Genomic DNA, 144,179 nt, shown 5'->3' with positions numbered 1-144,179 from the left:
TACTTATTTACAGGCGTTTTTGGACTTTACCTAAACTAACATCACAGCAGAAAGAGATTATAGATACCCCTATCTAACTCCCTGAAATCACGCTAGCTGTAAAAGACCTCAAAAAGGGAAAAACTCCAGGTCCTGATGGCTTTTCCGCCAAATACTATCAAATATTCGCCCCAATCCTTATTCCACATCTGCTTACGATATTTAACGATGTCTCCTCATTAAACCCTTTTCCTGCCTCCATGCTAGAAGCAAACATAGTGGTCCTGCCCAAACCGGGCAAAACACCTGATACCCCTCAAAACTTTCGTCCCATCTCATTGTTGAATATCAACACTAAAATTTACGCAAAAATACTGGCCACTAGACTAAACCAAATACTCCCCCATCTGATTCATCCTAACCAAGTTGGCTTTACCCCCTACAGAGAGGCCCGCGACAACACCCAAAAAATCATTAATCTAATAGAACACACCATAAATCAAAAGACACCAGCGGTCTTTGCATCAATGGACGCAGAGAAGGCTTTTGATCCGCTAGATTGGAGCTTTCTCATGCAGACGTTAGCCAACTTCGACTTCCCAGAGTTCTTTATTTCAAAAATTGCAGCCCTTTATAGGGCCCCAAATGCTAAAATTAAACTAAATGATTCCTTTTCCACTCCCTTAATGATACACAATGGCACGAGACAGGGGTGTCCCCTGTCCCCTCTGCCATTTGCACTAGCTATGGAAACCCTAGCAGCCAGAATTAGAAACAATAAAAAGATTTCAGGTATCACAATAAATGGGAAGGAATATAAAGCCTCCTTGTACGCCGACAACATCTTTTATCGATCACCAACCCATTAGATTCTATAAAAGAACTCAACAAGGAGTTTCATATATACGGCCAATTTTCCAACTTCAAAATAAATTATTCAAAATCAGAATTCATGAGCGTGGCAGTGCCAGATGCCACTAATACCCTGATAAACCAGACTTACTCATACACTCATCGAAAGACCTCTCTAAAATATTTGGGGATTCAGATTACCATTGATCCACAAAAACTATTTGATAGTAATTATTTACCCCTTTTGAAAAACATACAACAAGAATTAAATTGTTGGTACCACAAGTCTCTATCCTGGTTGGGCAGACTATATGCGATAAAAATAACTGTGCTACCTAGAATCCTATATTATTTTCAAACAGTACCCATTGACCTACCTGGCTTCTATCTTAATAAACTTCAAGGCATATTAAACAATTTTCTCTGGCACAACAAACACCCAAAATTGCTAAACCCATAACATACAGGCCAAGGCTAGCGGGGGCTTGGGTATGCGAAACCTTCGCTTTTACCACACGGCATGCATCCTCTCACGTATCATTGATTGGTGCAAACATGCCTCACATAAAGAATGGATACACCTGGAACTAGCTCAGAATAAGCAATTGGGATCCAGTTGCTGGATCCCACACCTGCATAGATCGCTAGGACCCCACACCTCTCAGCTCACTAAATTGACTCTCACTACATGGGATAAATACATTGTTAAATCACCTAATATTTCTTCTATCCCCTCCCCGCTGACACCCTTGCGGAACAATCCCGAACTTCGGATATCACCCAATACAATATACACCAGCATGATCTCTTTTCAGGACACAATTCCATGCCATGCTGTTTTACTAAACGGCAAACTTAAACCCAAAACAGAACTACAAGAAACCTATGGAGAATTCTGGGCCCATTATATTTCCACTCATACCAAAACAGCTAGTTTTAACAGACCACTAACACTGTTTGAAGCACAGTGTTACGCCAACACTTATTCTAGCAGCTCACTCTCATTTATATATAAAATACTCCTTGCCCACCACTCTAGAAATCTTCCGCCCTACACAGCTAAATGGATGGAGGATTTTAAAGTATGGATCTCTCTGAAAGAGTGGAGCAAAATCTTTCTCAAAATGAGCATTTTTACGTCACCTAATACCCACTTGGAAACTAATTTGAAATTGCTATACCGATAGTACTACACACCTGCTAGATTAACACATATATTTAAACACATGAGCCTTGCGTGCTGGAGAAACTGTAATGAATCAGGGGACTTTCTGCATAGATGATGGTCATGTCCAAACATTTCCCAATACTGGTTGCACATAAAAACAGCCGTTGACCAAGTTGTAGGCATCCCTATCCCATTAAACCCTACTGTATTTTTGTTCAATAATCTCCCTAAAATCAAATGCAAAATCAGATTCAAGTTGATACTTATTTTGTTAAATTGTGCCAGAAGGCTTATTCCGAGTCACTGGAAGTCTACTGATACTCCTACTGTTTCTGAATGGTCATCCTTAGTTACTCACACCCTAATACTGAAGAAAGCCAGATATGTTAACACTGCAAGATTAGATGATTTCCTAGCTATGACCTTTCTGTGGGAGGAGTACTGTAATGAGATTGTGTAGGATGATGTATATATACGCATGTCACCCCTGAATAATTCTACATTACTTGCACTTTTATTTAATTTTTTCGCAGTCAGACGGAGTTGGGCCATTTGCTTGTCATTTAAGCAAACTATCCGCTAGATTTAGAGTTTTGTCGGTAAAGACCTGCGGTGCTAACGAGCCTTGTTTTTCCAGTGCACCCTTAAGACAATGCTGGTATTACGAGTTGTCTGAATGGCTGCATTAGCCTCAGAAAAGTGAGCGTTGAGCATAATTTAGCTCCACTTCAACCCTCAATACCAGCGTTGCTTACGGTAGCGGTAAGATGGCAAAACGTGCTCGTGCACGATATCCCCATAGGAAACAATGGGGCTGAGCTGGCTGAAAAAAAAACCTAACACCTGCAAAAAAGCAGCGTTCAGCTCCTAACGCAGCCCCATTGTTTCCTATGGGGAAACACTTTCTAAGTCTACACCTAACACCCTAACATGAACCCCCGAGTCTAAACACCCCTAACCTTACACTTATTAACCCCTAATCTGCCGCCCCCGCTATCGCTGACACCTGCATTTTATTATTAACCCCTAATCTGCCGCTCCGGACACCGCCGCAACCTACATTATAGCTATGAACCACTAATCTGCTGTCCCTAACATCGCCGACACCTATATTATATTTATTAACCCCTAATCTGCCCCCCCAATGTCACCACCACCTACCTACACTTATTAACCCCTAATCTGCCGACTGGACATCACCGCCACTATAATAAATATATTAACCCCTAAACCGCTGCACTCCCACCTCGCAAACACTATAATAAATTTTATTATCCCCTAATCTGCCCTCCCTAACATCACCGCCACCTACCTACAATTATTAACCCCTAAACTCCCGCCCCCAACGTCGCCGCTATTATAATAAAGTTATTAACCCCTAAATCTAAGTCTAACCCTAACACCCCCCTAACTTAAATATAATTTAAATAAAACAAAATAAATTTACTATCATTAAATAAATTATTCCTATTTAAAACTAAATACTTACCTATAAAATAAACCCTAATATAGCTACAATATAACTAATAGTTACATTGTAGCTATTTTAGGATTTATATTTATTTTACAGGCAACTTTGTATTTATTTTAACTAGGTATAATAGCTATTAAATAGTTATGAACTTTTTAATAGCTACCTAGTTAAAATAATTACAAAATTACCTGTAAAATAAATCCTAAAATAAGTTACAAATACACCTAACACTACACTATCATTAAACTAATTAAATAAATTACCTACAATTATCTAAACTAAAATACAATTAAATAAACTAAACTATAATGCAAAAACAAACAAACACTAAATTACAGAAAATAAAAAAATTACAAGAAGTTTAAACTAATTACACCTAATCTAAGCCCCCTAATAAAATAAAAAAGCCCCCCAAAATAATAAAATGCCCTATCCTAAATTACAAAGTAATCAGCTCAGCTCTTTTACCAGCCCTTAAAATGGCTTTTTGTGGGGCATTGTGCCAAAGTAATCAGCTCTTTTACCTGTAAATAAAAATACAATACCCCCCCCCCAACATTACAAACCACCACCCACATACCCCTACTCTAAAACCCACCCAAACCACCCTTAAAAAAACCTAACACTAACCCCCTGAAGATCTCCCTACCTTGAGTCGTCTTCACTCAGCCGAGCCGAATTCTTCATCCAAGTGGGGCAGAAGAGGTCCTCCATCCGGTTGAAGTCTTCATCCAAGCGGGGCAGAAGAGGTCTTCCATCCGATTGAAGTCTTCATCCAAGCGGAATCTTCTATCTTCATCCATCCGGAGCGGAGCAGCAGCATCCTGAAGACCTCCGACGCGGAACTTCCATCCTGGCCGACGACTTCCCGACAAATGACGGTTCCTTTAAATGACGCCATCCAAGATGGCGTCGCTCAAATTCCAATTTGCTGATAGGATTCTATCAGTCAATCGGAATTAAGGTAGGAAAAATCTGATTGGCTGATCCAATCAGCCAATCGGATTGACCTTGCATTTTATTGGCTGATCGGAACGGCCAATAGAATGCAAGGTCAATCCGATTGGCTGATTGAATCAGCCAATCAGATTTTTCCTACCTTAATTCCGATTGGCTGATAGAATCCTATCAGCCAATTGGAATTCGAGGGACGCCATCTTGGATGACATCATTTAAAGGAACCGTCATTCGTCGGGAAGTCGTCGGCCAGGATGCATGTTCCGCGTCGGAGGTCTTCAGGATGCTGCTGCTCCGCTCCGGATGGATGAAGATAGAAGATTTCGCTTGGATGAAGACTTCAATCGGATGGAAGACCTCTTCTGCACCGCTTGGATGAAGACTTCACCCGGATGGAGGACCTCTTCTGCCCCGCTTGGATGAAGAATTCGGCTCGGCTGAGTGAAGACGGCTCAAGGTAGGGAGATCTTCAGGGGGTTAGTGTTAGGTTTTTTTAAGGGGGGTTTGGGTGGGTTTTAGAGTAGGGGTATGTGGGTGGTGGATTGTAATGTTGGGGGGGTATTGTATTTTTATTTAAAGGTAAAAGAGCTGATTACTTTGGTGCAATGCCCCGCAAGAAGCCCTTTTAAGGGCTGGTAAAAGAGCTGATTACTTTGTAATTTAGGATAGGGTAGGGCATTTTATTATTTAGGGGGCTTTTTTATTTTATTAGGGGGCTTAGATTAGGTGTAATTAGTTTAAACTTCTTGTAAAAATTTTTTATTTTCTGTAATTTAGTGTTTGGTTTTTTTGTATTATAGTTTAGTTTATTTAATTGTATTTTAGTTTAGATAATTGTAGGTAATGATTTAATTAGTTTAATGATAGTGTAGTGTTAGGTGTATTTGTAACTTAGGTTAGGATTTATTTTACAGGTAATTTTGTAATTATTTTAACTAGGTAGCTATTAAATAGTTAATAACTATTTAATAGCTATTGTACCTAGTTAAAATAAATACAAAGTTGCCTGTAAAATAAATATAAATCCTAAAATAGCTACAATGTAACTATTAGTTATATTGTAGCTATATTAGGGTTTATTTTATAGGTAAGTATTTTGTTTTTAATAGGAATAATTTATTTAATGATAGTAAATTTATTTCGTTTTATTTAAATTATATTTAAGTTAGGAGGGTGTTAGGGTTAGGGTTAGACTTAGGTTTAGGGGTTAATAACTTTATTATAGTAGCGGCGACGTTGGGAGCAGGAGTTTAGGGGTTAATAATTGTAGGTAGGTGGTGGCGATGTTAGGGAGGGCAGATTAGGGGTTAATACAATTTATTATAATGTTTGCGAGGCGGGAGTGTGGCGGTTTAGGGGTTAATACATTTATTATAGTGGCGGCGATGTCGGGTCGGCAGATTAGGGGTTAATAAGTGTAGGTAGGTGGCGGGGAGGTTGGGGGGGGCAGATTAGGGGTTAATAAATGTAATATAGGTGTCGGCGATGTTAGGGGAAGCAGATTAGGGGTTCATAGGGATAATGTAGGTGGCGGCGGTGTCCGGAGCGGCAGATTAGGGGTTAAATAATTTTACTATAGGGTTTGTGATGGGGGGGGCTCGGTTTAGGGGTTCATAGGTAGTTTATGGGTGTTAGTGTACTTTATAGCACTGTAGTTAAGAGCTTCATGTTCCGGCGTTAGCCCATAAAACTCTTAACTACTGACTTTTTTTTGCTGTTGGAGTCTTGGCGGTATAGGCTGTACCGCTCACTTCTTCCAAGACTTGTAATACCAGTGTTAGGCAAATCCCATAGAAAAGATAGGATACCCAATTGACGTAAGGGGATTTGCGGTAGCCTCGAGTCGTGGAAAGAAAGTGAGCGGTAGACTCTTTCCTGCCTGACTTTAAATACCAGCGGGCGCTAAAAAGCAGCGTTAGGACCCCTTAACGCTGCTTTTTAACCCTAACGCAGAACTCTAAATCTAGGCGTATATATTTCTGCACAATACAACTTGTATTATAACTCAATACCTGAAAATGATTTTGTATGATTTTCCTGTTTTTGCATTGCAATTTGATGTACTGTATCAAAAGTTTGTAATGTCAAGTTTTGTTTACTTAAAAATCTTTAAAAAAAAAAAAAAAAAAAATCTGGGATCCATGTTAATTTGCTTCAACAAACCACAGTTGCTTTTGCCCCAATTAAATGTTTCCTCTTTTAAACTTAACCAGTTACTTTGAACAGATTTTTTTTTTTTTGTTCTTTATAGGTTTCAACTTGCTAGGAGCCAAAAGATTTTTAAGGTTCTTGCCCTTCTTAAACGTTATCAGGGGTTTTTCTGTTAATGTAGGTGTTAATAAGATATCTGTATAGAAATAGAGTGCAACCAGAATCAAGTGTAGTATAACAAAAATTGACATACAACACTTCAATGTTGCACTTACCATATTACAGGTCTTTATTACAGGTAAATTCAAACATTCACAACGAGCAAGTTAAAAAGCTGTGGAAAGTTTAAAATCCTGTGTACTGTTTCACAATTCACAGTCCTCCTTCAGCATCTCGTATCACTTTGCTTTACAGCTTTGGCGTCCCCACACGTGACTGGAGTTGGTAGCGTAATTGCATAATCCCGATCGATAGAGCTGAAAGGTGAATACTCTGTGTAGATTCTACAGGTCTTCATTTCTACCACCACCGTGCGGTCTTTATCAAGAGGTAGTGTATTCCACTTTATTATCGGTCTTTATCAAGAGGTAGTGTATCCTTCAAAGTTCAATGTACCATTGACACATGTTGTAACATATCAATCTACATAAAAAATAACATGGAAAAGTATATATGTGAAGTAAATCACAATACATCCGGCACTAATGATAAAAGGCATAATTCTCATTGTATGTTATACGCAATCCCAGAACTATCATAATCATAATAAAACTTCTAAATGATAAAATCAATAAATTCTCTAGATCATATTTACATTTTCATACAATAATGTGTTTCAAAATTATTGCTTAATTCATATCTAATGCTTGCGATCTCTATACTATAATGAACCCTCATTTTACATAAAAGATTGTTCATACAACACATAAAAAGACATGAAAAAACATTAGCCCTATCCTATCGGTTAAAAAATGATCCTTCCTCCTCTCCTGCTGGGGCTGGATTGTTTTTTGTCAATAAAAAGGACAGTGGTTTACGACCCTGTATTGACTACAGAGGCTTGAACAAGATCACAATAAAGAACCAATACCCTATCCCTTTGATCACTGAGTTATATAATTCTCTCCAAGATGCTTGCTACTTCATGAAACTCGATATTCGTGGGGCATACACTCTCATTCGAATCTTCCCAGGCCATGAGTGGAAGATTGCCTTCAATACAAGATTGGGGCATTATGCATACTTAGTAATGCCTTTTGGGCTGTGCAATGCCCCTGCTGTCTTTCAAGCCTTTGTTAATGAAGTCTTCTTTGACCTCGTTAATCGTACTGTCATTGGCTATATAAATGAAATCCTAATTTTTTCTAAAAACCATTCTCTGGTAGCTAAGCTGGAGAAATGTGAATTTGAACAAGTCTAGATCCAGTTTCTTGGATACGTTATCTCTAAGGAGGGTTTTGCCACGGACCCCGCAAAGCTAACTGCAGTCCTGGAACCGCCTTAACCCACTACATTAAAAGAATTACAGAGGTTCATGGGTTTCTCCAATTATTATCACAAGTTTATAAAAAACAACTCCAAAATTGTTGCACCGCTCACTGATCTAACTAAACGAAACAGAGACTGCAAGAATTGGCCTCCAGTGGCCATAGACACCTTCTCTATCTTGTAAAAGTGCTTTTGAATTGCCCCTGTACTACACCATCCTGATCCCAACCTGCAGTTTACCCTAGAAGTTGATGCCTCTAAGATAGGAGCCAGTGCAGTCTTGACCCAAAGTGACCCTTCAACCTCCAAGTTACATCCTATAGCTTTCTTCTCCAAACGGTTTTCCCCTGCATAGAGGAACTACGATGTGGGAAATCCTGAACTCTTAGCCATTAAGATGGCTCTTACTGAATGACGACATTGGCTAGAGGGTACTGCCAACCCCATTCAGATTCTCACTGATCGTACTTAGAAACGGCTCATTAGCTCAATCCTAGACAGGCCAGGTGGGCCTTATTCTTTTCCCATTTTAATTTCATTGTCTCCTATCTCTTCCGGGTACCAAGAACAAAAAGGCTGATGCGCTTTCCCGTCAATTTTCTCAGTCCCATGGTTCTTCTGAAACTCCTGATGAGCACATAATTGCACCTTCCTGTGTAGTTGCTCAACTCAACACGTCTCTTCTCAAAAAACTGCAACTTGCTCAGTTTAGAAGACCTCCCGAAGCCCCTGTGAACCCTGAGATTTTGTTTGTACCTCCTAGTCTACGCACTCCTGTGCTGTCCTGGGAACATGATAGCAAATTGTCAAACCATCCTGGGTCTATAAGGACCTTCAAACTCCTTTCTCAACACGTCTGGTGGTCCACCATGAAGTCTGACTCTCAAGAGTATGTCAAAGCTTGCCAGACCTGTGCTGCTAATAAGACACCTTGATCTTTACCTCATGGTTTACTTCAACCCTTGTCCACACCCAAGCAACCTTGGACACACATTGCCATGGATTTTGTTGTATATCTCCCTGCTTCTGACCATAATACAGTTATCTCGGTTGTGGTGGATTGGTTTTCCAAACTCGCTCACTTTATACCCTTAGCTACTGCTCAAGATTTGTCTAGTCTGTTTCTTTTGCATGTTGTTCGACTGCATGGTATAACCGTAAACCTTGTCTCTGACAGAGGACCTCAATTTATCTCGGTCTTTTGGAGAGGATTTTGCAAATTGAACGGGACAACAGTTTCTTTGTCTTCTGGCTATCATCCCCAGACAAATGGGCAGACGGAGAGAGTAAACCAGGATCTCGAAACCTATATTAGAACCTATATCAATTCTCAACACTCTAATTGGTCTAGATTGTTGCCCCTAGCTGAACTGGCAAAGAACAGTCATTGGCACTCTTCTCTACGATGTTCTCCATTTCAAGCAGCAGCTGGCTATCAACCTTGTGTATTTCCCCTTTCTGCTCAGCCTGTAGGGCAGTGCTTTCCAAACTGTGTGTCGGGACACACTAGTGTGTCGGCAGCAGTGTGTAGGTGTGTCCCTGCTTCAGCACAATTTTTTTTAATTTTTTTTTGGTTTCTGACTTTCCGCCTGCCTGCTATGCATATCACATGGTTGACACGTGATTGATACCTAGTGGGTCACAGATCATCTTAACCAATTGACGCAGCTCAGTGGGAACTGAAACTATTCCCATTGGCTCCTGACTGCACGTGTAGTCTCCTTAATTGGCTTGTGACTGCATGTGTAGTCAGTGAGTGGGACAGCAGTGTGTTTGCAGTGCTGGCAGTAGTCAGTAGGGCTCGCGGAGCTCTAAAGGGCGGCAGCTTAAACGCTGAGCTGAAGTCAGAGGGTTTTTTTTGCAGCTAGCTCCCAGTAGTGCATTGCTGCTCCTGCTCTTGATATATGGAAAGGAAGCGGAAGCTTAAAAATGCTTGATGATGAAATGCGAGTGTCTTTATCTAATATTCCACCAAATATTCAGAAACTGTGTTCATCCCATCAACCTCATACATCCCATTAAAATAGTAAGAAGCTATTGGTGTTAGTAAACTTTTTTTAATTCTTGCACATACATACTTACTGTTACTTGTAAATACATTGTGTTATTATATAATTTATGTATGTGTCCATATATTTTAAAACAAGTTAGTTTAACCTTCTGTTTGCTAGTACAACTGAATTAATTACCGTGTCGCAAAATGATGTAGGTCTAAAAAGTGTGTCACCAACATGAAAAGTTTGGAAAGCTCTGCTGTAGGGGTTCCTGCCACAGAACGATCCTTTTCTGATCTCTATACTCATTGGCAACATATACTCTCTCAGTTGCGCTCAACTGTCTCCAGATACAAGAGATTTGCTGATCATCATCATGCTGCCATTCGTGCCTTTTCAATAGGCAATCAGGTCTGGGTCTCTACCCGACACGTGTGTTTACGCCAACACTGTCACAAACTAGGACCTCGCTATATTGGTCCTTATAGAGTTCTCAAAATACTTTCTCCTGTTGCTTACAAATTGGACTTGCCCAGAGATTTGCACATCCACCCAGTCTTTCACATCTCACTCCTGAAGCACTACATCAAGAATAGATATACTCGACTGAGACCTCCTCCTCCTCTACTCTCCATTCATGGTGAGACAGAATATGAAATGGCTAAGATCCTGGACTCCAGGATTAAACTGAAGCATCTTTAATATTTGGTACACTGGAAAGGTTAGTCTGTTGCAGATTGTTCCTGGGTTCCTGCCCATAATGTGCATGCTCCATCCTTGGTCTCCAGGTTTCACGTTGCTCACCCCTTGAAGCCGACTATGGTCCCCGGTGGTAACCCTTGAGAGGGGGGCTATGTCACGCTCCGGTCTCCCTTCCGGCCGCTGGTCCGTTGTCATGGCTGTTGCCATGGACACGGCGGCCGCTTCAGGCGCACAGCGATTATGTCATTGTTGCACACAATGCTAGTTCCTGATGCCGGTCCGGATCTCCCTTGTGCCCTCCTTGGCGCGAATCTGCGCTTATGTAAGTACCTTTCTCACTTGCTTCTGTACTCAAATATAGATTTGACTAGCTCTTTCCTGGGTGCTGTTAACTCTTGAACTGCTGAGACTTATTTGGATTGCCTGTTTGTTGCCAGAACTCTGCTTAGCACTGACTAATCTTTTGCTTAACCCCTGAAATGCTGAGATATATTTGGAGTGCCTGCTTGTTGCCAGAACTCTGCTTGCCACTGACTACTCTCTTGTTTAACCCCTGAATTGGTGAGATTCATCTGATTGGATTGTCTGCCTGATATTTGACCTCTGCTTGTCTCTGGCCATTCTCTGACTTGTTGTGAGTACTGCTAAACTCTTTTCTGTTTTACTTTGTTCTGGGATATTTCCTTATCTTTCCACTTGATGCCGGGCTAAGAAGGCTACTGGCCATGATTGGTCTGATAGGGAAATATCCCATGAGCATTACACCATCATGTTTGACTGTAGGGACTGTTTTCTTTTCTTTAAAAGCCTCATTTCATTTTCTGATAACAGTAGAATGATGGACTTTACCAAAAGGCTGTAATTTAGTTTCATCTGTCCACAGCACATTCTACCAAAAGGATTTTGGGTTCCTCAGGTAAGTTTTGGCAAACTCCCATCTGGCCTTTTTATGTTTCTGTGTCAGTAGTAGGGTGCTCCTGGGTCTCCTAATATAGTGTCCCTTTTCATTCAGATGGTGACGTATAGTGCGAGCTGACACATTTGTACCCTGTGACTGAAGGTCAGCTTGAATTTGTCTGGAAATTGATCAAGGTTCTTTATCCGCCATTTGAACAATTGTTCGTGCAAACTTTGATCAATTTTTCTCTTTTGTCCACGTCCAGGGAGATTAGCTACATTGCCATGGGCTGTAAACTTCTTGACAATGTTGCGCACAGTGGACACAGGAACATTAAGATCTCTGAAGATGGACTTGTAAGCTTGAGACGGTCCATGCTTTTCCACAATTTTTCTTCTCAAAACCTCAGAAAATTCTTTGCTGCTCAGTTGCACGCAGAGACACACAACAGAAAGGTTGAGTCAATTTTTCACTAGTTTAACTGGTTGCCAGTGTGATTTCTATATTGTCAGCGCCTGTTAATTTATACAGGTGAGTTTAATTACAAATTACAGGAGCATCACAAGCTTGGAATGCAATTATTAAAATTTTGAGAAGGTGCCAATAAATTTGTCTCGTCCATTTTTGGAGTTTTGCATGGAATGTGTCAGATTTGCCTTTTTTTCTCCAATTTTTTTTTTCATTCCAATACAAACAAAAGAAATAAACATGAGAATGCCTAAACATTTGTAATTGCAACATTTTTCTCTGCAAAGTTATGTATTATCTGACAGAAATGCAGGGGTCACAATATTTGTGGCCATGACTGTATATATAAATTTTATATATATATATATATATATTTATATATAAAATCAAGAATGATACAAAACTCTGCATCTTGCTTGATGGTTCTATATCTGAGCTATGCATGAATGAAACAATGTTGCTTTACCAAATAACGGATGTAACACTTCAGTACTAGTAACCTTTTGTACGCTTGTCTTGCTATGTACATATTTAGAGGGTCCACTTGCCTGTCTACTTAGATCCCTATACGCACCTGCCCAGCGATATACCCCCATACTAAGGGGTGCTGTGTGCAGCCAGGTGTAGTCAGACTAGAAGTGGTCTCCCTTGATATAACGAATATCTTTGTATTTATAACCATATACTGCATTTATAAGTATAAGATTATCAGTCTAAATTTACTCACAGATTTTGCATCTTTAGCCTCTTAGATCCCATTCACTACCTGCCCAGTATATACCTCCTAGTCTTGTTAACAAGGGGTTCTGTATGCAGCAGGGTGTAGTAGGCTAATATACGTTTGTGATCTCTGTGACACTTTTGAGGTACTTAGACTTTTCACTAATGTTGTACTTGCATGTACCCCTGACCGGTCAGGTTCAACTTTATCATCAATAGGTTTCAATTCTATATATTTATATCTATTCATATGTATATGAATACTATTACTAAGAATTCCGGCATGGCCATGCTCTTTTGGTGTAAAGGAACTACTTTTCACGATTAAAATCATATATTAATATTGAAAACTGTTTGTGAGCTTTTTTGCAAAAAGAGTGCTGAATTACCTTTTTTTTTTTTTTTACCAGGATTTCATTCCTGGAATCTCTCTCTGTTTTTCCATGACATATATATATATATATATATATATATATATATATATATATATATATATATATATACTATTATTTATAGGGTCATCAATGGGTTACCTAGGATAAAGTTTTTTATTCTGTCTCTTTGACAATGATTATATAATCTGTAGGCATTGTACACCAATACAGTATTCTGCTATTAAACTGGTCTCCCGTCTGCCTATATTAATGGATAACGATAACTTTATCCAAAACTGTAGTAACATTATACCAATGTTGTTTTTAACCAATAAAAAATATCTTTAAATATCCATGTCTATGAGTACAGCGTAATGCTAAAACTCGTTAGACAAGTCACCCAAAGCAATTAAAAAAATAGGTGTTAAAAACCAACCATCAGGGTAATAAAAGCTGTTTTACTCACGGTTGAGCCTGCCAATTTTTTTTGCAGCATCATTTGAAAAAACATGGTATTCTGAAAGAAAGAAATTGATGTGGGGTTTCTCATTAGACAAAGTAAATAATTGTCAGAGAGAAACGCCTTGTTTATAAGTGAGAACTTTATAATGATACTTTGTAGCACACATTCTGATCTCTTAAAGTTATGTACACTGGACTCCCTGAAACAGCAAATGTAGTAGGAAATTTAAAGGGGTTTGTTGGTTGCTATAGTGAGTAAATATGTTTGTAATGATATCAGCGGTACAAGCGAGTTAAAAAAAGTCAACAGAGAGTGTAATTTATCTCATAATGTAAATCTGTACCAGAAAACAACATATGATTTGTATGGGCAGCTCACGGAGAAAACACTGAAATTGATGCTTCAGCACAGAGAGTACAAATATCTGTTTCAGAACAGGGGTGATGAAGTGCCCTGCAGTAAAGGGTTGAAACAAATAAAAATTACCCTGGTTAAGCCATATGCAGAAAAGATAATGAGATCATGTCCAGTATTTAGGGACTACAAACAGGAAGTAGGATGTCTTGCACAATAGTATACTTTAGCCTCACACAAATATTCAGGATCAGATGTTGCTAGATGTAAAATGCAGTCCCAAGCACAATTACAAGAGGAAGGCCATGCATGAACTCAGATAGAGGAAGTATAGAATAGATCGGTGATGCTATCGATGCAGATTGAATGTGTGTGCCTGAAGCTAATTAATTACAGAGAAACATTCTAATTATCATGCTTGTAGCTGCTAAGTAAGTCAGAGAAATCATAGGAGAGAATGAGAGAGACAGAGCCTTGGAGGCCAGACATAACCAGTAATTACAGCATAGCAGACATTGTGAATTTATTACTGCATTAAATCTTTATAAAGGGACAAGGCAGCTTAACCCCTTCATACCATCTATAAATGGTGTTGAATTCTTCAAATTATTTTAGCTTTAAGGGGACATAAAACCTATTTTTTTTTTCTTTTAGGATTCAATTTTAAACAGCTTTCAATTGGCTTCTATTATAAACTGTGCTGCATTTTCTTGGTAATCTTTGCAGCAGTCCATTACTGGGAGCTAGCTGAATACATCTGGTGAGCCAATGAGAAGAGGAATACATGTGCAGCCACCAATCAGAAGCTAGCTCCCAAAAGTGCTTTGCTGCTCCTGAGCCTACCTGGGTATGTTTTCAACAAATGATTTAAAGAGAACAAAGCAAATTAGATAATAAAAGTAAATTGGAAATTTGTTTAAAGGGACAGTCTACCCCAGAATTGTTATTGTTTAAAAAGATAAATAATCCCTTTATTACCCATTCCCTAGTTTTGCACAACCAACACAGTTATATAAATACACTTTTTACCTCTGTGATTACCTTGTATCTAAGCCTCTGCAAATTGCCCCCTTATTTCAGTTCTTTTGACAGACATCCATTTAAGCCTATCAGAGCTGGCTCACCTGAACTCCACGTGCATGATCATAGTGTTATCTATATGACACACATGAACTAACACCCTCTAGTGGTGAAAAACTGTCAAAATGCCCTTAGAAGTTAGCATATGAACCTCCTAGGTTTTAGCTTTCAACTAAGAATACCAAGAAAACAAAGTAACATTGGTGATAAAAGAAAATTGGAAAATTGTTTAAAATTACATTCTCTATCTGATTCATGAAAGTTTATTTTGGACTAGACTGTCCCTTTGAGATTGCCTGCTCTGTCTGAATCAGAAATTTTGAGTTTTATGTCCCTTTAAAGGGACACTCAATCAAAATTAACATTTCATTATTCAGATAGAGCATGCAATGTTAAACAACTTTCCAATTTACTTCCATTAACAAAATGTGCACAGTTTTTTTATATTTAAACTTTTTGAGTCACCAGCTCCTGCTGAGCATGTGCAAGAATAAGCGTGTATGCATTTGTGAATGGCTGACTGCTGTCACATGGTATGTGCATGCATTTGTGAATGGCTGATGGCTGTCACATGGTACGTGTATGCATTTGTTATTGGCTGATGGCTGTCACATGGTACAGGGGGAGTGGAAAAAGAAATAACTTTTAAAATTGTCAGAAAAAAAATCTACTACTCATTTGAAGTTCAGACTAAGTGATATTGCATTGTCTTGTTATCTTGCATTTGTTGATTATGCAAATCTACTGTGTTGACTGGTCCTTTAAGCAGAAACGCAGTCATTCTGTTTAAAAGCAATAAAAAGGGCTTTTTAAAATGCAGTCAAGTCAAATGATATAAGCATGTGAGAAACAGCGTTGAACATTTTAACTTTTTTAACCTTAAAGGGATATAAAAGTCCACAAAGAAAATTCTGTTATCTGTTACAATATTTTTTTAATGATCTGTTGCTTGTTTATAATTACGGGGTCAATCACAATCTATTGGCTGATTTGTTTTCGTTGGGTTTTCAGATAACGGCAATTTTAATTTTGATGCAATCACAACTGTTCTTTTAAAATCAATAATTACAAAAATTGGAAAAAAAACTATTTTAATGTCAAAATAATTATTGAGCAAAAATGCTAAGTATACCCATCATATCTAGAGTGCACGGGCTTTAGGACTAGTATATATATTTCGCCACATATATTTTGTGTTAATTAAAAATAGCTGTACTGTAACTTTAAGAAGTGTGAAAGGGCCTGATAGCAAGTGCTTAAAGGACCAGTAAATCCCAGAATATTTGCATAATTAACAAATACACAAAAAAAGACAATGCAATAACACTTAGGGCTCCATTTATTAAACAGTGGACGCTGCTTCGGAGCTCCATCATTTCAGGCTTGCCTGAAACGGAAGTTAAGAAAAAGTTGAGAAGAAGTTAAGAAGCAGCAGTCGCCACCTTTTAGGTGGTGGGTTGAAATCAACCTGATCCGATAGGGATGAATGACAGCCCCTGCTAGCGGCCGTAGCATTGCACAAGAATTTCACTAAAAATGTGTGTGCAATGTTGAATGCCCACAGCATATGTTACAGCGAAACATGTTTGCTCGACCATTAATAAATCTACAATCTATAAGTCTAAACTTTTAATGAGTAGAAGATTTTTTTCTGACAAATTTCAAAGTTATGTCTATTTCCACTCCTCCTGTATCATGTGACAGCCATCAGCCAATCACAAATGCATACACGTATAACCTGTGAATTCTTGCACATGTTGAGTTAAGCTGAAAATATGTTTTTTGGAACTTTTCTATTGAAAACACATTCACGGCTGTGAGCTTTTAGCAGACAAACTCATTTTGGATTGTGATCAACCGAAAAAGTGCTTCTCATATTGGTAGAAGCTGAAACTGTGCTATCAGAAGCCAATAGTGGAAAGATTGTGATCAGCAGCTATACTTTTCAAGGAAGGTTACCAATAGAATGAAGTACATTTGATGATAGAAGTAAATTGAAAAAAAACAATCAGCTACATTATGAGTTTTGAGCGCTATAGGTATTTTAACAACTGCCACAAAAGCGGTGTTATTTCACTCCCTATAGCGCTGCCATTACAAGTTTAAAAAAAGTAGGCTTGTGCGGGCAATATGGTTGCGTTGAGCTCCATACTGCACCGAAAACAAACGCTGCTTTGACGTTCTCGTGCACGATTTCCCCATAGACATCAATGGGGAGAACCGGCAAAAAAAAAGCCTAACACCTGCGATCGCGGAATGAAAAGTTCCGTAATGCAGCCCTATTGATGTCTATGGGGAAATAAAAAGTTATGTTTAAACCTAACACCCTAACATAAACCCAGAGTCTAAACACCCCTAATCTGTTGCCCCCGACATCGCCGCCACCTACATACAGTTATTAACCCCTAATCTGCTGCCCCCAACATCGCCGCCACCTAATACAGTTATTAACCCCTAATCTGCCGCCCCCAACATCGCCGCCACCTACATAGTTATTAACCCCTAATCTGCCACCCCCAACATCGCCGCCACCTACATAAAACTATTAACACCTAATCTGCCTAATCTACTAAAGTTATTAACCCCTAAACCTCTGGCCTCCCACATCACTACCACTAAATAAATCCATTAACCCCTAAACCTAACCCTAACATAACCCTAACCCCCCCTAACTTAATTAAAATAGAGCTAAAATAAAGTTACAATTATTAACTAAATAATACCTATTTAAAACTAAATATATACTTACCTGTAAAAATACCTAAGTTAGCTACAATATAACTAATAGTTATATTGTAGCTAGCTTAGGTTTTATTTTTATTTCACAGGTAAAATTGTATTTATTTTAACTAGGTAGACTAGTTAGTAAATAGTTATTAAATATTTAATAACTACCTAGTTAAAATAAATACAAACTTACCTGTGAAATAAAACCTAACCTGCTGTCAGGGTTTTTCCCTGTTGTGTTTGCCATGTGCTGCTGGCAGCCATTTTACTCACCTCTCTTCCTGACTTGGTGCATTGTGGGGGATGCTGCTCACTTCCTGCACTTCCTTTTATGGCCAGATTGGTGTGCATCATCCATGTGAGACAGGATGCAGTCTCAGAATTGTGATGTCATCACTTATTATTTAAAGGGCCTCTGTTCAGTATGCTTTGCCTTTGCGTTGTCTCAGACCTGTTTGTGAGAGTTCCTGTGTATTACCTGGCTGCCTGATGTCCTTCCTGGTTCCTGATCCCTGATCCCTGGCTTGTTCCTGACGCTGTTGTTTTCCTTGTTCCTGATTCCGGCTCGTCTGTCTATTCGCTTTGGCTCCTAACTCGGCTCGTCTGACTACCAGCTCTGGTTTTGACTCCTGGCTTGTCATTTGACTTGTGGACTTTTTATTATTTTTTGCCATTAATAAAGGTGTGATTATTTTTGCACTTCTCGTCCCAGTCTGATTCCTGGCACCCTGACATTACGCAAAGGCCATGAATCCTGATCGTGCTAATAATCCACTTTTACCTGCCATCATTTCCAGGATGGATGTACAGGATCACCGCTTGAATCAATTTGCACTAGCCCTGCAAACCCTGCTGACTCGCACTGCAAATTTGGACCAAAGTGTCCCGCAAGTTATGGCTGCTCCTGTTTCCGCTGCTGCACCTATGCCTACCAGGAGCATGTTCGGTTCTGCACCTCTACCTCAGCGATATGGAGGCAATCCTAATCAGTGCAGAGGGTTTTTGAACCAGGTGGGCATTTACTTTGAGTTGTTACCTCAGGGGTTTCCCTCTGACAGAGCTAAGGTGGGATTTCTCATCTCATTACTCTCTGACACAGCTCTTGCCTGGGCTAATCCCTTGTGGGAGACTAATAAACCTGTGATTTCAAATTACCCTGAATTTGTGGCCTCCTTTCGAAGGGTATTTGATGTTCCAGCTCGCTCCTCCTCTGCTGCTAAATGACTCATGTCCATCCAGCAAGGTACAAGATCTGTTGCTCAGTATGCTATTGAGTTCCGTACGCTTGCCGCAGAGGCAGGTTGGAACAATGAAGCCCTTGTTGCCGCCTTCTTTCATGGGCTCTCTGATGCGATTAAAGACGAAGTTGCTGCCAGAGAATTACCAGAGGATCTCGAGGCATTGGTGTCTTTTTTTATCCTAATTGACATCAGACTCAAAGAGAGGCCCTCTTTCAAAGAGCGCTTGCGGAAGCCTCCTGTTCCGTTGTCTCCTACATGTTCGTTCCCACCCATGTCTCCCTCTCCTCCCATGCCTCCTGGTCCTGAGTCACCAGGTACTGCTGAGCCGATGCAGTTGGGATTCACGCGTCTCTCCGCAGCGGAGAGGGCCTTTAGGAGGAGGGAGGGGCTCTGCCTCTATTGTGGGTTACAGGGCCACCTTTTGAAGTCTTGTCCTACACGGCCGGGAAATGCTCACACCTTAGGTCCTGTCGAGGGCAGACCTTGGGTGGTTAATCCTCGTCCCCGGAACCACTTAAGGAGAGACCTTTGGTCACGGTTGTCCTTTCCTGGGTGGACTCCTCCATAGTCACTCAGGTTCTTATTGACTCCGGTGCTGCGGGCTATTTCATTGACAGTGCTTTTGTATCAAAGCACTCCATTCCTGTTATGCCTTGGTCCATTTCGCTTGCTATTGAGGCCATTGATGGCAGGCCCCTTCAGCCCGCACTCGTTACTCACGAAACTGCTCCGTTGTCCATGGCTGTTGGGGCTCTCCCTTTTAAAAACCCTCCAGTTCCAGGTGATAAACTCTCCGCATTTTCCGGTTGTTCTGGGTTATCCCTGGCTCCAAAAGCACAATCCCAGTCTCAACTGGCGCAGGTCCGAAATTCTGTCATGGTCCCCGCAATGTATTTCCACTTGTCTTCGGAAACCAGTTAAAGTCTTGTGCACTTCTTCGGTATCTCAATTGCCAGAGGAGTACCGAGAGTTCCTAGACGTGTTTGACAAGGCGCGTGTCATCAGGTTTCAAACAGCTGCAGTATAGCTCTCTGACAAACCTTTCTGCAGAGAACGGAATTTCTTCCTGTACACCTCAGGAGTAAGATTATATCTCCTCTGTAGTGCAGCTTTGATGGAATCATAGTCCTGATCAAATTCTGGGGGTAGTTCAGCAAAAGCCTCCAGTGCAGGACCTTTCAGGCCAGGGGTAAGGCACTTGGCCCACTGCTCCCTTGGAAGCTGTAACTGTCTGCAAACTTTCTCAAAGCTACGCAGGAATACATCCACATTGCCATCTTTCTCCAGAGTGGGAAAATTCTCTGCACGCACTCTGGAAACAGGTGGGTCTCTAGGTTCACTAGCAACAGGTGAGACCATCCCTCTCTCCAACCGTACAAGTTGTAGCTGATACTCTCTCTCAGCCTGTCATTCAGCAGCCTATCTCTCAGCTGCCAGAGACTCTCTCTCAGCTTCCCTAGCCGCCTGTTTCTCAGCCACAGTAGCTTGTCTCTCATAAAATTTTGTAATCAGTTCCATGCGCAAACTTGCATCCAATGAGCCCATATGTTTCAGAACAGTTTGTAAATAACAGTCCAATTAGTCCCCAGATCCTGATGAATCACTGCCCACAGCTGCAGACACCTCTCCTGATGCTTCAACTGGTGTGGCCTGGCTGTTATCATATTCAATAAGAAGTTGTATTAGTCCATCTTTGTTTTTTCCACGGGATGGGATATCTCGCTCCTGGCATAACAGTGCCAACATTTCCTTCATTTTTTGCCGATATAACTCCATATTAAAAATAGAAAAGAAAAACAGAGAATAGGGAAGGGAACTGTTTGCAATGTGTGACTATATAATGCACTGAGTTTTAGCCTTTGGAAATTGTGAGAGTCACAATTTCTTTTTAGTACCGGGATTTTCACACTAGCAAATCCACGAGCACTAAAATCTAATAAAAAAAATTATCTACACCGCTGCCCACCAATTTGTGACGACCAGGGTTATTTAACCCTGCGCCAGTCACTTGTTTGGCACAACAAGGGTTATCAGACCCCTTCTACTGTCACTAATATATCATAATCTAGCCACACCAGGCCAGCTTGTGATTTAGTTCAGTGGGTGTAAGGGTTAACAACACTCTCTAGTCTGTACTAGACTTAAAAGAAATGCCCAAAACTCCCCTTTAATGCCACCCACACTAAACTAACTATGCTGCCACCACATATGAATTATTAAAGGGAAAATCCTAAGGAAAAACCCAGACTTACACATTTACTCTCAGAATACAATTTAGCAGAGAATAACCTAAATTATACAGTTCTAATAATCCAGTGCTTTCAGTAACGTGGTTCAATTATTAGACAAAGGCCAACACTTAATAAAGGAATTATTTATTATGCCAAAAATATTATGCACAATGCATTGTTAATAAAAAGTTGTTACAAATACAATTACACACAACAAACAGTTTTTAAAATAAAAAAGGAGAAAACCAGATTGAATACTTTACTAGTCTTTGGAATCTGTTACCAGAGAGATGGCATGAAGCAATTGGGTCCTTACTCTGTGTTGTCACAGCCTCCCTTGTAAGAATGACAATCTTATAGTTAAAAACAAAATTCTTATACCTATTTTCCAGGGATCAAGTTGCCTGACCACACCCCCCTGGGCAGGGGCTAAGAAACGCCTTATCTTTTATGACCTTCAATAAACTAAGTCTTTGCCTGAAATTATAGAACCCATTATAACTTCTGCTAGGTAAATCTATTTTCACATATACATACAGGCACTCTCTTAGTTTCATTGGGAGAATCAATTTAATATCAAATATCCAAAACACAAAGTCATTAATCCAGCACACAGCGACCCTTTTGCAAGCCACTCCAGAGCTCCACTCCAGTCTCTGTATCTTCAATAAAAAATCCACAGTGAGTAGCAGCAAACCAAATAATGTTTATTGTTTAACACAACAACAAAAGGAGCAACGTTTCGGTATTGCTACCTTAATCATGCTAAAGTTCATAATGACTTTGATTCTATTTATACCAATCTATCACTAGGTGGCACTAAAGGGCCAATTATAAATTAACCCTAATTTACCACAGTACAATTTCTCAACAATACAGATTATATCCAAAAAATACAAAGTAAATTTATCAGAACACAGACATATCCAAATCTCTGTTTAACCCTTTAGGCTCCATTGTGTCTAATTTCCAAATCCAGAAACATTCACGTTGTTTCAGTAAGAGCTCCCTATCACCTAACCTACGTGGCATTAACACTTTTTCAATTATTTGGAACCTTAAAGGGACACTGTAACCAAAATATTTCTTTCGTGATTCAGATTGAGCATGAAATTTTAAGCAACTTTCTAATTTACTCCTATTATCAAATTGTCTTCATTCTCTTGGTATCTTTATTTGAAATGCAAAAATGTAAGTTTAGATGCCGGCCCATTTTTGGTGAACAAACTGGGTTGTCCTTGCCGATTGGTGGATAAATTCATCCACCAATAAAAAAAAGTGCTGTCCAGAAAAAAAGCTTAGATGCCTTCTTTTTCAAATAGTGATAGCAAGAGAACGAAGAAAAATTGAAAATAGGAGTAAATTAGAAAGTTGCTTAAAATGGCATGCTCTTTCTGAACTACAAAAGAAAAAAATTTGGGTTCAGTGTCCCTTTAACCCCTTAATGACAACTGACGTACCAGGTACGTCATGCATTAACTAACAGTTTGGACGTACCTGGTACGTCAGTTGTCTAAGAGAGTGCTGGAAGCGATCGCAATCGCAATCGCTTCCAGCAGCTCTCAGGGTATTGCAGTGATGCCTCCATATGGAGGCATCCTGCAATACCATTTGTGGCCCTCTCTGCACCGGTAGCGATGGTGCCGGTTCGTTGGTGGGTGGGAGCGTAACAGGGAGGCGGGTGGGCGGCCCATCGCTACCCGGCATCCGGTCCCTAGAAGTGCAATGTGCACGCCGGCTGCCGGGAGCGTGCGGGGCGCGCGCGTGCGCGACCGCGCATTAGCTGGCACTGACACTGACACCAATGAGGAGGGAAGAGGGGGGGGGGAAATATTTTTTTGAAAAATGATATAAAAGGATCTGGGAGGGGGAGGGGGGTAGGGGTATTGTGGGGGGCTGCTACACTACAGAAAACAAAAAAAAATCCAAAAGAGGAAAAAATACTTTTGTTTTTGGGGCAAATTGGGTACTGGCAGACAGCTGCCAGTACCCAAGATGGCCGCAATTAGATAGGGGAGAGGGTTAGAGAGCTGGGGGGGGGGGGGTCATGGAGGTTGGGGCTAAGGCAGGAGTCCATCACAGCTAAAATATTTTATTTTTTTTATAAAAAAAAAAACAAACTCCTTTTATTTAGTACTGGCAGACTTTCTGCCAGTACTTAAGATGGCGGGGACATTTGTGGGGTGGGGGAGGGAAGAGAGCTGTTTGGGAGGGATCAGGGGGTGGGATGTGTCAGGTGGGAGGCTGATCTCTACCCTAAAGCTAAAATTAACCCTGCAAGCTCCCTACAACCTACCTAATTAACCCCTTCACTGCTGGGCATAATTTACGTGTGGTGCGCAGCAGCATTTAGCGGCCTTCTAATTACCAAAAATCAGTGCCAAAGCCATATAAGTCTGCTATTTCTGAACAAAGGGGATCCCAAAGAAGCTTTTACAACAATTTGTGCCATAATAGCACAAGCTGTTTGTAAATAATTTCAGTGAGAAACCTAAAATTGTGAAAAATGTAAAGTTTTTTTTTTATTTGCTCGCATTTGGCGGTGAAATAGTGGCATAAAATATACCAAAATGTGCCTACATCAATACTTTGGGTTGTCTTCTAACAAAAAATATATACATGTCAAGGGATATTCAGGTATTCCTGACAGATATCAGGGTTCCAATGTAACTAGCGCTAATTTTGAAAAAAAGTGGTTTGGAAATAGCGAAGTGCTACTTGTATTTATGGCCCTATAACTTACAAAAAAAGCAAAGAACATGTAAACATTGGGTATTTCTAAACTCAGGACAAAATTTAGAAACTATTTAGCATGGGTGTTTTTTGGTGATTGTAGATGTGTAACAGATTTTGGGGGTCAAAGTTAGAAAAAGTGTGTTTTTTTCCATTTTTTCCTCATATTTTTTTTTTTTTTTTGTAGTAAATTATAAGACATGATGAAAATAATGGTATCTTTAGAAAGTCCATTTAATGGCGAGAAAAACGGTATATAATATGTGTGGGTACAGTAAATGAGTAAGAGGAAAATTACAGCTAAACACAAACACCGCAGAAATGTAAAAATAGCCATTGTCATTAAGGGTAAGAAAATTGAAAAATGGTCCGGTCATTAAGGGGTTAACTGTCCTATTGAATGTCCCTTCTCGATGAAATGATGGGCTACAGGGGCTTTAATATTTTTAGTTTGAATATTACTTTTGTGCTCTATTATCCTCTCCTTAACCATTCTAGTTGTTTCTGCAACGTAACTCCGCCCACAGGAACACTTAATTAAGTATATTACAAAAGCTTACTTACATGTATGATATCCCTTAACTTTAAATGCCTTCCCCGTAATTGGATGGAGAAAATTTGGGCCTTTGATCATGTAATTACAGCACGAACAATTTAGACATGGATAGCACCCTTCAGTCTTACAAGAAATGTATTGTTGTTTAATTTTAATACTTGAGCCTACATCAGCTTTCACCACTTGCTGTCTAAGATTTAAACCTTGCTTATAGGCAGGCATCGGGTAGTTCTTAAACTCTTTTATTTCTGGGTTACAGTCTGCTAAAACAGACCAATGTTTTTTTACAATGCACTGGATTTGGTCAGATTGAGAGTTAAATTCTGACACAAAAATTAAACGCTCATCTTTTTTATTCTCCTTTTTCTTAGGACTCAACAGGGTCTCTCTAGGGATAGATGAAGCATGTTTGATTTCTGCGTCAATTACTTCAGAGGGATAGCCTCTCTTTAAAAATCTAGATTCCATTTCTTTGAACCTCAATTTTAATAAATCATCATCAGTGATAATTCTACGTGCTCTTAAAAATTGGCTTTGTGGAAGGGCCTTCAAAAGAGACATTGGATGGGCACTCTCAAAGTGTAGCAAACTATTTCTATCTGTTTCCTTTCTAAACAGATCCATTCTTAGCTTTTTACCATCTTTAATTACTCTAGTGTCTAAAAATGTAATGTCACTCTCGCTCCAGGTTAATTTAAATTTAATATTCTCCAAGGCCTCATTTAAATCTGTTACAAATGCAAGTAGGGATCCAACGTCGCCCCACCATATCCCAAAGATGTCATCGATATAGCGCCACCAACAGGCGCCATATCGATGAAACCTAGGGTTGGTAAAAACAAACCTTTCTTCAAAAACATTCATAAAAATGTTAGCATAGTTAGGGGCGACGTTGGACCCCATAGCAGTTCCTTGAACCTGCAAAAAATACTCATCTTCAAAGAGAAAGAAGTTGCAGTACAAAATCAGCTCTAATAATTGCATTAGAAAGTGGGTTTGAGATTTTGAATAACTTTCATCTAAACCTAATACCATTTCTACCGCTCCCATTCCACTTTCATGAGTAATGGAGGTATAAAGACTCTCCACATCTAAACTGAATAAAAACAAAATTTATGCTTACCTGATAAATTTATTTCTCTTGTGGTGTATCCAGTCCACGGGTTCATCCATTACTTGTGGGATATTCTCCTTCACAACAGGAAGTTGCAAGAGGACACCCACAGCAGAGCTGTCTATATAGCTCCTCCCCTTACTGCCACCCCCAGTCATTCGACCGAAGACAAGCAAGAAAAAAGGAGAAACTATAGGGTGCAGTGGTGACTGTAGTTTAAAAATAAAAAACACCTACCTTAAAGTGACAGGGCGGGCCGTGGACTGGATACACCACAAGAGAAATAAATTTATCAGGTAAGCATAAATTTTGTTTTCTCTTGTAAAGGTGTATCCAGTCCACGGGTTCATCCATTACTTGTGGGATACCAATACCAAAGCTTTAGGACACGGATGAAGGGAGGGACAAGGCAGGAACTTAAATGGAGGGCACCACTGCCTGTAAGACCTTTCTCCCAAAAATAGCCTCAGAAGAAGCAAACGTATCGAATTTGTAGAATTTAGAAAAAGTATGAAGCGAAGACCAAGTCGCCGCCTTACAAATCTGTTCAACAGAAGCCTCATTTTTAAAAGCCCATGTGGAAGCCACAGCTCTAGTGGAATGAGCTGTAATTCTTTCAGGAGGCTGCTGGCCAGCAGTCTCATAAGCTAAGCGGATTATGTTTCTCAGCCAAAAAGAAAGGGAAGTTGCCAAAGCCTTTTGGCCTCTCCTCTGTCCAGAGTAGACAACAAACAATGCAGATGTTTGACGAAAATCCTTCGTAGCTTGTAAATAAAATTTTAAAGCACGAACCACATCAAGATTGTGTAAAAGACGTTCCTTCTTTGAGGAAGGATTATTACATAATGAAGGAACAACAATCTCCTGATTGATATTTGTGATGAGACCAATCTCGCCACTGTGCATTGCAGGGCCTGTTATGGAACATTCTTTGGGCTGGAGGTACATGGGCTTAAGGATACCCAGAGACTGCATAGAAATATGGAATTTTATATGCTGGACACCCCATGTACTTTCATAACTCTGTCTTATGTCTATGTTACCCTGTATCCATAAATACAGGATGGGTACAGGGTGTGAGTGCACCTTGTGGGAGCAATTGTGACTCTATAAGCCAAGTGGGCATAAAAGACTTTATAGCTAATAAGAACTGTTCCTATATTCTGTAATAAGGTGTATTCTATGTATGTTTCAGATCTGATTGTGTCTCAGGAGTCTGTCTGGGTAAACTGATTGTGTTTTGTGTGATTATGTTAACTAGACCAGTGTTTTTCAACCAGTGTGCCGTGAGAGATCCTCAGGTGTGCCACGGCAGACTGACAACCGTGTGACATATTTTTTAAACTTTGCTTGTTTTTTACTCCCAGTGCAGGGGTAGTTTGTAGGAGGCATGGCATAACAGCACAATACATACAGTATGTGTGTGTTTGTGTGTATGTGTATATATATATATATATATGCTGTATTAGGCTACAATGTGTGATTTTTTTAACATTTTGGGATGGTGGTGTGCCACAGGATTTTTTTAATGTAAAAAAGTGTGCCACGGCAAAAAAAAGGTTAAAAATCACTGAACTAGACTGCCCAACATCAGATTGTCTGAGTAAACTTACTTTCCCAGTTAATGAACTTAATATGTTAATTTGTTTTACCTGTGAATAGACAATTGTTAGAGGTTTGATGCATTGTTCATATGTTTGCTTTACTGTTTAACCAATGCCCTCTGTAACCTGAAGCCAGGGTGTATAAATGTGTGCTGCTTTCAAATAAACTAGTCATTTTGCTGATATCTGTTTGACCCTCACCATGGAGCTTTGACTCATGCTTGGGGGGAGGGAGAGGGGAAATTTACTGTATGCTGCCTGTGCCTCTGCCCTTTTATGCCAGGGTTATACCGTTACAATTGGTGGCAAGCGACGGGATTGTTCCTACAGCCAGAAGGACAGCTACAGGAGACACCATTCCGTGGATTTACAAGTTGGGGGCAACGCATGTCCCAGTACAGCGACCCTAAAAGCAACAGAATGGAACCAGCAGTTTTATATGAGGAGGAGGACCTGGATGGCCGGGATGCATTAAGGAAAGGCATCTGGTACCAGGCCCTGGATAATGTGCAATACCAGCAGGGTAAGAGTCTCCCCAGTGAAGAGCAGCGGTTGCAGAAGCAAGTGGCCCTGCGGATGCCCTTCCTGGGAGAGCAGCCCCTGGAGGAATGGGTGAAGGAACTAGAGCACCGGGTATAGCAGGAGCTATGGCTGGAGGATGCCTACCAGGCGCTCTGGTGGTATATGGCACAGTGTATGCCCTGGACAGCTGAGCATGACAGGCCAGAGGGAGAGGAGTTTGATGGTCCTGGCTTGTTGTGGGAGTCCTTTGCAGAGCCTGACTTTGGGAGCCCTGCGCAGACCAGACTTCAGGACATTTTCTATGAGAGGGAGGCTGGGCATGACTGGGCTGACCCCCATGAGGTAGAGCAAGACCTGGCTCACTTAGCAGCCCTGGAGTGGGAACTGGAGCAGGACTACCGAGATCTCTTCCACTCCATTGGGAAGGCTCAGCAGGACAGCAAGGTGAAAGACCCAGATCCAGACCCATTCAGCTGGGAAGATATTGTGGAGATTTACTGGGAAGGACCCCAGGTGGCTGGTGGAGATGGGACTGACGACTCTCCACCGGTCCTGCAGGGAATTGGGAGCCCAGTATCCATTCCCCAGCGGCAGGCTGAGTTACAGGGGGCAGAGACAGTTGGTCCTGTCCCCCAGCAGCAGAGGAATATGCAGGGAATTGGGAGCCCAGACTCCATACCCCAGCGGCAGGCTGAGTTACAGGGGGCAGAGACAGTTGGTCCTGTCCCCCAGCAGCAGAGGAATATGCAGGGAATTGGGAGCCCAGACTCCATACCCCAGCGGCAGGCTGAGTTACAGGGGGCAGAGACAGTCGGTTCAGCCAACCATCAGCAGAGTGAGATGCAGTGGATTGGGAGCCCAGTCTCCATTCCCCAGCGGCTGGAAGTATGTATGGGAGAGGAGCTTGTTACCCATTCTCCCCAGCGGCAGCTTAACGCACCAGGGGGAGACAGTAAGCCCCACAACCGTGCAGATGGGACCGTGGTCTCTGCACTTACAGCACAGGGGGTAGGGACATTTGGTCCTGTCCACCAGCAACAGGGCTGTTTAGCCAAAGGGGAGACGATTGGTCTCCCTCTCCAGCAACCAGGCTCCCACCAGGCTACTTCCATGGTAGTGCTGGCACCCGGGCAGAGTACAGCTGGTCTCTGCCCACCTCGCAACCCACCAATTCAGCGTACCAGTCCCCCACACAGCTGTGGTGAGGCACCTGGACATGGACAAGTTGTTCCCGTACTCAGGTGTAGTAACCATTTATTGTGGGTGGGCTGTACTACTAATTGTGTTTAATGGGTGGGTTGCTGGACTAACCAGGGCACTGACCGGCAGGAGGTCAGATACCCTGTTAGTCTGTTTGGAAAAGGGGAGAGATGTGACGAGACCAATCTCGCCACTGTGCATTGCAGGGCCTGTTATGGAACATTCTTTGGGCTGGAGGTACATGGGCTTAAGGATACCCAGAGACTGCATAGAAATATGGAATTTTATATGCTGGACACCCCATGTACTTTCATAACTCTGTCTTATGTCTATGTCACCCTGTATCCATAAATACAGGATGGGTACAGGGTGTGAGTGCACCTTGTGGGAGCAATTGTGACTCTATAAGCCAAGTGGGCATAAAAGACTTTATAGCTAATAAGAACTGTTCCTATATTCTGTAATAAGATGTATTCTATGTATGTTTCAGATCTGATTGTGTCTCAGGAGTCTGTCTGGGTAAACTGATTGTGTTTTGTGTGATTATGTTAACTAGACTGCCCAACATCAGATTGTCTGAGTAAACTTACTTTCCCAGTTAATGAACTTAATATGTTAATTTGTTTTACCTGTGAATAGACAATTGTTAGAGGTTTGATGCATTGTTCATATGTTTGCTTTACTGTTTAACCAATGCCCTCTGTAACCTGAAGCCAGGGTGTATAAATATGTGTGCTGCTTTCAAATAAACTAGTCATTTTGCTGATATCTGTTTGACCCTCACCATGGAGCTTTGACTCATGCTTGGGGGGAGGGAGAGGGGAAATTTACTGTATGCTGCCTGTGCCTCTGCCCTTTTATGCCAGGGTTATACCATTACAATATTCTTATTAGATACTACCTTAGGAAGAAACCCAGGTTTGGTATGCAAAACTACTTTATCTGCATGGAAAATCAGATAAGGGGAATCACACTGTAAAGCAGATAACTCCGAAACTCTTCGAGCCGAGGAGATAGCTACTAAAAACAGAACTTTCCAAGATAAAAGTTTAATATCTATGGAATGCAAAGGTTCAAACGGAACCCCTTGAAGAACTTTAAGAACTAAATTTAAACTCCATGGCGGAGCAACAGGTTTAAATACAGGCTTGATTCTAACTAAAGCCTGACAAAAGGCCTGAACATCTGGAACCTCAGCCAGACGCTTGTGCAGAAGAATAGACAGAGCAGAAATCTGTCCCTTTAAGGAACTAGCAGATAATCCTTTCTCCAATCCCTCTTGGAGAAAATATACAATTCTAGGAATCCTGACTTTACTCCATGAGTAACCCTTGGATTCACACCAATGAAGATATTTACACCATATCTTATGATAAATTTTCCTGGTGACAGGCTTTCGAGCCTGAATTAAGGTATCAATGACCGATTCGGAAAGCCACGCTTCGATAGAATCAAGCGTTCAATCTCCAAGCAGTCAGACGCAGAGAATTTAGATTTGGATGTTTGAAAGGACCTTGAAGTAGAAGGTCCTGCCTTAGCGGCAGAGTCCATGGTGGAAAGGATGACATGTCCACCAGATCTGCATACCAAGTCCTGCGTGGCCACGCAGGAGCTATCAAAATCACTGAGGCTCTCTCCTGCTTGATCTTGGCAATCAGACGAGGGAGCAGATGAAACGGTGGAAACACATAAGCCAGGCTGAAGGACCAGGGCGCTGCTAGAGCATCTATCAGCGCTGCCTTGGGATCCCTGGACCTGGACCCGTAACGAGGAAGCTTGGCGTTCTGGCAAGATGCCATGAGATCCAGTTCTGGTTTGCCCCATAGTTGAATCAACTGGGCAAATACCTCCGGATGGAGCTCCCACTCCCACGGATGAAAAGTCTGCCGACTTAGGAAATCCGCCTCCCAGTTCTCTACTCCTGGGATATGGATAGCTGAGAGATGGCAAGAGTGAACCTCTGCCCATAGAATTATCTTTGAAACCTCCAACATTGCCAGGGGGCTCCTTGTTCCCCCATTGATGGTTGATATAGGCTACAGTCGTGATATTGTCTGACTGAAATCTGATGAGCCTGACCGCAGCTAGCTGAGGCCAGGCCTGAAGAGCATTGAATATCGCTCTTAGTTCCAGAATGTTTATCGGAAGGAGGGCTTCCTCCTGAGTCCACGAACCCTGAGCCTTCAGGGAGTTCCAGACTGTGCCCCAGCCCAGAAGGCTGGCATCTTTCGTCACTATAGTCCATTCTGGCCTGCGGAAGCTCATTCCCCTGGACAGATGGACTTGAGATAGCCACCAGAGAAGAGAATCCCTGGTAGCTTGATCCAGATTTAACAGAGGGGACAAATCTGTGTAATCCCCATTCCACTGACTGAGCATGCAAAGTTGCAGCGGTCTGAGATGTAGGCGGGCAAACGGAACTATGTCCATTGCCGCTACCATTAAGCCGATTACTTCCATACACTGAGCCACTGACGGCTGAGAAGTGGAATAAAGAGCACGGCAGGAAGTTAGAAGTTTTGACAACCTGACCTCTGTCAGAAAAATCTTAATTTCTACTGAATCTCTCAGAGTTCCTAGGAAGGAAACCCTTGTGAGAGGGGAGAGAGAACTCTTTTCTTCATTCACCTTCCACCCGTGAGCCCTCAGGAATGCCAGAACAATGACTGTATGGGACTTGGCAATTTGAAAAGTCGACGCCTGTATCAGAATGTCGTCTAGGTAAGGAGCCACCGCTATGCCTCGTGGCCTTAGAACCACCAGTAGGGACCCTAGAACCTTCGTAAAGATTCTTGGTGCCGTGGCTAACCCGAAAGGAAGAGCCACAAACTGGTAATGCCTGTCTAGGAAGGCAAACCTAAGAAACCGATGATGATCTCTGTGTATCGGAATGTGGAGATAAGCACCCTTTAGATCCACTGTAGTCATATATTGACCCTCCTGGATCATAGGTAGGATGGTTCGAATAGTCTCCATCTTGAAGGATGGGACCCTGAGAAATTTGTTAAGGATCTTGAGATCCAAGATTGGTCTGAAAGTTCCCTCTTTTTTGGGAACTATGAACAGATTCGAATAGAATCCCTGCCCTTATTCCTCTCTTGGAACTGGGTGGATCACTCCCATAACCAGAAGGTCTTGAACACAACGTAAGAATGCCTCTCTCTTTATCTGGTTTGCAGATAATTGTGAGAGATGAAATCTCCCCTTTGGAGATGCGGCTTTGAAATCCAGAAGATATCCCTGGGAAACAATCTCCAGAGCCCAGGGATCCTGGACGTCTCTTGCCCAAGCCTGGGCGAAGAGAGAAAGTCTGCCCCCAACTAGATCCGGTCCCGGATCAGGGGCAACTCCTTCATGCTGTCTTAGAGGCAGCAGCAGGCTTTTTGGCCTGCTTTCCCTTGTTCCAAGCCTGGTTAGGTCTCCAGACTGGCCTGGACTGGGCAAAATTTCCTTCTTGTTTTGCAGCAGAGGAAGTTGAAGCTGCGCCACTCTTGAAGTTTCGAAAGGAAAGAAAATTGGTCTGTTTGGCCTTGATTTGTTGGACCTATCCTGGGGAAGAGCGTGGCCCTTTCCTCCAGTAATATCAGAAATGATCTCCTTCAAACCAGGCCCGAATAGGGTCTGCCCTTTGAAGGGGATGTTAAGAAGCTTAGACTTTGAAGTAACATCAGCTGACCAGGATTTAAGCCATAGCGCTCTACGCGCCTGAATGGCACACCCTGAATTCTTAGCCGTTAGCTTTGTTAAATGAAAAACGGCGTCAGAAATAAATGAATTGGCTAACTTAAGAGCTTTAAGCCTGTCTAGGATATCATCCAACGGGGTCTCCACCTGTAGGGCCTCTTCAAGAGACTCAAACCAGAAAGCCGCTGCAGCAGTGACTGGGGCAATGCATGCAAGAGGCTGGAGAATAAAACCTTGTTGAATAAAGATTTTCTTAAGGAAACCCTCTAATTTTTTATCCATTGGATCTAGGAAAGCACAACTGTCCTCGACGGGGATAGTTGTACGCTTAGCTAGGGTAGAGACTGCTCCCTCCACCTTAGGGACTGTCTGCCACGAGTCCCGTGTAGCGGCATCTATGGGAAACATCTTTTTAAAAGCAGGAGGGGGAGAGAACGGTACACCTGGTCTATCCCATTCCTTAGTAATAATTTCTGAAAACCTCTTAGGAATTGGAAAAACATCAGTGTCAACAGGCACTGCAAAGTATTTGTCCATTTTACACAATTTCTCTGGGACTACAATGATGTCACAGTCATCCAGAGTCGCTAAAACCTCCCTGAGCAACACGCGGAGGTGTTCAAGTTTAAATTTAAATGCTGTCATTTCAGAGTCAGACTGAAGTAACGCCTTCCCTGAATCAGAAATGTCACCCACAGATAGAAGCTCTCCTGCTTCAGCTTCTGTACATTGTGAGGGTATATCAGACATAGCTACTAAAGCGTCAGAAAGCTCTGTATTTGTTCTAACCCCAGAGCTGTCTCGCTTTCCTTGTAACCCTGGCAGTTTGGACAATACCTCTGTGAGAGTATGATTCATAACTGCCGCCATGTCCTGTAAAGTAAACGCATTGGACGCGCCAGATGTACTTGGCGTCACTTGAGCGGGAGTTATAGGTTCTGACACATGGGGAGATTCAGATGGCATAATCTCCTTTTTGTCAGTTTGAGAAACCTCTGGTGATAAATCTTTAAAATAGAGTGAAAGAGGGTTGGCCTAAGCGCCTGATATGAACCTGTATGCCTGGGAATGGGTAACTCCTAGCTTTACCCGGTGAAATGAATGAGAAAACAAGAAGGACCCAGGCGCCTACCCTAAGGAGGCTAGGTTGGAAAGTAAGTCTAAAACAGGTTTAATAAACAATGGTAAAAGATGAGAGTATTGAGTAAAAACAGAATAGAAAACAATAATAAAAGTAATAAAATCACAGTCGCAAATTGATTAAACAATTACAGAAAACATGGATCCATGAACCTAGCAGATGATATACACAATTTGATAATAAAAGACAGTTAGAAACAATGGTATACCAATAAACATAAAGTCACTCAGTCCGATGGTATAGTGCCAAAAAGGGGAAAGTGAATAAATTGTAGAAAAAATGATGAAAGTGAATCTAGTGTGTCGAATCCTCTTAAAAAATGAAAGTGCTAATCCAATGCAAACTCTAGATTAATCCTTATAAAAAATAAATGTCAAGAAAAAAATGTAAAAAATGTGACGAAAGTCTAGGAAAACATAATGGTGAAACACTTGAACAAAATCACTTGAGCAAAGTCAATTGTTGTGCAATAATAATCTTCCGCTGGTGATCAAAAGTTAACGAAATATGTGGCATACATAACAAATTGAAAAATATAAAAAATGATAAAAATGATACTCAATCTTCAAACGGGTGCCAACACAAATAAGAAAGTAAAAAACAGCAAAAACAGAAAAAAATGTGAAGGTGCAGCCAAGGGACCAGACAATCCACCTGTGGAAAAAGCAAAAAATATATAGTGTAGAAAGTCCTATACAAATGGCAGAGAATGAAATAAGGCTTACCAGTACTAGTCTACGCGTTTCGGCCTGTGCTAGGCCTTTCTCAAGACTCAAAGTTTCTGCCTGAGAGTAAAACAGTACAATGCCGGTACCGTTTAAAAATAACAAACTCTTGATTGAAGGTAAAACTACACTAAGTCACCACATATCTCTTGATACTTCCTTTCTTGTCGAGAGCTTGCAAGAGAATGACTGGGGGTGGCAGTTAGGGGAGGAGCTATATAGACAGCTCTGCTGTGGGTGTCCTCTTGCAACTTCCTGTTGGGAAAGAGAATATCCCACAAGTAATGGATGAACCCGTGGACTGGATACACCTTTACAAGAGAAATATAATTTATCGGTAACCATATCCAATGTATCAATTTTTCTAAGGAAATCACTAGTATCTTTTAAAAAAGAGTTTGACATTTCCACATATGGTCTTAAGATCCGATCTAGGAAAATAGATACATTAGTTAGAACTGACTTGGTGCTAGCAACAATGGGTCAGCCTGGGGGGGCTTGCAAATCTTTATGAACTTTTGGTAAAGTATAAAGCACCGGAGTGCAGGGATGTTCTACATATAAAAAGTTATAAAGATCTTTATCAATTAAACCAAATGTACAGGCTTTCTGACAAATATTGCCTAATTGTTTCTGAATTGAGAATACAGGATTACATGACAGCCTTTTATAAACCTGAGGGGCATTCAATTGCTGTTTGATTTCTTTTACATAATAATTTTTATCAAGAGCAATTATAGCTCCGCCTTTGTCGGCTCTCTTTAGAATGACATCACTCCTAGACTTCAAAGATTTAATAGCTGCTACATCATTCTGAGTGAAATTACTTTTTAGATTTTTATTATGCTTATTTTTCAACATCTTATGTGATAACATTTCATTTGCCGACAATTTACCTCTAGAGACTTTTTCCTGTAATTTAGCAATATCATTCTTTACTAAATTGATATATGTTTCCACGCTATGGTTATTCTGTGGGGGTATAAACGTACTTTTTTTCTTTAACCCCAATTGTGCCAAATTAAAGGCTACTTTATCTTTTTTTCACAGTTTCCCCATAGCTAGGATTCCACATAAACTTTTTCAGTCTCAAGTTCCTAAAGAATCTATACAGGTCTTTGCTCAGTTGAAAAAAATCAGTCTCTCCTAGGGCAAAAAGATTGTCCTTTGTTAAGGATACTCAACTCATCATTTGAAAGTTCAGCATTTGAAATATTAATCACCGTGTCTTCTGTATCAGTGACTGTACCAGACTTACACTTCAGCGGGACTTCACTCACACTTCTTACTTCTATTTGCCTCTGGTCGACCGCAACTGCTTTTGCAGTTTTCCTTTTGTTGCCGCGATGTTTACGTCCGCCTCTACGTGGTCGCCTTCTGAGCCCCCCGGGGACACATCCGAGGATCCGGAGCTGCTCCCACTTCTCACGGGGTAACGACTACGGCATCTCTGGAAACCGGAAGTGAATCTCTGTCCTGCTCCTTCCGGGTCATACTTCCATTGGTAGACCCGATTCTGCAGGTAATCATTCTCGTCTCTAGCGAATTTCGTTCGCTTACGCTCCTCAATCACTTTTTTCAGATCACAAACCTTGGTATTCACTTCTTTGAGTATTTTTGCCGATTCATCTGTTGGTAATGAATTCTTTATTTCCGCTTCCATTGCAGATAACTTTGCATCTTGATCATTGATCTCTGTGTTGAGGCAGTCAACAGTTAAAACCATTAGATCCATAGAACACTTATTTAATATTTGTTAAAATTTCTCACAATAAAGTGTATTATCTTTCATTAATGTGGGGCGTGTGCTCATCCGAAGTCCTCTTGGGATCCTTTTAACCCTGTGATACTCTGCCAGGGTAGTTGCATGCAGATCGTAAGCAACTCTTTTTTTATGCAGCTTTTCAAAATCTTTTGTAACTGTTTCAGTAGGGGTTGTTTTCAAAAAGTCTCTAGACCCTTTTGTCAGAGTTGTAATGCGGGCAGCTTCTATATCCGTATATGACAACATTTTCAGAACTTGTTGTGTACCTTCCATTGTCTAAATTGCAACAGAAATTCTTCTTAGTCATTATGAACTTTAGCATGATTAAGGTAGCAATACCAAAACGTTGCTGCTTTTGTTGTTGTGTTAAACAATAAACATTATTTGGTTTGCTGCTACTCACTGTGGATTTTTTAATATCAAATATGACAGGGTTGTCATATTTCCCTTCATTTAATGTCATAACAGTTTTAAACACATATATACATTATACCCGTGTCCCTTTATTGACCTTATCAGTTTCTGTGACTGAGGCACTGTTTTGTGTCATGCCCTCTGCTGACAGTTTGAGCCATAAAGGTCCCCCCTGTGTATACTACAGAGCATTTATAAGGCTCCTGGCACTTCAAAGAAAACACAAACACACAGTTCTTCTTGAAAAACAAATCTTTTTTAGCTCACAGGCTAAACAGAATTAACCCCTTAGCAGCTAAATCCTGAGGTATTCGTGACAATATCATAGTATAGGTTGAGTCAGCTTTGATTTTAGTGGTCTGTTCTACACATAAGATCATCACCTAGAGTGTTCTCTTTCCTCAGCGACTACTTTTTCAGTTTTGCTATTGAGGTGTCATTGTCGGGTATCCACACGTTGGTTTGTCATTTGTTTACAAAGGTCTACAGATTATTATTTTTTTCTGGAAAACCTTAGCAATATAGAATGTGATCCAAAGATATGTCTTATGTATGGGAAATGTTATCTATTTACAAGCTTATTGGTATAGATGTTAAAGTGGCTCAAATATTTGTTATATGTATAAGGAATCTAGTAACTTCTTGATAAGCTCAACAACATGATAGTCCATGGTGACTTATTCGTGCCCTATAACAGTTATCATATTTCTTTTTCTCTAGTCTTATGTATAAGTATGATGCTTGTATCTTGTACTTCTATTATGCTATTTTATGAGTACTATATTCCTATGGCCAGTAGTGCCTTTTTTAAGGGTGTGCCCCTATAGTCCATGACTTAAGTGGGACCTTAGATGTTTAGGGGGACCTTTCATATTTTAGCTGTAAGCTAACCATATATAGTTCAATAGATAATTAAACGTTTTATAAATGTGTTATCTACTACAGTAATATACAACAGTTTTATGATATTTCTAGAGGTTCAAAAGTGGCCTGTAAAATTTTTAATATTATCCCCCTATTGAGGTATCTTAATGTGTCCAGAAGTCCAAAAGACCGAGGTGTTGTAAGGTGTGTTACATTTCTTTTGTGCATATAAAACATTGCTTTCTGATGTGCTTAGACTACAATCTTGTTTTGTCTTTAGCATTTTTTACTTTGAACTATTCAAGATGTTATATATTATGAGGTACCATTGTTTTATGTTATATCTTATGTTATATCTCATATAACTAGCCTGTAAAAACGTATGCACTGCATATTGCCTCATTTGTGTATATTTGCAATGTTTGCCTAAACACCTCAATAAAAACTATTTGAAAAAAAAAATTAAAAAGTTTAATTTTGCCTTCACCATTGTATTAGAGGGACAGTAAACACCTTGTAATTACAAGAAATGTCTGTCATTCTAAATGTTTTTAACCCTTTCATGACCGGGTTAAAAAGTCTACATCGTTCCGATGTAGACAAATTAAAATCACGCGATTGTGCAAAAGATCGCGATATTTCAATTATGGGATCGGGTCTGGGGTCGTCCCTAAGACGCTAGGAATGCCCTCCAGACCGCAATTAAATCCTGCAAGACTAGTAGGCTTCAGGACAGCCGTTTGCGATGACGTTGTATTCCGTCATAACGGCTTTAAAGCCCAGTGCCGTTGTGATGGAATACAACGGCATAACGGCAATAAAAGGTTAAAACAAACTAACATCTGTTTTACTGCAATTATTTTTCAATAGCCAAACTCCACTCACCATTTGCCTTATTTGGAGGAGCCAATCTGAGCTTTAGTCCTCAAATAACAAGGCTAACCACATACAGTTCATACAAACTGCATTGTTTTGCACTTGTTATTTGATAAAGCCAATTATGGACAGATACATGTAGCAGGGTAAGCCTTGAGAAGTCAGTAGGGTGCATTTCAAGTTCTCAGAATGAGAAATCGTTCATTTGTTTAGAACTAAATTACATGAAAAGAGGCTAAATACATAATGAAAATATAATGCAAAGTTGTTATTATAGGAAAGTTAAAATTAAATTTGCATGATTCAGATAGAGCATGAAATTTTAAGACACTTTTAAATTAACTTTTATTTTCAAATCTGCTTGGTATCTATCCCTTGTTGGAAAAACATAATTTATGCTTACCTGATAAATTCCTTTCTCCTGTAGTGTGATCAGTCCACGGGTCATCATTACTTCTGGGATATTAACTCCTCCCCAACAGGAAGTGCAAGAGGATCACCCAGCAGAGCTGCTATATAGCTCCTCCCCTCTACGTCACACCCAGTCATTCGACCAAGAACCAACGAGAAAGGAGAAGCTAAAGGGTGCAGTGGTGACTGGAGTATAATTCAAAAATTTAGACCTGCCATAAAAAACAGGGCGGGCCGTGGACTGATCACACTACAGGAGAATTTATCAGGTAAGCATAAATTATGTTTTCTCCTGTTAAGTGTGATCAGTCCACGGGTCATCATTACTTCTGGGATACCAATACCAAAGCAAAAGTACACGGATGACGGGAGGGAGAGGCAGGATCTTTATACAGAAGGAACCACTGCCTGAAGAACCTTTCTCCCAAAAATAGCCTCCGAAGAAGCAAAAGTGTCAAATTTGTAAAATTTGGAAAAAGTATGAAGCGAAGACCAAGTTGCAGCCTTGCAAATCTGTTCAACAGAGGCCTCATTCTTAAAGGCCCAAGTGGAAGCCACAGCTCTAGTGGAATGAGCTGTAATTCTTTCAGGAGGCTGCTGTCCAGCAGTCTCATAGGCTAAACGTATTATGCTACGAAGCCAAAAAGAGAGAGAGGTAGCCGAAGCTTTCTGACCTCTCCTCTGACCAGAGTAAACGACAAACAGGGAAGATGTTTGTCGAAAATCTTTAGTTGCCTGTAAATAAAATTTTAGGGCACGAACTACATCTAGATTGTGCAGAAGTCGTTCCTTCTTTGAGGAAGGATTAGGACACAAGGATGGAACAACAATCTCCTGATTGATATTCCTGTTAGTGACTACCTTAGGTAAGAACCCAGGTTTAGTACGCAGAACTACCTTATCCGAGTGAAAAATCAGATAAGGAGAATCACAATGTAAGGCTGATATCTCAGAGACTCTTCGAGCCGAGGAAATAGCCATTAAAAATAGAACTTTCCAAGATAACAATTTTATATCAACGGAATGAAGGGGTTCAAACGGAACGCCCTGTAAAACGTTAAGAACAAGGTTTAAACTCCATGGCGGAGCAACATTTTTAAACACAGGCTTAATCCTGGCCAAAGCCTGACAAAAAGCCTGAACATCTGGAACTTCTGACAGACGTTTGTGTAACAAAATGGACAGAGCTGAGATCTGTCCCTTTAAAGAACTAGCGGATAAACCCTTTTCTAAACCCTCTTGTAGAAAAGACAATATCCTAGGAATCCTAACCTTACTCCAAGAGTAACCTTTGGATTCGCACCAATATAGGTATTTACGCCATATTTTATGATAAATCTTTCTGGTAACAGGCTTCCTAGCCTGTATCAGGGTATCAATTACTGACTCAGAGAATCCACGTTTTGATAAAATCAAGCGTTCAATCTCCAGGCAGTCAGCTTCAGAGAAATTAGATTTTGATGTTTGAAAGGACCCTGAATCAGAAGGTCCTGTCTCAGAGGCAGAGACCAAGGTGGACAGGATGACATGTCCACTAGATCTGCATACCAGGTCCTGCGAGGCCACGCAGGCGCTATTAGAATTACTGATGCTCTCTCCTGTTTGATTCTGGCGATCAATCGAGGAAGCATCGGAAAGGGTGGAAACACATAAGCTCTCCCGAAGGTCCAAGGTGCTGTCAAAGCATCTACTAGGGCCGCTCCCGGATCCCTGGATCTGGACCCGTAACGAGGAAGCTTGGCGTTCTGTCGAGACGCCATGAGATCTATCTCTGGTTTGCCCCAACGTCGAAGTATTTGGGCAAAGACCTCCGGATGAAGTTCCCAATCCCCCGGATGAAAAGTCTGACGACTTAGGAAATCCGCCTCCCAGTTCTCCACTCCCGGAATGTGGATTGCTGAGAGATGGCAAGAGTGAGACTCTGCCCAACGAATTATCTTTGATACTTCCATCATCGCTAGGGAGCTTCTTGTTCCTCCTTGATGGTTGATGTAAGCTACAGTCGTGATGTTGTCCGACTGAAATCTGATGAACCCCCGAGTTGTTAACTGGGGCCAAGCCAGAAGGGCATTGAGAACTGCTCTCAATTCCAGAATGTTTATTGGCAGGAGACTCTCCTCCTGAGTCCATGATCCCTGAGCCTTCAGGGAATTCCAGACAGCGCCCCAACATAACAGGCTGGCGTCTGTAGTTACAATTGTCCAATTTGGCCTGCTGAATGGCATCCCCTTGGACAGATGTGGCCGAGAAAGCCACCACAGAAGAGAATTTCTGGTCTCTTGATCCAGATTCAGAGTGGGGGACAAATCTGAGTAATCCCCATTCCACTGACTTAGCATGCACAATTGCAGCGGTCTGAGGTGTAGGCGTGCAAAGGGGACTATGTCCATTGCTGCTACCATTAAGCCGATCACCTCCATACATTGAGCCACTGACGGGTGTTGAATGGAATGAAGGACACGGCAGGCGTTTTGAAGTTTTGTTAACCTGTCTTCTGTCAGGTAAATCTTCATTTCTACAGAATCTATAAGAGTCCCCAAGAAGGGAACTTTTGTGAGTGGAACGAGAGAACTCTTCTTTTCGTTCACCTTCCACCCATGCGATCTTAGAAATGCCAGTACAAACTCTGTATGAGACTTGGCAGTTTGAAAGCTTGAAGCTTGAATCAGAATGTCGTCTAGGTATGGAGCTACCGAGATTCCTCGCGGTCTTAGTACCGCCAGAAGAGCCCCCAGAACCTTTGTGAAGATTCTTGGAGCCGTAGCCAACCCGAATGGAAGAGCTACAAACTGGTAATGCCTGTCTAGGAAGGCAAACCTTAGATACCGGAAATGATCTCTGTGAATCGGTATGTGAAGGTAAGCATCCTTTAAATCCACTGTGGTCATGTACTGACCCTTTTGGATCATGGGTAAGATTGTCCGAATAGTTTCCATTTTGAACGATGGAACTCTTAGGAATTTGTTTAGGATCTTTAAATCCAAGATTGGTCTGAAGGTTCCTTCTTTCTTGGGAACCACAAACAGATTTGAGTAAAACCCCTGTCCGTGTTCCGACCGCGGAACCGGATGGATCACTCCCATTAGTAAAAGATCTTGTACACAGCGTAGAAACGCCTCTTTCTTTATTTGGTTTGTTGACAACCTTGACAGATGGAATCTCCCTTTTGGGGGAGAGGATTTGAAGTCCAGAAGATATCCCTGAGATATGATCTCTAACGCCCAGGGATCCTGGACATCTCTTGCCCAAGCCTGGGCGAAGAGAGAAAGTCTGCCCCCCACTAGATCCGTTCCCGGATCGGGGGCCCTCAATTCATGCTGTCTTAGGGGCAGCAGCAGGTTTTCTGGCCTGCTTGCCCTTGTTCCAGGACTGGTTAGGTCTCCAGCCTTGTCTGTAGCGAGCAACAGCTCCTTCCTGTTTTGGTGCAGAGGAAGTTGATGCTGCTCCTGTCTTGAAATTACGAAAGGAACGAAAATTAGACTGTCTAGCCTTCGGCTTGGCTCTGTCTTGAGGCAGGGCGTGTCCTTTACCTCCTGTAATGTCAGCGATAATTTCCTTCAAACCGGGCCCGAATAAGGTCTGCCCTTTGAAAGGTATGTTGAGTAACTTAGATTTAGAAGTAACATTAGCTGACCAGGATTTTAGCCACAGTGCTCTGCGTGCCTGAATGGCGAATCCGGAATTCTTAGCCGTAAGTTTAGTTAGATGTACAACGGCATCTGAAACAAATGAATTAGCTAGCTTAAGTGTTTTAAGCTTGTTTGAAATTTCCTCTATAGTTATTGAGTCAAGAGTCTCTTCCAGGGACTCGGACCAAAAGGCTGATGCGGCCGTGACAGACGCAATACATGCAAGAGGTTGCAATATAAACCCTTGTTGAACAAACATTTTCTTAAGGTAACCTTCTAATTTTTTATCCATTGGATCAGAAAAAGCACAGCTATCCTCCACCGGGATAGTGGTACGCTTAGCCAGAGTCGAAACCGCTCCCTCCACCTTAGGGATCGTCTGCCATAAGTCCCGTGTGGTGGCGTCTATTGGAAACATTTTTCTAAATACAGGAGGGGGGGAAAAGGGCACACCGGGCCTATCCCACTCCTTAGTAATTATCTCTGTAAGCCTCTTAGGTATAGGAAATACGTCAGTACTCGCCGGTACCGCATAGTATCTATCCAGCCTACATAATTTCTCTGGAATTGCAACGGTGTTACAATCATTCAGAGCCGCTAATACCTCCCCTAACAGTACGCGGAGGTTTTCAAGTTTAAACTTAAAATTAGAAATGTCTGAATCCACTCTAATGGGATCAGAACCGTCACCTGCAGATTGAAGCTCTCCGTCCTCATGTTCCGCATACTGTGACCCAGTATCTGACATGGCCCTAGTATTATCAGCGCACTCTGTTCTCACCCCAGAGTGGTCCCTCTTCCCTCTAAGTTCTGGTAATTTATACAAAACCTCAGTCATAACATTAGCCATGTCCTGCAATGTGATTTGTAATGGCCGCCCTGAAGTACCCGGCGTTACAATATCACGCACCCCCCGAGCGGGAGATGCAGGTACTGACACGTGAGGGGAGTTAGTCGGCATAACTTTCCTCTCGTTGTCTGGTGAAAGCTGTTCAATTTGTACAGATTGACTTTTATTTAAAGTAGCATCAATACAATTAGTACATAAATTTCTATTGGGCTCCACTTTGGCTTTAGCACATATAGCACAGAGATATTCCTCTGAGTCAGACATGTTTAACACACTAGCAAATAACCAGCAAACTTGGAAATACTTTTCAATTCACTTTTATAAATAGTATGAAAAAAACGCACTGTGCCTTTAAGAAGCACAGAAAGATATGACAGTTAAGTACAATAAAACAGATAATTTTATGAAAACAAAATTTTTTCCCAGTAAAAATACAATTTTAGCAAAGGATTGCTCCCATTAGTAATGGATAACTAGCCCTTTAATAGCAGAAAAAAAGTACAGAATGTAACGTTTTTTTTATCACAGTCAAGCACAATCTCACAGGTCTGCTGTGAGTGATTACCTCCCTCAAAATAACTTTTGAAGACCCCTGAGCTCTGTGGAGACGAACCGGATCATGCAGGGAAGAAGAACAGACTTGTGACTGAATTTTTGATGCGTAGTAAAAGCGCTAAATTCAGCCCCTCCCCCTCACACACAACAGTGAGGGAGATCAGTAAGCTGTCATAAATCAAACAAAATGCCCGCCAAGTGGATAAAACTAATGCCCAAATAAGTTTTCACCCAGTACCTCAGAAAAATAAACGATTTCACATGCCAGCAAAAAACGTTTAACATCAATAAATGTATTTGTCATAAAAAGCCTGCTGCAAGCCGTTTTTACTGCAAAATAGGCTAAAGCTTTATGTAAACAGTATTATTTCAGTGAAATGCCATTCCCCAGAATACTGAAGTGAAAATATACATACATGACAGCCTGATACCAGTTGCTACTACTGCATTTAAGGCTGAACTTACTTTATATAGGTATTTGCAGTACTTTCTAGTCAATTCCATTCTCAGAAAATAATATGCTGCTACATACCTCTTTGCAGGTGAACCTGCCCGCTGTCCCCTGATCTGAAGTTTACCTCACTCCTCAGATGGCCGAGAACAGCAACATGATCTTAACTACTCCGGTTAAAATCATACAGAAAAACTCAGGTAGATTCTTCTTCAAATTCTCCCTGAGAAGGAACAACACACTCCGGTGCTGTTTTAAAATAACAAACTTTTGATTGAAGTTATAAAAACTAAGTAAAATCACCACAGTCCTCTCACACATCCTATCTATTAGTTCGGTGCAAGAGAATGACTGGGTGTGACGTAGAGGGGAGGAGCTATATAGCAGCTCTGCTGGGTGATCCTCTTGCACTTCCTGTTGGGGAGGAGTTAATATCCCAGAAGTAATGATGACCCGTGGACTGATCACACTTAACAGGAGAAAGAATATGCACATATCCTACACTAGTGGGTGCTAGTTGCTGATTGGTGCCTGCATACATCTGTCTCTTGTGATTGGCTAACTAGATGTTATTCTTTAAAACAAAAAAGATAGGCACCTAGGATATGAGAGTCCTGGTGTAAAAGAAAGGGAATTCAGCACTCTCTTATAGATTTAAAGATACTTTATTGTATAAATAATATCCTGTCCTCATGACTACACACATATCCTAAAGTGCCAAGTGCAAACAATTTAAATATGCTCAAACTAATATAAACAACACATAGAAAACACACGTCTGATGTCCAAAGTATAAAGCATGCAACTCCCTGCTGCACCACACCCTATACAGAATAGGACTTGTCTGGCCAGGTTATCTTGGGGATCTATGCATGCAATATTTTAAAATAATAGCCTAGATGGCATTAGTATTGTAGCAAGGCAGATGGTAAAATGATCAATTTGTTGTATAGGCATAAGCATCTAAACTTCCAAAGACAGTTATGCATATGTTTGTATCACTTGGTCGGCATACAGAAAACAGATATCCATGCAAGCAAGTAGTAGAGAAGCAAGCAGGTAGCTGAACATGCAGAGATAGCAGCGTGGAAGCAGGCGTCTCACTTGTCAATACAATACTGTTCAACTATTCATTTTGAATATGTCATTTAGGCTGCAAAGGTAGTAAATATCACTTTTCCATATAGGGTTAAGAGGTGCTGGCTACAAACCGTACAAAACAGTCCGGACCGCCTGAAAATCAATCAAGCAGGCTCCACAACTAGTGGTTCTGTAAGAGCCCAAAACAATACCTCTCCTTGTAAGTGCGTGTCACCGTATGCCAAAGGAACGTGAATCCTATGCTTGCAAAACTTGGCAGTCAGCTCCCAGTGGGTAAAACCTCTGTTATGTACGAAACTTCTGCCTGCACGCCATCTAGACCAAAACATCCGCATCAGATCGTGAGGCCACCACCTTTAGGTACATAGTATATGTTTTGAGCTTGCTTGCAAATTTCATTGTTTGGCTTACTAGATGTGTTCAGCTAGCTGCTAGTAGTGCAATGATGTTCCTTCAGCAAGGAATAACAGGATAATAAAGCAAATTTGATAATAGAAGTAAATTGAAAAGTTGTTTAAAATTGTATGTTCTATCCAAATCATGAAAGAAAATTTGGGGGTTGCCTGTCTCTTTAAAGGGACAGTCTAGTAAAAAATAAACTTTCATGATTCAGATAGGGCATTTAATTTTAAACAACTTTCTAATTTACTTTTAGCATCAATTTTGCTTTGTTCTCTTGGTATTCTTAGTTGAAAGCTAAACCTAGGTAGGCTCATATGCTAATTTCTTAGCCCGTGAAGGCCACCTCTTATCTGAATGCATTTTGACATTTAGAGGGCGTTTGCTCATGTATGCCATATAGATAACAGTGTGCTCACGCCCATGGAGTAACCTAGGAGTTAGCACTGGTCTGTCAAAAGAACTGAAATAAGGGGGTAGTCTGCAAAGGGTTAGATACAAGGTAATCACAGAGGTAAAAAGTATTAATATAACTGTGTTGGTTATGCAAAACTGGGGAATGACAAAGGGATTATCTATTTTTTTAAACAATAAAAATTCTGATGTAGACTGTCCCTTTAACTAAACATTTTGTATAAAAATCTCAAGGTATTTACTGTCCCTTTAACTAATGACAGTTTACATTTTTAATGAAAGTAAAGTTAAAGTATAAATGCACAGTGGTTAATAAGGACTCATTAAGTGTGAAAGCAAAATGTAGGTTTACTAAGCACTGAAACATCTGCTTTTTTCAGTTTAAAATAAATAAATAAAAAACAAAAAAAGCCCAAACAAAAACAAAAAGTTGCAATACATTTAAAGTTCATACTTTCCCTCTTTCATATCCCTTCAAAACAGATTTGTTTACCTGCTTTCTGCTGCTTTCTTTATGCTCATTATTATATTGAGGAAATAAGAAAGAAAATGTGCATGAAATTAAGTAATTCTATTCACACAAAAAAATGGTTGAATATGTAAACAAATTTATTTTCAAAGAAAACTCTTTAGCTGCAAATGCTCTTTTTTTATATCTATAACAAAAAAAGCTTTCTGGTCTTTGGCATCAGCCACCTCCGTTTTACATTGTTGCATTCTTGTAATATCAGTGCAGTATAAGGGGTTTATGCTGCTGTAATATCGCCACCTAGTGGAGAGATGTTTAACTGCTTGCACTGCCCTTTTAAAAGAATATTCATACATATGTTTTCTTTTATAGTTGCATTGTATACATAAGCAATGAAGCATTGTATTTCATTCCATTGCATAAAAATAGTTTAAAAATGGTTTGCAATTTTCTCAGGGCACCCCACGCATACACATCATGTAAAGGTTTCTGATTTATTTTACTTAATGTAATATTTTATGGGAATTAGATTTTGAAATGAATGTCCCTTTAACACGTATAGAGTGGCCGTGCTGCACCATTTACAGTAAAACTGGCTTGTAGGATATTAGATTGGGCTTTTGTCTCTTGGAAAGGTTGTTGGCCGCCAACATACAAAGAGAAGTTCCCTGGTTCAAGCAGCCACTGGTCAGTCCACACTGCTCGCTGCTTTGGTAGAACTAAAAATACAATCTTCATAGCACTGCCAACATGGACATTAATCCGCTGAACGCCCACTAGCTGCCAACGTGGAACAGGCACAGATGCACCATGCCAGCTCATATACAGCTGTACCACCTGGGAATAGAGCACACAAGTTACTATACTGATCCATGGAAACAGCAATCATTGTTTATAAACTTTTATCTGCTTTATCTGCTATACTTTATGTATTATTTTAGAAGACTGTTTGCCAGGACTGTAAAACTTAATTCCACTATTATATAGTTTATATAAAATACCACTTTTCTGCTCACTTTGGGCCAGATTACAAGTGGAGTATTATTTAATGCTCATGCACAATCGTTAACTGGGCTAGAAGTGGGCTTTTGGCTGTTCTCTTATGAGTTAAAAGTAAATTGCATTCATTCACGCACTAACCTGATGCACGTAAAAAGCTAAACTTAAAATTTTGCGTGCCCGACAACACATTCCCCATAGAAGTCAAACTTGAACCCATATTTTCAAGTGTGCTAATCTGACAGGAAAATATGAATATTTCACATTCCAATGTTCTTTACATAGAAGAATATGTTCTATTTATTCATAAATACATATATATATATATATATATATATATATATATATATATATATATAATTTTTTTGCACAAATATATATTTATACACACATATATATATATCATTTTTTATAATTATGTATAGATATATATATATATATATATATATATATATATATGAATATACATTTAAAAATACATAGGACATATTCTGTTATGTGCAGAACATTGGAATGTGAAATATTTACAGTAAATACATAAAAATGCTTTCATCTACTTGACTACAAAGGGCTCCAATGCACTTCTATATATGTATACATATTTATTTATGTGTTTATATGTCTGTAAATACATATATACACATAAATATATAAATGCATATGTACACACATATAAATATGCGTACATACTGTACATACATATACATATTTAGAGATGTATGTATGTATCTCTGTGTTAAAGCCCTTTGCCTGCTTGCGACTTCATATCTTTGAGCCTTTATAACTTGTGTGCAATCTAAAAAAAAACAATTTTTATTAGTGTTATTATGAGTGTAAATGTACTTTATAATGTACAGTATATCTGGTGTGCTTTGTGGCACTTTTTTGTTTCACAAACCAGTGAACCAGACCTCTCAGGACGCAGTAATATTTCTAGTGTAAACTGCAATTGTGCTCAAGCAATCGCGTTTACTTTCAACTTGTAATACCAGCAGAAAACCCGATGCACGCAAACACTTGCCGTAAACCCCTTATCGCTTGGGCGTATTTTTTAACGTGGCACTCATAATCTGGCCCTTTATATTTTAACTGTCATAATAATTTATCAACATAACTTTATTATGGGACATGAAATTCCAATTGCAACATTACATCATTCTCTTGACAGCCTTTACTCAAGAGTATATCTATCTAGAATGATATGCTCAGGAGAGTGCATGTGTCTTACATACTTTATAGCAGCAGTGTTTTCAACATTGCTTGTCACAATGTTTTACATTGTAGCAAACACTGCTGTTATATAGTGTTTGATACATGTGCACTTTCAACACAGGATACCAAGTAAATTGTATTTTTTTTTTAAATTGCATGCTCTATGTAAATCATGAAAGTTTATTTTTCAGTAACATGTCCATTTAAGTATTATTAAATATAGTGACTGTGGAATGTCAGGTTGTTGAGGGACATTGAAGTTAAAATTGACATGCTCGATTACATTTATTAACTTGTTGTAAAGCCATAACAATGAAATAATGACTGCTGATTCTGCTAAGTATAGAACCACCACTTACTGCCTACTGTATCCATCTTTTTTTCCCTTAAAACACCAAGCAACATGCATGGTGCACTTCCCTAGACAAAATGTCTATTATAGATCTGCAGATGTCCGAATATTCCTGTCAGGAAAGGCAACTAATCCCACAGGAGGAAATAAATGTCATACTAATATGTGAGGATATGAGAGAAGATAATGGTGACGCTACAGCTCAGAGGAAAAAATATAATGCAGGTCTCACTCCTTAAAGGGAAGTTCTAAAGCAGAAAAAAACATGCTCTAATTTGTTAAACCAGGTCTTTTTTGCATTACTGACGCTAGTTAACTATGCAGTAGATCATAATTTGTTGTTTGACCATTACTAGCATGTTAATGGCCTCATGAAGTAACATTATAATATAATCTTGTCCGATCTGAGATGCCTCTTTCCTAGTGTAAATAATTGCAACTTGTCCAGCCTTTTTTCATAATACAAATCTTCCTTTCCCCTTATCAGTTTTGTCACCTTCATCTGCACTTTTTCCATGTCTATAATATCCTTCAAAAAAAACTGGTGCCCACAAATGTTAGCTGGTGAAAAGTTTGACTCATGCTCCTAACTTGAAAGACAGGGGTGTACCTTCAGGGGTCTCAATTGAGAGTGGGTCCTCACCTCTAAGGGGCCTATTTAACTCTACAATTCATAGTGGCATTGCAACAGGTGGGCCTAATGGGTACCAGGCTTCACCTGCATAATGTCTGAAACATATTTTTATGGAATACTAGAAAACAGGGCTCACAGTGTTAGGAAAGTGTTTGTATTTGCAATTTTTAAAGATGGTGACAGGGTTTCTAATATGGTCACCACAGTGTAGCTATAGATATAAACCTGCCATCACATTTGTACAGGAAATGCATATCCTTTCGCACAGACTAACCAAAGGTGGAAGGGTAACTCATGGTCTTAAAGAACCAGCTCATCTTGCTCCTATGTGGCTACTGGATCAGCTTCTGCTGATTGTAAACAGTCAATCAGCAGCCTGTACAGAGATCCAATGAGTTCTAGTAATGCCCCTGTTGAGAGGTACATACACTAGCAAGGCACAGCTACAGCCTTAATAACTGTCTGCTAAAAGTCTTGTAATACTTTCTGACAAAGGGGCCGATTTATCAGTGTCTGACAAAAGGGGCCGATTTATCATTGTCTGACAAAAGGGGCCGATTTATCATTGTCTGACAAAGGGGCCGATTTATCAGTGTCTGACAAAGGGGCCGATTTATCAGTGTCTGACAAAGGGGCCGATTTATCAGTGTCTGACAAAGGGGCCGATTTATCAGTGGCATACGAGTTAAGGAGCAGCGGTCTTAAGACCACTGCTTCTTAACTCCTGTTTCCGGTGAGCCAAGCAGCAGCATTAGGGGCCATTCGGCCCTTAATAAATCTGCCCCTATGACTTGTAATAGATGGCTATAAAGACTATTCTATAACAATACATATTGAAAGGTGGAAACATTACATATGATGCTTTTATGGATATGTTTTTAAAAACTGTGAGCTTTTATATTCAGGTTGTGATGATATATTAAAACGTTGATTTATATCTAATATTGAGTTAATGTTATACACTATTTTAAAAGGTTTCGTTTTTTAATTACTCACGTTCTTCACTCAACACATTGTTTGAGACATAATAATGCTTAAATAAATTAATGTATGAATTCCCAGAACTAAGGATTTATCTTCTCTAAGTAGAAGAGTGCAGCCCCATTCTTTTTGTTCTATTCTATGTACTTGTATTAGAGTTAATTCTATTAGACAGTGCTTTTCTAGCCTAGGCCATAGTGTAGAAGTTATTAGGATTGCTCTATTACTAGAAAGCACAATACTCACCTCCTCTCCTGTCCTAGAGCCGGAATTGTGCACCTGCACTGACAAATGTAAGTTGTCACATATTGACAGGGAGCTGTGTGACACTTCCAGGTCACTATACTGAAATGTGGTATAGGAAAGACCATAGCCAAAGGGGTACAGGGGCACCTGGTTGCCATAGTAACGATATGTTCTTCCCTGCATAGTATAATTTTCCATGTTGGGCACCTTTGAGAATAGAAACCATGAAATGTATGCTTATTCTAATTTTTTATTTAAAATTTACTTTCCTTAAAATAAAATCCATCATCATTTTAGAAATAAAAATAATTTACCAATAAAAGTCTGGTTTATTTTATCCCCAGAAATGCTGGTGGTAACATTTTGCAAAGCATTATCCTACCTGGTCCATTCCAGCTGGCCATGTTGAAGGAAGTCTTCCTGCAGGGCTGATGCCCCCTTGACCTGTTAGGGTTAAAGCAATGGCGATCCCAGCAGCCTGGGCAGGAAAGAAGCATTCCAATATGGCATGAACCCCATCACTGCTTTTTGCCCAAGTAACATCCAGTGGTCCAGCATTAAATAGCAGCAGTATAATAGGGCGTCCTGCAGCTGTGGGATTGCACGGTAACAATGACTTTTCTTATGTATTAAATATTAGTTACATAAACATATATGCAATATATAAACCACTTGCAATGTGCTGCCATATTATACTGATCAAGCACTGCCCAAAAAAATATAAAAAGACCTCAAGAGTCAATAAGCCAGAGCTCAAGAATATTCCTGCTCAAGTACAGGTGAGTAAATCAGTTACTGAGCCACTGATTTCAATGTCTAGTTGACATCTGACTTACCTGAACTTACAGCATCTTTCAGGAGGTCAATCTGGTGGCCCGGCAAGGAGAGGTCACTCCTGTCTTTACCTTCAGTCTCTATGGTTATACCTGGTAAAAATGTGCTATATATTACATACAGTAACAGTCCCAGTAACAATAACAATCAAGTAGTAAATCAGGTACACAGGGAAACTCACATTGTAACAATAATAGAAAAAAATAGAATAAGAGAAAAAGAGTAACATACAGCAATACTTACACAGAGTAATAATTTTGCATAGTAACATTATTCATAAACAGTACCTTTCAACAAATGTACATATTATCAATCAAAGCATTCAGTTACATACTATGTTGTAGATTACCTGCTGGGGCAGATGTATATACAGGTGTACTTCAGAGATATTGCAGGTTTGGTTCCAGACCACCACAATAAAGTGAATATAGCAATAATGTGAATCATACAATATTTTTTGTTTCCCAATGCATATAAAAGTTATATTTACACTATACAGTAGTCTATTAAGTGTGCAAAGCATTACATACCATAATTAAAATGTACTAATATGCTAAAAAAAATCATCAGTTATGCCTTCAGTAATTCAATATTTTTGCTGGTGTTGTGCATATATATGTGTATTCATGTGTAATTATGTGCATATATGTGTATATATGTGTATATATGTGCATATATGTGTATATATGTGTATATATGTGTATATATGTGTATATATGTGCATATATGTGCATATATGTGCATATATGTGTATTTATGTATATATATATGTGTATTCATGTGTATGTATGTGTATATATATATGTGTATTCATGTGTATTTATGTATATATGTGTATTCATGTGTATTCATGTGTATTTATGTGTTTGTGTGTATATATGTGTATTCATGTGTATTTATGTGTTTGTGTGTATATATGTGTATTCATGTGTATTCATGTGTATTTATGTGTATTCATATGTGTATATATATGTGTGTATATATATATATATATATATATATATATATATATATATATATATATATATATATATATATATGTATATGTTTAAAAAATGGCGATGACAGACTTGATCAACACAGGGTTGCCAGAAACCTTCAATTTGTAAAAAGACCAATATCTGTGAAGCGCAAAACAATGACCAATTCCTATTCAAACCAGTAGTGTCACCATCATAATGTGCTTGCAGAATTGCTAGCGCACTAAGCTCTATCTGATTAATGTAACTGTAGCACAACATACAGGGCAATAGAGGTGAACAGTAAAATGTCAACATTTGAACTGTTCAGGCAGTTGTCCCTAGGGTGATGCCAACTATGGTTAATGCCAGTCTGAGCTGAGTAAGGAGAGAGTCCTGAAGCGAACAGTACTTTTAGAGAAATCACTTCAAGATTTAATTTACCTGTTCGCTGCATCAGTGTTACATTCAGCAATATTATGACAAAGAAATGATCATCATGTATTCCTCAAAGCATTTTTATTAAAATGCTGCTATATATGTAAAAACAGCCATGAAATTAAACACTTGCTCTGTCACTAAAGCTTCATGCTAGCAAAAAGGACTATTTTAATTGGACAGTAAACACCTTGAGAATTTTATTTAAAGTGTTTAGTTATGTGCAATGAAACAACTTTGCAATGCATTTTCATTATTTATTTAGTCACATTTTCATGTAATTTAGCTCTGAAAATTGAGCAATTTCTAATTCTCAGAACTTGAAATGTACCTTGCTGATCATTTAAGGCTAACCCTGCTACATATATGTCCCTAATTGGAGTTATCAGCTAAAACAATTTACTTTATACTAACTTTATGACATTGGCTAGCCTTGTTGTCTGAGGCGCAAAGACCAGATTGGCTCCTCCAAATAAGGCAAATGTTGGGTGGAGTTTGGCTATTGAAAAATAATTGTAGAAAAAAAGATGTTAATTTTATTTTAAATAAATTAAGACTTGGCTGATATGTTATTTTATAGCAACACAGCAGAAATGTCTTGTAATTACAAGGTGTTTACTGTCCCTTTAAATATTCAAGCTTCTGCTACCCGTTTACCTTTTTTATCTTAAAGCTACAAACAAAGACGTTGTAATCACAAGACTTTGCTTCTAGTTAAACAATAAACTAACATACTAACCAAGAGTAACAACACTCTGAATACATTAGCACATTCTTTGTGGCAATTTTCAAAATCCAAACTCTCCCCACTACTTACTTTATTTAGATGGGCCAATCTGGACTCTGGTTAAATTACAGGCAAAAGAAAAAAAAAAGAAAATTGTTTTTTTTTTTACACACATAATTTAATATTTTTTTATTACACTCTCTGTCACGGATACCGGGCTGCAAGGGTTAAACCCCTACCCCCTACAACCTCACCCCTGTTGTTTCTCAGTGGTTTTGGGCTCCTCAGAGCAACCACAATCTCTGGGAGCTTTTCGTTGGCTTGTTTTTGTTAAGAGAAGAGATGGTCTATGACCGGGAAAACACTCCTAGGCTGGCCAGGCTCCTGGAACTCCCAGTCGGCCGCCTCACAACGGATATAAGCCTAACCCCTCTCAGGCTGGCCGGGCTCCTGGAACTCCCAGTCGGCCACAGGACAGCAGGACACCCGCTAACTTTACCCCTGGTTGCTCCAGCAGCCCTTTGCCCCAGAGTTGTGCTCTTTTGGGGATTGGTAGCGAGGACAAGAGCTGGGGGAATTATCGGAGGGGAGCTCCTTAGGGAACCAGGGGTTTTGGACACCCCTAACCCCATAACTTCAACGGACTGTAACTCCGGTCCCCAGTAACAAATCATGCTGATTTTTGTACTGTGGCATCTGGGAACCGAGAGCTTTAAAATGACACTCTGGAAGTGCCGCTGCTCCACCGGGATCACCCCGAAACCTCCACCCCTAGGCATTGGGATTCTGTGGTACTGTGGCTGCTATGGAGGTGCCGGTCAGTCTGGAGGGTCGGGAATGGCGGGAAAATTGTGGGATTGTCCTTTGTCTTATCAAGATGAGATGTGTGTATAAAAGGAGTATGTGTTTTCAATAAAATCAGTTCCTGTTTCACCTGAATGCTAGTATGTCTAGTTATTTGGGTGGCCTCCTGCTAAAATCACTTTCCTGGGCTACATAGCAGCCTGTTCTTGGCAGAGGAAGGACCCTCTGGCAGAGCTACCTAGTCTGGGTAGCCGGAGTCTGCCACAGGGTGGGACCCTGAATACTGGTGCTGTCGGGCATCAGGGGTGGCTACAGGCTGTGGTCACTTGCCAGCAACATAGCTGCAGTTGGCAGGGAGGAAGCAGGACCCATTTGGCGGAGCTACCCAGTTGGGGTAGCCGGAGTATCCGTCACATTGGCTGGCAGCGGTGGGATCTGCTTCTTCCACATAATTCCTGCTGACAGAGGAGAAGGGGGCCACAGTAGCCGGTAACTAAGGAAGTCGAATTTCTAAGGAGAGTACAGGACGCGCTGGGACCTCTGGTGGGAGGCTCTTCAACAGGAGCGGGACAATGGAAAGGTCCTCCCCATGAATGACACAAGGTTCCGGGTTCGGCGGACCGTGAGAGTGCCTTTCCTGGGAAAACAGCCAAAGAAGGAATGGCTAGCTGTTCTACATAGACTGATCCAGAAAGAGATGTAGGTGGAGAATGGCTATCGGGCCCTCCAATGGCTCGCTATGCAAGCACAGCGATGGCTGGAGGATGACTCCCTTACAGAGGGCTTTGGCAGCCCTGGATTACTGTTTGCAAAAAGGAGAGAGGACCCACAGTTTGGGAGCGAGACGGACCAGGATCTGGAGGATCTCTCTGTGCTCCAAGAGGAACTGCTAGATCTCTTGGAGGAAACCTGTCTGCTAGACTAACTGGATTTTATAGTTGACCAGAAAGAGGCACTGGTCAAAGAATACAAGAGGCTGCTAGATCTCGTTGAGCAGTGTGCCAAGGGTATACAGATCTGGGGTGCAGCCCTCTGGGATTCATGGAGCTCGACCATGGAGGAGGGGCAACCAAGAAAAAGGGAACCAGGGCTGCTGGATCTTGATCAGCAGTCTGGCTTCGAGCTTATGGTCTTGGACCAGGGGGCCACTCTAGCAGAAGCGATGGCAACAGGGCAGAGAGCCGCCGGCCTCTGCCCAGCCCCTGCAGCAGCTCTGGTAAACCAGGGAGAGGAGGTAGTCATCCTCCCTCCCCTTACACAAAACCCCTTGCAGGGAGAAACGGATGCTGATAACTCTCCCCAGCAGCAGAACCCCTTCCAGGGAGAGGAGACAGTCGGTCTCTCTCCCCAGTGGCAGAGCCAGGTACAGGGAGAGGAGACAATCGGTCTCTCTCCCCAGCGGCAGAGCCATCCCCTGGGAGTGGAGGTAGTCATCCTCCCTCCCCTTACACAGAACCCCTTGCAGGGAGAGACGGATGTTGATAACTCTCCCCAGCGGCAGAACCCCTTCCCGGGGGAGGAGACAGTCAGTCTCCCTCCCCAACAGAAGAGCAGTTTCCCATGGAGTGGAGGTTGCAGACCTCCCTCCCCAGCGGTAGATCTTCTCGGGAGAAGAGACAGACAGTCTCTCCCCTCAGTAGCTTGGCAGGGTCTCTACACTTTTCTCGTCCCAGAGTATTTCTCACAGGGGGGTACCCGCTCATGCAGTTGGTGCCACAAGTTTGGGCACCCGAGTTTTGCCTGCCCCACCAAGGAGCAACTTCCACCTACAGCCGGGAAACCGGCAATGGCTTTGTTGGATACCCGCCCCTGCATTTGGTGCCACCAGTTTGGGCACCCGAGTCTTGCCTGCCCCACCAAGGAGCAACCTCAACCTACAGTCTGGGGTGGGGATACAGCCAGGAAACCGGCACTGGCTTTGTTTGTGGGTGGGTCAGCCGGTACTAAACAGAGTGTCACAGAGAGAGAGTCAGTGTGGCCATGGAACTTAAGGACACTGGAACTTGTGGGAGAGCAATTGTTTGGGAGCCGGCCTTAGCAAACTTGTTTGGGACATTGCATTATGTGACTATACCTGCGCCCAAGGCGCAGGGTATAAACGCCGACAGGAAACCCCCAGGATGCCCCAAGCTCAGGAGAGATGGGATCACCTCTCCCAGCAACCGAGAAGTGGAGGGCCACCGTCGGACAGCCCCAGGCCGACCCATTAAGGGTCTAGCCGGGTCTGCCGAACTGGAGGGGGGGAGATGTCACGGATACCAGGCTGCAAGGGTTAAACCCCTACCACCTACAACCTCACCCCTGTTGTTTCTCAGTGGTTTTGGGCTCCTCAGAGCAACCACAATCTCTGGGAGCTTTTTGTTGGCTTGTTTTTGTAAAAAAGAAGAGCTGGTCTATGACCGGGAAAACCCTCCTAGGCTGGCCGGGCTCCTGGAACTCCCAGTCGGCCGCCTCACAACGGACACCCGCCTAACCCCTCTCAGGCTGGCCGGGCTCCTGGAACTCCCGGTCGGCCACAGGAAAGCAGGACACCCGCTAACTTTACCCCTGGTGCCGCCGCTCCCCGGGATCACCCCGAAAACTCCATCCCTAGGCATTGGGATTCTGTGGGACTGTGGCTGCTATGGAGGTGCCGGTCAGTCTGGAGGGGTGGGAATGGCTTGAAAATTGTGGGATTGTCCTTTGTCTTATCAAGATGAGATGTGTGTGTTTTCAATAAAATCAGTTCCTGTTTCACCTGAATGCTAGTATGTCTAGTTATTTGGGTGGCCTCCTGCTAAAATCACTTTCCTTGGCTACATAGCAGCCTGTTCCAGGCAGAGGAAGGACCCTCTGGCAGAGCTACCTAGTCTAGGTAGCTGGAGTCTGCCACAGGGTGGGACCCTGAATACTGGTGCTGTCGGGCATCATGGGTGGTTACAGGCTGTGGTCACTTGCCAGCTACATAGCTGCAGTCGGCAGGGAGGAAGCAGGACCCATTTGGTGGAGCTACCCTGTCGGTGTAGCCGGGGTAGCCGTCACACTCCCAAAGTGTTTTTTGTCCCTGCCTTAGCATCTACTCTAATCTGCTTGTCTTGGAATACCTTCCAGCCATAGTTCACAGCACCTGATTGGCTGCTTGGAACTCATGCAGCAGCAGACTTCTTGACAAACAACCTTAACAGCCATCTTGGAAACTGTTAGACTGATATTTTAGAAGTAAAGACCACTGTCCTCTTTTCCCTCTAAAGGGGTATGGTAATAATGATAATAATAATAATAATAATATCATCATCATCATCAACAACTAGCAGCCCTATGCACCTCATAAGGACATATTTAGTCTCATCCTGTCAGCCAAATGTTCAGTGTTTGTTCTATATACTCAGTCAGCATGTTCTAGGAAGAAAAATACTAGTAGAAACTGACTTTTCCCCATCTAAGGTAACTGAAGAAAATCAGCAATACATAAAGCACTTGGAGCCTGATGATTAAATGCTCTCAGCTCATGTGAGATGATCTAAAATGATCCCCAGCCCTGCGAGATCCCTAGTGGAATTTTTAAAAGGCAGATTTTGCTATACTTCTCCAAGGGATGTTTGCTATATTTCTGTATGTGTACGTTCTGCTGCATTTACACTTTGTGCTTTTTAGTATCACTTTACACTTCAGATTAAAGATTATTACATTTAAACTTTGCACTTTTTATTTTGTATTTTATTTTGTATACAGCAGTGTATTTAGGGTTGTGATTTTACAAATTCTGATTATGCCTTCATAGTTTCTGTGTAACTTAAAAAAATTAGGATCATGCTTTGTATATTTATGTGTATCTTTTACAAATTACATTACATTTTGCCAAACTGTCAGCTTCAGTTTCTCAGAAAGCTTCATTACTTTCTATGAGCCATATAATCAAACATTCTCTATTGGAGGAAGATTATAGTGTAGACTTCACAAGAGCAGAACTCACTGAATTTTCTAATAAAAGGGGCGGAACCTTAAAGTCCCAGAAAGATGCCTTCCATAGAAGGTAATGAAGCTCTCTGGAATATAAAATTCACATAGGAGAGAGAAGGTAACTGGAGAACACCTGGGGCTGATATACATGCTCAGTTTGCATCAATTGCAAATTAAACTGAAGTGTTTTCACAACAAATTAGCTTGCTTTTGTCTATATTTTAGTATATATTACTTTTCTGTTAGTTAAAATAAGTGTATTGTGAATTTTGAGCAAACTTTACCTGCATACAGCTAGTGAGATAAATCAGTGAGACCAGCTTGTTTAAAACGCTTACATCAGTTCACAAGACTTGTGAGAGCTTCACACATACCCTGAGAACTCCACTGTTCAGCCCAGGGAACGGCCATGACCCTCCCACTTTCTGAAACTCTCAGTTTAAAGGGACACTGAACTTAATTTTTTTCTTTTGTGATTCAGATAGTGCATGACATTTTAAGCAACTTTCTAATTTACTCCTATTATAAAATGTTCTTTATTCTCTTGGTATCTTTATTTGAAATGCAAGAATCTAAGTTTAGATGCCGGCCCATTTTTGGTGAACAACCTAGGTTGTCCTTGCTGATTGGTGGATAAATTCATCCACCAATCAAAAACTGCTGTCCAGAGTTCTGAACCAAGAAAAAAGCTTAGATGCCTTATTTTTCATATAAAGATAGCAAGAGAACGAAGAAAATTGATAATAGAAGTAAACTAGAAAGTTGCTTAAAATTGCATGCTCTATCTGAATCACAAAAGAAATTTTTTGGGTTCAGTGTCCCTTTAAGTTTACAATGGATCAAAAACAAAGTGCAATGTAATTTGTAAAAGACACAGAAATATACAAAAGTATGATCCTACTTTGTTAAAGTAAAATAGAAACTTTCAAAACATAATCAGAATTTGTAAAATCACTGTTAAATCTAAATATAAAATATAAAAGAGAAAGAGCAAAACGTAAAATGCCATTATACTGAAAATACTCAATCTGAAATGTACACTAATATAAAATGCAATGCACAAAGTGTAAGTATAACAAAACTCTCATATCATGCAGTGCTATATTGCACTGGGCTTGTCTCTGCTTCACATACATAAATGAGAGAGATCTTGCGGTGCTGGAGAGTTCCGCCCTTTTTCTTTTGAGCATTCGGTGTGAAGTCTGAACTACAATTTCTCTCCCAGCTGGAGAATCTTTGATCATCAGGGCCTTAGTGTGAAGAGGATAAGGCAGCGGGCCATTTTTATGCACAAAAATCATCATTATTCATAAATTATTTTAGTGGCTCGGTCCATTACCAAATATTGACATATAAACTACTTCAGAGCTATGTGCATACGGTATGTCAGCTAGATAGACATTCCCACTATTACCCAGTAACACGTAAAGGGATAATAAAGGTGTCATTTTAAATGGACAACTGTGCAACTGAAATGTGAGTAGATGATAAATAAACTGCAAACAAAATAGAGCAATTTATTGTTCATTAGACTGAGCCGTTAATATCTGTAAATGAGAAATCAGTTGGCCTCCGATTCTTGTCTGTTGTGAAGATCTGTCTCTGTTTTCACTGCTTGTTGAATAATGTAGTGACATCTAGTGGCTAAATTTCAAAACTTGATATATTTGTTTTTCATCCTTTCTCACTGGGCCAGATTCTATAAAAGGTCTCTGGTAGGGTTGCCAGGTTTCCAGCATTCAACCGGACAGTACAGTATTTTAGCAAGCTGTCCAGTAAAATCTTCACAAAAATACTGAAAAAACTTAAATGCCCAGTTTTTTAAAGTCCATAAGTGTTTACTGTACAATTCCCCCTATTGCTCAATGCATTACAAATTTGGAGCAGGAAAAAAGTGAGGGGTATTCAAGGGGCTCTAATCTCTACTGTTTACATGTGTTACTGGCAACCAAAGAGGTACAATTATTGAGTTGTATGTTACTGGTAGCCAAGGGGTACAATGACTGCCTAGTTGTAAAAAAAGTAAATTTATGCTTACCTGATAAATTAATTTCTTCTACGATATGACGAGTCCACGGATTTCATCCTTACTTGTGGGATTTATCCTCCTGCTAACAGGAAGTGGCAAAGAGCACCACAGCAGAGCTGTATATATAGCTCCTCCCTTCCCTCCACCTCCAGTCATTCGACCGAAGTTAGGAAGAGAAAGGAAAAGCCAAAGGTGCAGAGGTGACTGAAGTTTGTAAAAAATAGAATATAATCTAAATCTGTCTTAAAAAGGACAGGGTGGGCCGTGGACTCGTCATATCGTAGAAGAAATTAATTTATCAGGTAAGCATAAATTTACTTTTCTTCTACAAGATATGACGAGTCCACGGATTTCATCCTTACTTGTGGGATACAATACCAAAGCTACAGGACACGGATGAAAGGGAGGGACAAGACAGGAACCTAAACAGAAGGCACCACTGCGTGAAGAACCTTTCTCCCAAAACCAGCCTCAGAAGAAGCAAAAGTATCAAATTTATAAAATTTGGAAAAAGTGTGAAGACGACCAAGTCGCAGCCTTGCAAATCTGTTCAACAGAAGCATCGTTTTTAAATGCCCATGAGGAAGCCACAGCTCTAGTAGAATGATCCGTATTTCTTTCAGGAGGCTGCTGTCCAGCAGTCTCATATGCCAGACGGATGATACTCTTCAGCCAAAAAGAAAGAGAGGTAGCCGTAGCTTTCTGACCCCTACGCTTTCCAGAAAAAACAATGAATAATGAAGATGATTGACGGAAATCCTTAGTCGCCTGCAAGTAAAACTTCAGGGCACGGACCACGTCCAGGTTATGCAACATATGCTCCTTTTTAGAAGAAGGGTTAGGACATAATGAAGGAACAACGATTTCCTGATTAATATTCTTATTAGAAACAACCTTAGGAAGGAACCCAGGTTTGGTACGTAAAACCACCTTATCAGAATGGAAGATAAGATAAGGCGAATCACATTGTAACGCTGAAAGCTCAGAAACTCTACGAGCAGAAGAAATAGCAACCAAAAACAAAACTTTCCAAGATAACAACTTAATATCTATGGAATGCATGGGTTCAAACGCAACCCCTTGAAGAACACTAAGAACTAGATTCAAGCTCCAGGGTGGAGCAATTGGTCTAAACACAGGCTTAAAGGGACAGTCAACTATAGAATTGTTATTGTTTTAAAAGATAGATAATCCCTTTATTACTCATTCCCCAGTTTTGCATAACCAACACAGTTATATTAATGTACTTTTAACCTTTGTGATTACCTTGTATCTAGGAACCTTCTTCCAGCCCCCTGATCACATGACTGTGACCGTTTATTATCTATTGTCTTAAATAAACTAAAACTAAGAATACCAAGAGAAAAAAGCTAATTTGATGATAAAAGTAAATTGGAAAGTCAATTAAAATTAAAAGTCCTATCTGAATAATGAAAGTTTAATTTATACTTGACTGTCCCTTTAATTCTGGTTAAAGCCTGACAAAAAGACTGAACGTCTGGAACATCTGCCAAACGTTTATGTAACAAAATTGACAAAGCAGAAATGTGTCCCTTTAAGGAACTTGCTGATAACCCTTTCTCCAATCCTTCTTGGAGAAAAGACAGAATCCTGGGAATCCTAACTCTACTCCATGAGTAGCCCTTGGATTCACACCAACAAAGATATTTACGCCATATCTTATGATAGATCTTTCTAGTGACAGGCTTACGTGCCTGAATCAAAGTATCGATGACCAAATCAGAGAATCCCCGCTTAGATAAAATCAAGCGTTCAATCTCCAAGCAGTCAGCTGTAGAGAAATTAGATTTGGATGTTGGAAAGGACCTTGAATGAGAAGGTCCTGTCTCACTGGAAGTTTCCACGGAGGCAGAGAGGACATGTCCCCTAGATCTGCATACCAAATCCTGCGTGGCCACGCAGGCGCGATTAGAATTACTGAAGCTCTCTCCTGTTTGATCCGAGCAATCACCCGGGGAAGGAGAGGAAACGGTGGAAACACATAAGCTAGGTTGAACGACCAAGGCATCTATCAGTTCGGCCTGAGGATCCCTCGACCTGGATCCGTATCTTGGGAGCTTGGCATTCTGTCGATACACCATTAGATCCATCTCCGGTCTGCCCCATCTGAGAATCAGTGAGGCAAATACCTCCGGATGGAGTTCCCACTCCCCCGGATGAAAAGTCTGTCGACTTAGAAAATCCACTTCCCAGTTGTCCACTCTTGGGATGTAGATTGCTGACAGATAACAAGAGTGGGCCTCCGCCCACCGAATTATCTTGGATACTTCTGTCATCGCTAAGGAACTCCTCGTTCTTCCCTGATGTTTGATGTAAGCCACAGTCGCAATGTTGTCCAACTGGAATCTGATGAATTTGGCCGAAGCCAATTGAGGCCACGCCTGAAGCGCATTGAATATTGCTCTCAATTCCAGAATATTGATTGGAAGTAGAGACTCCACCTGAGTCCACACACCCTGAGCCTTCAGGGAATTTCAGACTGCACCCCAGCCTAGTAGACTGGCGTCCGTCGTCACTATCACCCACGAGGGTCTGAGGAAACACGTCCCTTGGGACAGATGATCCAGCGACAACCACCAAAGAAGAGAGTCTCTGGTCTCCTGGTCCAGATTTATCTGAGGAGATAAATTTGTATAATCCCCATTCCACTGACCAAGCATTCACAGCTGCAGTGGTCTGAGATGAAATCGAGCAAACGGAATGATGTCCATTGCCGCCAACATCAATCCAATTGCCTCCATGCACTGAGCCACTGATGGCCAAGGATTGGGCTGAAGAGCTTGGCATGTATTTAGAATTTTTGACTTTCTGACCTCCGTCAGAAAAATCTTCATGTCTATAGAATCTATTAGAGTTCCCAAGAAAAAAAACCTTTGTCTGTGGAATTAGTGAACTCTTTTCTAGATTCACCTTCCATCCGTGAGTTCTCAGAAATGCTAATACTGCATCTGTATGAGATTTTGTTAGATGATAAGTCGATGCCTGAATCAGAATATCGTCCAGATAAGGCGCCACTGCTAGAAGAGACCCTAGAACCTTTGTGAAGATTCTGGGTGCTGTGGCCAACCCGAAGGGAAGAGCCACGAACTGAAAATGTTTGTCCAGGAAGGCAAACCTTAGGTACTGATGATGATCCTTGTGGATAGAAATATGCAGGTATGCATACTTCAAGTCCACGGTAGTCATATATTGACCTTCCTGAATTATTGGTAAAATTGAGCGAATGGTCTCCATCTTGAAGGATGGGACACTGAGAAACTTGTTTAGACTCTTGAGATCTAAAATGGGTCTGAACATTCCCTCTTTTTTGGGAACCACGAAAAGGTTTGAGTAAAACCCCCGCCCCTGCTCTAGTCTTGGAACAGGACGAATTACTCCCATAGTAGAGAGGTCTTCTACACAACGTAAGAACGCCTCTCTTTTTATCTGGTCTACAGACAATCGTGAAAGAAGAAATCTCACCCTTGGGAGAAAACCTTTGAATTCCAGGTGATTTCCAGTGCCCAGGGGTCCTGAACATCTCTTTCCCAAGCCTGGACAAAAAGAGAAAGTCTGCTCCCTACTAGATCCGGTCCCGGATCGGGGGCCGCCCCTTCATGCCGACTTGGTAGTAGCAACGGGCTTCTTGTGTTGTTTACCCTTGTTCCAAGCTTGGTTGGGTTTCCAGACTGACTTGGCCTGATCAAAATTCCCTTCCTGCTTTGTGGAGGAAGAGGAAGAAGAGGGTACTCCTTTAAAATTCCGAAAGGAACAAAAATTATTCTGTTTACCCCTCAATTTAACAGTTTTATCCTGAGGTAGGAGATGACCCTTACCTCCAGTGATGTCAGAAATGATTTCCTTCAAGTCAGGCCCGAATAGGGTCTTACCCTTGAAAGGAATAGCCAAAAGCTTTGACTTAGATGACACATCAGCAGACCAAGACTTTAACCATAACGCTCTAAGCGCCAAAATGGCAAATCCAGCATTCTTAGCCGCCAACTTAGCAATTTGAAAGGCGGCATCTGTGATAAAACAATTAGCCAGCTTGAGAGCCTTAATTCTATCTAAGATATCCTTTAAAGGAGTCTCGGTCTTAAGAGACTCTTCTAAGGCCTCAAACCAAAAGGCTGCCGCAATTGTAACTAGTACAATGCATGCCGTAGGTTGCAAGAGGAAACCCTGATGAATAAACATTTTGTTTAGAAGACCCTCCAATTTCTTATCCATAGGGTCTTTGAAAGCGCAGCTGTCCTCAATAGGAATAGTTGTACGCTTAGCCAGGGTAGATATAGCTCCTTCCACCTTAGGGACTGTTTGCCAGGAGTCCCGAACAGTGTCAGATACAGGATACATTTTCTTGAAATTAGGAGAGGGAGCGAACGGGATACCCGGTCTGTCCCATTCCCTCTTAACAATTTCCGCAATTTTCTTAGGAACCGGAAAAACATCAGTGTAAGCAGGCACCTCTAAGTATTTGTCCATCTTACACAACTTCTCTGGTGGTACCACAATAGGGTCACAGTCATCCAGAGTCGCTAAAACCTCCCTAAGTAAAAGACGGAGGTGTTCAAGCTTAAATTTAAAGGATATGACAACCGAGTCTGTCTGAGGTAACGCACTTCCCGGTTCGGAAAGTTCCCCCTCAGATACAAGATCCCTAACCCCCAATTCAGATCCCTGAGAGGGTACATCGGAAATAGCCAACAACGCATCAGAGTGATCAGCATTCACATTGTCCTCTGTCCTACTGCGTTTACACTGTAACACTGGCAACTTAGATAACACCTCTGTAAGGGTAGTTGACATAACTGCAGCCATATCTTGCAGAGTAAATGAATAAGACGCGGTTGAAGAACCAGGCGTCGCTTGGGTGGGCGTTAAAGGTTGTGACACTTGGGGAGAAGCTGGCGGTACACCCTGATTCCCTTCAGCCTGAGAATCATCTTTACACACACTTTCTTTACATAAAATTTGTGCTTTGCATTGTAAGGCCCTCTCAGTACACGAGGGACAAATAAATCAGAGGGGTTCCACAGTGGCATCTAAACACATAGAACAAGGAGTTTCCTCCTCACTATCCGACATGTTAAACAGACTAGCAGTACTGATAATAGTATTACCTTACTAAATATTGAGCTTTGATTATCCTAAAAAACGAAAAAAATTAAAAACCAAAAAAACTGTACTGCGCCTTTAAATTTAAAAAGCGCAACTATTTTACTGAAACTGCGAAAACGCCTTTTTTTGCCAGAAAAAACTATTTTAATGTGCCTAAAAACGCTCCTTAATATTGCATCCACTTGCAAGATATGCCCAAATACAATATTATCACTCAGAACATAAATTGTATTATTTATTCAGTTTATTGGCCCCTGCACCACGCCACAGCTCTGCTGTGGCGCCTACCTGCCCCCGGAATGAACCTGTTGCCGGATAATTCGTGAAAAGACTTATTGAGTGCAGACAGACATAAGCCTCCAGCCTCTGCTTGCTATGCGATGGCGATGAAGACGGAGCGACGGAGCGCGCGAAAATAGGCCTCGCCCGCCGTGGGCGTACTGTATCTTGACTAGGACCCGCATGGGTCGCAGTGCAAACAAACATGCCTGATAAAATAAAAAATATGTGCCAAGTGTCCTAATGCAGACCAAACGTTAACACTGAGTCCTGCATCCAGCCATACCATTAACCGCTCTAAGTCTCGCAGCGTCCAGCCCAAAAATAAGCCACCAAGGTCTTTATTACTTCTGGCCATAAAATAATTAAATAAATTAATAAAGGGATTTCAAGTACACCATATCCATTTTTCTTAGTGTATACTGCTTACCCCTCCCCATATAAGGGACAATGTCAGCCTGTTCCGATATATCAAGTCTCCCCAGAAAGCAAAAGACTGAACATACCTCAATGCTGCTTGTAGCAAGACACCGTTCTCCACACTGAAGATTTTCTTACACTACCTTCAGCTGCGCTGTGGGAACCATAAGGATCTTAGATAATATTTGCTAAGATCATCAACATCAGGGCAGAAAATAATATGTCTTCACTCCAGCAAGAGACTGGCGATTTCCCCCTGAGAAAAATAGCACTCTCTGGCACAAATTTTAAAATAAAAAACTTCTTGATGGAAGAATCTAAACTAACACCTCACTTTACCTCTTCCTATTACTAACACAGGCAAAGAGAATGACTGGAGGTGGAGGAAGGGAGGAGCTATATATATATACAGCTCTGCTGTGGTGCTCTTTGCCACTTCCTGTTAGCAGGAAGATAAATCCCACAAGTAAAGATGAAATCCGTGGACTCGTCATATCTGTAGAAGAAATAAATACACATGGTAAAATCAAGAGTGGGGTCTATGGTAGAGCTTTGGTGAAGGGACATCTTGTGACCCAACAGACCATTGTCATCTACAGATTGTCCAGTATTTTTTTATAGCTGACAGCTGGCATCCCTAGTTTTTGGGCTTGTACAATTCTATAAGAAATCTCACTAGTACTATGAAGCCCCTGTCCTAATTCTATAAAGGCAGTTTTTAACTTTATAACAATATCTCACAAAGAGGTGGTCCCTGCTTTTAATCCCTTAATGAGAAAATGACAAACAATGTACCCCCTTGAATTCCATTACTGTATGTGGATCAGGAGCCATACTCTTGAACACTATGTGCCTGTAGTAGTGTGTGTAGCAATGTTCTACAAACACCAATTATCATTAACTCTTAAAGGGAAAGCTTGTCCACTTCATTATAGCGCTCTCTACAGAATCCTAGCTTCTCTGAATCATTAACAGAGGAAATTGAGAGATCTCTTCTTAAATTCCATCTTCCTCAGCTCCTTGTAGAACAATGTTACTTGTAACTATTTCAATATTATCAAGGGGAGACAACCCTTTGCTATCAAACGTTTCAATCTGCAGAAGGTGTTTTATTTTCTTATAAGAAATATATGGTTCTTTTAAGGCCTTTAGGGTAGGGCCGCCAATGCTACAGCCCAGAGGCAACACCATTTTGTGTGGCCATCAGCACCACTGAGCAAAAAAGATAACTAAGCACTTGTACCACATTTTTGTAAATTTGAGCAATATGTACAATTAAATTAACAGCAATTAATTTGCTATGTAAATGATTAAATAACATAATTTATGCTTACCTGATAAATTTATTTCTCTTGTGATGTATCGAGTCCACGGATTCATCCTTACTTGTGGGATATTCTCCTCCCCTACAGGAAGTGGCAGAGAGAGCACCCACAGCAGAGCTGTCTATATAGCTCCCCCCTTAGCTCCACCCCCCAGTCATTCGACCGAAGGCTAGGAAGAAAAAGGAGAAACTATAGGGTGCAGTGGTGACTGAAAGTTTAAAAATAAAAATATATATGCCTGTCTTAATAAACAGGGCGGGCCGTGGACTTGATACATCACAAGAGAAATAAATTTATCAGGTAAGCATAAATTATGTTTTCTCTTGTAAGATGTATCGAGTCCACGGATTCATCCTTACTTGTGGGATACCAATACCAAAGCTTTAGGACACAGATGAAGGGAGGGACAAGACAGGGACCTTAAATGGAAGGCACCACTGCTTGTAGAACCTTTCTCCCAAAAATAGCCTCAGAAGAAGCAAAAGTATCAAATTTGGAAAATTTGGAAAAAGTATGAAGCGAAGACCAAGTCGCCGCATTACAAATCTGTTCAACAGAAGCCTCATTTTTAAAAGCCCATGTGGAAGCCACAGCTCTAGAAGAATGAGCAGTAATTCTTTCAGGAGGCTGCTGTCCAGCAGCCTCATAGGCCAAATGGATGATGCTTATCAGCCAAAAGGAAAGAGAGGTAGCCGTAGCCTTTTGACCTCTCCGCTTACCAGAATAAACAACAAACAATGAAGATGTTTGACGGAAATCTTTAGTTGCTTGTAAGTAGAACTTTAAAGCACAAACCACATCAAGATTGTGCAATAGACGTTCCTTCTTTGAAGAAGGATTAGGACACAGTGAAGGAACAACAATCTCTTGATTGATATTCTTATTAGAAACAACCTTAGGAAGAAACCCAGGTTTGGTACGCAAAACCACCGTATCTGCATGGAAAATAAGATAAGGGGAATCCCACTGTAAAGCAGATAGCTCAGAAACTCTTCGAGCCGAAGAGATAGCTACTAAAAACAAAACTTTCCAAGATAGAAGCTTAATATCTATGGAATGCATAGGTTCAAACGGAACCACTTGAAGAACTTTAAGAACTAAATTCAAACTCAATGGCGGAGCAACAGGTTTAAACACAGGCTTAATTCTGACCAAAGCCTGACTAAATGCTTGAACGTCTGGGACATCTGCCAGACGTTTGTGTAGTAAAATAGACAAAGCAGATATTTGCCCTTTTAGAGAACTAGCTGATAATCTCTTCTCCAAACCTTCTTGGAGAAAAGACAATATTCTAGGAATCCTAATGTTACTCCGCGAGTAACCTTTGGATTCACACCAATAAAGATATTTGCGCCAAATCTTATGATAGATCTTCCTGGTGACAGGCTTTCTAGCCAGAATCAGGGTATCAATGACCGACTCAGAGAAACCACGCTTTGATAGAATCAGGCGTTCAATCTCCAAGCAGTCAGACGCAGAGAAAACTAGATTTGGATGCGTGAAAGGACCTTGGATTAGAAGGTCCCGCCTCATTGGCAGAGTCCACGGTGGAACCGAGGACATGTCCACTAGGTCTGCATACTAAGTCCTGCGTGGCCACGCAGGTGCTATCAGAATCACTGAAGCTCTCTCCTGCTTGATTCTGGCAACCAGAAGTGGGAGGAGAGGAAACGGTGGAAATACATAGGCCAGATTGAAGGACCAAGGCACTGCTAGAGCATCTATCAGCACCGCCTTGGGATCCCGGGACCTGGAACCGTAACAAGGAAGTTTGGCATTCTGACGGGACGCCAACAGATCCAATTCTGGTGTGCCCCATAGCTGAATCAGCTGAGCAAATACCTCCGGATGGAGTTCCCACTCCCCCGGATGAAAAGTCTGACGACTTAGGAAATCCACCTCCCAGTTCTCTACTCCTGGGATGTAGATTGCTGAGAGATGGCAAGAGTGATCCTCTGCCCATCGGATTATTTTGGTTACCTCCATCATCGCTAGAGAACTCCTTGTTCCTCCTTGATGATTGATATAAACTACAGTCGTGATGTTGTCTGATGAATTTGGCCGCAGCAAGCTGAGGCCACGCCTGAAGTGCATTGAATATCACTCTCAGTTCTAGAATGTTTATCGGAAGAAGAGATTCCTCCTGAGACCATAAGCCCTGTGCTTTCAGGGAGTTCCAGACTGCACCCCAGCCTAGCAGGCTGGCATCTGTCGTTACAATGAGCCACTCTGGCCTGCGGAAGTACATTCCCTGAGACAGGTAGTCCTGAGACAACCACCAGAGAAGAGAATCTCCGGTCTCCTGGTCCAGATGCTGTTGAGGAGATAAATCTGCATAATCCCCATTCCATTGTTTGAGCATGCATAGTTGCAGTGGTCTGAGGTGTAGGCGGGCAAAAGGAACTATGTCCATTGCCGCTACAATGAGTCTGATTACCCCCATACACTGAGCCACTAATGGCCGAGGAATGGAATGAAGAGCTCGGCAAGAGGTTAAGAGTTTTGATTTTCTGACCTCCGTCAGAAATATTTTCATTTCTACCGAATCTATCAGAATCTCTAGAAAGGAAACTCTTGTAAGAGGGAAGAGAGAACTCTTTTACATGTTCACCTTCCACCCGTGAGATCTCAGAAAAGCCAACACAATGTCCGTGTGAGACTTGGCTAGCTGGAAAAACGACGCCTGAATTAAGATGTCGTCTAGATAAGGCGCCACTGCTATGCCCCGTGGTCGTAGAACCGCCAGAAGGGACCCTAGCACCTTTGTGAAAATTCTTGGAGCCGTGGCCAACCCGAAGGGAAGGGCCACAAACTGGTAATGCCTGAATAGAAAGGCGAATCTGAGAAATTGATGATGATTTCTGTGAATAGGGATGTATAGATACGCATCCTTTAAGTCCACGGTAGTCATATATTGACCCTCCTGGATCAGAGGTAGAATAGTTCGAATAGTCTCCATCTTGAATGATGGAACTTTGAGGAACTTGTTTAGAATTTTGAGATCCAAGATTAGTCTGAAAGTTCCCTCTTTTTTGGGAACCACAAACAGGTTTGAGTAGAACCCTAGCCCCTGTTCCTCTTTTGGGACTGGGCGGGTCACCCCCATAGTATGTAAATCTTCTACACGGCGTAAGAACACCTCTCTCTTTGTCTGGATTACAGACAGTCGAGAAATGTGAAATCTCCCCCTTGGAAGGGAGTCTTTGAATTCCAGAAGATATCCTTGGGACACAATTTCTAAAGCCCAGGGATCGTGAACATCTCTTGCCCAAGCCTGAGCGAAGAGAGAGAGTATGCCCCCTACTAGATCCGGTCCCGGATTGGGGGCTACCCCTTCATGCTGTCTTAGAGGCAGCTGCAGGCTTCTTGGCCTGTTTACCCTTGTTCCAAGCCTGGTTAGATCTCCAGACTGACTTGGATTGGGCAAAATTCCCCTCTTGCTTTGAAGCAGAGGAAGCAGAAGCGGGACCACTCTTAAAGTTCCGAAAGGAACGAAAATTATTTTGTTTGGTCCTCATCTTATTTGATCTATCCTGAGGAAGGGTATGACCTTTCCCTCCAGTGATGTCTGAAATAATCTCTTTCAGTTCAGGCCCGAATAGGGTCTTTCCTTTGAAAGGGATGTTCTAAAATCTAGATTTAGATGACACATCAGCAGAGCAGGACTTAAGCCATAACGCCCTGCGTGCTAAAATGGCAAAACCTGAATTCTTTGCCGCTAATTTAGCCAGTTGAAATGCGGCATCAGTAATAAAAGAATTAGCCAATTTAAGGGCCTTAATTCTGTCCATAATCTCCTCTAATGGAGTCTCCATCTGAAGAGCCTCTTCTAGAGCCTCAAACCAGAAAGCAGCTGCAGTAGTTACAGGAACAATGCACGCAATAGGTTGGAGAGAAAAACCCTGATGAACAAAAATTTTCTTCAGGAGACCCTCTAATTTTTTATCCATAGGATCTTTGAAAGCACAACTGTCTTCGATAGGTATAGTTGTATGCTTAGACAGAGTAGAAATAGCTCCCTCCACCTTAGGAACTGTCTGCCATGAGTTCCGCATGGTGTCAGATATGGGAAACATTTTCTTAAAAACAAGAGGGGGAGAGAACAGAATACCTGGTCTATCCCACTCCTTAGTAATAATATTCACAATCCTCTTAGGGACTGGAAAAACATCAGTGTAAACAGGAACCTCCAAGTATTTATCCATTTTACACAATTACTCTGGAACCACTATAGGGTCACAATCATCTAGAGTCGCTAATACCTCCTTGAGCAATAAGTGGAGGTGTTCAAGCTTAAAATTAAAGGCCGTCATATCAGAATCTGTCTGAGGAAGCATCTTTCCTGAATCAGAAATTTCTCCCTCAGATAACAAATCCCTCACCCCTACTTCAGAGCATTGTGAGGGCATATCAGATACGGCTACTAAAGCGTGAGACGGCTCAACATTTCCTAAACCCAGAGCTGTCCCGCTTTCCTTGTAAACCAGGCAGTTTAGATAAAACCTCTGTGAGGGTTGTATTCATAACTGTGGCCATATCCTGTAAAGTAAAAGAATTTGATGCACTAGAGATACTTGGCGTCACTTGAGCGGGCGTTACTGGTTGTGACACTTGGGGAGAGCTAGATGGCGAACCCTCATTTACTTCTGACTGAGAATCATCTATTGCTCTATTTTTAAGTGCTAATATATGTTCTTTCTAGTTAATAGACATATCAGTACAATTGGGACACATACTAAGAGGGGGTTCCACAATGGCTTCCAAACATATTGAACAAGGATTTTCCTTGGTGTCAGACATGTTAAACAGGCTAGTAATGTAACAAGCAAGCTTGGAAAACACTGTAATCAAAGTAAATAACACTTCGAATTAAAACAGTACTGTGCCTTTAAGAGAAAAAAAGTTGCACAAATTCTGCAAAACAGTGTAAAAAAGCAGTAAACTTAACAAAATTTTTACAGTAGCATCATAAAGACTTAGTGACTTTGCACAGCTATGCAAATAAACAATTAACCTCTTAAAGGCAAAACCAGATTGAAAAATACTTTCAGCACCTTGCCACAGCTCTGCTGTGGCTCCTATCTGCCCTTCAGAATGATTTGTGGGGGAAAAAACTTCTTTTACAGCCCTCAAACACAGCAGGAACCTCAGGAGAAGCAGTTAGATGTCTCTGAGGAAAAGAAACTGCGCAACTGAGGCGTGAAAATAGGCCCCTCCCACCTCACTCGATGTTTTGAGGCCTATCAAACAAACACCAGAGTGTCTCTTAATTAACCATGTGGGTTAAAAAAACAACAAAAAACAAGCCACAATGACCCCTTTAGTCCCTTAAAAAAAAAAAATTATAATTGCATCATTCACTGAATAAACAAAAACGTTTTTTTGTTTTTTTTTAACAGTGTCACCAGTAACTAATGAGACCTTCAAGCAAGCTGAAATTCCTATCAAAGAGTATGAATACAGCTTACCCTTCCCTCATGGGAATAATGCCAGCCTTTTCTAGAATTAACACAGTCTGTCTAGAAAAAAATAGACTGAACATACCTTAATGCAGTTTAGCCTGCAAACTGTTCCCCCAACTGAAGTTTTTCCTGTACTCTTCAGCCCTTGTGAGAACAGCAGTGGATCTTAGTTAAAAAATGCTAAGATCATCATCCTACTTGCAGAAATCTTCATCCCTTTTCTGCCAGAGAGTAAAAAGTACACACCGGTACCATTTAAAATAACAAACTTTTTTTTTTTTTTTTTTCCTTAAATAGTTTTATTAAGATTCACGGTAAGGCATACAATAGTGAAATATCAATACATATTATACAAATAAATGATTCCAAGATAGCAAGTTATAAACATTTGTGAGATCAAACAAGTAAGCTATGCCTATCAGACTATATACCCTCTAAAGAGCTATAAGGCCACTCTTGGACCTTGAAAAGATATAAAGATAATCAGTAGAGAAGGTAACTGAAAACAGTACAAGACCACTCATGGGTCTCAATTAGCGAATCTTATTTTTTGTTTTAAGGGAAGGGATTATGAAGTAGACAAACATATAAACAAATGGTAAAAATTGTATACATGTTCCATACTTATGGTCTAGTACAGGTGAAAACTAGATAATGACAATATATGGGTATGACACATTTATAGTCTATTACAAATAGAAATTAGCTTTATGGCATTCCAAAATATAAAAACCTCATTTTTCTGTCTTTTTGTTCAGAACCAGCTGGGCCTCTCTTGGACCCCTGAACCCTTATGGAGATAAACAACAAAGGGTGGAAGACATGAGACCACTTTTGGGCCTTTATAAAACTAAACATAGACATATATAAAATTAGTTAAATTACATGTGGGTTGAACTGAAATTTCAACAGACAGGAGAGCATACATCATAGTTATAGTCTAGCATACAGAAAACTCAATTTATAACAGGCAAAGGGTGTGACACATACTATTATCAACTAGCACTAACATCTGGGCTGAATTGGTGTACAAGGGGTACATGTAATAAAATTAAGTAGGGTTACTGATTGCAGTATATAATTAAGTCCTAGCAGACTGTGGTATTAATTACCAGGCACAAAGATGCTGGGCCTTTAGGAACTTATATGGCCATAATTTATTGCCCACACCTCCAGAGGGGGGTGAGAGAGGTCTATGAGGCTTTGTAAGACAATAGTCTGTGGGGTGTTATATTATTCTAACGGTGTGACACAGTCTAACTAATATGGAATGCTATAACACTGCAGCATATAATATAGTGCAACATAATGGGAAATCATAATACAGTTCTTTCAAATAGCCATCTATTACATCTCTAAGTATCCCTGCTTATGACTCATTATTTGCCTAATTAAAATAACAAGCATCTGTATATGAAAACAAGCTCCCTAGTAAAAGCAAACAGGTATGAACCAAAATCCCATAAACCCACCTTCTGAACATAAACTAAAATTACACCAAAGTATAAATATATAGTGGGCAAATGTAAGCAGTATGCAATGTATAACCGTAAGCCAAACTATAAGTCTTGAAGCTAAGTAGGGGTTTTCCCAGGAAGGTCCGATATTATGTCCACATTAATACACCGTTAAGAGTTTTGTTCAGCCTATACCTATTCTGCAGGCTAAGCAACTCACAGTAACAGCATTTCGGACGGCAGATGCCTCAGTTGGAAACCGCAAGGGTCTTACTCCAGTGCTAACTTGCGTGGATTGTAACAGGCAATGTGAGGAAAGTTGTAAACCCAGTGTCCGTTCACCTCTCAGGGCTTTAACCCCAGCAGGTGGGTTGCATATTTGAGCGTGCTTCAACATGACTGCCAAATGAATGGATTTGTGAGCTGAGCGGCATGTAGTGTTGGAATCCATTTCCCCTGTCAGAGGCGAGATGTAGTTTAGCGCCATGTGGTCAGCGACTCTCTGGTTAGCCCTATCGACCTTCTCTTTACTTGTATTGGCAGCATAATCAGGAATAACGGTCCGCCCAGACAAACACATGTCCCCATCTCCTTGTTTTTGCGGGCCATTATATAATGCAGGCAGCTGATGCTGGGGCCCCAAAGCGCTGCATCTACCTTCTTTCATCGGAGAGTGGGCTGTTTGTAGATCAGCCTTGTCGACCTCAGGTTTAATAAAGGCCATTCGTAACTGTTCTATACATTCAGCCTGAAAAGCATCAAAGAGGCTACACAGCTCCTCTACAAGACATATAGCCGGCTTCATGCTGGAGCAATTGATCTCTGGTATACACCACAGGATATTGTAGGTAGTAGCGAAATATCTGGGTGACAGTAGAGTTAGTGCGTATCCCACTCCACAATAACACCGTTACCTATAAATACATATGTCCATGGGTGAAAAAGACGGTTACTGCCATAGCTTTTCAGCAGCTACGTATCAATAGATCTAGACAGCACACACGGCTGTTATTCCTGACACATCAGGACTCAGGGAGGGTAAATGAGGAGCCAGGTCTGTTACTAGGCCTCCGCTGCGTTCCTCATCTATTCCGGTCTGCTTGGCTGGAATTCAAAGTCAAAAAGCACAGAAATCCGTTTTTCAGATATTAATCTGCAGGACAGTTGTGATTCCCGGCTTGGATTGTAAGTTTGTGAAGCGATAGGCAACGGATCTATCAGCTCCCGGATTCAGCTAAAGTTAAAAGCAGCCATCTTGGTCGATGTTCGGACCCGCCCCCCAAAATAACAAACTTTTGCTTGAGAAAATAAAAAACTAACATTTTTGTCACCACACTCCTCTTGCCCTTCCTAGCAGTTAAGCAGACAGAGAGAATGACTGGGGGGTGGAGCTAAGGGGGGAGCTATATAGACAGCTCTGCTGTGGGTGCTCTCTCTGCCACTTCCTGTAGGGGAGGAGAATATCCCACAAGTAAGGATGAATCAGTGGACTCGATACATCTTACAAGAGAAAAATGTGATTATAATCCAATTTTACTTTACATCTTTATCTTTAGGATAAGTGTTAGCATAATGTTAGTGATGGGCCCTATTAACAAAAACATTTTGGAGCTCCTGATTTATAATGTTCAGTCTAGTGCTCCAGTTTCCATCCTAATTTTCTTGACTTCTACTTCTTGATCATTTCAAAGCCAGTTACAGATGTATCAGTAAAAATACCCCCAAAAACAATTGAAGGTGTTAATTAGGTTGATCACATATCTCAAAAGGAGAATAAGCAAAATGCTTACACTTTAGCTGACATTTATCAGTAGTATAAACTATAGATATCAAGCATATCAAGCAATATCAAGATATTCAGAAAAAAAACAACCATACAATTTAAAAAGTGTATCATCTTATATTAGATGTTTGTTTGGGCAATTATCTAAAATGTTTATTTCACTTATTACATAATAACAAAATTCCAACAGAATAAGGTCAATCAGATTGTCATTCAGGATAGTGACCATTTGTTGTGCATTTCTAGAGTTATGACCTATGTCTACTTACCAGTCCCAAGACAAACAATTGTGATATCTACAGACTGCACCAATGTCTTGATTTCTGAGGGGGAATAAGTATCACACTGGGCATCACTGCATCCAGCAGCAAAGCTGACCTGCACTGGAAGGATTCCAATACCATTCCTAAAAACATATAATAGTCATTAAAGGGGCAGTAACCACTTTGAGAATTTAATAGAAAAAAATGCTAATTATGCATAATAAATCAATTTTGCAATATATTTGTATTACTTGTTTTGCCCCCTTTTCCTGTTATGTAAGTTTAAAAATCAGGTATTTTCCAGTCCTGAAAACTAAGCTCATGGCCGTGTTCAAATGCCAAACCTTTCCACATTCCTGTCCCTAGTTTGCAGTTTGTATCTTCTCATTTTGACTGCAACCAAATAAAGGAGATTTTTTTTACGCAATCACACTGGAAAGCCCTGTTATTTCCACAATCAAGTCCAGATTGTCTCCTCCATATAAGGAAAGTGGTGTGTGAAGTTTAATCATAGGAAAACAATTGCAGCACAGAAGGTGTTAATCTGTTATCTGCTGATATGTTCATTTATTAGAAGACCACAGAAAAATGTTGTAATTATACAGGGTTTTCTGTCCCTTTAACTTAATTCACATAGTGGGCTGGTGAGTATGATAAACTATAGTTAACCACAAACAGGGAAGTTTAGATTCCATTTCTGTATTTTAAAGGGAACTCGTTTTATGCCTTTAAAGCAAACCATATTTAATCCAAATGATCAACAGATCTGCAAGCTGCATTCAAAGGTCTCAACAAAAAGCACCAAACCATCATAACTCCTACACTTGGGCTCTATTTGTCTGCCCCTCAGCCCATGCTTTACGTGGCAGAGTTCCTTTATGTGCTTCCTCCATTCTCTTCACTTAGCATGAAAAATACTCCCAACCTGGTTCCACATATAGCCTTACATTTTTATTTACAGTCTACTTTGTCAATTTATTTCCCTAAAACAACTTCACATCTTCTAGCAGCAATCTAAGCGATCAGCAAGACATGAAGACACATCAGTGATGACCAGTGCGGAGAAGTCAATCTCTGGAATGCCTCTTGTTGAGGATACATTGGCCTAAATTACAACTGGACACCACGCAAAGTTAAATCAATAGCACCCCTATTCTTGCACTTGTATTACAAGTTGAAAGTAAAAAGTTTGCTCATGAGTGAAAGACTCAGGCACAATAACATCTGGAAGTTGGATAGCATGACCACGTTAACTCCCTTTCCCCAAAGCCTCTTCTGGATTTTACTCGCACATGAACCGAAAGGTGCACTAGGCCAACTGTACTAAAGTCAAAGGTGCATTAAGAAATATTTTAAATACATTTGTTCTTCACTTAGAAGATGATATATTTTAAATAAATAAATAAATAAATATATATATATATATATATATATATATATATATATATATATATATATATATATATATATATATAAAAAATTTGTTACAGGTGCACACTTGGCACTTTTATTAATAATGATCACTTGTGCAAAGCGAGTAATTCCAAGAAAGTGGAAATCTCATAGCTCTCCCACCCTCGAGGAATGGAATTCCCAAATGGCGGAAACTTTGTTGTTAGAGAGGTACCACTATCTGAAAACCCATAACTTGGTAATGCATGAACTAATTTTGGCTATGTGGCATGGCACAATATAATTTTTTTTTTTTTTTTTTTTTCTCTCTCTCTCTCTCTCTTCTTCCCTTGTCCCTTCTTTCCCCGTATGTCTTTCCCATTCTTCATAATACATCCTACCAGCTCTAGACTAGGCAGTAATGACAATAATCTAAAATGAATATGTTTATATATAAGATGGTTCCCTTCTGGAGGACTTCCTCTAGAACGGAAAAATATATGACGAAGTATGTATAACGCTCTTCTAAGCTTTGTAATACATTTGTATATGCCTTAATAGCTTGTGTACAATCAAAAATGTTGAAAAGGAGTCGTATGTATATTTTCTGTACTTTTTTCTCTTACAGCTTTGTTAACATTGTATTGAAATACTTCAATAAAGCTTTTTGGAAAAAAAAAAAAAAAAAAAAAAAAAAAAAATTGTTACAGGTAAAGTCAGAAATCTGGGTAATCCTAGGATTACCCGGGTAAACCTGACATTACACAACCGGATGTGGGTAATGCCGGATGTAATGTAATTCCCCCATCTACACTATTTTTTTTGCCTCTACCTTGGGGGTTTAAGGAAGGCACCCTGCCAATCCTCTGGCATCCATCCCAAGTGAACCTTGGGGAATGAGGTTTACAAGGGGGGCTTTACCTTCCTGGAATCTTCCAGGCGGAGGCAAAAAAGTAGTAGTCAAGATGTGTGAATTACAGTGCATCGTATATATGTTTGATGCAGTGACTCAATGCACTCTGAGAAGATTTATGTTACATCAGTCTTTTCTAAGGATTACCCAATTTCTTACTTTACCTGCAACATATATTATATTATATTATATATATATTTAAAAAGATAATTTTCTTCAAAATATTGGAAGACTACAAGTGCATTACAAAGTGAAGAACAAAGGTTTTAAAGTATCACTAAAAAAATCACTTTGTGTGTGTGTGTGTGTGTGTATATGTATATATATGTATATATATATATATATATATATATATATATATATATATATATATATATATATATATATATATATATATATATATATATATATATATATATATATATCAGTGATGTGCAGTCACTAGAGGCAGGTGAGGCAGTGCTTCACCTCTCATATGGGCAAAAATATATATTTTTTTATTGGCTTTAAAAAAAAAATTGTAATTTTTTTCCCACCATTTTTTTCTCTCACAGCTATATGTTGTGCAATGAAGAGGCACAAGCAGGTCTGCCCACCATTACACAACATGCTGCACCACCTACTGGATGCAAGTGGTTAAGATCATTGCATAGCCCATTAACTGCTTATTTGAGGCAGTCCTATTTGGGCTGAACCAATCCAGCGAGAGGCATTAGTAAGTGGAACATAGGGTTGGGGCTGGATGTTAAATCATATAAAACAAAACAAAAACGGAAAAAAACAACTTTCATATATTTTGTTGCTGTCCTGTGAACCTGCTAGCTTTGCTAAAGTGAAAAAGAGAGTTCTGTTCTTCCCCTCTAAGTGCAGTGTAATGTGCCACTGTCACTTCCTGAATCCTTATATAGAGCGGCAGAGAGAGCAGTGTTTCAGCCACATCTTATTAAAGTAAGATTTTACTGAAAGGGATTCTGTTAGTGAAAATGATAATTTAATGAATGTGGTTTAGTGTTTTTTTACTCTTTTACAGCAGGGTCGTTTTTGTATTTTGTTTACTCAAACTTTACACCCACTAACTTAGCAGCTTGCCTCTGTACTTCACACTAAATTATAGACTAATTTTCTGAACTCTATGTAGCTCTGCTGTTTTATTACTTAAAAATGCAGTGGTCCCTCTCCCCCCCTTGTGTGTGTGTGTGTGTGTGTGTGTGTCTCTCTCTATCTATCCATCTCTCTCCTTATGTGTTGTTCTCCCCCATGGTCTCTTTCTCAATCTGTCTCTCTTCCTCCCCCTCTGACTCTCATCCCTTATGTAATGAAAGAATCTATAAGCATAATTTGCAGCATTAAAGTAAAAAGTATGTTTTAAACATATTTTAATGGGCATGGATTTCTAGATCTCATAATCAGAGCAAGCATTGTGTTATCTGGCAAGAGTTTCTGTTACAATCCTTTTAGACTAAAATCAGATGTTTACTAAGTTGACCAGTTTTCCAAGACACCATTTAAAGGGACATGAAACCCATATGAAACCCATATGCAAATTTAAATAACTTTCCAATTTACATCTAATATCTAATTTTCTTCATTCTTTTGATGTCCTTTGTTTAAAATCATATCTAAATATGCTCAGTAGCTGCTGATTGGTGGCTGCACATAGATACCTCATGTGATTGGCTCACCCATGTGCATTGCTATTTCTTCAACAAAGGATATCTAAAGAATGAAGGCGTATCCTGCCACTGCCTCACCAGCCTCTGACGTCACTGCACGTCACATATATATATATATATATATATATATATATATATATATATATATATATATATATATATATATATATATACACACACACACATTATATATACACACACATACACACACATATACATACATACATACATACATACATAACATATACATATAAACTGTACAACTTGATTGAAAATCAAACTGAAACTTCTAGGTGGAGGGAAGTAAAAATAAAAAAAAATGAAATAATATGGTTGCACAAGTGTGCACACCCTCTTATAACTGGGGGATGTAACTGTGTTTAGAATTGAGCAATCACATTCAAAATCATGTTAACTAGGAGTCAGTACACACCTGCCATCATTTAAAGTGCCTCTGATTAGCCCCAAATAAAGTTCAGCTGTTCTAGTAGGTCTTTCCTGACATTTTCTTAGTCGCAACCTACAGCAAAAGCCATGGTTCGCAGAGAGCTTCCAAAGCATCAGAGGGATCTCATTGTTAAAAGGTATCAGTCAGGAGAACGATACAAAAGAATTTCCAAGGCATTATATATACCATTGAACACAGTGAAGACAGTCATCATCAAGTGGAGAAAATATGGCGCAACAGTAACATTACCAAGAACTGGACGTCCCTCCAAAATTGATGAAAAGACGAGAAGAAAACTTGTCTGGGAGGCTGCCAAAAGGCCTACAGCACCATTAAAGGAGCTGCAGGAATATCTGGCAAGTACTGGCTGTGTGGCGCATGTGACAACAATCGCCCGTATTCTTCATATGTCTGGGCTATGGGGTAGAGTGGCAAGACGGAAGCCTTTTCTTACAAAAAAAACATCCAAGCCCAGCTAAATTTTGCAAAAACACATCTGAAGTCTGCCAAAAGCATGTTGCAAAAGGTGTTCTGGTTTGATGAAACCAAGATTAAACTTTTTGGCCATAATTCCAAAAGATATATTTCGGCGCAAAAACAACACTGCATATAACCAAAAGAACACCATACCCACAGTGAAGCATTTTGGTGGCAGCATCATGCTTTGGGGCTGTTTTTCTTCAGCTGGAACTGGGGCCTTAGTCAAGGTAGACGGAATTATGAACAGTTCCAAATACCAGACAATATTGGCACAAAACTTTCAGGCTTCTGCTAGAAAGCTGAACATGAAGAGGAACTTCATCTTTCAGCATGACAACACCCCAAAGCATACATCTAAATCAACAAAGGAATGGCTTCACCAGAAGGAGATAAAAGTTTTGGAATGGCCCAGTCAGAGCCCAGACCTGAATTCAATCGAAAATCTGTGGGGTGATCATAAGTGGGCTGTGCACAAGAGATGCCCTCACAATCTGACAGATTTGGAGTGTTTTTGCAAAGAAGAGTAGGCAAATCTTGCCAAGTCAAGATGTGCCATGCTGAAAAACTCATACCCAAAAAGACTGAGTGCTGTAATAAAATCAAAGGGTGCTTCAACAAAGTATTAGTTTAAGGGTGTGCACACTTATGCAACCATATTATTTTAGTTTTTTATATCCACTTCCCTCCACCTAAAATATTTTAGTTTGTTTTGCAATATATATATATATATATATATATATATATATATATATATATATATATATATATATAATGGAGGTGAAGGAGTCACTCACAGGGTCTAGTTTCCAACTAACAATGTATAATAAAATACATTGGAATTTGGAAACAAGACCCTGTGAGTGACTCCTTCTTCACCGCCGTTGTATTTACTCGTGGAGTGCACCCAGGGAAACGTGGGCAGCTTGTGCCTTAGATTTATATTTTCACCAGGGTGTTACTGCCTTCATCTACATCCTTGCTGTCCTCCCTGGGTACAGCGCGATACGCTTCCGCTGCCCTACCGGCTAGCTTGCCTGCTAGCACCGGCACCCATACGGACTGCTCCAAATCATGTAACTCGCACAGTCTCTCAAAATCCTGTAAATACCCATCGATCTCATCCTTCTCCTCACAAAACATTTTAAATGCATGGTATGGGATTTTGGGTCTTACTGGGTTGCTGAGTGCGTCCAAAATGGATTCTGCTCGGGAGGATGCATTCCGCGGACTGTACTCCTGCACATCTGCCATTACCACGGATAGCATATCCCGTGGTACAGGTTGGGGTAAAAATTCCAGCCTGGTCCTCATTTCCCTCTGGTATAGGGTCTCCTCCATGGCTGCTGGAGGCGTAGCGCTGTGAGCTCTGTCTCCCTCCATCAGCTAGGCAATTAATATAGCCTTGGGTTTGCTGCTGCCTATCTTTCCCCTGACTTCTAGCAGTTCCTTTAACGTTTGTCTCTTTAGCTTAGAATAATCCATCTCCATTCACTTCGGTCCCTGGTACTCCTTCCATCTTAGTCAGTATTGTAGTAATCCCCCTCTTCCTGAGGTTACTGGCTTGTGTAGTTGCTCTTCTGGGCGATAAGGTTCATTCCGTCGCTTGCCACCAATTGTAACGGTACCAACAGGATACCAAGGGTTAACACCAGATGAACAATGTCCTGCATAGGGAATCAGTAATTCACAACCCAGCCAGTTTTCAGGTTTAAAACAGAATGACATTTATTAAAAGGCTATGCCTAGTATTTATGCAGGTCTGACCCCCCAGATGGGGGGTTGAAAAAGAATGTTGTACATTAGATGGAGGGCCCACACCATTAGACAGATCACATTACTGTACTTAGGCAGATAACAACTTAAACACAAAACACATTTGGCTTTTCTTATCACCTAGGCATCTGCTCTCTGAGGGTGATTAAACAATGGACTGTTTATCACTAACTTTAATGACAGTACACAATAGCTTCTTAAAGTTGAACACAGTTAACTCCTTCAGTTCTGACCGAAGGGTCTGTCACATATACATAGCACACAATAAAGCCTATAGACAACCTTTCTTACATTATAGTCCAGAAGTGGCTAGGTTTGTCACACATAACTTTCAACTTGTAATATGAGAAATGCTTAGCGAGGCTGCACTATCCATTTATATTATAGGGAGCGCTTAAGGGATGTTGCTGCGCTAACCATTCTCTGGTTATTATGTTTTCCCATGAACATTGTAATACCAGTTTGCACACTTATTTTAGCTTGGTCCTGCGATATTGATAGTGCTGCCTGAAATATTAATAGCACTTCACTTGTAATCTAGACCAAGGTAAGGACATGCACCTCTACTAGACACCAGGGATAATGGATTTATAATAAAATGAATAAATAAAATATTTGGAGAGCATAGGAGTATATGAAGACATCATGCCATAGAAGTACCCAGAAAATGTGCTGCCCCCATAACCTCGTTACCCTTGGTACAAATATACCCCTAGCTAGGAAAACCAGCTGCTGAGCTCAGATCTGCAATTTTGTAACTCTGCGTTTCTCAAGAAAGCTAAATGTACAAGTAAAAGAAGAAGCCATATTTCTTATAATAGTGCTGGAATATTCCCAAGTGTCATCCTGCTTAGCCCAGGTGGATCTTACATGAGGATCCCACGGCCTCTCTTGTCTGGCCATATTGCTAGAAGAGGGTTAAGGCTTACTTATTCTGCAGGATAGCCTTATGCACAATATCAGGATTTCCTGAATTCCTTTCCCTACCACTTGTGGTGGGAGATTATTTCATGTATTAATGATGCTTTCTGTAAACAAATGCTTTTGCAACTTTAAGTTGCATGGTAAGCTCTATTTTAATCAATGAAGCTAAATCTGGGGATACCAGCACAAACAGAAAAAAAAAAAAAAAAACTGTTAAAGAAAAATAAAGAGAAATTAAACTGACACAGCTTTGTCAGCTTTGTAAGAGTGAGAGAGGACTGTGAGAGAAGATACTTCACAAGGGTAATAGAGTCTTTATGACTCTCCCCTATAGAAAGCCCTGGAATGGATGTGGCCGGCCCCTGTAGACACCTGTCATTCTACTCAATGAGACAACCTTACCGTAACAAAAATGATTTTTTTTTTAACATTGCTAGCAGTATGCTTTTGATGTGTGAGATATCATGTATTTTAAAATCTATAGATGTTTATGGCAGGAACAACCCCTAATGAAACACTGGAAAATATAGTTAAAGCAAGACTCAATGAATTTTTAACATGATTTTGTTTTTAGAATGAGTCCCCTTGGCTACCTCATGAGTGAATCTAGGCCTCTGACTATTTGGAATATGCATCTGAAAGCAGCCATTTTGTTTTAGCTATATTGCTTTTTAAATCTGTACTTATTCGTTCCTGCCAGGTTTGTCCCTCTCCACTTATAGAGCTTTGCGAGTTGCCCTAATCTGTCAGTAAGCATTGATACAGCCTTACCTGTTGTGCACAAAAAGGCTATTCCCGCCACATTCAATTCTAATATATTTTACTTAAAGGGACAGTCAACACCAGAATTTTGGCTGTTTAAAAAGATAGATAATCCATTTATTATTATTACCCATTCTCTAGTTTTGAATAACCAACACAGTTATAATAATAAATGTTTTACCTCTGTAATTACCTTGGTATCTAAGCCTCTGCAAACTGCCCCCTTATTTCAGTTCTTTTGACAGACTTGCATTTTAGCCAATCAGTGCTGACTCCTAGTGGTGAAAAACTGTCAAAATGCATTCAGATTAGAGGCGGCCTTCAAGGTCTAAGAAATTAGCATATGAACCCCCTAGGTTAAGCTTTCAACTAAGAATACCAAGAGAACAAAGTAAAAGTGATGATAAAAGTAAATTGGAAACTTGTTTAAAATTAAATGTCCTATTTGAATCATGAAAGTTTATTTTGGACTTGACTGTCCCTTTAAACATTTTTTATTATTATATACAAAATGACACTTATTTAAGTGTTGCTCTTTCATGTATGATAAAATATTTTGTCTTTAATGTCCCTACTACAATTAACACAGATAATATGTAGGTTCATGCACTCTATAATCCTGCCAGCCTAGGATTCTACATCCTTTTACCCAATAATTATCCCTTTATCCCTTTGCTGTTTGCTTTCTTCTATATATTGATTCCATGGGGTTAACCCCTTTTTGAACAACTATATTTTTGAATAATCAAAATCTTTTTAACCATTGTTTTTTTTCCTGAGAAAACATTGTTTTCCAATTTTATTTTTCTAGAATTCTATTTGATTGTACAAGAACAAATTGCCTTTTAACCCTTAATTGTTCATTTCCTCATTCCTTAATTTGTTCTGTACCCAAGGTTTGTTGCAGCCTGGAAGCAGTTTTTTTGTAAATCCTGACTGAAAAATAATACCTGGGAGTGGAGATGTACTTGGGATCTGGATGAGGTTCATAGTCTCCAAAAAGGGCATTAGAGTCATCAGCAAAAGGACCAATTATCTGTTGAAGGAAATTAAATATTCTTACCAGGTTTATTTATAGTTTGGTAACAGCAGACAGACAAACAGGATACGGGTTACCTTAGTATTGCTATAAATAATAAACATCAGTGTTAGCACCAGCATTTGAATCTTGCTATAACAAGTATCATTTTAAAATGATATCATTTAACATCATGTAAAACAAACACACAAATATTTAATTAATATCAATAAGGTTATTAACATGTTTAAGAAAATTCAGAATCAAAGCTATAAAATGTTCTTTGAACATATCTGTGCTAATTTCTCCTCCTTTCACAGCCTGTTGACAGGAAATAATTTCAAGTAACTCTATTGTTTAAATCAAGGATGGCTAACTGGGGGCCAATGGGTCACATGTGGCCTTCTGCACTTGTTTCTCAGCTCCTGGGGGGAAAAAAAGAACGAAGAAAGTGCGCCATAATTTTTGTGTTCCTAGGAAAGAGCTTTGGGGACGACTTCTGGTGGGTGGGCAAGCAAGGTGGTTACAACTCAAAAGGAACATATAGAGCAGACAAGGTTACCCTGAAACTTTGCCTAAAATTTTATTAAGAATTAAAGAAAATCTCAGCTGCATATAAAGCTTAGCTTTGATTTAATTCATTCAATATAAAATCAATATGGTGCTGAAATCAAAATGTTAGGATAACATCTAATATGTCTTGCCTAAAATTTGCCCTGAGCCCTTGGACAAATTTAAGAGATACATTGTGTGTTTAACAGCTATACATTTACAATATATGCGGCCCTTAGGCTTCTAAACTATGGATCTGTGGCCCCCATGTGTTGGGAAGTTTGCCCTTACTAGTTTAAAGGGACATGAAACCCAAAAAATATCTTACATGATTCAGATAGAGAATACAGTTTTAAAAAGGTTTCCAATTTACTTCTATTATCAAATTTGTGCAATTCTCATGTTATTCTTTGTTGAAGAGATATCTAGATTGTAGCGTGCACTTGTCTGAAGCACTACATGACAGGAAATAGTGCTACCATCTAGTGCTCTTGGTAATGTATACCATTGTTGCAAAACTGCTGTCATATAGCGTTGCAGACACGTGCATACTCCTGAACTGATTTTCAACTATGGATAACAAGAAAACTAATAAAATTAGATAATAGAAGTAAATTGGAAAGATGTTTAAAATAATGTGATCTATCTGAATCATAAAAGAAAAAAATGGGGTTATGTCCCTTTAAATTTTGTTATTAAAAAAAAGAGAGAAGTGTCTTGTTGGTTTTGATAATTAGGGTGCATTTTTTAAATGGCTCTGGGTGAAGGAATGAATATTAGAACAAATCTTAGTATGTGTATTTATTATTAATATTATTCTTAAGGAAACATTAAACTAATCATTTAATATCTTCATAAAATGTTTAATTATGGAAAATGAAACAACATTAAAACTATGCAGTCATTATTTGGCCTGTTTTTTGCAGCAAAATACCTCAAACTTACAACCAGAGAGGCTGGAATGTCTCCATCTTCGGTGTTGGGGAAATTTACCTGAGCCTGTAAAAATCTACACATTTACATCTTACCCCAATTGTTTACAGCACAGGTGACAAGGAACATAGGCCTAGATTTAGAGTTTGGCGGTAGCCGTGAAAACCAGCGTTAGAGGCTCCTAACACTGGTTTTAGGCTACCGCCGGTATTTGGAGTCACTCAAAATAGGGTCTAACGCTCACTTTCCAGCCGCGACTTTTCCATACCGCAGATCCCCTTACGTAAATTGCGTATCCTATCTTTTCAATGGGATTTTTATAACTCCGGTATTTAGAGTCGTGTCTGAAGTGAGCGTTAGACATCTAACGACAATACTCCAGCCGCAGGAAAAAAGTCAGTAGTTAAGAGCTTTCTGGGCTAACGCCGGTTTATAAAGCTCTTAACTACTGTACTCTAAAGTACACTAACACCCATAAACTACCTATGTACCCCTAAACCGAGGTCCCCCCACATCGCCGACACTCGAAAAAAATTTTTTAACCCCTAATCTGCCGACCGCCACCTACGTTATCCTTATGTACCCCTAATCTGCTGCCCCTAACACCGCCGACCCCTATATTATATTTATTAACCCCTAATCTGCCCCCCACAACGTCGCCTCCACCTGCCTACACTTATTAACCCCTAATCCGCCTCACTAACCCTATCATAAATAGTATTAACCCCTAATCTGCCCTCCCTAACATCGCCGACACCTAACTTCAATTATTAACCCCTAATCTGCCGACCGAATCTCGCCGCTATTCTAATAAATGTATTAACCCCTAAAGCTAAGTCTAACCCTAATACTAACACCCCCCTAAATTAAATATAATTTAAATCTAACTAAATTAATTAACTCTTATTAAATAAATTATTCCAATTTAAAGCTAAATACTTACCTGTAAAATAAATCCTAATATAGCTACAATATAAATTATAATTATATTATAGCTATTTTAGGATTTATATTTATTTTACAGGTAACTTTGTATTTATTTTAACCAGGTACAATAGCTATTAAATAGTTAAGAACTATTTAATAGCTAAAATAGTTAAAATAATTACAAATTTACCTGTAAAAGAAATCCTAACCTAAGTTACAAATAAACCTAACACTAGACTATCAATAAATTAATTAAATAAACTACCTACAATTACCTACAATTAACCTAACACTACACTATCAATAAATTAATTAAATACAATTGCTACAAATAAATACAATTAAATAAACTAGCTAAAGTACAAAAAATAAAAAAGAACTAAGTTACAAAAAATAAAAAAATATTTACAAACATAAGAAAAATATTACAACAATTTTAAACTAATTACACCTACTCTAAGCCCCCTAATAAAATAACAAAGCCCCCCAAAATAAAAAAATGCCCTACCCTATTCTAAATTCCTAAAGTTCAAAGCTCTTTTACCTTACCAGCCCTGAACAGGGCCCTTTGTGGGGCATGCCCCAAGAAATACAGCTCTTTTGCCTGTAAAAAAAAACATACAATACCCAAGCCCCCCAACATTACAACCCACCACCCACATAACCCTAATCTAACCCAAACCCCCCTTAAATAAACCTAACACTAAGCCCCTGAAGATCATCCTACCTTGTCTTCACCATACCAGGTTCACCGATCGGTCCAGAAGAGCTCCTCCGATGTCCTGATCCAAGCCCAAGCGGGGGGCTGAAGAGGTCCATGATCCGGCTGAAGTCTTCATCCAAGCGGGCCAGAAGAGGTCTTCCATCCGATTGAAGTCTTCATCCAAGCGGCATCCATCCGGAGCGAAGCGGCAGCATCCTGAAGACCTCCATCCTATCAGCCAATCGGAATTCGAGGGACGCCATCTTGGATGACGTCATTTAAAGGAACCGTCATTCGTCGTTCAGTCGTCGGCCAGGATGGATGTTCCGCGGTGGAGGTCTTTTTTGTACTTTAGCTAGTTTATTTAATTGTATTTATTTGTAGCAATTGTATTTAATTAATTTATTGATAGTGTAGTGTTAGGTTAATTGTAGGTAATTGTAGGTAGTTTATTTAATTAATTTATTGATAGTCTAGTGTTAGGTTTATTTGTAACTTAGGTTAGGATTTCTTTTACAGGTAAATTTGTAATTATTTTAACTATTTTAGCTATTAAATAGTTCTTAACTATTTAATAGCTATTGTACCTGGTTAAAATAAATACAAAGTTACCTGTAAAATAAATATTAATCCTAAAATAGCTATAATATAATTATAATTTATATTGTAGCTATATTAGGATTTATTTTACAGGTAAGTATTTAGCTTTAAATTGGAATAATTTATTTAATAAGAGTTAATTAATTTCGTTAGATTTAAATTATATTTAACTTAGGGGGGTGTTAGTATTAGGGTTAGACTTAGCTTTAGGGGTTAATACATTTATTAGAATAGCGGCGAGATTCGGTCGGCAGATTAGGGGTTAATAATTGAAGTTAGGTGTCGGCGATGTTAGGGAGGGCAGATTAGGGGTTAATACTATTTATGATAGGGTTAGTGAGGCGGATTAGGAGTTAATAACTTTATTATAGTAGCGCTCAGGTCCGGTCGGCAGATTAGGGGTTAATAAGTGTAGGCAGGTGGAGGCGACGTTGTGGGGGGCAGATTAGGGGTTAATAAATATAATATAGGGGTCGGCGATGTTAGGGCAGCAGATTAGGGGTACATAGGGATAATGTAAGTAGCGGCGGTTTACGGAGCGGCAGATTAGGGGTTAATAATAATATGCAGGGGTCAGCGATAGCGGGGGCGGCAGATTAGGGGTTAATAAGTGTAAGGTTAGGGGTGTTTAGACTCCGGGTACATGTTAGAGTGCAGACGTAGGAAGGGTTACCGCATAGCAAACAATGGGGCTGCGTTAGGAGCTGAACGCGGCTTTTTTGCAGGTGTTTGGTTTTTTTTCAGCTCAAACAGCCCCATTGTTTCCTATGGGGGAATCGTGCACGAGCACATTTTTTAGGCTGGCCGCGTCCGTAAGCAACTCTGGTATCGAGAGTTGAAGCTGCGTTAAAAATGCTCCTTTTTTGGAGCCTAACGCAGCCTTTATCTGGACTCTCGATACCAGAGTTATTTTTATGGTGCGGCCAGAAAAAAGCCGGCGTTAGTTTTTCGGGTCGTTACCGACAAAACTCCAAATCTAGGCCATAGATTCTATTAGATTTTTTTAAAAGGGTTGTCCCTGTGCTAACAAAATAACAGTGTTAAATAATTTTAAAACTTTTCTTTGCAATACAGAGCTTAATTGCTGATATATTATATGAGTTCCAAATGTAAATAAAGTTGTATATATTTTTATATATAAATGTGTGTGTACGTATGTAGATATGAGTGCACATTACTGAATGTTTGTATACTGCATAACACACATGCTAACAAGCCATTAATGCTGTTTAATTGCTGAGATATATGATGTATCTACACATTACCATAGCAATAAGATGAATTATTTGCCTTCTTGCAACTTAGTACAGTGAGGATTACAAAGTAACATACCCCAATCTTTTTTCCTCTGATGCTTTCCAAATCCAGAGGCAAAAGATTCCCCTTGTTTTTCAGCAGGACAAAACTCTTGATAGCAGCCTCCACAGCAAGATCTCGATGCTCTTGGGTTTGTACAGAACTGAGGTCCAGGGAGCTATATGGATTCATGTCTGGTGGGTCAAATTCTCCAAGCCGCATACGAGTATAGAATAAAGGGTATAGCCGCTCCTTTACCATCTGAGAGCAGAAACAGACAAGCTCAGTGCAAATCCTCTTATTGCAAAATAACACACAACACGTGGGCGAGGGGTATTTATTCATAGTAATATGGAAACGTACACTCTTACCGTAGAATTTTATGTTTTTGTTTATTTCAGGTTTTACATTTTAATAGCATCTGTTATTGAACAGACCTATGTTCTAAGTTTTTAAAAACATTTCGTACAGATCTTCCCTTATAGGGACATAAATATGCTAGAGCAGATATTATTGCATTACTGTTTTCAGAAAAGTATGTGCTTAAAGGGACAGTCTACAATATTTTGTTAGAAAAGATAGATAATCCCTTTATTACCCATTCCCCAGTTTTGCATAATTAACACCGTTATATTAATGTACGTTTTACCTCTGTGATTTCCTTGTATCTAAGCCTCTGCAGACTGCCCCTTATCTCAGTTCTTTTGATACACTTGCATTTTAGCCAATCAGTGTTGACTCATAAATAACTCCACAGGAGTGAAAACAATGTTATCTATATGGCACACAGGAACTCTCACTGTCTGTGAAAACTGTCAAAATGCACTGGAGATAAGAGGCGGCCTTCAACGGCTCACACATCTTTATGAGCCTACCTAGGTTCAGCTTTCAACAAAGAATACCAAGAGAACAAAGCAAATTTGATGATAAAAGTAAATTGTGAAGTTGTTTAAAATTGCATGCACTATCTGAATCATGAAAGTTTAATTTTGACTTGACTGTCTCTGTAGCCAATGCCAACCTGGTACCACTGATTAACTGGCAACTGGTGGAGGAAGAAGAACCGGCACCCATGGGTGTCATGCACACTCTAAACCAGGGAGCTAGGTCCTATTTTTAAGGAGCCAGTAGCTCCCTGACGTCTGGGATTGTCGAGCTCTGGCCTATGCCAATATTGTTTTTTTTACATGTGAATTGAGCATACACAAGAACTTTAACATAGAAAAGAAAAACATACAAATAGCTAAGAAATACCAAAGGAAACAAAGTGTGGAATTTGAAAAGTGCAAAAATCCTTTAAAAAAAAAAAAAAACAACTAAAAATGAGTTCAATAGAATAGCATTATTGAATTGCCCCATGCAAGATAGAGGAGGTGTTTACATGGGCCACATGAATTAGAATAACTTGAGATAACTGGGTTATCAGATTCATAGGGTTTAATGGAAAGGGTTTTAAATAATTATTGGAAAGCTTTTTGGTGGGACTGGAATGAAGGACACTTGCCTAAAAAGCTATAGGTTTGAGACATCAAATAGAGATAAATTCAATGCATAACAAATCTACCAATAGGTTATTTTACATCTAGACCTTTTGTCCTAAAAGATAGGACATGGTTTTAGTTTATATATTTTTTTTTTAAATTTTAATAACTTTATGATAATTTACAAGGAACATTGTAAAATAAATATAACTAATAAAAACACATTTTAAATAAGACAAATGATAAAATAAATATGGTGTTTGTTCAACCTTTGAGGGTAAGATAACAATATAAAAATAAATCAAGCCATCAGAGATTGGAAGTGCATAATATTATATAGACTTTGTCCACAACCCATATGTAAAATAAGAATACAATAAAATATGGTAGGAGCAATTTATACTGATACTTAAAGGGATACTGTACCCAAATTTTTTCTTTTGTAATTCAGAAAGAACATGCAATTTTAAGCAACTTTCTAATTTACTCCTATTATCAATTTTTATTCGTTCTCTTGCTATCATTATTTGAAAAAGAAGGCATCTAAGCTTTTTTTTTGTTTTAGTACTCTGGACAGCACTTTTTTATTGGTGGATGGATTTATCCACCAATCGGCAAGGACAACCCAGGTTGTTCACCAAAAATGGGCCGGCATCTAAACTTACATTCTTGCATTTCAAATAAAGATACCAAGAGAATGAAGACAATTTGATAATAGGAGTAAATTAGAAAGTTGCTTAAAATTTCATGCTCAATCTGAATCACGAAATAAAAATTTTGGGTACTGTGTCCCTTTAAAGGGATGGGAAAAGTTGAAATTAAACTTGATTCAGATAGAACATGTCATTTAAAGACAAATTTTAATTTACTTCTGTTTTTCTAAATGTACTTAGGTCTTGTGGTATCCTTTGTTAAACAAGAATATGTACATATCCTACACTACTAGTAGCAAGCTGGTGTTTTGCAGGGTTTAAGCACACAGTTGTATATAAGCAAAAGTGCCATAATAAAGTGCTCTACAATATTAAAGCATTTTCTTTTTTAACTTTATATCCCTTTAAATACTGGCCATGGTGCGGGGGGGGGGGGGGGGGTTAAAATAAACTAATGCACAATTATGTAGTCTAAATAATATCAATAAGTGGTATGGTGGGGGGGGGGGTGCTGACATTCAAGGCACCATCAATATTTATTTTTTATACTTATTTATTCATTTTATTTTGTAGTTGATATCTACAATCTGTAGTTTCCTCATATTTCTTTATGCTCTATACATTATTAGTGTCTCCAGATGGTGTGTTCTTGATAGGAAGTTTTTAATGCATTATTACAAACACCTTATTTCATAAAAAATAAAATACAACTTTGTTTGAGAATCATATAATACTGATGTTTTTTATGTGAATGACACAGTATATCAATATTTCAGATTTTTTGCTTTCTTCCCTACTCTCATGCAATACATGCGATCATTGTCAATTTGTAGTCCAGTAAACATGAGAGTACAACACGGAATCCCACCCTCACCTTACCTGAATTGTGATGTTACCACTTGCTACTGCATCTCCAATTCTCATAAATACATTATCTGCCAGATTAATTGCTAGTTCCAAATTGCATCCGGAGTTTACAGCAGCTGAATTTGGTGAAAACAAAACACACAAGAAAAAAAAAAAAAAAAGACTTAAAAACGCAGATGATTGTAAACCAGCATCAGAAGATCTTTCCATAACTACAGCAAATATAGGACAGGTGACATAACCACTAGCACATTGAACAAACATATTGCTTACATATGTATATCATTCTTCACTAGTGCTGCCACACATAGCACATTAGTCCTGTTGTCGGAACTCTATAGCCTACAGTGCGATCATTTTATATTGGAATTGTAAGCTAAGGACCGGCTGTCAAACTTGAAAAGAACCAACTTTTTAGTGGGTTTACACAAGTATCTTACATTCATTAAATGCACAGTCTCTGTATTATGTTACAACATTTGTGCTTAGATCTAATATGTTAAATAAAATGTAAACAACAAAACAAAAAAGATATGAGCTTTCTAAATTAGTGTCCATCAACTTCAGTCTTTAGGACCCACTACCAGGCCATACAAGGCTGGATTGGGATACCAGGAGATTTCCCGGTGGGCTGGAAATCTACAATTTAAAGGGGTTATTAATGGATGCAATTAGGTTTTAGAGTGCATAAGAGGTTAATTGTATTTACTGAGCGCTAAAAATCCATTAGTGGGTCTTGAGGGGTAAAATGGAAGAACCCTAATCTAAATAATGTAAGTTTCTATTTCCATTATTTAGCAGAACCTTGTAGTTTCAGCTTTGCCAACAATAAAATAGTAATTGATGTTGATGCTATCATTAGTAGAGTTTTGGATATTGTCTTCATGATGAAATGATCTCCGATTATATATATCATAAGTTCTGCACATGGATTACCATATTTAATGACTCACCTACTGCAGTCTCAAGGAAACTGCTGGTATAATTGTGCATCATCTGGATAAATTCAATGGCTCCCTCATCACTCACCACGTAACCACTGAACCCCCACTCTGAGCGCAGGATGTCTGTAAGCAGCTTCTTGTTAGCGCAAGCTGGAACCCCATTCACCCTATGAGAAGATCACTGTTCTAAATTCACCATACAAGTACTTTTTAATGCAAGAGTGGCATTTTTAGAGTCTGCAATAAATGCTGCTCACTTTAGAGGATATTACTCCATTATGAAAAACTGAACGCAGGATAATTACCTCCAACATGTTTATTCTTAATCAATGCACAATGGTGTACTCAAATTATGATTGCAGGTGTGAGACAAAGCTAACTCTACAATGTTGCTGGTTATAAGTTGAGTGGTTCTTCAAAAGGCCTTATAAAGCCCCTAGACTGTTAGCACCAATTCATATCTCTATAAATCTGTTTTCTTTATGGGCCATTAATACGTGCTTAGATGTGGAAATGGCTGTTTTAAATGTGATTTATGTCTAAGCAGTTCATTGGCTTTAGATCTTTAGTGGGTCCTATTCAAGGTCTTATTGATAAGTTTATCTTTGATCTACTACATACACTGTATTTTATTATATTTTACAAATGATATAAGAAGTAGACATACTGTGTTAAAGGAAAATAAGAATCAAACTTTCATGATTTAGACTGTTCAATTTTAAACAACTTTCCAATTTACTTCTATTATCTAATTTGCGGCTAGATTACGAGTGGAGCGGTAGTTTGTTTTCACGTTCGAACATTAAAACCGCTAGAAGTACGAGTTGAAAGTAAAAAGTTTGCTCTCTCACGCAGGGGTCAAGTCCTAAAAAAAAAGAGTGGGAACTCACCAATGTCATACCGCCGCCCCCACACCTCCCTGCGGTTGCCATGGCATCATCTGTTTGTTGTGCGGCGCACCGTGCACCAGGATTGCTACTCTGCTCATGTCTTGTACACCTGTGCCTCCACCTGGGTGTGAGCCTGCCGCTATTTAAGGTAATCTCCTTCAGTCTGTAAGTGCCCTAGTATAGGTTTGCCTCTGTGTACTATTACTATTATGCTTTATTGGATTGCCTGCTTGTTACTGAAACTTGCATTGCCTATTGACCATTTTACTGCTTAACCCTTTTGATACTCAGAAAGATTGGACTATCTGCTTGTTACTGAAACCTGCATTTCCTAGTGACATTCCTTTGCTTAACCCTTTCATTCTCAGAAACAATGGACTGCCTCTTCTCACTGAACCCTGCACTGCCTGGTGAGCATTCCTTTTATTTTTGTGTTTCTCAGGGACATGGCACTGTCTGCTTACTTCTGAACCCTACTCAGACCTGTGACCTGCTCCTCATTAACCCTTGCAGCTTGTGGTGTTAACTGTTTCTGTACTTCCTCATTCTATCAAACTGTTATACTTAGTTCTGGGATTTTTCCACTTGATGCTGGGATAAGAAGACTTCTGGCCACAATTGGTCTGATAAGGAAATATCCCACGTACATTACAACCAAGATTTCCACCCCCTCATAATTAATATTGTTTTATACACACATATAATCTCCCTTTTGCAGAAAGTAACAATAAAACTTTTATTGGAAAGTGCAGGACTACATTACTCTACAAGGAATCAAAATAAAACTGACATAATGAAATAAATATGGTGTAACAACGTAAAAATTGAACTAACTAAATAATCAACACAATCTGTGATAATCTTGCCATCTTTGGCGATTTTTAAAAACTAAAAGACTATATTATAAAATATTCCACAAATTAGAATTACGTTGCTCCTGCTGTACAGGATGGTCGACTTTTTGAGATTGATTATCATCTGCACTACGATGTTTGGACAGCCATTTTGAGACATATGGTAAAGGATAATTTTCAAAGAACAAGAGAGCACCAACGCCGTTAAGTAAAACAAAATTCTTTATTTCAAAGGTTAAAAAATGTTACAGGACAGCAGTACCCTGTAATTAGTTAGATCAAGTGTAGAAAAATTGGCTTACGCGTTTCAGCATATAGCCGTAGTCATAGCCTGTCATTTTGTAATACACTTCGGTTTAAAAAGTACTGCCTAAAATATTATTGGTTATCCAAACTCCACCTCTAACTAATTAGCCAATGCCAGGTTGGGATTTTGTTGTTAGTGTTCAGCACAGTAATTGATTGCGAAAACATATGTACACAATAAACCCTATTAACAGGGCATATGTGCTGACAAATAACAAAACAAAACTCAATATGAAAGATACATTGTGGATATAAGTGAATGATGTATTCTAAATAAACTGTGTGTCCTATTACCCTCCGTTAAGCTATGTTGCTATTATAGTGGGTAAGTTAGTATTACTCTCTTGTAACATATTCCCTAGTTACTCTCAATCCTTGTTGGAGTATAGCAACCATTATATATAGTAGTTGGTTGCTTGATACAATATACAAAATACTCGGTTAGTAAGGATAGGTACAATGTAATATAGTTAACTATTAGATTTCTTTGTTTTAATATTTGTGGGAAATTGTTGTAAGAAAGATATAGAATAGATAGGATGTTATAATTCTCAAAATGTCTGAGTATAATGGGAAAGGGGTGATTCTATGTTATCACTGTTTTGACTAGAGAGAAATTATTATATGAATATAAATAACAAGGACCTCAAAGGAACGGAATACTGTCTTCTTTCTTGTTCAGACTATAAAAATAATTGACACAGTTACCAAATTTATTCCCAGTAATTTATCAAGTCGTATTTGGAGTTCAGACCCTCTGGATATCGTGTTCTGAGTCTGAACATCCAAAATGCTTCTCTTTTAGCCAACAATTTCTCAATATTACCTCCTCTTTTGGGAAGTTTTACTTTTTCTATCGCACACCATCGCAAGGTGTGTATAGATCCCTTGTGTCTGTTTTTAAAGTGACATACCAATGGAGTGCTAGACTTTCCTCTTGTGATGGTTGATAGATGTTCCCTTATTCGGGATTTTATGTCTCTAGAGGTGAGACCTATATATTGCATCCCACATTCTATGCAATATAGTAGATATACAACCTCTGTAGACATACAGTTCATACATGACTTTATCTTAAAAGTTTCTCCTGTCACATTGGAGGAGAAAGTTTTTGTTCTAGTCAAATGTTCACATGGTTTACATTTATTATGCCCACAGGGGTACATACCATTATTGGTTAACCATGAAGAAGATCTGGCAGTCTCAGTTTTTAGCATTGTTGGTGACAGCAGTGATCCCAATGTTGGACATTTTTTGGAGCTGCATCTAATACCTGTTTTGACAACTTCCACCAGTTTTTCATCAGCTTCCAAAATATGAAAGTGTTTCTTAATTATATTTACAATCTCAGGATATTGATTGCTATAATTGGTGGTAAAGTTGACCCCCTTAAACATTTCTTTGCCTGTGCCTTTTTCAGTTAGTAGGGATGACCTATTTATTTTGTCTACTTCTTTTCTCGCTTTCCTGATTACCATATTGGAATACCCCCTCTCTTTGAGTCTGTTTTCCAAAGCAATTGCTTCCTGTGAGAAATCACTTTCAAGAGTACAATTTCTCTTCAGGCGAATGAATTCACCTTTAGCTACCGCATGAGCTGTATGCTTCGGGTGACAACTCTTACCATGAAGCAATGAGTTGCCTGTTATTGCTTTTCTATAGATCTTAGTAACAACCTGTTTGTCATGGATGCCTTTAAGAGTCACATCTAGATAGTTAATTTCATCAAGACCAGTTTCAAAAGTGAATTTTAAACCTATTGGATTCTCATTCAGTCTATTGACAAATTTTACCACATCCCCTGCCTCCCCTTTCCATATAAAGAGGAGGTCATCAATGTATCTTACATACAAGAGGATGTCTTTTTTGTATTCATTTCCATCTCCAAAGATGTGGAACTGCTCCCACCAACCTAAAAATAGGTTGGCATATGAGGGGGCAAATTTTGCCCCCATAGCAGTTCCACATCTTTGGAGATAGAAAATATCCTGGAATTGGAAAAAGTTATGGGAAAGTAAAAACCGTGTAACTCTGATGATATATTTCTGAAAATCCAATGAGAATTCTGTGTAGTATTTCAAGAAAAATTCTATTGCTCTTATACCATCGTCATGGGGTATCGAGGAGTATAACGCCACTGCATCCACAGTGACCCAACAATAGTTCTTACTCCATTTTGTGTTTTTCATTATATTCAATACAGATTTGGTATCCCTGATGTAAGAGGGTAGAGTCTTTACTAGTGGATTTAAGATAGAATCTAGCCACTTTGAGAGATTTTCAAAGATTGACCCAATTCCACTTACTATTGGGCGTCCCTGGACGTTGTCCAAAGATTTGTGCACCTTTGGAAGGTGGTGGAACTGGGGTATTTTAGGATGTTCTACATACAGACATAATGCTGTCTCATTATCAATACACCCCAGCTCTACACCATCGTCCAATAGGTGACCAAGTTCCTCTGCAAATTGTTTAGTGGGATCCTTTCGTAGAACAGAATAATTGGCCCTGTTGTTCAATTGTCTCATTGCCTCATCTATATACATAGATTTATCCATTACCACTACTGTGCCGCCCTTATCTGCATTTTTGATGATTATATTATCATCTTGTTGCAGTGTCTTTATAGCCATTCTCTCTTTAAGAGAGATATTGTGTTTGGGTGCACTGTTATTGGTTTTCAAATTAATGAGATCTCTCTCTATTCTTGAATGAAAGGTTTCAATTATGTCCCCCCTTGATTGAATGGGATAAAATTTAGATTTAGATTTCATATGTATTCCCCTTGTGATGTTACCTTCATCATTAGTTGTCTCCATTCTTAGTTCATCTAGAGTTGTTACATCACATGTTTCTAAGAAACTAAGTCTATTTGAACTATCACTAATATTGATGTTTGTAACAGGAATGTCTTGGCAGGTATTATCCTGTCCAGAGAAATGTTTTTTTAAAGTGATGTTTCTCACTAATCTATTTACATCTATCATTGTTTGAAATATATCAAACTCCTCAGTGGGGGCAAAAGTTAAACCCAGACTCAATACTTTTATTTGTTCTTTACTCAATATTTTCTTAGAAAGGTTAATTACATTCCCTATTTGTATTTGCTGGTGGCCTTCTGTCCTCTCAATTGATACCTGTCCTTTGACTTGTGTTGTGGCCCTGGAACTGCTGATAGTGCTGGATCCCTGGGAAAAACCTGTTCTATATCAGAAGAGTGTGACCCTTGCATATTAGTAGCTGTAGGACTCTGTTTTTTGTTACTATTCTTGTTAGGATTTTGTCGTTGTTCTTTTGGTCTAACTACTAATGGTTCTGAAACTTGCACAGTGTTAACATTTTTAAGTATTCCTACAATGGAGTCATGTTGTCCCTCACTACCAGAGGATCTATCTTCAGAGGAATAATCAGGTTCGCTGTCTGAAAATGACACTGTCTTTCCTAATTTATTAGATTGTGTATTTTTGTTTTTATTCTTATTTTTGTTGTTGTTTCTACCCTTACTAGAATAATTGGTTCTCTGTCTGAAACTGGCCCTTTGTTTTTTATTCCAAATATAAACAGTTTTTGTGTCATAGTCTTCCTTATCCCTAAGATACTTGGAATGTTTGTTTTCCATTACTGCTCGCTTATTAGTGGCTAGTGTCTGCCTAAGTAAATCATCATATTTGAGAAAATTCACATCATCCATTCTTTTGTTCATTTCTAACTGTAAAATATCAATTTCTTTTCTAACATGCAATAACTGATTTTTCTTGTAATTGACAAGCAACAACATTAATCTGGATGCACATTCTGAGAGGATTTCATTCCAAGTGTCTACAAAGTCAGTGTAAAGGATCCCATAAATGCACAGGGGGACCCATGAGACTGATAAACATAAGAGAAGATAGACGTCCAATGCCAAGTCCACTTCTAATCGGTGATATCACAAAATTCATTGTACTGAAGCCCCTTTCACAATCACCAGATGTAACAGGAAGACTATCAACTGCTGTCACAACAGGTTTCAGATTTTCAGGAACCTCAGTACCATTATTGTCAATGTAGTCTCTGAAACCCTCACAAATTGATTTGTAGTTAAGATGGAATCTTTTACAAAGCTGCCCCAGTTTCATTTCACCTTCAAACCAAGGACAATCTACATTGATTGGCCAGCGTTCAGAATTTAAGATGTTAATCTTAGAAACCAGAGTTTTAAATTCATCTGACTGTGATGAAGCAGCAGGTCTATTACTTGCAGTCAGTGCATAGAGACTGGAGCATACGTTATCCACTAGAGATTGATAAAACTGAGGGATATTTATTCTCACTTGGCTCCTTGATTTCTCTAAAGTGATGGTCACATCTTTGAAAACCCTTTTCTCCATTGATTCCATTACTTCTTTCAAATGTTTTCCTGGCATATCTTACAATTTTTCAATTGCACGAATTGACCTGTTAATCAGCTGATATGCTCTTGGAATGTGATGTCATCTCTTTGTAGTGCTTCTGATAACAGTTCCATTTCCTGAATGGCATCTGCAACTCCTGTCAGGGTTGACAAATAATCTTCTGATGTCAGAGCCTTGTTAAGCCCTCTAAAGAGAGATTTCTGTTTACTGTTATGAGCTGAACTTAAGTTTGCTTTCAAAAAATGACTATGCAATGTAAGGTATGACTCCAAAACTGCTCGTATTGCTCTCTGGCTAGAAGCAACCCCGCTAAATGAAAAAAACTTTTCCAATTTTAAGAATGTGTACTTCTAATTCTTTTGCACATTGAGAGAGCTCATACAGATTTTTTGGTGACTGATGATACACAGCATACGACTTTTCAAAAAATTATGTTATATGATTAAGACCAAGAATAGAATCAATAGTATCTAAAATACTCAGTTCAAGTCTGTGGCACAAGTAGTGCCATTTCACAAGCTGTGGATATTTTTTACTGAGTTAACACCTGACTTTCTGCCAAGCATTACCCTTGCACCATCCCTACATGCTCCAATCCAGTTTTTAGCAAGAAAGACTTTACTGAAGCCATGTTTACAAAGACAATCCAGAAGAGTGGCTTCAATAGACTGTGCATCTGCCTTTGGCAAATCAAGCAAATCAAGAAAGAATGTGATTGGGCTTTTCCCATTGACAGAGGCACGGACATAAATACAACTGAATGTGAAGAGACTGTTGTAGACTCATCAATATAAACTGACATTTTGGAGCCTGTTTAACAATTGTTTTGCAAAGCTTTTTCCTCATTTCACTGGCAATACAATCTATTATTTGTGCATACTGAATAGGAGCTACTGTAGTAGCTTAATTCATACAAACACATTTTTGGTGACACTGTGATCTACTGTATCTGCACATGCCCTGGAAATAACTGATGCACTAATTCTAAATCTCCTACCAAACTTATAGATTGAGCCTACAGGCCCCTCCTCTCTCTGAGGACATATACTGCTTTTTTTGCTCACCAAACCCCCTTTTTTCATTTAAGAAGCACTTTACATTTATACATGGAATAAATACACGCTAAAGGCTACATTCGCCTGTCTCTCACTCAGTGTTCCTACCTGGCATCAACTGGAGCATACTCAAGTATCTGGTTTATCATCCTAGCTGAGAACATAGTTATATTTCTACCCTTTAATATACTGACATACTTGGATTAGAATGTCACATTCTACAAAAAAGAAACACAGACCGCAGCTCCCACCCAAAAGGATGGTGATAGATCAGTTTAACCTCACCGCCTCTGAACTGCAAACTAAAATTGAAAACCCAGATTCTCCTAGATCTGAGTCTGCTGACTTTACATTATCTGCTACGCAGGGCATTCAACAATCAACTATTGTGGCAGTCAACCCTGCTTTTATACTTGACTCCCTGAAGTATCTTCTAGATGCCCACCACGCATCATTCTCAGCTAAAGTTTCTGCATCAACTGCTGAACTGAAGCAGGAAATTTCTTCCACTAATGAACGTATTGGTATTCTGAAAAGGAAGTATGATGATCTTGCTACAGAACAAGCTAATGTCCTGACTTATACACAACATCTTTTGGACTCTCTCGACTCTAGAAGAAGGTAAAATAGCAGACATAGAGGACAGGTCTTGGCGCAACAACCTAAGGATCTGAAGTGTGCCAGAGTCAGTCTCCCTGTCTGACCTTCAACCATACTTAAAAGACCTCTTTCACCATCTTGCTTCAATCACCACTGACTGAGTACACACTTGATCAAGCTCATTGCTCACTTAAACCTAAAGGCCTCCCTAATGGCCAGCCACGTGATGTCATAGTCAGACTTCATTATTTCACTTACAAAGAAAGAATCCAAAGAGCTCATCTTCGCAGACCTACACTTCCGGACAAATTTAAGGACTTACAAATATTCCCTGATCCATCTATGCGGACACTGCAACAACGGAAAACCTTCTCAGAAGTCACTCTTGCATTAAGAAAAAATAACATCAGATACAGGTGGGGCTATCCCATTAAGCTGCTGATCTTTAAGGACAATCAAATGCACACTATTCTGAAAGCCTCCAAGGGTATTGAACTTCTACAATCCTGGAACTTATCCAACATTCAAACAGCCAAACCACAGGGACAACCACGCCAGCTGAGGGCCACAGCTCCTGACTGGTCAGCTCTTCTGCAAAGACAACGACCCGGCTCAAGACACTTGAACGGCAGTCCATCTTGTAGGACTACACCTGAATAAACCAGACTCTTAGTCTCCACAAGACTCAAGAACAGAATTTACTTCTTCTGTATCTCACTGAGGATACAGGAACTGTTGTTAGTATAGATGGTATATTATCTTGTCTATCATTGGACCTAGGTCCTAGACTCCCTAACTTATTTGTATAGGCCTCCCTCACATTTTCAGGAGGACTTGACAAAGGCACTTAAACAATTGACTTCTTCCTACGCAACTGGATACCCAAATATTAAAGCTGTCATTTGCACCCCAGACAACGCCTAAGTGCGTTCTGATATTAGCCTCTTCTCAATTTTTCCTGAACTTCTAAGAAATAACACGGTGACCATTACTTATAGTATGATACACTGCCTTTATATTGACAGGTTTTCTACACTTTGTGATGTTTATACTATGTTCTTGTTTACATATTCCAGAGTTAAAACATTCATTATTGTTCAAAATGTTATATACTGTTATATGTACTGGACGCTCAGGATGACTGCCTATACAACGGAACTATAAATGTTGTTATTGAACTTTGAACACACTCTGGACTCTTAAGCAGTCTGCCCATTGAGCAAAGTCAATTATGTACGTAAATGCAATTTTGTGTATGAACAATAATTCCTTCTATACCCTGTTTTGACCTATCAGAAATACAGAATAATCAGTAGTTCCTATAGTTTCTCCCAAACTTCATTGCGCAAATACCCAGACCACTCACAGGCTAGATCTTTGCCCTATATGGCATTAAACAACCACATCATATCTACTAATAGCTTTATTGAGCGTTTGCTCCAGGAAACCCATATTTTCAATTATCTACATTGTATATTTTTGTTATTAATATGTTTATTCTTAATCTCATACTTAAGTGACATGCTGATATTTACTGTTTATAACCACACTCATCTTCTTACTTGAACACTGAACAGTATTTACCCTTTCTTCTTACCATACACTCACATTAACAGGCGAGACGGCTGTTCTATTATCCCTATCCTTTTCTCCCCCTCCCCTTGTTCTCGGAGCAAGTAACAAACATAGCTCAGCACCTGAATAAACCCTCCTGGGTAGTGCACGCTGGACTAGGGGTCACGGCCAAGGACCCAAAGTATATATAGCACAAAGTTCACATCCAAAGCACAGAACAGCAACGTTTTGGGCTCACACGCCCTTAATCATGCATGGTTTCTGAGTACAACTATGTTACCTTTAAAGGCTGATTCAACCAATACGAGTAAAATTTAACTAATAGGATTGTACATAAAATTTAACTATACCTAAACCATAAGTGTACTACATAGACATTAAACACTCCACCTAGTGGATAAACATAATAATAATAATTATTATTATTATTTATTTGTAGAGCGCCAACAGATTCTGCAGCGCTATAAAAGGCGGAGTACAACAAAACATTTATGGGGATCAAACGGGTAGAGGGCCCTGCCAAGGGTCGCACTGTTGTAGTCAGCTCTTAAGAAGGTGATCTACAAAGAGCTGGACTCTTAGGCTTACATGCTAATGGGGTTCAGGGGATAGCAATGGAGGAGAGGAACTGGTATAAAACATAATTTATGTAAGAACTTACCTGATAAATTCATTTCTTTCATATTAGCAAGAGTCCATGAGCTAGTGACGTATGTGATATACATTCCTACCAGGAGGGGCAAAGTTTCCCAAACCTCAAAATGCCTACAAATACACCCCTCACCACACCCACAAATCAGTTTAACGAATAGCCAAGAAGTGGGGTGATAAGAAAAAGTGCGAAAGCATCAAAAATAAGGAATTGGAATAGTTGTGCTTTAAACAAAAAAATCATAATCACCACAAAAAAAGGGTGGGTCTCATGGACTCTTGCTAATATGAAAGAAATGAATTTATCAGGTAAGTTCTTACATAAATTATGTTTTCTTTCATGTAATTAGCAAGAGTCCATGAGCTAGTGACGTATGGGATAATAAATACCCAAGATGTGGAACTTCCACGCAAGAGTCACTAGAGAGGGAGGGATAAAATAAAGACAGCCAATTCCGCTGAAAAATAATCCACACCCCAAAACAAAGTTTAAATCTTATAAAGAAAAAAACTGAAATTATAAGCAGAAGAATCAAACTGAAACAGCTGCCTGAAGTACTTTTCTTCCAAAAACTGCTTCAGAAGAAGAAAATACATCAAAATGGTAGAATTTAGTAAAAGTATGCAAAGAAGACCAAGTTGCTGCTTTGCAAATCTGATCAACCGAAGCTTCATTCCTAAACGCCCAGGAAGTAGAAACTGACCTAGTAGAATGAGCTGTAATCCTTTGAGGCAGAGTTCTACCCGACTCAACATAAGCATGATGAATCAAAGACTTTAACCAAGATGCCAAAGAAATGGCAGAGGCCTTCTGACCTTTCCTAGAACCAGAAAAGATAACAAATAGACTAGAAGTCTTTCGGAAATCTTTAGTAGCTTCAACATAATATTTCAAAGCTCTTACCACATCCAAAGAATGTAACAATCTTTCCTTAGAATTCTTAGGATTAGGACACAATGAAGGAACCACAATCTCTCTACTAATGTTGTTAGAATTCACAACCTTAGGTAAAAATTTAAATGAAGTCCGCAACACTGCCTTATCCTGATGAAAAATCAGAAAAGGAAATTCACAAGAAAGAGAAGATAACTCAGAAACTCTTCTAGCAGAAGAGATGGCCAAAAGAAACAAAACTTTCCAAGAAAGTAATTTAATATCCAGAGAATGCATAGGTTCAAAAAGGAGGAGCTTGTAAAGCTCCCAGAACCAAATTTAAACTCCAAGGAGGAGAAATTGACTTAATGACAGATTTGATACGAACCAAAGCCTGTACAAAACAATGAATATCAGGAAGATTAGCAATCTTTCTGTGAAACAGCACAGAAAGAGCAGAAATTTGTCCTTTCAAGGAACTTGCAGACAAACCTTTATCCAGACCATCCTGGAGAAACTGTAAAATTCTAGGAATTCTAAAAGAATGCCAGGAAAATTGATGAGAAGAACACCAAGAAATGTAAGTCTTCCAAACTCGATAATATATCTTCCTAGACACAGATTTACGAGCCTGTAACATAGTATTAATTACGGAGTCAGAGAAACCTCTATGACTGAGAATCAAGCGTTCAATCTCCATACCTTCAAATTTAATGATTTGAGATCCTGATGGAAAAATGGGCCTTGAGATAGAAGGTCTGGTCTTAACGGAAGAGTCCAAGGTTGGCAAGAAGCCATCCGAACAAGATCCGCATACCAAAACCTGTGAGCCCATGCTGGAGCCACCAGCAGTACAAACGGACGCTCCTTTAGAATCTTGGAAATCACTCTTGGAAGAAGAACTAGAGGCGGAAAGATATAGGCAGGATGATACTTCCAAGGAAGTGACAATGCATCCACTGCCTCCGCCTGAGGATCCCTGGATCTGGACAGATACCTGGGAAGTTTCTTGTTTAGATGAGAAGCCATCAGACCTATTTCTGGAAGACCCCAGATTTGAACAATCTGAAGAAATACCTCTGGGTGAAGAGACCATTCGCCCGGATGTAACGTCTGGCGACTGAGATAATCCGCTTCCCAATTGTCTATATCTGGGATGTGAACCGCAGAAATTAGACAGGAGCTGGATTCCGCCCATACAAGTATCCGAGATACTTCTTTCATAGCCAGAGGACTGTGAGTCCCCCCTTGATGATTGACATATGCCACGGTTGTGACATTGTCCGTCTGAAAACAAATGAACGATTCTCTCTTCAGAAGAGGCCACGACTGAAGAGCTCTGAAAATCGCACGGAGTTCCAAAATGTTGATTGGTAATCTCGCCTCCTGAGATTCCCAAACCCCCTGCGCTGTCAGAAACCCCCATACAGCTCCCCAACCTGTCAGACTCGCATCCGTTGAGATCACAGTCCAGGTTGGAAGAACAAAAGAAGCCCCTTGAACTAAACGATGGTGATCTGTCCACCACGTCAGAGAGTGTCGTACAATCGGATTTAAAGATATTAACTGTGATATCTTTGTATAATCCCTGCACCACTGGTTCAGCATACAGAGCTGAAGAGGTCGCATGTGAAAACGAGCAAAAGGGATCGCGTCCGATGCAGCAGTCATAAGACCTAGAATTTCCATGCATAAGGCTACCGAAGGGAATGATTGAAACTGAAGGTTTCGACAAGCTGAAATTAATTTCAGACGTCTCTTGTCCGTCAGAGACAAAGTCATGGACACTGAATCTATCTGGAAACCTAAAAAGGTTACCCTTGTCTGAGGAATCAATTAACTCTTTGGTAAATTGATCCTCCAACCATGTTCTTGAAGAAACGACAAGTCGATTCGTATGAGATTCTGATAAATGTGAAGACTGAGCAAGTACCAAGATATCGTCCAAATAAGGAAATACCACAATACCCTGTTCTCTGATTACAGATAGAAGGGCACCGAGAACCTTTGAAAAAATCCTTGGAGCCGTTGCTAGACCGAACGGCAGAGCCACAAATTGGTAATGTTTGTCTAGAAAAGAGAATCTCAGAAACTGAAAGTGATCTGGATGAATCGGAATATGCAGATATGCATCCTGCAAATCTATTGTGGACATATAATGCCCTTGCTGAACAAAGGCAGAATAGTCCTTATAGTTACCATTTTGAATGTTGGTATCCTTACATAACGATTCAATATTTTTAAATCCAGAACTGGTCTGAAGGAATTCTCCTTCTTTAGTACAATGAATAGATTTGAGTAAAACCCCATACCCTGTTCCAAAACTGGAACAGGCACAATTACTCCAGCCAACTCTAGATCTGAAACACATTTCAGAAACGCCTGAGCCTTCACTGGATTTATTGGAATGCGAGAAAGAAAAAATCTTCTTGCAGGTGGCCTTACCTTGAAACCTATTCTGTACCCTTGTGAGACAATGTTCTGAATCCAAAGACTGTGAATCGAATTGATCCAAATCTCTTTGAAAAATCGTAATCTGCCCCCTACCAGCTGCGCTGGAATGAGGGCCGCACCTTCATGTGGACTTGGGAGCTGGCTTTGGCTTTCTAAAAGGCTTGGATTTATTCCAGACTGGAGACGGTTTCCAAACAGAAACCGTTCCTTTAAGGGAAGGATCAGGCTTTTGTTCCTTATTCTGACGAAAGGAACGAAAACGATTAGCAGCCCTATATTTACCTTTAGATTTTTTATCCTGAGGTAAAAAAGTTCCTTTCCCCCAGTAACAGTTGAAATAATAGAATCCAACTGGGAACCAAACAATTTATTACCTTGGAAAGAAAGAGAAAGCAAAGTTGACTTAGAAGACATATCAGCATTCCAAGATTTAAGCCATAAAGCTCTTCTAGCTAGAATAGCTAAAGACATATACCTGACATCAACTCTAATGATATCAAAGATGGCATCACAAATAAAGTTATTAGCATGTTGAAGAAGCTTAACAATGCTATGAGTATTATAATCTGACACTTGTTGTGCCAAAGCCTCCAACCAAAAAGTGGAAGCTGCAGCAACATCAGCCAAAGAAATAGCAGGCCTAAGAAGATTACCTGAACATAAATAAGCTTTCCTTAGAAAGGATTCAATCTTCCTATCTAAAGGATCCTTAAAGGAAGTACTATCTGCTGTAGGAATAGTAGTACGCTTAGCAAGAGTAGAGATAGCCCCATCAACTTTAGGGATTTTGTCCCAAAACTCTAATCTGTCAGATGGCACAGGATACAATTTCTTAAATCTTTTAGAAGGAGTAAAAGAATTACCCAGATTATTCCATTCCCTAGAAATTACTTCAGAAATAGCATCAGGGACAGGAAAAACTTCCTGAATAACTGTAGGAGGTTTAAAAACCGAATTTAAATGCTTAGTAGATTTAGTATCAAGAGGACTAGAATCCTCCATTTCTAATGCGATTAAAACTTCTTTAAGCAAAGAACGAATAAATTCCATTTTAAAAATATGAAGATTTATCAGTGTCAATATCTGAGACTGAATCCTCTGAACCAGAAAAATCCTCATCAGAGACAGAATCAGAATGATGATGTTCATTTAAAAATTCATCTGAGAAATGAGAAGTTTTAAAAGACCTTTTACGCTTACTGGAAGGAGGAATAACAGACATAGCCTTCCTAATAGATTTAGAAACAAAATCTCTTATATTAACAGGAACATCCTGATTAATAGATGTTGATGGAACAGCAACAGGTAATGGAATATTACTAATGGAAATTTTATCTGCATTAGCAAGTTTATCATGACATTCATCACAAACTACAGCCGGAGGAACAGTTACCACAAGTTTACAACAAATGCACTTAACTTTGGTAGGACCAGCATCAGGCAGCGTTTTTTCCAGAAGTAGCTTCTGATCCAGGGTCAATCTGAGACATCTTGCAATATGTAAGAGAAAAAACAATATATAAAGCAAAATCTATCAAATTCCTTAAATGACAGTTTCAGGAATGGGAAAAAATGCCAATGAACAAGCCTCTAGTAACCAGAAGCAAAAGAAAAATGAGACTTAAATAATGTGAAAAAAAGGTGGAGACAATAATGACGCCCACATTTTTTAGCGCCAAAAAAGACGCCCACATTATTGGCGCCTAAATGTTTTTGGCGCCAAGAATGACGCCACATCAGGTGACGCCGACATTTTTGGCGCAAAACGTAAAAAAAATGACACAATCACAAACAACTTCCAGCGACAAGTATGACGCCGGAAATGACAAAGAAATTTTTTGCGCCAAAAAAGTCCGCGCCAAGAATGACGCAATAAAATAAAGCATTTTCAGCCCCCGCGAGCCTAACAGCCCACAGGAAAAAAAGTCAATTTGAAAGGTAAGAAAAAATTGAAAATTCATATGCATTATCCCAAATAATGAAACTGACTGTCTGAAATAAGGAATATTGATCATCCTGAATCAAGGCAAATAAATGTTTAAACACATATATTTAGAACTTTTATAAAAAAGTGCCCAACCATAGCTTAGAGTGTCACAAAAAATAAGACTTACTTACCCCAGGACACTCATCTACATGTAGTAGAAAGCCAAACCAGTACTGAAACGAGAATCAGTAGAGGTAATGGTATATAAGAGTATATCGTCGATCTGAAAAGGGAGGTAAGAGATGAATCTCTACGACCGATAACAGAGAACCTATGAAAAAAATCCCGTAGAAGGAGATCATTGAATTCAAATAGGCAATACTCTCCTCACATCCCTCTGACATTCACTGCACACTGAGAGGAAAACCGGGCTCCAGCCTGCTGCGAAGCGCATATCAACGTAGAATCTAGCACAAACTTACTTCACCACCTCCACGGGAGGCAAAGTTTGTAAAACTGATTTGTGGGTGTGGTGAGGGGTGTATTTGTAGGCATTTTGAGGTTTGGGAAACTTTGCCCCTCCTGGTAGGAATGTATATCCCATACGTCACTAGCTCATCGACTCTTGCTAATTACATGAAAGAAAGGTTAGTGTAGGTTAAACATCCCTGAACAGTAGAGTCTTTAGGGAGCGCTCAAAGCTTTCAAAACTAGGGGAGAGTCTTGTGGAGCATGTGAGGAAGTAACAAGAGAGGAGGAGAGTAGGATGTAATGAGCAGAGCTAAGGGTACGGGAGGGAGAGTATCTGGAGACAAGGTCTGAGATATAGTGGGAGCAGTGCAGTTGAGGGCTTTGTATGTCAGAGTGAGAATTTTGTGTTTAATCCTAGAGGCTAGAGGAAGCCAGTGAAGGGATTGGCAGAGAGGTGCAGCAGATGAAGATGACATGTAAGGAAGATGAGCCTGCAGGCATTCAGTATGGATTGTAAAGGAGTTAGGCGGCAGCTGGGGAGACCAGAAAAGGACAGAGATGCAGTAATCGAGACGGGAAAGGATGAGAGAGTGGATTAAAATCTTAGTTGTGTCTTGTGTAAGGAAATGTCTAATTTTAGAGATGTTTTTAAGGTTGAAGCGGCAGGCTTTAGCCAAGGACTAGATGTGAGGAGTGAAAGAAAGATCTGAGTCAAATGTGACCCCAAGACATCAGGCATGCGGGGTAGGGGTAATGATGGCGTTCTCAACAGTTAGAGAGATTGGGGGTGGAGATTTTGGAAGAAGGGGGGAAAATAAGGAGCTCATTTTTGGAGAGAGTTAGCTTGAAGTAGTTAGAGGACATCCAGGAAGAGATGTGAGAAAGACAGTTCGTGACACGGGTTAGCAAGGAAGGAGATAGATCTGGTGCAGAGAAGTAGATTTGGGTGTCGTCGGCATACAAATGATATTGGAAACCGTGGGACTTAATTAAGGAACCTTATGATGACGTGTAGATTGAGAAGAGAAGGGGACTGAGGACAGAGCCTTGCGGTACCCCGACAGAAAGTGGTGATGGGGCAGAGGAGGACCCAGAGAAGGTTACACTAAAGGTACAGTTTAACAGGTAGGAAGAGAACCATGAGAGGGCTTTGTCACAAATGCTGAAGGATTGGAGGGTTTGGAGCAAAATAGGGTGGTCAACAGTATCAAAGGCTGCGGACAGATCAATAAGGATAAGCAGAGAGAAGTGGCCTTTTGATTTTGCTGTAAGTAGGTCGTTGGTAACCTTAACGATTGCCGTCTCTGTGGAGTGATGGGGACAATATCCAGATTGCAGTGGGTCAAGGAGGGAGTTTAATGTAAGGAAATGGGATAAGTGTGCATATACTAGCTTTTCGAGAAGCTTTGAGGCAAGAGGGAGGAGGGAAATAGGGCAGTAGTTGGATCAAGGGAAGGTTTTTTGAGGATAGGTGTGACCAGTGCATGTTTCAGAGATGAGGGAAATATACCGGTGCTGAGGGAGAGGCTGAAAATGTATGTTAGTATAGGGGTAAGGGTAGAAGAGAGGGAGGGGAGTAGCTGTGAGGGGATAGGGTCAAGGGGATAGGTAGTGAGGTGAGAGCGCAGTATAAGTGCAGAAACCTCTTCCTCAGTAACAGGGGAGAAAGAGCTAAGTTTATGGCTATGTGGGTTGTGGTTGATTGCGAGGGTTTGAGGGGGTGAGAGAATGGAAGTATGTTGAGAGCGGATTTTGTTTCTGATGGAGTCGATTTTGTTATTGAAGTGGCTGGCAAAGTCTTGAGCTGACAGAGAAGTTGTATTGGGAGGTGGGGGTGGGTGGAGAAGAGTGTTGACAGTGGAGAACAGACGTTTTGAGTTTGAAGAAAGAGTAGAGATAAGATTAGAGAAGTAATGTTGCTTAAAGAGATTGAGGGTAGAATAATAGAACATTTTAAAAACATTTTTTCTTTCATTTTTATACCGTTTTTTTGTTTTGTTTTTTAAAAACAACTTTTACACAAACAAGACAGGGGGCAGCAAGATATTCCACATATGTATGTTACTTATTACAGGTAAAAAATAATGCAAAGAATGTCATACTAATGTTGCCAAAAATCTAGATAATTATCTGACACAAAAGACTTATGATAGAAACCATTAATAAAATGCAGACATTATATATAAATATCAAAACCTATGTATGAAGGAAGACATTTTTATGGGAGGGGGTAAAAATAACCTATGATGGAAAAAACTTAGAGAGAGTGAAGATTATAGGAACACTCCTGTTGCATGCCATTACCTTGAGCATGGACATCAAATTAGCCAACTACGTTGACAAATAATTAATCATCTAGGCCCTTTAAGAGCAGGAGGAGATAGAGAGAGACACTTGAAACAAATGGAAGCATTGTGGATACATAGATTAGATTCTATGTATCCTAAAGGCCTTAATAGAAATTTAGATTTATCTGTGTTCCTTTAATCTTCACTCTCTTATTTGGAAGTTTTTTCCAGTGAAAATGTGTGAGTGAAATGTGTGCCAACTTCTAACTATTCATCCTTTGCCTATTTATAGATTTGAAATATAGTTCATGCTTTGAAACCTCTTTATATTTATGTAGTTTGCAGGAGACAAGAAAATAATGACTGCACATAGCAAAAAATGTGTAAGACGTCTATACCGTAGTACCTGTTGTAGCTACACATAATGCTGTATGTCCCAGCTTCAACACATGCATGAAACTGAGGCAAAAAAGTCATGCGCCAGTCTCTCTCCTCCACCTGTAGGAAAACAGATTTTTAAATTAGCATATTTAATAAAGTAAAATAACATAATGTTTTTTTTATTTGTTACTTAGAGGATATTTTCTGTCAGGTGTTAAAAATGGATACAATGGAAAAACAACATAATAACATAAAATATAGGGCCAGATTATGAGTGGAGCACAAACATTTGCGCCCAAGCAATATGGGGTTTATTGCGGGGGTTGCGCTCGTTGGACTTACCTTTGGTATTAAAGGTTGAAAGTAAACGTGATCGCTTGAGTGCAATTGTGAATTAACGCGACTTTAGAGCTCGGGTTAACTGTTTTGCAAAACATAAAGTTGCACAAAACACATCAAAAATACATTACAAAGTACAGTTACACTCAACACTATCTAATAAAAATTATAAAAAAAAAAAAAGATTGCACACTAATTATAAAGGCTCAAAGATATGAGGCCTCAGGTGTTGTAAACGTATGTTTCTCTATGTTAAAGACCTTTGCCTGCCTTTTTTTTCTATGTCGAAATATGTATATGTGTATCTATATATATATATATATATATATATATATATATATATATATACACACATATATATATATATATATATACATATACACATATATATATATATATATATATATATATATATATATATATATATATATATATATATCGGTCAATATATGTAAACATATGTATTTATATGTGTATACATGTATCTACAGACATATATAAACACATAAGTACATATGTACACATATATACAAGTGCATTGAAGCCCTTTGCAGTTAAGTAGATGAAAACATAGTCTCTAGGCGGACCGTTACATTTAGCCCACTCAGTGTCCAGCTTTAAGGGAGGTCAGGGATGTTATGTGGAGTCCCTGCTATATTCTGATGAATTGTCATGTAACAATTTCACTGGAGTCAAGAGACTGTATCCATCCATTACTCCGTGTTCTTTGTACTGTTACTTTTGGATACTAACAATCCTTTGAACATCCATACGATGTTTGTTAAAATGGCCAGCTGTATTTTTAGCTTACCAACCGGTTGTGTTCATATGTAACAGGGATCCCTGTTTCAAACTCCTTTTGTATATACTGATACATCTATGGTTTCATTTAATGGATGAATTGTGTGTTTGTTTTTTTTCGGTGCTCATTAATAAATTCTTTAAATGCAATATTTGGTTTGATGATGTGTTTTCGTGGGAGGTATTAAGACTCTTACTATTTTCAATTAGGATTAATATGGGGTTGCTGGGTAAGGTGTACTAGTTTTTCTTGTATGATTAATAAGCTATTTTTCTACACCTCTGTGCACCTCCTCAGCCTCCACTAATATTATTTTTAATGTTGGACCGTGTCTATAGCCAATATATATTCCAGTAATAGCTATCTGTTATTTGAAGAACAATGGAATGTGAAATATTCATATTTTCACGTTGGGTTAGTGCACATGAGAATATGTGATCAGTTTGCGTTTTTTTCCCACTTTTCTTTTTTCATTGACTTCTATGGGGGAATACGTGAACATGCATACAATATTCTAACTTGGGCTTTTTGCACTTGTTGGGTTATCGCGAGAGCGAAAACAGTTTACTTTAAACTCGTAATATGAGAGCAAAAAGCTTACTTCAAGCGCAATTAACTCTCGAGCTGAAGCATTAATTTGCGCTCCACTCGTAATCCGATCCATAATGTTTTAGAATAAAAAAAACATTATTTAGGCATTTACCACAAAGAAGGTAAAATGACAACCTAAAATCGTTTTCTCCAATGAGGTGACGTTTTCACCTCTAGACCAATAGCCGTGCTAGGATGTCAGTTGACATGCACGGTTATTAGTCTAGGAGGTGGAAACATCACCTCATTGAAGAAAGCGCTGTGCCATGGGCGACCGGAGGCGCTGTGTTAGCAATCTACTTTTCTTACAGATAGGGTTAGTTTAACATAGTTTTTCATGAAACAATGAGACAAACTCATGTTTGTTATACGTTTGGGTTTACCATCACTTTAATAGACACATATAGATAAATAAAAAGAGAGAAGCGCTCAACCTGGGAACAAACAATAGCATAATAGCTTGTTCTATGGCTAGTTACCACCCAAGAAGCAGCCTCGTTTTGCTCAACATTTGCCTTTCACAGAGAAGAACTTTCCTGAAGCATATCAGTCTGATCCTGACTTCACAGTACAGTCCAGTCCCGAAATACCAGGCAATCCCTCTCTGAACGAGAGAAACAGCAAAACCCCAGACGTACATTTCGGCCTGAATTTGCAAAAATTACCAATGGCACTACCTATGTGTAATAGACCTGTCTTAATCTTTAATTGTGCCAACAAATACGGCTAGATGTGGGTGCTAAGTGTATGAGTTTAGATACTTCAACTTGCAAGAAAAAAAGCATACACATAGAAAGCACTCCCAGGTCAAATTGCAAACATGTTGCAAGTAATAATCACTGAGTTAATAATCCAAGAATAGAGTACGGAGACAGGAAGATTAACTAAATTTAAAATATAACTTTTATTGGGTTCAAAAAAATTAAAATAGGAAAAATCAATTAAAATCACACTTAAGTACCGACTGTAGTTTGTAAATAATTTGCGTAGCCAATTGTTTGTTCAAGATAACACATCCAATCATTACCAAAATGCAAAGATCACATGCTTGTCAGTAAAGTACATCAAAGTTAAATATCTATTTGAATGGTAAATTGTGATAGAGTAGATTCACTTAGCACTTGTGGTAGATCTGTGGGTGAGAGAGTAGAATGGATAGTGTGTCCCTGTTATGATAAACAGTTATGTGGGACAGTTTATAGTTATGAGCGATATCTAGGATTCAGGTTATGGTGTAAACCAAATTGGAACTAAACATACTGACATAGTATGTACCACAAAATAATCCCCTCCTATATTATCATGTGAATAACGGTAATATAAGATACGTTATCACAGTATTTGACAGGAGGTTGTGCTTTCCCGTTAAGTGTATAATGTATCCAGTATTAATATATACATTCAAAATTAGTTATGGTAAAAACCAGGTACTATTTACAATAACAGGTGGACTACCAAGATATTGGGGATACCGGGATCAACTTGTTGGTTTTAATTGACATATAATGTACTGTGCACACAAAATGTAATACTTATGAATAGGATGTTAGAGGTGACTAATTACTAGTCTGAATGTCATTTATCAGGCAAGTTAGTGTATGTCTACTGCTCGTACAGATTAGGTGCAGTATCAGATATACAATCTATCCTATTCGATCTCGTACATATTAATGAGTCACAGTGTGGTAAGAGATCCGATCATAGTATTATAGATCAAACACTCCATTTACATAGTACATTATGTTATACAATTCCCCAACTTTGTTATTATAACAATGTAAATGTGAGTTAAATAGTGTCACATATATTAGGCACAATCTTAATACTAAGTATTCAAATGTGTGTTTGTATAGTAAAAAGGTATCTCCATAAATTGGGTGACCAAATTTTGTGTTTGTTTAGTTAAGAAGTATCACCATAAATTGCGATAATGATACCATTAACCTGATATTTGTAGTTTATGAGTGTGTGTTAGCTCAGATGCACTGAGTGTTGAGGAGAGTGTATCATTCAGCTCAGCCGTGTAAGTTGCAACTGCTCCTTTTTATTAAATGTTTGGCTGTGGTTGCTGATAGCTGATTGAGCTATTTCACAGTGCCGGAATTTTAATTTTGGCAGCAGCGCACCTCCCGTAGCTGTTTGAATGTTTGCAAGTCACAAGTGCCTCCGGGGTGTTAATGATAGAGGCAGAGATCGATTTTAATTATCATATAGGAATAACAGCTTAGTATACTAAAGATATTGTTAGTGTATACTTGTTTAACTCGTGCTGTAGACTGCAAAAATCAGCAGTTCACTTTCGGTAGATCTCCGGTTGTGTAAAATCTCTGGTCCACTACCGTATGTTTAAAACAGCGCTGTGCCTGATAAGGTCTATTCACTGTAAGGTATTAGCAAATATACCTGGGTATACAGATTATACTTTATCCCAGATACCTTTGGATTGTATGAGGCTAATAGGACGTTTGCACTACGTAGAGGGCGTTAGGTAAATAATGTTGATTGCATGGCAACTGTACACTGTCGGAATTAATCAGGTCCTCTCGCACCCAGTAACTTTACAAATAATTAAATCTTGGATTGAGATTGCGCTCGTAAGGAAAACTTTCCATACACCCACTCACATTCACACTAAAGGTCATGACTGGATATATAGATTAAATGGCTAGTAATAGTTATGTCATAGATAAGTGTTAGTAAAGCAAAATAATGCTACAAATAATGACTACAGTAATGAAATGGTAGCTTAAGGCTTGTCTAAAACACAGGAGCTCCTAGGACTCCTCACCATTGCCCTAACGACACCTTTAGTGTGAATGTGAGTGGGTGTATGGAAAGTTTTCCTTACGAGCGCAATCTCAATCCAAGATTTAATTATTTGTAAAGTTACTGGGTGCGAGAGGACCTGATTAATTCCAACAGTGTACGGTTGCCATGCAATCAGCATTATTTACCTAACGCCCTCTACGTAGTGCAAACGTCCTATTAGCCTCATACAATCCAAAGGTATCTGGGATAAAGTATAATCTGTATACCCAGGTATATTTGCTAATACCTTACAGTGAATAGACCTTATCAGGCACAGGGCTGTTTTAAACATACGGTAGTGGACCAGAGATTTTAAACAACCGGAGATCTACCGAAAGTGAACTGCTGATTTTTGCAGTCTACAGCACGAGTTAAACAAGTATACACTAACAATATCTTTAGTATACTAAGCTGTTATTCCTATATGATAATTAAAATCGATCTCTGCCTCTATCATTAACACCCCGGAAAACTTGTGACTTGCAAACATTCAAACAGCTACGGGAGGTGCGCTGCTGCCAAAATTAAAATTCCGGCACTGTGAAATAGCTCAATCAGCTATCAGCAACCACAGCCAAACATTTAATAAAAAGGAGCAGTTGCAACTTACACGGCTGAGCTGAATGATACACTCTCCTCAACACTCAGTGCATCTGAGCTAACACAAACTCATAAACTACAAATATCAGGTTAATGGTATCATTATCGCAATTTATGGTGATACTTCTTAACTAAACAAACACAAAATTTGGTCACGCAATTTATGGAGATACCTTTTTACTATACAAACACACATTTGAATACTTAGGGGCCTAGTTATCAAGCCGTCAACCTCAAATACGCTGGAATTCCGCAGCGTATTTGTGGCGAGGCTGATTCGCCTTAGTTATCAAAGGCTCGAGACCGGCAAAAGTAGAATTTTGTGACGTAAGCTTCGATCCGCCGGACTCAGTCTGACACAGATCGATTCTTACGTCACTCCAGATGTTCCGCACACAAGTGCGGCACAATCTCACTACTTTTGCTAGTTATCAAAAAACTAGCAGGTACGCTCGGCACTTTTATGGCCCAGCGTACCTGGTTTTCAAAGCGCCAGCCTGGAGGCGGCGGATCCCATAGGAATCAATGGGAGTCTGACCATAGTGAAAGTACAAGTTCGCTGCTGACAGACATCCCATTGATTCCTATGGGAGATGTCTGCACCTAACACCCTAACATGTACCCCGAGTTTAAACACCCCTAATCTGTCCCCCCTACACCGTCGCAAGTAAATAAAGTTATTACCCCCTAAACCGCCGCTCCCAGAGCCCACCGCCACCTACATTATACCTAGTAACCCCTATCCTGCCCCCCCTATACCGTCGCCCTCTATAATAAAATTATTAACCCCTATCCTGCTGATCCCGCACCTCGCCGCAACTAAATAAATAGTTTAACCCCTAAACCGCCGCTCCCTGAACCTGCCGCAACCTATAATAAATTTATTAACCCCTATCCTGCCCCCCACTACGACGACGCCACTGTAATAAATGTATTAACCCCTAAACCTAAGTCTAACACTAACCCTAACGCCCCCCTAACTTAAATATTAATTAAATAAATCTAAATAATATTTATATTATGAACTAAATTAATCCTATTTAAAACTAAATACTTACCTTTAAAATAAACCCTAATATAGCTACAATATAAATAATAATTATATTGTAGCTATCTTAGGATTTATATTTATTTTACAGGTAACTTTGTATTTATTTTAGCTAGTTAGAATAGTTATTAAATAGTTATTAACTATTTAATAACTACCTAGCTAAAAGAAATACAAAATTACCTGTAAAATAAATCCTAACCTAAGTTACAATTAAACCTAATACTACACTATCATTAAATTAATTAAATAAACTACCTACAAATAACTACAATTAAATACAATTACATAAACTAACTAAAGTACAAAAAATAAAAAAAGCTAAGTTACAGAAAATAAAAAAATAAGTTAAACATTTTACAAATATTACAACAATTTTAAGCTACTTACACCTAATCTAAGCCCCCTAATAAAATAACAAACCCCCCAAAATAAAAAAATGCCCTACTCTATTCTAAATTAAATAAAGTTCAACACTCTTTTACCTTACCAGCCCTTAAAAGGGCCATTTGTGGGGGCATGCCCCCAAAAGTTCAGCTCTTTTGCCTGTAAATGAAAAATACAAACCCCCCCAACATTAAAACATTAAAACCCACCACCCACATACCCCTAATCTAACCCAAACCCCCCTTACAAAAACCTAACACTAATCCCCTGAAGATCATCCTACCTTGAGTCGTCTTCACTCAGCCAATCAGATTGAGCTCGCATTCTATTGGCTGATCGGAACAGCCAATAGAATGTGAGCTCAATCTGATTGGCTGATTGGATCAGCCAATCGGATTGAACTTGAATCTGATTGGCTGATTCCATCAGCCAATCAGATTTTTCCTACCTTAATTCCGATTGGCTGATAGAATCCTATCAGCCAATCGGAATTGAGGGGACGCCATCTTGGATGACGTCCCTTAAAGGAGCCTTCATTCGTCGTAGTCCGTCGGTGAAGAAGGATGTTCCGCGGCGGCGGAAGGAAGATTCAAGACCCGGCTTGGAAGATGACATCGCCCGGATCGAAGACTTCTTCAGCGCCGCCTGGATGATGACTTCATCGGATGGAAGATTTCTTCAGCGCCACTTGGATGATCACTTCTGCCGGTCCGGATGTCCACTTGGGTTCCATCACTGCTCGGCTGAGTGAAGACGACTCAAGGTAGGATGATCTTCAGGGGATTAGTGTTAGGTTTTTGTAAGGGGGGTTTGGGTTAGATTAGGGGTATGTGGGTGGGGGTTTGTATTTTTCATTTACAGGCAAAAGAGCATGCCCCCACAAATGGCCCTTTTAAGGGCTGGTAAGGTAAAAGAGCGTTGAACTTTATTTAATTTAGAATAGGGTAGGGCATTTTTTTATTTTGGGGGGTTTGTTATTTTATTAGGGGGCTTAGATTAGGTGTAAGTAGCTTAAAATTGTTGTAATATTTGTAAAATGTTTGTAACTTATTTTTTTATTTTCTGTAACTTAGCTTTTTTTATTTTTTGTACTTTAGTTAGTTTATGTAATTGTATTTAATTGTAGTTATTTGTAGGTAGTTTATTTAATTAATTTAATGATAGTGTAGTATTAGGTTTAATTGTAACTTAGGTTAGGATTTATTTTACAGGTAATTTTGTATTTCTTTTAGCTAGGTAGTTATGAAATAGTTAATAACTATTTAATAACTATTCTAACTAGCTAAAATAAATACAAAGTTACCTGTAAAATAAATATAAATCCTAAGATAGCTACAATATATTTATTATTTATATTGTAGCTATATTAGGGTTTATTTTACAGGTAAGTATTTAGTTTTAAATAGGATTAATTTATTAAAGTATAGTGTAGTGTTAGGTGTAATTGTAACTTAGGTTAGGATTTATTTTACAGGTAAATTTCTCTTTATTTTAGCTAGGTAAGCTATTAAATAGTTAATAACTATTTAATAGCTATTGTACCTAGTTAAAATAAATTGAAAGTTGCCTGTAAAATAAAAATAAATCCTAAGATAGCTACAATATAATTATTATTTATATTGTAGCTATATTAGGGTTTATTTTAAAGGTAAGTATTTAGTTTTGAATAGGATTAATTTAGTTCATAATATAAATATTATTTAGATTTATTTAATTAATATTTAAGTTAGGGGGGCGTTAGGGTTAGTGTTAGACTTAGGTTTAGGGGTTAATACATTTATTACAGTGGCGTCGTCGTAGTGGGGGGCAGGATAGGGGTTAATAAATTTATTATAGGTGGCGACGGTGTAGGGGGGGCAGGATAGGGGTTAATAAATTTATTATAGGTTGCGGCGGGTTCAGGGAGCGGCGGTTTAGGGGTTAAACTATTTATTTAGTTGCGGCGAGGTGCGGGATCAGCAGGATAGGGGTTAATAATTTTATTATAGAGGGCGACGGTATAGGGGGGCAGGATAGGGGTTACTAGGTATAATGTAGGTGGCGGTGGGCTCCGGGAGCGGCGGTTTAGGGGTTAATACATTTATAAGAGTTGCGGCAGGGTCTAGGAGCGGAGGTTTAGGGGTTAGTAACTTTATTGAGTTGCGGGAGGCTCCGGGGGCGCCGGTATAGGGGGTAGAACAGTGCAGTTTAGTGTGGGTGCTTAGTGACAGGCTAGCAATAAAGCTGGGAAAAAGCCAAAGAGCAGCGAGATCGGATGAGTGATAACTGTCACAGTCCGCTGCTCATCGCCCCGCGGCTTTTTGACAGCTTTATTTGATAACTTAGGTGTATTTTTTCAGGTCCGCGGCGGCAAAGGTAGGCGAGCTTAGGCGGGCGTATTGGGCCGGCGAAGCCAGAAAAGTAGACGGCTTGATAACTACCCCCCTTAGTATTAAGATCGTGCCTAATATATGTGACACTATTTAACTCACATTTACATTGTTATAATAACGAAGTTGGGGAATTATATAACATAATGTACTATGTAAATGGAGTGTTTGATCTATAATACTATGATCGGATCTTTTACCACACTGTGACTCATTAATATGTACGAGATCGAATAGGATAGATTGTATATCTGATACTGCACCTAATCTGTACGAGCAGTAGACATACACTAACTTGCCTGATAAATGACATTCAGACTAGTAATTAGTCACCTCTAACATCCTATTCATAAGTATTACATTTTGTGTGCACAGTACATTATATGTCAATTAAAACCAACAAGTTGATCCCGGTATCCCCAATATCTTGGTAGTCCACCTGTTATTGTAAATAGTACCTGGTTTTTACCATAACTAATTTTGAATGTATATATTAATACTGGATACATTATACACTTAACAGGAAAGCACAACCTCCTGTCAAATACTGTGATAACGTATCTTATATTACCGTTATTCACATGATAATATAGGAGGGGATTATTTTGTGGTACATACTATGTCAGTATGTTTAGTTCCAATTTGGTTTACACCATAACCTGAATCCTAGATATCGCTCATAACTATAAACTGTCCCACATAACTGTTTATCATAACAGGGACACACTATCCATTCTACTCTCTCACCCACAGATCTACCACAAGTGCTAAGTGAATCTACTCTATCACAATTTACCATTCAAATAGATATTTAACTTTGATGTACTTTACTGACAAGCATGTGATCTTTGCATTTTGGTAATGATTGGATGTGTTATCTTGAACAAACAATTGGCTACGCAAATTATTTACAAACTACAGTCGGTACTTAAGTGTGATTTTAATTGATTTTTCCTATTTTAATTTTCTTGAACCCAATAAAAGTTATATTTTAAATTTAGTTAATCTTCCTGTCTCCGTACTCCATTCTTGGATTATTAACTCAGTGATTATTACTTGCAACATGTTTGCAATTTGACCTGGGAGTGCTTTCTATGTGTATGCTTTTTTCTTGCAAGTTGAAGTACATTTTGGCCTATTGTGGGCCTCGTCAGTGAGGTGCAGCCATATCCCTCTAGGCACACTGAGCAACGGGTCCACGTCTGGGTTCCCGCATCACACTTAGGGAGACTTCCCTAAGTGTCATAATTTGCATAAATAAAAAGAGAGAAGCGCTCAACCTGGGAACGAACAATAGCATAATAGCTTGTTCTATGGCTAGTTACCACCCAAGAAGCAGCCTCTTTTTGCTCAACATGTGCCTTTCACAGAGAAGAACTTTCCTGAAGCATATCAGTCTGATCCTGAGTTCACAGAACAGTCCAGCCCCGAAATACCAGGCAATCCCTCTCTGAACGAGAGAAACAGCAAAACCCTTGTTCAGAGAGGGATTGCCTGGTATTTCGGGGCTGGACTGTACTGTGAAGTCAGGATCAGACTGATATGCTTCAGGAAAGTTCTTCTCTGTGAAAGGCACATGTTGAGCAAAAAGAGGCTGCTTCTTGGGTGGTAACTAGCCATAGAACAAGCTAGTATGCTATTGTTCGTTCCCAGGTTGAGCGCTTTTCTCTTTTTATTTATGCACATATAGATAAATGTGTATGTTACTTGACATAATTCCACTTTACTACAAGCTTCTGAGTTATGTAAGCCCTAATGCTGTGTATATGTTAATAAATCTAATATCTTTTTTATCACTAAATGTTATAAGTTGTAATAAAGAAAATAAAAACAAAACAAAAAAAAAACTCATACACTCACTCAAACACAGCAAAAAAAACACAACACTCACCGAGACTACAAACACGAACTCCCCTTCTCATCACTCAACTAACAAACACCTAAACAAAAACTAACGCTCTGTTTTACAAACGCACTCTCTAACTCTTACAATTACTAACTAACCCCACTCCTGCTCTATGACTTGTACATAGCTTTCACAAGTGATACAGTCAACGCCTAAAGCATAAAAGCACCCTTTTAAATCCCTATAGCAATGATGTCAAGGATATTAAAATGCGAGAACAGTCTCGCACTACTGCAGTCGAGTTTAAAATCCTCACAATATTTATCGCTCTCGCATTAATAGTGCTTTAAAGCAACCTTGATACTTTCAACTTGCGCAACACTCCAGATTCAATTATCGCTCGAACATTATCACGAGGCTGCTGAATGCGCTAGATCGCCAGCACTAAATTGCGTCTGATGGGTCTTTTGTGGGTCTTGATAAAGGTATCACGTTGACCTACTATTCAATAGGTCAGAATGAGTATTTTTATTTTTGCTTCAAATCAAGAGATTCAACAGAAACTATAATGTAACAAGTATAATATGTGTTCTAATTCTTAATATTAAAAGAGGAAAACCTGTATCGCTCTCATATTTTGATTCTTGAAAATTGTTCATGAAGACTGTAGTTGGAATATTGGGTTGGTTGTTTGGTTGTGTGTTGTAATTTTGCTTTTACAATATAAAGAAACAGATAAGATATACAGACAAAGACACGTAAAGATAAACTTAAAAATATTTATTCCAGACAAACATCTTTTTTGTGTGTGCATAAAACAGTATAAATATTATTTTCTTACCTTTGCATCAAAACTAAACCTAGAGACTGGGATATTTTCAGGACCACCATGAACATCAAAATGTTTGCATCCTGCACTGGCCTTCACATAACGAGGGTGATCTCCTTGTAATCCTTTCACAAAAGCAGAGGCTAAAAGCCCACTCAGATAAGGGTCTTCACCATAAGTCTCCTGCAGATGGAATATTCTACATTTTCAGTTTTACTTCTGATATAAAAAAAAAAAAATGTAACAAGTATACTAAAGGGTAACACTATAGGCACATTTTGTCCTGTACTTTAAAAAGTTATAGAAGTTATGATAAATAATTATTTGTGCAAAATACTGACAAATACAATTTTTGTTTGGACACAGGCACTATGGAAGTTGGCAGATTTTTTTCTTAATAACCCTCTGGAATATGGCTGAATGTGTTTATCCTTAATTGTGAACAGTTAGAGCCAGATGCACTGATCTAAGCAGTTACTGTGTAGCAGATATCTAGGTCGGTCAAACAGCAGCATTTAAATATGCAGTATGGACAACAGGGGGGAGTAAAACAAGTACAATTTTGAGAGCGAGAGTAAGGAACCCTATGCACTTCTGCAAAGGAATGTAAGAATGTTTGTATTTTGTCTACCATTCTAGTATTAGTCTAGTACAGGGGTCAGCAACCTCCTCTCTCCTGATGTTTTGGAACTAAATTTCCCATGATGCTCAGGCAGCCTAAATAATGTCTTAGCATCATGGGAAATGTAGTTCCAAAACATCTGGAGAGCCACAATTGCTGACCCCTGGTCTAGTAGAAGATGAATACTCTTTTGGTCCATTAAATGCCAAAGTAAATGTGTTCACAAACAACCTACATATGTAAATGAGAAATTCATTTTAACTCCTTTTGGTTTATACTAGATGAAAAACCATATGCATAGATAAACATAATACACTATTACCTGATTATTATTATTTTTTGTACTGCAAAACTCCCAATGTAAATGGAATATTTACTATAGATGTATGGAATAGTTACTTCTCATTGACTAATTTAAAATGGTTCAGAAAAAGCTTCCATAAAAGATTTCTTCAGATATTTAAGTTTATTGGGTCAATGGTTCAGAAGTAGCTGCCATAAATATATTTATTTAGCTATTTAGGTTCATTGGGTCAATGTGAATATAATTTACTAAATCTGCATTAAGTGAGAAACACCTTGACTGATATTTATCATGATGTAAGAAACATATGGAAATAACCAAATCTGTTAAGCTTTTTGGCTAAAAGAGAGGGCCTCAAAACATTGCTATAGGCATGATTGGTGATAAACAAAGAAACAAGATCACTGATCTTCACAAGCAAACCAGACCAAGTTTTACAATTTCTCATTATATTTGGTAAATTTAAGATCACAAACTTGATGGGGCATAAAGTGTGTAACTCACCTGGTTCCTTCCCCACAGTGGATGCCTCATAATGTTTATCACAGGACTGAAGCAGCTGAGTCCAGTGTGGTCATCATAGTTGCCAACAGACATAAAATAGTTGTGCTTAGCTCTGACTTCAGTTGCTGTGGCATTAGCCACCTTTGCCACCAGTTCTGGACTATGGACAAAAGTCAGTAAATTGAAAATTAGAGCACACACAAAAATTCCTGAAATTGTTCTGTTAAGTAAAATCAGAATCATAGAAACATTGTCATTGAAAAAGTGGCCCTAGAAATAATGCATTAATAAAAAAAATATTTTGGACCCATTACAAATAATAAATATTAAATAGTGATATTTTTTTTCTCTTCAAGAATAAAACCTACATCTTACATGGCTCCAACATTTTGTGAGCTCTAGATACAGTATCTCACAAAAATGAGTACACCCCTCACATTTTTGTAAATATTTTATTATATCTTTTCATGTGACAACACTTTGCTACAATGTAAAGTAGTGAGTGTAAAGCCTGTATAACAGTGTACATTTGCTGTCCCCTCAAAATAACTCCACACAGACATTACTGTCTAAACCATTGGCAACAAAAGTGAGTACAAATATCTAATAATAATAATAATAATAATAATAATAATAATAATAATAAGTGGAAATGTCCAAATTGGGCCTAGAGTGTCAATATTTGTTTGACCACCATTATTTTCCAGCACTGCCTTAACCTTCTTGGGCATGGAGTTCACCAGAGCTTAACAGGTTGCCAATGGAGTCCTCTTCCACTACTCCATGACAAAATCACGGAGCTGGTGGATGTTAGAGACCTTGCGCTCCCCCACCTTCCGCTTAAAGGGACACTGTAACCAAAAATTTTCTTTCGTGATTCAGATTGAGCATGACATTTTAAGCAACTTTCTAATTTACTCCTATTATCAAATTTTCTTCATTCTCTTGGTATCTTTATTTGAAATGCAAGAATGTAAGTTTAGATGCCGGCCCATTTTTGGTGAACAACCTGGGTTGTCCTTGCTGATTGGTGGATAAATTCATCCACCAATAAAAAAGTGCTGTCCAGAGTACTGAAACAAAAAAAAGCTTAGATGCTTTCTTTTTCAAATAATGATAGCAATAGAACGAAGAAAAATTGAAAATAGGAGTAAATTAGAAAGTTGCTTAAAATTTCATGCTCAGTCTGAATCACGAAAGAAAAATTTTGGTTACAGTGTCCCTTTAAGGATGCCCCACAGATGCTTAATAGGGTTTAGGTCTGGAGACATGCTTGGCCAGTCCATCACCTTTACCCTCAGCTTCTTTAGCAAGGTAGTGGAGGTGTGTTTGGGGTCATTATCATTTTGGAATACTGCCCTGTGGCCCAGTCTCTGAAGGGAGGGGATCATGCTCTGCTTCAGTATGTCACAGTACATGTTGGCATTCATGGTTCCCTCAATGAACTTTAGCTCCCCAGTGTCGGCAGCACTCATGCAGGCCCAGACCATGACACTCCCACCACCATGCTTAACTGTAGGCAAGGCACACTTGTCTTTGTACTCCTCACCTGGCTGACGCCACACACACTTGACACCATCTGAACCAAATAAGTTTATCTTATTATTATTCTTTATTTATAAAGTGCCAACAGATTCCGCAGTGCTGCCCATGGGTACAAGGAAAACAGTACAATGGAGAAACATTACAATAAAAGACAACATTTTACAGACAAATACAGGGGGAATTGAGGGCCCTATTCCTGTGGGAACTAGTCTCATCAGACCACAGGACATGGTTCCAGTAATCCATGTCCTTAGTCTGCTTGTCTTCAGCAAACTATTTGCAGGCTTTCTAGTGCATTATCTATAAAAGAGGCTTCCTTCTGGGATGACAGCCATGCAGACCAATTTGATGCAGTGTGCAGCACATGGTCTGAACACTGACAGGCTGACCCCCCACCCCTTCAACCTCTGCAGCAATTCTGGCAGCACTCATACGTCTATTTCCCAAAGACAATCTCTGGATATGACGCTGAGCACGTGCACTCAACTACTTTGGTCGACCATGGCGAGGCCTGTTCTGAGTGGAAACTGTCCTGTGAAACCGCTGTATGGTCTTGCCCACCGTGCTGCAGCTCAGTTTCAGGGTCTTGGCAATCATCTTATAGCCTAGGCCATCTTTATGTAGAGCAACACTTCTTTTTTTCAGATCTCAGATTCAGAGAGATCTTTGCCATGAGGTGCCATGTTGAACTTCCAGTGACCAGTATGAGAGAGTGTGTGAGAGAGCGATAACACCAAATTTAACATGCATGCTCCCTTGTAACACTAACGAGTCACATGCCACCGGGGAGGGAAAATGGTTAATTGGGCCCTATCTGGACATTTCCACTTAGGAGTGTACTCACTTTTGTTCCCAATGATTTAGACATCAATGGCTGTGTGTTGAGTTATTTTGAGGGGACAGCAAATTTACACTGTTATACAGGCTGTACACTCACTACTTTACATTGTAGCAAAGTGTCATTTCTCCAGTGCTGTCACATGAAAAGATATCATAAAATATAGGTTACACCTAACTGATACGAACAGACATGTTCCTTATGGTAATAACACTTTCTGAGGTACCAGCAGGCCTGCCCTTTGGGCAGGATGAGAGGAGCACACGCCCAGGGCCCCGCGCTTTGGGAATTCAAACAATGTCATGGGTGAGGGTATGAGAAAGGGCAATGTGCATCCTGTATTATGTTTAGATTATGAAGAAGTGTTTATGGTATCAGGAGGTGTAATATATAGTGTTATTCTTTATATAAGTAACACTTAATTGGCTGAGGGGCACCACAAATTTGTCTTACCCAGGGCTTTGCAAATGCTAAAGGTTGCCTTGGGTACCAGGTCATAAAAGAAACAGAAGCGGAATTTGCAGAGGTAAATTACAAAAAAAGCAGGTAAAATAGTCAATGTAAATATGTAAGAATGAAAAACGTAAATATGGAAGTCATACATTGGTGTTAACTGTTATAATTCTAAAAGGACAAAATAAAATAAGAAGTAAGTTTACAACATATAAATAAAAGACAAAGGTAAACATAGCTATTTATATTCCCCACATAAAAGACTTTTACAAGAAACTTTATATAACACATACATTTGTAGTTGCGATTGTCTCGTCATTAGCCATTCCTATCTGGGCAGCACAAGTTATAAACCAGGGGTCGACAAATCTGTTTTAATTTTAAGAGCCTGTAAGAATATTTAGGAGCCAGACATTGGTATTTGTATATAGATATATGGAGAATAACCCAAAAAGTTAGGAGCCAGGGGTAAAATTCTAGGAGCCAGCTGCAACTGGCTCCAGGGTTTATCCATTCCCGTTATACTTCATTGTCTTCTCAAGCAAAAGGGTATAGTGACTATTTATAGAGATGAAATCAGAGTAAGTGTGAAGCAGTGTAGTTTAGATTCCTGGACCAGGTAAGAAAGGGAAAATTATAAATAATATTTATGTTGGCAGGGTCAAATATTTAATACTGAAACCCTTGATGAAATCTATATAAAAATATACATATAAGGTAGGCAGCAGGTGTGTGCAGAGTGTGTATAATCCTAATGCAGGGAAACCTTTTAATAGTGCAGGTTGCACGTCCATCTATCTATCCTCCAAATAATAATACGGAGCACTATGTATATTATTACAATCTCTTACTACTGAGTTACCTCTAGGGGGGCCCACAAACATTTTTGCACCAGGGCCCTCTGTTGAGTAGGTCCACTACTGAAGGTAAGGATAAGATACAGATCGATAAATAAGAAGTTATGAGGTTCTGTCAGATCACTAACCAGAGTTCCAGTAAAATTGTATAGAAGCAAGTTAGTACATTTTACGATTGTAGCTATCCAACATTTTTTTCCATGGAGATGACTAAATTTATTCATTTAAACCCTGTACCATGGTTGGGCTCTCTATACTAATATATTAACTAGGAATCAATTTCTTTGTACAATTTATCATGATTTGAAACTAGTTCTTATGGCCTAAACAGGTCAAAGAAGGAGTTTTATTTAGGCTACAGATAAGAAAGGTTTTATCTACTATCATGCCTAAAACCTGTTCCATGTAAGATATGATTTGGGACCGATATGGCTTAATAGCTGGGTAGTCCCAACAGAAATGTGAGAGAGCCTATGCCTCTGCATTGCTTCCAACAGTGATATGATACAGAGAGGTAAAGTTTATGTGGATGGGAAGGGAACAAATAGCAACTAGTTAAGATGTTATAGTTTGCTTTGACTATAGCTGAGGAGACAGATGATATTTCCATACTCAAAATCTTATCCCACTTCATCTCATTAAATTGCAAGCTAAGGCCTTGCATCAATTTATAGGTTAAGGCTATATGGCCTCTTGCGTTACTCTGATGTGTGCATCAGCACTCAAATAGGGTAACTGGTCAAAGCAAACTAGTCATATTTAGATGAGTTAAGAAGAAATGAAGGATCTGGAAATAATGTACCCAGGAGTTGAAAAGTGGGTACATTTTGTCTCTAATGTCAGTATATGGTTAAATAGAAAAAAACAGTTGATCCCTGTTGTTATCATCATGAGGTTTAGCAACTCTACCACCAGTTCAGCTGCACAGTTACCTACTGGGTATGCACTGAATGCAAAACAGAGCAGTATATACTCTCTAGCGTTGACAGTGAAGTATTGAGGCTAATTCTACTTCTCTGCAGCACCAGCAAATAAAACCACACTGGTCACATATCTGTCAACCATATGTAAAAGGTCACACAAATTTACAAGATGTTGCTTTAAGAATAGATAATAAACTTTATTACTACAACTATTATATCAACATGTTACCCATAAGCTAAATTAGTTGAAAGTCGTGCAGCATATCTGTAAACTGACAAGAAAATATCAGATGAACATCTCTATGTAAAAAAGGAAGATGTTTTACCACAAAATTTCTTCAGCTTACCAGAGTAAGCGCTGTGTGATTGAGATCTACTCTTTATACTGTCATTTGCATGGTGGAAAAAAAAAACCAGCCAATCATAAATCAATGCTGAGTTTAACCAAAATCTCATTTCACAGTAAACTTCCTAAAAATTACAATGAGATTTGGCTTCTGAAGAAATATTAAGATAAAATATCTTCCTTTTTTACACAGAGATGTTCATGTTATATTTTCTACTACTTACAGATACACTCCATCACTAAAGGGATTCATCATTTTGATAACATGTCCCTTTAAGATAAGGAAAACAAGTTTTGAACCCATTCAGCACAATTATACATACCTAAATGATGCAGCAAGTCCAAGAGCTTGAGGGAAGGAAGTGGCCCAGCCTGGAGCCTGGACATCCCCTCTTAGACATTCTGTGTTCCAGGAATAAGGTTTTATACCCAGTCGTGGGATGGGCGGAGCAGGTCCATTCTGCAACACTCCGCCTCTCGCCATCTGCAGGGTGCATGAAAGTAATGTCATCATACGGACAATGACAACTAACTGGAGATTACACTGTAGATATATAAGATTAAATACGAGAAATATCTCCATCCTAGAAAAGGTGTAAGAGTCAAAAGATTATTAAGGTTATAAGGTTATTATTATTATTAATTTTTTTTACATAATGCAATAGGTACTGCTCCTTTTAGTTCTAGCCACACCCCCAGTCACAGGCTGCCTCTTGCTATAGCCAGACCAATCTGTATAGAATCTTGGATTGTGTGCATGTGCAGAGGCGCTGTGAGGTTGAGCTGCACTCCTGGCACTAAAATACCAACAGATCTCTGAAAGTTTGAAAAAGGAGTAGAAAATCGATCTGCGCTGTGATTTGTGGGAGCGGCACCATGGGACATTCATCTAGGACAGCACATCTACTGCACATGGGAGTACTAAATCTTTCTATTAGGAGGGGAGGGAGTAATAAACAAACAAACTCAGGCCATATGTAGCCTATATGAATTACTGATAGAAATTTCATCCAGATACAGTGAGTGATACACTTTTTTTTTGTGTGTGTGTGTGTGTGGGGGGGGGGGGGCACTTCAGATTTCTGTGCCTACAGGCGCCAGAGATGTAAATCCGGTGTTCTGTTATATTTGCGTACTGTGTTACGTTATCCTACCTACGTAATGCGTTCAGCCAGATAAAGAACTTTCTTATCCACCATTTTAGTTTGAAACGGAAGCTAATGTCAAAATATTGATTGGATGGTGATGTTTGGCTGTTTGGAGTGCCGATCTCGCTCAAACATAAAACATTAAAACATAAACACAAAATATTATGCATGTTATTAGCTTGTGATGATAGCATTAATTTTATAACTGTATTTTTTTCAGGGTACAGATATTCAATTATTTTTTGTTACATAGCCTGAAAAATACATTTATAAAAATGAACGCTATCATCACAAGCTAATACCATACAAATATTTGGTGTTTATGTTTTAATTATTTATGTTTGAGCGAGATCTGCACTCAAAACAGCGAAATATAAGGGGGTAGGAAAAGTATACAGAATACGATCACTATTTAAACATCAGCCTCCTTTTGAAACAAATATGGCGGATATGAAAGTTCTCTATCTAGATATAGGCTTGGCCGTACGTGTTACGTAAGTAGGACAACGTAACAAGGTAGGGAAATATTACAGAACACCAGCCCTGTCCTTGTATAGCAAACTATCTTTCAATTGTATCTTATCTTGTACAGCACCTAAAAGAGAAAGTCTAATAGTGTAAAACTAATGTCAAAAACTTTCTTTAAAGAGCTATACTGAATACACAGCGCATTACCAAGCTCTACAAGTCTGCACAATGTTCCTCCTCTTTCTTAATTGATGTAAAATTTTAAATTCTTAAAGGAGAGACGATATATTGTCAAACTGTGGAGAAACAATAGAACAAAAATCCAAAAGGTAAAAGACAGAAGAAGCTTGATATTATCTCTGAAAACTGTTGCCGAATCTTCAAACCAATTGAAACAAATAAGAAAATGCAACAGGATTATTTTGAAGGGTAGGATGAACTTGAATGGATGATTATTTTTTGCGTTCAGAAACCGGTTAAAATGAAGAATATAAACAAACAATCTAGAATACATATACATGGAATGATGAGTAAAAAGGAGAAAAGAAAAAAGGGGGGGGGGGGTATATGTTTCTGTGTCTTTAATATAATCAAGATTATTCTGTTATAAAGTTAGAAAAATCAAAAATGTTATTACAACACCAGGAGACTAATATTTTGCAAATTTAAAACAAAATATACATTAACATTTCATTAAAATATATATTTGAAAACTATAAAATATATCTCCAAGAATAAAACCTAATAAATATTGAATTAGTGCGGCAAAATATTTACCTGTAAAACCATCTCTTCAAGCGTTAGACGTTCAATTAAATCATTCACCCTGACATCCCAAGGCAGTGAGGGGTCCATAAAAGGATATTTCTGTCCAATGGTACTTGTGAGGAGAAGCATAATCATGGATGCAATATTGTATAGTGACATGGTCAGGAGAAAGAGGCAGGACAATTTAGCTGTGAAAAAGAGAAATATGGATAAAAAAAACATGGTAAACTATGTTAATAGAAGCTGTCAATATATGTATGGTATTTCTTAGTCAGCACTGGAAGCGTATTTATTAAACTCAATCGTTGCAGGTGTACAGCGTATACTGTCCACATTTAACATTGCATCAGAAATGCTTGTGCAATGCTGCCCCCTACTGGACAGGTTAACTTTCATTTCAGGTGAGTCTTAAACAATGGGCTTCTGAAGCAGAAACTACTGCTTGAGGAATGGAGCCCAGTGACTCAAGAAATATAGCTTCTAATTAGTTGAACTATCTTTGCCTTGTCTGTAAAACACATACGACCAAGAAGAGAGGCCAGAGCAGTAATAAATAAAGATGTATGTTTGCACCCCCCCCCCCCAATATTTTATGGATTTATGTTGCAAATTCAGGAATTAAATTGCCACAATAATTTTAAGACATCATGGCCACATCCCTCTAATGAGAGTTTGTAAGAGAGTATGTGGTCTTGTAAATCATTAAAATAAGAGATGTGTTACTCTAAACATCAAGCAGGTCAAGATATAAAGTGTGCATTTTAGTCCCATCCTACGTATATAATGAATTCATCATATCTCTCCTTAACATACTTCTGCATTTGGTTCCAAAACAGTCAGACTTTATGAATTCTACATATGTACATTATACTTAAAGGTGCACCTTGAGATTGTGCTATAAAATGTGTAGTAAAACAACTTATATGCGTTCATTATTTATTTTGCCCCCTTTTCATGTAATTTAACTCTCAAAATGTTGTGTTTACTAAGTGTTAGAATTGAAAACACACACTGCAGACTTCTCTTGGCCTGCTATATTTCCCTATGGTTTTAGCAGACAAACAGCAACCCAATATAGTGTACCTAGCCATGTTTACACTAGTAAGTGGCAGGTAGATTCTGGCTACTGAAAAACAGTTGCAGCAAATATGGTGTTAATTGTTTTTCAAATGTTCAGACTTCGCTTGTTATTTTATTGCAAGGCAATAGAAATGTCTTCTAATTACATGGTGTTTAGTGTTACTGTAAGAGGCAATGCAACACCCATTTCTTTTTGAAAATAATATATTATTTATTTTTACAGAGAGGGTAAACCTTTACAAAATAATAGTGTTACATTTACAGATGATATTAAACAAAATTCAGTATATGGACAAAAAAGGAATGGAAATGTAACTTTAAAAGGGAAAGTCAACTCTAGAATTTTTATTGTCTAAAAAGATAATCACTTTATTTACCATTCCCAGGTTTTGCATAACCAACACTGTTTTATTAATATACTTTTTACCTCTGTGATTACCTTTTATCTAAGTCTCTGCAGACTGCCCCTTATCTCAGTTATTTTGACAAACTTGCATTTTAGCCAATCAGTGCTGACTCATAATTAATTCCATGGTAGTGAGCACAATGTTATATATATGGCATACATAAACTAGCGCTGTCTAGCTGCGAAAAACTGTTAAAATGTACTGAGATAATAGGCAGCCTTCAAGGGCTTATCAATTAGCATATGAACCTACCTAGGTTTACCTTTCAACAAAGAATACCAAGAGAACAAAGCAAATTTGATAATAAACGTAAATTGAAAAGTTGCTTAAAACTGCATGCCCTATCTGAATCATGAAAGTTTAATTTTGAATAGACTGCCCTTTTAAACAATACAAATTCTGGAGTAGACTTTGTAAGCTATGTTTGTTTAAATAAAGTTTAAACTTTTTTATAGTTTTATGTTATTGTAATTAAATAACCACCATGTGCAATATGAACAGCATCACATGATTCACATCAAAAGCCAATATATATCACAATGTTTTCAAAACAAATAGATTATTTCCACCACAGAGGCTCAAATTATAACAGAGATAGCTATCACTCTATGTAGTCATTAAATTGTATCTTGTATGTCTGCAGGAGTTAAACACATAGTAGCAAATGTCTAAAAAATTTAAAATGCAACTAAACGGAGCACTTTATTTTTAAACTAAAATGTCCCTTTAAAGTCTTAGTAAAGTACTGTACAAAATTCCTACAAGCCAACTGCTTGTAACTGAAAGCATCTCTCATTTTATATTGCATTTTGACACCATCTTCAATATTAATGAACTTTTTATATATTTTCTACTAACCAATTCTTTTCATTTGTTTGATTTCATGCTTTTGGAAGTCATGGGGTTAACAAGGTTACCTCTGTGTAAGAAGATGTGTTGGTTTCCAGTGAATAAGCCTTGGAACTAAAACAACCTTTATCTTTGCAGACACAGTTCCTGACTGTTGCTTTCAATTTTGCTCAGGCTATGCGGTGTATCTCCCACCCCTGACTTAAGCCAATCACATGCTTTCAGGACTTCTGGGAAATGTAGTTTTTTATTGCCTCATAAAATTAACCATTCCAGTAAAAAAAATGTAAACATCTACCAATTTCCTATAGATTTTGTTATATTTTTATTTAATATTCAGTGAACTTAACATGTATTTAACAGCTAATTGTGATACTTTTCTCAGTGTTGTCTCTGCTTACATTAGTTTCCTATACTCAGGGGTAGAAACAGGGTTAGAAACAGAAGTAGCAATAACTATATTTACCTGTTAACTGAAAAATTTACTAGTACCATCAGGGCCAGATTCTCCAAAATGTATCTCCCCCTTCAGTTAAATGCAATATTACAGGGGTCCCTTGCTTACTATTGGGGGATGACATTCTATTAGCTATTTAAATTAGAGATGTTTATGAAGTTAATAGACATGTTCATTTCTGTAATATTAGCCTCTGTTCCCCCTGAAATCCCCCTTTCAGTCAATGCTAATATTTCAGGGGTCTCTGAGAGGCCCGGGTTTATTATTTGGGGATAATCTTTCATTGGTTATGTAACTACATTTTAAGGGGATATATTTCTATACATATTGTTTAAATAATTAAAAACTGAAATGCTGCATTGTTTGCTTAACCTTTCAATACAGATCAGTATATTTGAGCGTGTAGAACATTATATGCCAAGTTATCTATTCATTTTTCTGTGACAAGTTTGAGAAATGACCTGTTTTAATTATTTGTACTTTCTTAAACACCTCAATAAAAATGTATTGATAAAAAAAAAGGAAGACTCACCTTGTACGTTTCCTACAGGAGATGGAGGTGCCCAGGGATTTGCTGCTCTGGCCCTGGAAGGTCTCTCTCTGCCAGCTGCAAAATCGGGGCCCATAGGTCCTGTAATGTCCCGAAAATTATTTTGTACACCACAGAGGGATTTCTCCTGGCCCTTCCTTTTTTTTTATTCAGAAGCTTTACTAGTTTTGAGTCAAAGTCTGGTGTGGCTGACTATCCACCAGTAAGAGAGTGTCTGAAGCACCCTGCCTAAAGCAAATCCCTGTCCAACCTGCTGAGAGGGTGTCTAAGGCTCATCTGCAGGAACCATGTCAGATAAGAAAGGCAGAGATTAATCAGAAAAGCAGTAATGCAGAAATAGGTTTCCCTGCGGAGTCCACAAGATCGGTCTCTGGCTCCCTTATCTAAGCGCAGTGTCCTAAGGGGTTTGAGTGGGAAGGAATTCTGTTTCAAATCCTCCCTATAGAATCCTCCCTATAGATCTGAGTCTGTGAACAGACCCCCTGTTAAGTATCCTTGTGACCCAAGATTCTTTTACCTCATTTTACCTCTGGGGGCAATGTTCTGTCATCTTCAAACAGGGCAAGGAACTTCAACTAGCACACTGACTCCTTGGGGTAGATTTATCAAAGCATCAATCTCGGCGCATTCGCCGGAGTCAATATGCTCGACAGACATCGCTGCCGCAAATCTACATTCAACAGCTTTATTTTTCAACAGGTCTGTCAAAAACACGAGCGTCAAGTCCGGCGCGATCACTATCGGACTGTTGATAAATAAGAGTCATTGTTGTCATGGATATACTTATTTATCAAATGATCGACCTTTAATGTCTCAAATCAAGACAATTTATACTTCTTATTTTCAGTTTATTAAAACCATTGTGCATATATCTTTGTATATATATACAGGGAGTGCAGAATTATTAGGCAAATTAGTATTTTGACCACATCATCCTCTTTATGCATGTTGTCTTACTCCAAGCTGTATAGGTTCGAAAGCCTACTACCAATTAAGCATATTAGGTGATGTGCATCTCTGTAATGAGAAGGGGTGTGGTCTAATGACATCAACACCCTATATCAGGTGTGCATAATTATTAGGCAACTTCCTTTCCTTTGGCAAAATGGGTCAAAAGAAGGACTTGACAGGCTCAGAAAAGTCAAAAATAGTGAGATATCTTGCAGAGGGATGCAGCACTCTTAAAATTGCAAAGCTTCTGAAGCGTGATCATCGAACAATCAAGCGTTTCATTCAAAATAGTCAACAGGGACGCAAGAAGCGTGTGGAAAAACCAAGGCGCAAAATAACTGCCCATGAACTGAGAAAAGTCAAGCGTGCAGCTGCCAAGATGCCACTTGCCACCAGTTTGGCCATATTTCAGAGCTGCAACGTCACTGGAGTGCCCAAAAGCACAAGGTGTGCAATACTCAGAGACATGGCCAAGGTAAGAAAGGCTGAAAGACGACCACCACTGAACAAGACACACAAGCTGAAACGTCAAGACTGGGCCAAGAAATATCTCAAGACTGATTTTTCTAAGGTTTTATGGACTGATGAAATGAGAGTGAGTCTTGATGGGCCAGATGGATGGGCCCGTGGCTGGATTGGTAAAGGGCAGAGAGCTCCAGTCCGACTCAGACGCCAGCAAGGTGGAGGTGGAGTACTGGTTTGGGCTGGTATCATCAAAGATGAGCTTGTGGGGCCTTTTCGGGTTGAGGATGGAGTCAAGCTCAACTCCCAGTCCTACTGCCAGTTTCTGCATCCTTCAAGAAAAACATGATTTTCATGCAGGACAATGCTTCATCACACGCGTCCAAGTACTCCACAGCGTGGCTGGCAAGAAAGGGTATAAAAGAAGAAAATCTAATGACATGGCCTCCTTGTTCACCTGATCTGAACCCCATTGACAACCTGTGGTCCATCATCAAATGTGAGATTTACAAGGAGGGAAAACAGTACACCTCTCTGAACAGTGTCTGGGAGGCTGTGGTTGCTGCTGCACGCAATGTTGATGGTGAACAGATCAAAACACTGACAGAATCCATGGATGGCAGTTTTTTCAGTGTCCTTGCAAAGAAAGGTGGCTATATTGGTCACTGATTTGTTTTTGTTTTGTTTTTGAATGTCAGAAATGTATATTTGTGAATGTTGAGATGTTATATTGGTTTCACTGGTAAAAATAAATAATTGAAATGGGTATATATTTGTTTTTTGTTAAGTTGCCTAATAATTATGCACAATAATAGTCACCTGCACACACAGATATCCCCCTAAAATAGCTATAACTAAAAACAAACTAAAAACTACTTCCAAAACTATTCAGCTTTGATATTAATGAGTTTTTTGGGTTCATTGAGAACATGGTTGCTGTTCAATAATAAAATTAATCCTCAAAAATACAACTTGCCTAATAATTCTGCACTCCCTATATATATATATATATATATATATATATATATATATATATATATATATATATATATATATATATATATATACAGCAGGTATTGGCAGGTGCACTCTCACTAAAACTTTAGTTCCAAATGCCAGGGTGCTAGAATATGGTGTAGAATATGGAAATCAGGAGACAGCACTCACTGGTCTTGACAATACTGGATTTATTCAGTGACGTTTCGGGGAATACACCCCTTCATCAGACCCTTTTTTTTTTTTTTTTTTTTTGAAGCAAACATTTATACTGTTCCATAAGACCCTCCCCCAGTGTGAAATTGCGCCAAAATTGTTGCCATGGCAACCACCAAGTGTCAACAAACCCCATACAAATGAAAAACAAATGAATTAAAAAAACAAAATATACCACAATATACCAAATAAGTGAACATTGCAACCATGTACATATACAGAGCAAGTGGGAATCATAATGCAAACGGTAGATACAATTAAAGATCAAACAGAATATCAATAGAAAAAAGTATTCAGCATAGATAGATGTTATGGATGGGCAGCAGTTAACAGGACCAATGAGCTATGCTTAGATTAAACATTTCATTACAGGCTTATACTGAGCAAGCAATATATACATATACAGGGCATACTATCCCCATCATACAGGCAGGTAGACAAGATAGCGGAACGACTATAAGTAGAAATCACACTGCAGGCATATATTAGCATATATTAGCAGGGGGTGTCCAAGGTATATGTATTGGGACTTATCTCATTAGTATCAATGTAGCGCTGGCAGGAAGAGGGGCTATCAAGGCACATGAACATGGAGTAACCAGTAAAACACTCTATGCAGAAGATAAATACCTGATGGGTTTAGAGGGATATAGCTCCGCGGAGAGTTGTGTGTGTTACCGGAGATACAATAAGCTTGGAGTACTGCACATGCGTATCGCAATTAAGCAACGCCCCTAAGGCTATCGCTATGTGAAAGTTAATTGGTTAGAGGAGACAAGCCCATATGTTATCAACAGGCAACAAACAGCTAAAGACAGCAGCAAGAGCAGCTGGAAAAAGAGATCACTGGATACGCATAGCCAGAGATTGTAAGGAACACCCTTACACGGTGTAAAAATTCATATGGGGAAAGTAAAAATTCATATGGGGAAAGTAAAAATAACTCATATGGGGAAAGTAAAAATAACTGATCTGCTATATATAGCACAGACACAGTCCCTAACACGGTCAAATGCAGGAATATTGAGCTAATCAATAGTTGGTAGATCCATTAGCACTGGATGGTAAACAGAATAATTAATCAAGGGGGCATATTGTAGAGAAGAGTACATGCACAGTGGATAAAAAAGTACATGTATAGTATATCAAAAAAGCTAATTTTGAGTTTACAAAAAGCCAAATTTGATAAAAAAATAAACAATTAACCTATTGTATTAAAACAAGGGTGGAAAAAGGCACACACAACACAACTCAAGGGATCACTATGTATACTCCAAATGCATAAAAAATACACAAAAGATATATATAAGATATAGAGGGGTCTGATGAAGGGGTGTATTCCCCGAAACATCACTGAATAAATCCAGTATTGTCAAGACCAGTGAGTGCTGTCTCCTGATTTCCATATATATATATATATATATATATATATATATATATATATATATATATATATATATATATATATATAAACCAAAATTCCTTAAAATTATGGGGGGAGATAAAAAACGGAAATTAAAATCCTCCATGTCTCAAAATTAAATCAATGTAAATATCTGCATAGGAAATTAGCACATCTAGGCAAGATTCCCCGCTCGCTTTACCCCAGAAATACCTCATATACAATGTTACCAATGCACAAGAGAATTCTGGGTAAGATATGCAAATTAGATAGGCAAATTCTCTGTTTTTTTGCTTCAAAATACTGTTTTAACACAGCTATCCTTTTAATAGGATTATTGCAGCAAACTAGAAATCACTCACTAGACAGCCTGTTTCGTTCTTTTTGGAACTCATTAGTAGGAGATAGATTTCACCAGAAATCTATCTCCTACTGATGAGTTCCAAAAAGAACTAAACAGGCGGGGCCGGGCATGATGTGGGCCAGGCGGGGCCGGGCGGGGCCAGATGCCGGGGCGGCTGCAGAAGTGCAGAGAGACAGAGAGCTCTAAAGAGGGGGGATAAAGAGAGCAAAAGAGAGTGGATAGAGAGAGCAGAAGAGGGGGGATAGAGAGAGAGGGAGAGAGAGACAGCAAAAGAGAGAGGGGGAGAGAAACAGCAAAAGAGAGAGGGTGAGAGAGAGACAGCAAAAGAGAGGGGGGAGAGACAACAAAAGAGAGGGGGGGAGAGAGACAGCAAAAGAGAGGGGGGAGAGAGACAACAAAAGAGAGGGGGAGAGAGTCAGCAAAAGAGAGGGGGGAGAGAGACAGCAAAAGAGAGGGGGGAGAGAGACAGCAAAAGAGAGGGGGAGAGAGACAGCAAAAGAGAAGGGGGAGAGAGTACAAAAGAAAGGGGGGAGAGTGCACAAAAGAGAGGGGGGAGAGTGCGCAAAAGAGAGGGGGGAGAGAGCGCAAAAGAGAGGGGGAGAGAGCACAAAAGAGGGGGAGAGAGCACAAAAGAACTGGGAGAGAGCACAAAAGAGAGGGGAAAGAGAGTGCAAAAGAGAGGGGGAGAGAGTGCAAAAGAGAGGGGGGGAGAAACAGCAAAAGAGAGAGGGTGAGAGAGAGACAGCAAAAGAGAGGGGGGAGAGAGACAGCAAAAGAGAGGGGGGAGAGAGACAGCAAAAGAGAGGGGGGGAGAGAGACAGCAAAAGTGAGGGGGGAGAGAGACAGCAAAAGAGAGGGGGGAGAGAGACAACAAAAGAGAGGGGGAGAGAGTCAGCAAAAGAGAGGGGGGAGAGAGACAGCAAAAGAGAGGGGGGAGAGAGACAGCAAAAGAGAGGGGGAGAGAGACAGCAAAAGAGAAGGGGGAGAGAGTACAAAAGAAAGGGGGGGAGAGTGCACAAAAGAGAGGGGTGGAGAGTGCACAAAAGAGAGGGGGGAGAGCACAAAAGAGAGGGGGGAGAGTGCGCAAAAGAGAGGGGGGAGAGAGCGCAAAAGAGAGGGGGAGAGAGCACAAAAGAGGGGGAGAGAGCACAAAAGAACTGGGAGAGAGCGCAAAAGAGAGGGGAAAGAGAGTGCAAAAGAGAGGGGGAGAGAGTGCAAAAGAGAGGGGGAGAGAGCACAAAAGAGAGGGGGGAGAGAGTGCAAAAGAGAGGGGGGAGAGAGTGCAAAAGAGAGGGGGAGAGAGTGCAAAAGAGAGGGGGGAGAGAGCGCAAAAGAGAAGGGGAGAGAGTGCAAAAGAGAGGGGGGAGAGAGGGCAAAAGAGAGGGGGGAAAGAGGGCAAAAGAGAGGGGGAGAGAGCACAAAGAGAGGGGAGAGAGCGCAAAAGAGAGGGGGAGAGAGTGCAAAAGAGAAGGGGAGAGAGTGCAAAAGAGAAGGGGAGAGAGTGCAAAAGAGATGGGGAGAGACAGCAAAATAGAGGAGAGAGAGCAAACGAAAGGAGAGAAAGAGCAAACAAGAGAGCAAAAGAGAGGGGGAAGAGAGAGCAAAAGAGAGGGGGAGAGAGAGCAAAAGCGAGGGGGAAGAGCGAGAGCAAAAGCGAGGGGGGAGAGCAAGAGCAAAAGAGAGGGTGGAAGAGAGAGAAAAAAGAGAGGGGGAGAGAGAGAGCAAAAGAGAGGGAGGAGAGAGAGAGAGTAAAAGAGAGGGGGGAGACAGAGTAAAAGAGAGGGGGGAGACAGAGCAAAAGAGAGGGGGGAGAAAGAGAGCAAAAGAGAGGAGGGAGAAAGAGAGCAAAAGAGAGGGGGGAGAAAGAGAGCAAAAGAGAGGGGGGAGAAAGAGAGCAAAAGAGAGGGGGGAGAGAGAGAGCAAAAGAGA

General features: G+C 39.4%; 1 protein-coding gene across 2 annotated transcripts; it reads right to left on the bottom strand.

Annotated features, from left to right (window-relative positions):
• Nucleotides 1–46,915: 46,915 nt before the first annotated feature.
• On the bottom strand, nucleotides 46,916–137,017 carry LOC128653621 (uncharacterized). Of its 2 annotated transcripts, none has more exons than XM_053707013.1 (15): nucleotides 136,921–137,017; nucleotides 134,526–134,704; nucleotides 132,456–132,616; nucleotides 127,171–127,330; nucleotides 125,753–125,923; nucleotides 114,147–114,238; nucleotides 95,411–95,568; nucleotides 94,470–94,573; nucleotides 91,493–91,717; nucleotides 86,378–86,463; nucleotides 77,069–77,205; nucleotides 52,059–52,148; nucleotides 51,605–51,813; nucleotides 51,223–51,429; nucleotides 46,916–47,635 (listed from the first exon to the last, which is right to left on the bottom strand). In XM_053707013.1, exons 2-15 carry the CDS (start codon nucleotides 134,673–134,675, stop codon nucleotides 47,348–47,350), a joined length of 2,238 nt encoding a protein of 745 aa, XP_053562988.1. In that variant the 5' UTR covers nucleotides 134,676–134,704; nucleotides 136,921–137,017; the 3' UTR covers nucleotides 46,916–47,347. The 2 variants fall into 2 exon arrangements, with proteins under 2 accessions (XP_053562988.1, XP_053562987.1); XM_053707012.1 differs by having other exon boundaries at nucleotides 136,862–136,936.
• Between the last annotated feature and the right edge of the window lie 7,162 nt (nucleotides 137,018–144,179).

Source organism: Bombina bombina, chromosome 3 (assembly GCF_027579735.1).
Source record: "Bombina bombina isolate aBomBom1 chromosome 3, aBomBom1.pri, whole genome shotgun sequence".
Taxonomy (NCBI): domain Eukaryota; kingdom Metazoa; phylum Chordata; class Amphibia; order Anura; family Bombinatoridae; genus Bombina; species Bombina bombina.
This window is presented reverse-complemented; position numbering and strand designations above follow the sequence as displayed.

What these genes read in the sequence shown, in the direction of transcription:
- LOC128653621 (XM_053707012.1), bottom strand. An exon ending in GGACTTGCTGCATCATTTAG is followed by an intron (nt 127,331 to 132,455) that starts GTATGTATAATT and finishes TTTTGTCCATAG; the next exon opens with TCCAGAACTGGTGGCAAAGG. An exon ending in AATTGTTTGTCTTGGGACTG is followed by an intron (nt 52,149 to 77,068) that starts GTAAGTAGACAT and finishes CATTTTTACCAG; the next exon opens with GTATAACCATAGAGACTGAA.